This window comes from Coregonus lavaretus (genome assembly GCF_964263955.1).
Source record: "Coregonus lavaretus genome assembly, chromosome: 17".
NCBI lineage: Eukaryota > Metazoa > Chordata > Actinopteri > Salmoniformes > Salmonidae > Coregonus > Coregonus lavaretus.
In genome coordinates, this window is record NC_140004.1 from 28,412,986 (window position 1) to 28,546,818 (window position 133,833).

A 133,833-nucleotide genomic window follows, 5' to 3' on the forward strand; every position below is an offset into this window, starting at 1 on the left:
TTGATTGCTTCTGTGGACAGGTGTCTTTTATACAGGTAACACGCTGAGATTAGGAGCACTCCCTTTAAGAGTGTGCTCCTAATCTCAGCTCGTTACCTGTATAAAAGACACCTGGGAGCCAGAAATCTTTCTGATTGAGAGGGGGTCAAATACTTATTTCCCTCATTAAAATGCAAATAAATGTATAACATTTTTGACATGCGTTTCTCTGGATTTTTTTGTTGTTATTCTGTCTCTCACTGTTCAAATAAACCTACCATTACAATTATAGACTGATCATTTCTTTGTCAGTGGGCAAACGTACAAAATCAGCAGGGGATCAAATACTTTTTTCCCTCACTGTATATATATATATATATCATCAATCTACACACAATACCCCATATATTAAATAAAAAACAGGTTTTTAGAAATGTTTGCAAATGTATTACATATAAAAAAACAAAAATACCTTACTTACATAAGTATTCAGACCCTTTGCTATGAGACTCGAATTGAGCTCAGGTGCATCCTGTTTCCATTGATCATCCTTGAGATGTTTCTACAACTTGATTGGAGTCCATCTGTGGTAAATTCAATTGATTGGACATGATTTGGAAAGGCACACACCTGTCTATATAAGGTCCCACAGTTGACAGTGCATGTCAGAGCAAAAACCAAGCCATGAAGTCGAAGGAATTGTCCATTGAGCAGGATTGTGTCAAGGCACAGATCTGGGGAAGGGTACCAAAACATTTCTGCAGTATTGAAGGTCCCCAAGAACACAGTGGCCTCCATAATTCTTAAATGGAAGAAGTTTGGACCACCTAGACTCTTCCTAGAGCTGGCCACCCGGCCAAACTGAGCAATCGGGGGAAAAGGGCCTTGGTCAGGGAGGTGACCAAGAACCCGATGGTCACTCTGACAGAGCTCCAGAGTTCCTCTGTTGAGATGGGAGAACCTTCCAGAAGGACAACCATCTCTGCAGCACTCCAACAATCAGGCCTTTATGGTAGAGTGGCCAGACAGAAGCCACTCCTCAGTAAAAGGCACATGACAGCCCACTTGGAGTTGCCAAAAGGCACCTAAAGGACTCTCAGACCATGAGAAACAAGATTCTCTGGTCAGATGAAACCAAGATTGAACTCTTTGGCCTGAATGCCAAGCGTCACGTCTGAAGGAAACCTGACACCATCCCTACGGTGAATCATGGTGGTGGCAGCATCATGCTGTGAGGATGTTTTTCAGCGGCAGGGACTGGAAGACTAGTCAGGATCGAGGGAAATATGAACGGAGCAAAGTACAGAGAGATCCTTGATAAAAACCTGCTCCAGAACTGGGGCGAAGGTTCACCTTCCAACAGGTTCACCTTCCTAAGCACACAGCCAAGACAACGCAGGAGTGGCTTCGGGACTCCGAATATCCTTGAGTGGCCCAACCAAAGGCCGGACTTGAACCCAATTTAACATCTCTGGAGAGACCTGAAAATAGCTGTGCAGCGACGCTCCCCATCCAACTTGACAGAGCTTGAGAGGATCTGCAGAGAAGAATGGGAGAAACTCCCCAAACACAGGTGTGCCAAGCTTGTAGCGTCATACCCAAGAAGACTCGAGGCTGTAATCGCTGTCAAAGGTACTTCAACAAAGTACTAAGTAAAGGCTTTTTGCAAACATTTAATAAAAACTGTTTTTCCTTTGTCATTATGAGGTATTGTGTATAGATTGATTCATGTAACATTCATTTAATCAATTTTAGAAAAAGGCTGTAATGTAACAAAATGTGGAAAAAGTGAAGAGTTCTGAATACTTTCCGAATGCACTGTATTTGATAACCTCTTCACTGGAAACGTAATTCTTAATTCTAGTGTAAAGGAACAGCATGTTGCTCCATCTTGATGAGAAAAGCAGGAATGTCTTGGGTGGGATGTCAGTGGGAGTAGCCTCTGGTTTTGCTGACCAAGTCCAAAAACAACTCCAACACAAACACTACTGCTTTAGGACAGTGTGGTGCAGGGAAGATTAGATTAATTATTTGGCATGAGCGACTTTGTGTGTGTGTGTGTGTGTGTGTGCACGTGCGCGCACATCTGTGTTTGTGCTTGAGGGCTAGCCAGTGGTGTGAGACAACAACCAGAGAGCCCACAACAAGGAGCATTTCACGTGTGATGGAGAAGTGTTTAAGCACCCCTCCTCTCCCACATCCCACTTGTTCCTTCCTGTTCCGCTGTCCATTGGAGAGGAAGTCTGATTGTGCTACTGGGCTGTGACAAAGCTCTGAATCATTCCACTGGCTTAAGCCTCAGGGGTCCACCACTATCTAGCCATGCTGAATTATGAGACGTTTTTAAGTAGCCTATAGGTTTTTAACACTTCTTCTAACAAATATCTTATGTACTTGCTCATCAGTTAAGATGAAAATGTACCATTTGTCCTTTTACTGTACGCATGGGAATGGAGTGACTGACTCTCACTGTGTTTTATTGGAGACTCTATCTGGGTGCACCTGCTTTGCCTGAGTCATCTATTACTCTATCTCTCTTTGTCTGAATCACCTCATTAAAGTAAATCACCTAACCTAAAAAATCTGACTAAGAGAGAAAGTATGCTCCTACCAGACTCCCGTTATAGGAACTCCTCTTTCCTAACTGGGATGTAGAAGCTTGATATGAAACCAAGTACAGTATTTGGTTATTCAGAATGTCAGTGGTCTTTCTTTCTCTCTACCTCCCACTCTCCCTTTCCCCCGCTGTCTGCCCCTGCCTGCCTGCCTGCCTGCCTGCCTGCCTGCCTGCCTGTCTGTCTGTCTGTCTGTCTGTCTGTCTGTCTGTCTGCCTGCCTATGTTTCACTGCAGGGGCGCAAATTGGGGGGAACATTATTATTATTAATTTTTTTATCCAGTTGGATAAACACTCCAAACAGCCTACCCGATCGCTCGGAGGCGTCCGCATGGTCCTAAAGCATACCGTTTTGTATCACATTCCAATGATAAAACTGGGGGGGAATGCAATTTTAGAATGTGGGGGGGGGATGTCCCCCCTGTCCCAAATGAAAGTTGCGCCCCTGTTTCACTGTACATGTGTGGTGGCCACCTGACTGATTATGCGAGTGCTCCAGTGGTTGTGAGTGGTCAAGGGTTCAGGGGTTTGTGACCTCAGTGATGTGGGGGATTCCAGGGAGATGAGCTCATGCGTGGTCAGTAGAGGGAAGTGACTTCTGACCACAGGCCAGGGTTTGAGGTGAAAGGTCATGAGACAATAATACTGGGCATGTTCGAGCGGATCTCTTTTGTCAAGTCGTGACCATTGTTGGTCACCGCCTTTCGAAGTGTGTTGCATTATGGGGATAAAAATTGTCTGACTTGTGACTACATGTCGACTGCATGAACTTCACAAATATCATGTGATCAAAGGTCTGCAGTCCACTACAAGTTTCTGCAGTTGCTCTTCACCAACTTCCTCCTGCAGCCATCACCTGCATTGTGGGAGGCTCTATTGTTAACCAGTCATTAGGGTGTTTTTGTTTGACTCGCACAAACGTGACCAAAGACATGACTGAAACAGGAACCAACTTTGCGCGATTCATATATAGCAGGCTACATTGGAAATTTACAAATTATTGAATGTGATATTTGAGTCTCTCTCTCTCACCAATTGATTGTACAATGTAGCTTACACATATTTCAGTTTGTGAGTGTGTGATATGGGGGTTGGAGACATTTTTATTTCAACATAAATACTTTTTAAAATAAAAAATGCCATCACTGCCATGTTGCACTGAGTCTTGCTGTTGGAAAACCACATCAGTGTCCGACTTTCGGCTGTTGCAGATGCACCTCCAGACTTCACTTCTCGACTTTCGTCTATACAGCCGGTTGCTTTCGCCTTACCACTCAAACGAGCCCAATAACTCAGCCCAACTGCCAACCACTGCATTGGGTTGACGTAACCCTCAAGCACAGATCTTGGATCAGCTTACCCTCCCCAAATTCTAACCTTAACCATTAGGGGCGAGAAAGCGAAACTGATCAGGGGAATTACCAACTTCCGCGCCCACTCCCTCCTTTTCGTGTCTCAATCTCTCTCCCAGCTAGGTCAAGTTTAATGGTCAACAAGGTGTTCCCAATTATGCTACTAAGATTAATATTGGCGTATTATATTATTGTATCACATTGGGCACATGTTTTCTTTATGATAGGAATGAATTGTGTTGAGCTGGAGTAGGATATTAGTAAGGCAATATGAGTAATTCAGTCAAGTTTATTTCTTTCTCCAGTTTTTATTATTGTCAACATTTTGGATTGGTTTGGGGTTTTTCCTTTAACAAAATGATGGCTCATAAACACTGAATGAACCACTGAGATCTTACAATCAGTGGTGTAGTGGAGAGTATATGTCATTTCCAGTGGGGAAAAAGTATTTAGTCAGCCACCAATTGTGCAAGTTCTCCCACTTAAAAAGATGAGAGGCCTGTAATTTTCATCATAGGTACACGTCAACTATGACAGACAAAATAAGAAAGAAAAATCCAGAAAATCACATTGTAGGATTTTTTATGAATTTATTTGCAAATTATGGTGGAAAATAAGTATTTGGTCAATAACAAAAGTTTCTCAATACTTTGTTATATACCCTTTGTTGGCAATGACACAGGTCAAACGTTTTCTGTAAGTCTTCACAAGGTTTTCACACACTGTTGCTGGTATTTTGTCCCATTCCTCCATGCAGATCTCCTCTAGAGCAGTGATGTTTTGGGGCTGTCGCTGGGCAACACGGACTTTCAACTCCCTCCAAAGATTTTCTATGGGGTTGAGATCTGGAGACTGGCTAGGCCACTCCAGGACCTTGAAATGCTTCTTACGAAGCCACTCCTTCGTTGCCCGGACGGTGTGTTTGGGATCATTGTCATGCTGAAAGACCCAGCCACGTTTCATCTTCAATGCCCTTGCTGATGGAAGGAGGTTTTCACTCAAAATCTCACGATACATGGCCCCATTCATTCTTTCCTTTACACGGATCAGTCGTCCTGGTCCCTTTGCAGAAAAACAGCCCCAAAGCATGATGTTTCCACCCCCATGCTTCACAGTAGGTATGGTGTTCTTTGGATGCAACTCAGCATTCTTTGTCCTCCAAACACGACGAGTTGAGTTTTTACCAAAAAGTTCTATTTTGGTTTCATCTGACCACATGACATTCTCCCAATCCTCTTCTGGATCATCCAAATGCACTCTAGCAAACTTCAGACGGGCCTGGACATATACTGGCTTAAGCAGGGGGACACGTCTGGCACTGCAGGATTTGAGTCCCTGGCGGCGTAGTGTGTTACTGATGGTAGGCGTTGTTACTTTGGTCCCAGCTCTCTGCAGGTCATTCACTAGGTCCCCCCGTGTGGTTCTGGGATTTTTGCTCACCGTTCTTGTGATCATTTTGACCCCACGGGGTGAGATCTTGCGTGGAGCCCCAGATTGAGGGAGATTATCAGTGGTCTTGTATGTCTTCCATTTCCTAATAATTGCTCCCACAGTTGATTTCTTCAAACCAAGCTGCTTACCTATTGCAGATTCAGTCTTCCCAGCCTGGTGCAGGTCTACAATTTTGTTTCTGGTGTCGTTTGACAGCTCTTTGGTCTTGGCCATAGTGGAGTTTGGAGTGTGACTGTTTGAGGTTGTGGACAGGTGTCTTTTATACTGATAACAAGTTCAAACAGGTGCCATTGATACAGGTAACGAGTGGAGGACAGAGGAGCCTCTTAAAGAAGAAGTTACAGGTCTGTGAGAGCCAGACATCTTGCTTGTTTGTAGGTGACCAAATACTTATTTTCCACTATAATTTGCAAATAAATTAATTAAAAATCCTACAATGTGATTTTCTGGATTTTTTTTTCTCAATTTGTCTGTCACAGTTGACGTGTACCTATGATGAAAATTACAGGCCTCTCTCATCCTTTTAAGTGGGAGAACTTGCACAATTGGTGGCTGACTAAATACTTTTTTCCCCCACTGTACCCACTTATTGTTTAGTGGACATTGCAAATACTCACTTGTTAATCCCCACTGATACATTTCATAGTGTAGTGGAGGTACACACTGTGTCAATTACTAAGGCTGATGGAACAGATCAGAATGTTTAGCTTAAAATGTACACATGGTGGTAGGCCCACGCATGAATGTTCCAAAATTCAATCAGCGGTAAAACACTGTTCACATGCAAGCGGTCTCATGGACAGATATGGAAATATCCGTTAGAATTTTAGAAAGAGGGGGGATTTAAAGATGCAACAACTTTCATGGGTTGCTAATTAATGCAAGTAGTCTGGGTAGCCATTTGATTAGATGTTCAGGAGTCTTATGGCTTGGGGGTAGAAGCTGGTAAGAAGCCTCTTGGACCTAGACTTGGCGCTCCGGCACCGCTTGCTATGTGGTAGCAGAGAGAACAGTCTATGACTAGGGTGGCTGGAGTCTTTGACAATTTTTAGGGCCTTCCTCTGACACCGCCTGGTATAGAGGTCCTGGATGGCAGGAAGCTTGGCCCCAGGGATGTACTGGGCCGTACGCACTACCCTCTGTAGTGCCTTGCGGTCGGAGGCAGAGCAGTTGCCATACCAGGCAGTGATGCAACCAGTCAGGGTGCTCTCGATGGTGCAGCTGTAGAAACTTTTGAGGATCTGAGGACCCATGCCAAATCTTTTCAGTCTCGTTAGGGGGAATAGGTTTTGTCGTGCCCTCTTCACGACTGTCTTGGTGTGCTTGGACCATGTTAGTTTGTTGGTGATGTGGACACCAAGGAACTTGAAGCTCTCAACCTGCTCCACTACAGCCCTGTCGATGAGAATGGGGGCGTGCTTGGTCCTCTTCTTTTTCCTGTAGTCCACAATCATCTCCTTTGTCTTGACCACGTTGATGGAGAGGTTGTTGTTCTGGCACCACACGGCCAGGTCTCTGACCTCCTCTCTATAGGCTGTCTCGTCGTTGTCGGTGATCAGGCCTACCTCTGTTGTGTCATTGGCAAACTTAATGATGGTGTTGGAGTCGTGCCTGGCCATGCAGTCATGAGTGAATCAAATCAAATCAAATCAAATGTTATTTGCCACATGCGCCGAATACAACAGGTGTAGACATTACCGTGAAATGCTTACTTACAGCCCTTAACCAACAATGCATTTATTTTTTAGTAAAAAAGTACAATAAAACAACAACAACAAAAAAGTGTTGAGAAAAAAAGAGCAGAAGTTAAATAAAATAACAGTAGGGAGGCTATATACAGGGGGGCGAACAGGGAGTACAGGAGGGGACTGAGCACGCACCCCTGAGGGGCCCCCGTGCTGAGGATCAGCGTGGCGGATGTGTTGTTACCTACCCTTACCACCTGGGGGCGGCCCGTCAGGAAGTCCAGGATCCAGTTTCAGAGGGAGGTGTTTAATCCCAGGGTCCTTATTTTAGTAATGAGTTTGAGGGCACTATGGTGTTGAACGCTGAGCTGTAGTCAATGAATAACATTCTCACATACAGTGAGGGAAAAAAGTATTTGATCCCCTGCTGATTTTGTACGTTTGCCCACTGACAAAGAAATGATCAGTCTATAATTTTAATGGTAGGTTTATTTGAACAGTGAGAGACAGAATAACAACAAAAAGATCCAGAAAAACGCATGTAAAAAATGTTATAAATTGATTTGCATTTTAATGAGGGAAATAAGTATTTGACCCCCTCTCAATTAGAAAGATTTCTGGCTCCCAGGTGTCTTTTATACAGGTAACGAGCTGAGATTAGGAGCACACTCTTAAAGGGAGTGCTCCTAATCTCAGTTTGTTACCTGTATAAAAGACACCTGTCCATAGAAACGATCAATCAATCAGATTCCAAACTCTCCACCATGGCCAAGACCAAAGAGCTCTCCAAGGATGTCAGGGACAAGATTGTAGACCTACACAAGGCTTGAATGAGCTACAAGACCATCGCCAAGCAGTTTGGTGAGAAGGTGACAACAGTTGGTGCGATTATTCGCAAATGGAAGAAACACAAAAGCACTGTCAATCTCCCTCGGCCTGGGGCTCCATGCAAGATCTCACCTCGTGGAGTTGCAATGATCATGAGAACGGTGAGGAATGAGCCCAGAACTACACGGGAGGATCTTGTCAATGATCTCAAGGCAGCTGGGACCATAGTCACCAAGAAAACAATTGGTAACACACTACGCCGTGAAGGACTGAAATCCTGCAGCGCCCGCAAGGTCCCCCTGCTCAAGAAAGCACATATACGGACCCGTCTGAAGTTTGCCAATGAACATCTGAATGATTCAGAGGAGAACTGGGTGAAAGTGTTGTGGTCAGATGAGACCAAAATCGAGCTCTTTGGCATCAACTCAACTCGCCGTGTTTGGAGGAGGAGGAATGCTGACTATGACCCCAAGAACACCATCCCCACCGACAAACATGGAGGTGGAAATATTATGCTTTGGGGGTGTTTTTCTGCTAAGGGGACAGGACAACTTCACTGCATCAAAGGGACGATGGACGGGGCCATGTACCGTCAAATATTGGGTGAGAACCTCCTTCCCTCAGCCAGGGCATTGAAAATGGGTCGTGGATGGGTGTTCCAGCATGACAATGACCCAAAACACACGGCCAAGGTAACAAAGGAGTGGCTCAAGAAGAAGCACATTAAGGTCCTGGAGTGGCCTAGTCAGTCTCCAGACCTTAATCCCATAGAAAATCTGTGGAGGGAGCTGAACGTTCGAGTTGCCAAACGTCAGCCTCGAAACCTTAACGACTTGGAGAAGATCTGCAAAGAGGAGTGGGACAAAATCCCTCCTGAGATGTGTGTAAACCTGGTGGCCAACTACAAGAAACCTGGTGGCCAACTACTTAAGACAATGGCTCGAATCTAAGTTGTGCCATTAGAATTCGAGAAAATTCACAACTAAGGAAGAATGTATCACTTCTCTCATTGACTTCTCAAACCCCAAACCCCGGCCTGGTCTGTTTGGTCTGTTTAGCAAGCTTTCCCGGAAGTCTCGAAATCTGAAACCTGTGAATTTCTGACTCCGTTGACAGCCTCATTTATCAGTTTCAATTAGCCTTCTTGCACAGTACAGCTTGGTTTGGCCTGACTGTGAAAGACCAATTTGGGATGAATCATTTTAGGTTATTCAGAGCGTAGCATATGTCACTGTTTCTCATAGAATTTTTCACAGGGCGCCTGTCCTTTGCCAGGAGGGCTGTTTGGAAAACAATTGGCAAAATTAGGGTATACCCAATTCTCCTGGCACCACTGCTTACGCTCTCAAACATAGTTATTGTTGCTGTGGTCATTGCTGAGTTACTGGCTTTTCGTAAACCCCTTCTCCCTGTCCTTAGCCTCTGCCGATGTTCCGGTTTTCAGGGGAAATGGAAAGAGAGCCTGTGACGCGACTTCTGCTTTTGGACATTAACAAGGCGACAATCCATTTGAACTCCTCCACATTTACTGGATTGGGTGAACAGTGCAGAAGAGAACCTCCCCCAACAGTTTTTTTCTTCTTCTCGTCAAGACGAGTATATAGGGGATCTAGTTTCAGGCGTTTCTTTTATGCCTGCTACGTCTAGACGGGGAGTCTGTGTGTGGGTGGGTGGGTGTGTGTCTTTGGAATGTCCGCAGGCTGGGCCTTTATTAGGCTCATCCATACCACCACATTATAGACCCTGTAGCTAGGCAACTGCAGGTCCTAAACTGTTACCATGGCAAGGGCCCATTGAGTGACGTTGCTGGTCCTGTTTGCCTCTTTTCTCTCTGGAATGGGGGTCTTTTTAGAGGTGCACCCCAAACTCTACACACCCCACAGTCTCAAAATAACAGCCCAGAGAGCCAGCCCATTCCCGACAGACCATACTGCTTCTTTGTGCCCAAACACCAGATACACACCAGAGTCTGAATGCCTATAGAGGGGGTTAGGGGAGGGATGCGATGCCTAGGTTGTCGTCATAGCAAAAAGTTACTGTGAAAGTTTGTTATGGTCATCTGCGAGTGCACACTAAGACGTTTATTCACAATGGAGTTCTATCAAGTGGCTCATGGCCACTTTTGGCTAAAATGTAAATTGCATAGCCTACATGCAGTTGTTGGACATACTTTTTCTCTCTACTAATAATGTCGTTGTCTTTTTTCACCAAAAGATAATCAGCCCAACTCATATCTACCTCGATTCAATTGAGCTGGTGAATGGCCTTTACATGTTCTAGTTATAAGTGGGCATATGACCCACTAAGACTCTTATGTGGCCAGCTAAAGTATAAGTAAGCTTTGAAAATCCAGCCAAAGCTTTGAATATGGGTCATTCATAATCAAGCTCTGAGATACCAATAGCTTACATGCCAGATGTTTTTGTTTATTAAGTTAAAACTGAATTGTATTATTTGTATAATGTAGGCCTATTATTCTGAATCCATAATTACAGGAAATAATTTCATTTTAACTCAAAGACTCCGAAGGTTGGGAACATATAATATGAGAAAAGGTCAGAACTTTTTTTCATCTCACCAAAAACGTTGTTTTGCCACCCCAATCAGCCAATTTACAACCCACAACCACAATTACACAGGCCTACAAAATCAAACCCCTCAAATGGCGGGAAAGAGCGATAGTGGTGGAAAGACATCCGGGAAGACGTTTCCAGCACATTCTCCCGAGCTTCAATTTGCACGCCTGCTAAACAGCGCGGTGGGGTAAGAGAGAGCTGGCTGAAAGGGGGATGGGGTCGGGGAGTATTGTGCTGAACAGCAGAGCCCCACTCTCGCTGAATGGGTATTGTCATCTAGATTTCTATAGTTCACCAAAATACTTTCTCCTGCTGTGGAGAACCACGGTGGGACCTCAACGCATTACGCAGGCGTCCGGCCCAGACATAAATAATATTGTTGATTTGCAAACGACATGTTCTGATGCCCTATTTATTATATTCATTCAGCTACATTTCGATTCGTTTAAATAAAACACTGTAGAACAAATACGTTTGAGACGATATCAGTTTAATCTCAGTGTAACATTGGAAATAATATTGCATGAAATATATAATGGATCTTTATATCAAACATCAACAAAACCAGTCTGTAAAACAACAGTGTATTCCTACAAATCAATGACAAGAAACACATCCAGCACAGTGTCTACATACAGATATAAAACAAACGTTTGCAAACTTTTAAATGTTTTATCTGAAAATAGATTAAGTGGACTGGACATCCTATATTTGGCATCTAAATCTATGGTCCTAATTTTTGTAAAATAGATTATGTTCCGCTGTTGTAAAAAATAGACAAATATAAGGATGCCTGAGTCTTATTTTAGCTCTTCCCACAGTCCCATGCAGCAAAATCCATTGTCCAAAAACCTTTTAGGTGGTTTGGAGTGCAACCACTCCGAAATCACAGTAACTGTAGCCTACACTGAAGTAAAAAAACTGTGAATATATTCAGTCGTATAAACTTCCTTTAGAAAAAAAACTTCACAATGGTAAACATTTCAAAATGCAAAGGATTATGAGCGATCATAGATAATATAGCCTAGGACATTTCAAAATACAGGTACCTAAAACAAAGACGCTCATTTTTGTCACTGGCTATCACTTTATATCCAGACGTATATGCATAGTCTCCAAAAAGTTTATTTTCTGCTGTTTGCAAAAATTATGAATGAATATGTTCTCCAATATTGTGTTTACTTTATAGTCAGTGTAACAAAATGATGCTTTCATTGATTTCAAAGTTCAGAGTAAACTGCAGGTGCAAAAAATACGTTTAAAAAAATAGTTTTTGAAAAGACCACAGCACATTTACGCACAGCCTAGCTACCCCATCCCGAGGGTGAGAAGCAGGGCTACACGTAATTCCTTTTGTCATAGTCCCCGGTCCCGTTCGGTGTGGCCCGTTTGGTCGGGGCATATTTGGCCGAATAGCCCGAATTCCCGTTAGAAGGACAAGAGCAGCAGAGCAGCGCGCCCCCGATCAGCAGGAGCGCAGTGGCCGCCCAACCGATGTAGAGCGCGGCCCCGATCTCCCTCTTTTTGGACGCGGGCACCTGTGGGTTGTAGAAGTCAGAGATGATGTTGTTGGCCATCCAGCAGAGAGGAACTAATACAAACAACCCACTGGTTATGTAGATGACACCTCCGGCGTTCACCACCCGGGTTTTGACGTTCTCGACGCTAATGCAGTTGGTGCACTGCGCCCCGGCGATCACCACCATCAGCCCCAGCACGCCAAACACACACGAGATGACGGTGAGGGCTCGCGCCGCCTGCAGGTCGTGGCCGAGCGCAAGGACCGAGTCGTGCACCTTGCACTGCATCTGGCCCGTGCTCTGCACCACACAGGACATCCAGAGCCCATCCCAGATGGTCTGAGCCACCACAATGTTAGCCTCGATGAACGCCGTCACCTTCCACATGGGCAGCCCGCACACGACCATCACCAGGAGCGAGCCAATGACGCACAGCCCCAGCCCAAGGATCTCCAGTCCAGCGGACACCATCTTCGCTACTTCTTAACGGATATTTGTTATAATTTTTGTCCTCTGTGCGTAAACAACGCGTCTTTATTTGGATTCTGCGCTTTGGGATATCTGAGCTTCAGACAGATTCAGATAACGTCGATTTGTTTGAGACTCCTTACATCACTCTCGCTACAAATAGTCTACAACAGGCTGTCGTTTTAGTCAGTATGTTACTGACTGTAAAAACAACTGGACGCATAGAGCGGCTTGACCAATTATATGTTTTGAGAGGGGTGGGGGTGACTCAACAAGTGCTAAAACCAGAGGAAAAACCTTCACCCAATCAGAAGTCACCGCATCCTCTCAGCACCAATGAGGAGGCAGGGAAGTTGGATGAGAATGAACAAAGCCAGGAGACCGCATTTCGTGTGTGTGTGTGTGAGAACAGTTAGTCGGTTGAATATAGGGTTGGGAACAAACGCTGAGGACTTGTAAGACCGTAGGCTATAATAAAACATATATTCTATCAATATTGCTCATTAGTGGAATAGCCTTCACAGTAATTAAATGATATGATTTTGAACCAAACATAATTGTTGGGCTCTTATCGCCAATTTAGTAGAATTTAAGCACATAAAATGAATTGGTTGTACCCATAGACAGACCCATAGGCTACTGTATATAGCTCTGGTTCTACCCAGATCTGCATCATTTAGAATGACATTCGATGATTTACAAAAAAAAATATTGGAACATTTTAATAATAGCCTAGTAAAAAAACAAAAAAACACCACATAGCCTATGTAATGGCCCCAGACAGACAGTTAGGATTGCATAATGCTGTGACAGTATGCTGTTTGCAGGCTACAGACTGGACTCACTGGACCATAAGCAGGTGTAATGTTAGTTACATTATAAATGTTGGTTTTGCTTCTGGTAGGTTCAGGGCATAATTAAGTATATACAATTTAGCAGACGCTCTTATCCAGAGCGACTTACATGAGCAATTAGGGTTAAGTGCCTTGCTCAAGGGCACATCGACGTATTTTTCACCAAATGTATGTAAACTTTGTTTAAACTTCGTTGTCTGTATTCTGTCTCTAAATGTTGTCTATCACTAGCAGCACCATATAACCAAGTAACATTCTGAGTAGTCTATGTGTAAATGTAGCCTACTTGGCGAATAAAGATGATTCTGATGCGAAACAGCGACCTTTAGGTTATTGGCCCAACGCTCTTAACCGCTAGACTACCTGCCGCCTGTTTCTAATAAATCTAGACTAGGTCTATATGTTAGAACATTTCTTGAAATATATTTAATTGGAAAAAAAAAATTTAAACCATGCACGCTTTCCCTGACTCAGTGTTTTGTTTTCCAAGTTTGCGTCGACTTCAAAACAAAGTTTCCATTTAGGCTACTTTCCGTAGGCTACAGTAGCCTATACAATGCTTGTTACAATGTTACTGTTGACAAGCGTGTAATCACAGTCCTACACAATACCGTATGAGAAAGAATGTATCCTCCCACGAACTCCCACATAATAACGTGTATCTACCAAAGCGTGACATCATCCATCAAGAACGAAAACCGCCTCGTGTAGAAACTGAGAAGTATGGCTGCCATCTTGGATCTTGAACTACGTTTGCATATTGTTGTGATTCCACCTTGGTATGAGCCGCAATGGACCCAGTTGCACTGACTCCCACCCGTGAAAAAAGACGAACGAGCATCATGGGATGAGGGCGGGACATTGGAGCTGTTTCCGGAGTCCCTTCCCTGGCCTGGGATAGAAAGAAGAAGGGGAAATACTTCTGTTTATTTACATTTCATAAGTTACACACAGGTAAGGTCTCAAACGGTCGTATATGAATGCTTGTCTACCGAATGAGTCTAAGAAAGAGAGAAAAGGGATGAGCTTTTAGCGAGATCAGAGATAGTTGAAACTTGGCAAAATGACACCACTCACTCACTGGAATAGCAACTTTTTCATGCTAAAGTTTGACAGAAAACAAATAGTTTCATAGTGCTTCGAAAGTTGAATTGATAGGCCTGTTTCCTATTTACAATAAGGTACACTGTTTCCATATACAGTATATGCCTAACATATTCCTATTCATTCGCCGTAAACTCGTATCGTGTTTGCAATATGTCAATCTTTCCCAAACTGGGTGTGGACGTCAACTGTAGTAGAAAACAAAAGGCCAAAACATTTCCGCTACATTAAACATCCTAACTTCTCATTCAAAGAAGGAACTTTTTTGTTGTTGAAAAATACAAAATCATTATACAAAATCATGAACCACACATTTCACTTGTGACAATATTGACTTTGACAATGCATTGTGGATAGTAGCCTACATGTAGGCCTATGTATGTAAACTCAGCAAAAAAAGAAACGTCCCCTTTTCAGGACCCTGTCGTTCAAAAATAATTAGTAAAAATCAAAATAACTTCACAGATCTTCATTGTAAAGGGTTTAAACACTGTTTCTCATGCTTGTTCAATGAACCATAAACAATTAATGAACATGCACCTGGGGAACGGTCGTAAAGACACTAACAGCTTACAGAAGGTAGGCAATTAAGGTCACAGTTATGAAAACTTAGGACACTTAAGAGGCCTTTCTACTGACTCTGAAAAACACCAAAAGAAAGATGCCCAGGGTCCCTGCTCATTTCCGTGAATGTGCCTTAGGCATGCTGCAAGGAGGCATGAGGACTGCAGATGTGGCCAGGGCAATAAATTGTAATGTCCGAACTGTGAGACGCCTAAGACAGCGCTACAGGGAGACAGGACGGACAGCTGATCGTCCTCGCAGTGGTAGACCACGTGTAACAACACCTGCACAGGATCGGTACTTCCGAACATCACACCTGCGGGACAGGTACAGGATGGCAACAACAACTGCCCGAGTTACACCAGGAACGCACAATCCCTCCATCAGTGCTCAGACTGTCTGCAATAGGCTGAGAGAGGCTGGACTGAGGGCTTGTAGGCCTGTTGTAAGGCAGGTCCTCACCAGACATCACTGGCAACAACGTCGCCTATGGGCACAAACCCACCGTCGCTGGACCAGACAGGACTGGCAAAAAGTGCTCTTCACTGACGAGTCGCGGTTTTGTCTCACCAGGGGTGATGGTCAGATTCACGTTTATCGTCAAAGGAATGAGCGTTACACTGAGGCCTGTACTCTGGAGCGGGATCGATGTGGAGGGTCCGTCATGGTCTGGGGTGGTGTGTCACATCATCATCGGACTGAGCTTGTTGTCATTGCAGGCAATCTCAACGCTGTGCGTTACAGGGAAGACATCCTCCTCCCTTATGTGGTACCCTTCCTGCAGGCTCATCCTGACATGACCCTCCAGCATGACAATGCCACCAGCCATACTGCTCGTCCTGTGCGTGATTTCCTGCAAGACAAGAATGTCAGTGTTCTGCCATGGCCAGCGAAGAGCCCGGATCTAAATCCCATTGAGCACGTCTGGAACCTGTTGGATCGGAGGGTGAGGGCTAGAGCCATTCCCCCCGGAAATGTCCGGGAACTTGTAGGTCCCTTGGTGGAAGAGTGGGGTAACATCTCACAGCAAGAACTGGCAAATCTGGTGCAGTCCATGAGGAGGAGATGCACTGCAGTACTTAATGCAGCTGGTGACCCCCCCCCCCCCCCCCCCCCCCCCCCCACCCCACCCTTTGTTCAGGGACACATTATTCCATTTCTGTTAGTCACATGTCTGTGGAACTTCTTCAGTTTATGTCTCAGTTGTTGAATCTTGTTATGTTCATAAACATATTTACACAAGTTAAGTTTGCTGAAAATAAACGCAGTTGACAGTGAGATGACTTTTATTTTTTTTGCTGAGTTTATGTATGTACACTACCAGCCAAAAGTTTGGACACACCTACTCATTCAAGGGTTTTTCTTTATTTTTTTACTATTTTCTACATTGTAGAATAATATAGTGAAGACATCAAAACTATGAAATAACACATATGGAATCATGTAGTAACCAAAAAAGTGTTAAACAAATCCAAATATATTTTATATTTGAGATTCTTCAAATAGCCACCCTTTGCCTTTATGACAGCTTTGCACACTCTTGGCATTCTCTCAACCAGCTTCACCTGGAATGCTTTTCCAACAGTCTTGAAGGAGTTCCCACATATGCTGCGCACTTGTTGGCTGCTTTTCCTTCACTCTGCGGTCCGACTCATCCCAAACCATCTCAATTTGGTTGAGGTCGGGGGATTGTGGAGGCCAGGTCATCTGATGCAGCACTCCATCACTCTCCTTCTTGGTAAAATAGCCCTTACACAGCCTGGAGGTGTGTTGGGTCATTGCCCTGTTGAAAAGCATACGATAGTCCCACTAAGCCCAAACCAGATGGGATGGCGTAACACTGCAGAATGCTGTGGTAGCCATGCTGGTTAAATCACAGACAGTGTCACCAGCAAAGCACCCCCACACCATAACACCTCCTCCATGCTTTACGGTGGGAACCACACATGCGGAGATCATCCGTTCACCAACACTATGTCTCACTCCAGACCAAAGGACAAATGTCCACCTGTCTAATGTCCATTGCTCGTGTTTCTTGGCCCAACCAAGTCTCTTCTTATTGGTGTCCTTTAGTAGTGGTTTCTTTGCAGCAATTCGACCATGAAGGCCTGATTCACACAGTCTCCTCTGAACAGTTGATGTTGAGATGTGTCTGTTACTTGAACTCTGTGAAGCATTTATTTGGGCTGCAATTTCTGAGGCTGGTAACTCTAATGAACTTATCCTTTGTAGCAGAGGTAACTCTGGGTCTTCCATTCCTGTGGCGGTCCTCATGAGAGCCAGTTTCATCATAGCCCTTGATGGTTTTTGCGACTGCACTTGAAGAAACTTTCAAAGTTCTTGAAATGTTCCGTATTGACTGACCTTCATGACTTAAAGTAATGATGTACTGTCGTTTGTCTTTGCTTATTTGAGCTGTTCTTGCCATAATATGGACTTGGTCTTTTACCAGATAGGGCTATCTTCTGTATACCACCCATACCTTGTCACAACACAACTGATTGGCTCAAACGCATTAAGAAGGAAAGAAATTCCACAAATTAAGTTTTAACAAGACACACCTGTTAATTGAAATGCATTCCAGGTGACTACCTCATGAAGCTGGTTGAGAGAATGCCAAGAGTGTGCAAAGCTGTCATCAAGGCAAAGGGTGGCTATTTGAAGAATCTCTAATATAAAATATATTTTGATTTGTTTAACACTTTTTTGGTTACTACATGATTCCATATGTGTTATTTCATAGTTTTGATATCTTCTCTATTCTACAGTGTAAAAATAAAGAAAAACCCTTGAATGAGTAGGTGTGTCCAAACTTTTGACTGGTAGTGTATGTATGTGGGGTAACTAGCCACCCCTAAGAGCAAGGTCCAATTGTTGACACAAAAAAGCAAAGTTTGGTAAAAATGTGGGATATGGATGATGGTCATGCTCAGCCACGAAGTGGTAAGCCTCACAAGCTCACAGAACAGGACTGCTGAAGCGCGTAGCGCGTAAAAATCGTCTGTCCTCGGTTGCAACACTCACTACTGAGTTCCAAACTGCCTCTGGAAGCAACATCAGCACAAGAACTGTTCGTCGGGAGCTTCATGAAATGGGTTTCCATGGCCGAGCAGCCGCACACAAGCCTAAGATCACCATGCGCAATGCCAAGCGTCGGCTGGAGTAGTGTAAAGCTAGCTGCTATTGGACTCTGGAGCAGTGGAAACGCGTTCTCTGGAGTGATGAATCATGCTTCACCATCTGGCAGCCTGATGGACAAATCTGGATTTGGCGGATGCAAGAAGAACGCTACCTGCCCCAACGCATAGTGCCAACTGTAAAGTTTTGTGGAGGAGGAATAATGGTCTGGGGTTGTTTTTCATGGTTCGGGCTAGCCCTTTAGTTCCAGTGAAGGGAAATCTTAACGTTACAGAATACAATTACATTCTAGACGATTCTGTGCTTCCAAATTTGTGGCAACAGTTTGGGGATGGCCCTTTCCTGTTTCAGCATGACAATGCCCCCATGCACAAAGCGAGGTCCATACAGAAATGGTTTGTCGAGATCGGTGTGGAAGAACTTGACTGGCCTGCACAGAGCCCTGACCTCAACCCCATCGAACACCTTTGGGATGAATTGGAATGCTGATTGGGAGCCAGGCCTAATTGCCCAACATCAGTGCCCAACCTCACTAATGCTCTTGTTGCTGAATGGAAACAAGTCCCCGCAGCAATGTTCCAACATCTAGTGGAAAGCCTTCCCTGAAGAGTGGAGGCTGTTATAGCAGCAAAGGGGGGACCAACTCCATATTAATGCCCATGACTTTGGAATGAAATGTTCGCAGAGCAGGTGTCCGCATACTTTTGATCATGTAGTGTATGTAGGCTACTGTATGGATGTAGTCTGTGACCATGGATGTAGTAGTCTGTGACCAAAACATGTTTTGTCTTACTGAGTTCATTTCAATTCCTAGAACCTGACATAACCTTTAAACATCAGATTTATCATTGACCTCTGACGGTTTAGCACGTCCTGATAAAATAAATTGAATGTTTAGGCAACTCCACAATAATAGTAGGAAACAATAATAAGTATTCTCATTGTGTGTCTCTCTGAGCTAAGAGATGGCGGAGGGCCACTATTGAACAGCTATCATCCATCTTGGCTCATATCTTTTGGCTCAGGGAGTCTATGAACATTTCATTTCCCTCTGTTGAGTGGATGGAGATGATAAAAGGGCTGCCTTCATTGTGACTGTTTAGGTTGTGATAGAAGACCCTTAAATTGAACTCTGAAAGATGGTGGCGGTTTAGGTAGAGGTTGCCCATAAGAACAAATCTACGATCAGTGTACCCTCTCCAAATCCTGACCTTATCCATTATCGGGAAACATAACTGGTGTTTTATCAGTGTCAAGGGGCAAGTTTCTCTTACTCCTGAAAAACCTAGACTGCCTCCCAAATAGCACCATATTCCCTTTTGTAGTGCACTACTTTTGACCAGGGCTAATGGGTATTAGGGTGCCATTTAGGACCTATACACAGTGACTATCGCTGTGGTCCATTTGATTAACCTCAGTGTGAGCCGTGTCTCTTTCTCTAGTCTTATCTCATAAGGACAGGGATGAGGGGGAGCCATCTGACACCACTCATCAAGGAGGGACGTTTCCTTTTGTTTTGTAGTGTGGCACGAACGGAATAACTACATGAATCAGACTGACATGTCCAAGTGGAGATCCAGAGTGGTGCTCTCAGTAATTGTACTGTACAGGATATGTTGTAATCCTCAATACTGGCAAATGGACAGTGGTATGGAAGAGGATTTGTGTCCATCCATAGAACAGTCCAGTTCTAACCTCATAGAATGATGTCATGAAGCTATGCTATGAGGTCTGTTTTCTTTGTCTTTCTAAGGAACTTTGGTGATTTGGTAATGGACACAGATGCTAAACTTAGAGCTACCTATGCATCATTGAAGTAGGGTCAGTACTGAGATGTTTATGCATTGTAGGAGTGCATCGTTTTATGATTTCACAACATAAATAGATAGTCAAACCTGACATTCTATTTATATTGCTCTGCATTTAACCCTGTGATCCCATGTTGGTCATACAGTAGCTAGGCCTGTGCATAGTGAAACGTGATGTTATGATAACATTTTCTTGCTTTGCCATCAAACCCTTCTGTTGCTTGACTATTTCCACTTCTGTCCCCATCATCATAAAAGGGCCATCCTGTGCTCTGTACTCTGTCTGTGTAATGAACTGCCCTGCTGGTTTCCGCTGGCTTGAAAGGCTTTCTCATTCCGCCCATTGTTGTGGTTTTTCTTTTCATTGCTTGTAGAGAGCTCCTGAAACAGAGTATAACAGCTTTATTATTGTTGCCCACATCACCTCGTGACCCCCAAAGGACCACTTATTACAGTCAAGCCTCAAACCCCCTACTGTATATGTGTGTACATGTCAGTTTGCTAACTTTCTTTTTATGAGGCCACGTTCAGTTTATTAGTTCGCTGCCCAGTCACAGAATAGCTCAAATCAGAGTGGACTGTAGCTGCAATTTCAGGAAGAGGTTCTTAACCAAGAGACCAAATTAAGCAAAAATAGAATTCAAAATAATAACAAATTATATAGATTTGCATAGGTCTCAATAATTACGAATGGCTTAAATTTGTTGTTTTAAGTTACTGTGTGGCAAGTTGGTGAGGTGTACAGTGGGGGAAAAAAGTATTTAGTCAACCACCAATTGTGCAAGTTCTCCCACTTAAAAAGATGAGAGAGGCCTGTAATTTTCATCATAGGTACACGTCAACTATGACAGACAAAATGAGAATTTTTTTTCCAGAAAATCACATTGTAGGATTTTTAATGAATTTATTTGCAAATTATGGTGGAAAATAAGTATTTGGTCAATAACAAAAGTTTCTCAATACTTTGTTATATACCCTTTGTTGGCAATGACACAGGTCAAACGTTTTCTGTAAGTCTTCACAAGGTTTTCACACACTGTTGCTGGTATTTTGGCCCATTCCTCCATGCAGAACTCCTCTAGAGCAGTGATGTTTTGGGGCTGTCGCTGGGCAACACGGACTTTCAACTCCCTCCAAAGATTTTCTATGGGGTTGATATCTGGAGACTGGCTAGGCCACTCCAGGACCTTGAAATGCTTCTTACGAAGCCACTCCTTCGTTGCCCGGGCGGTGTGTTTGGGATCATTGTCATGCTGAAAGACCCAGCCACGTTTCATCTTCAATGCCCTTGCTGATGGAAGGAGGTTTTCACTCAAAATCTCACGATACATGGCCCCATTCATTCTTTCCTTTACACGGATCAGTCGTCCTGGTCCCTTTGCAGAAAAACAGCCCCAAAGCATGATGTTTCCACCCCCATGCTTCACAGTAGGTATGGTATTCTTTGGATGCAACTCAGCATTCTTTGTCCTCCAAACACGACGAGTTGAGTTTTTACCAAAAAGTTATATTTTGGTTTCATCTGACCATATAACATTCTCCCAATCCTCTTCTGGATCATCCAAATGCACTAGCAAACTTCAGACGGGCCTGGACATGTACTGGCTTAAGCAGGGGGACACGTCTGGCACTGCAGGATTTGAGTCCCTGGCGGCGTAGTGTGTTACTGATGGTAGGCTTTGTTACTTTGGTCCCAGCTCTCTGCAGGTCATTCACTAGGTCCCCCCGTGTGGTTCTGGGATTTTTGCTCACCGTTCTTGTGATCATTTTGACCCCACGGGGTGAGATCTTGCGTGGAGCCCCAGATCGAGGGAGATTATCAGTTGTCTTGTATGTCTTCCATTTCCTAATAATTGCTCCCACAGTTGATTTCTTCAAACCAAGCTGCTTACCTATTGCAGATTCAGTCTTCCCAGCCTGGTGTATGTCTACAATTTTGTTTCTGGTGTCTTTTGACAGCTCTTTGGTCTTGGCCATAGTGGAGTTTGGAGTGTGACTGTTTGAGGTTGTGGACAGGTGTCTTTTATACTGATAACAAGTTCAAACAGGTGCCATTAATACAGGTAACGAGTGGAGGACAGAGGAGCCTCTTAAAGAAGAAGTTACAGGTCTTTGAGAGCCAGAAATCTTGCTTGTTTGTGGGTGACCAAATACTTATTTTCCACCATAATTTACAAATAAATTCATAAAAAATCCTACAATGTGATTTTCTGGATTATTTTTCTTAATTTGTCTGTCATAGTTGACATGTACATATGATGAAAATTACAGGCCTCTCTCATCTTTTTAAGTGGGAGAACTTGCACAATTGGTGGCTGACTAAATACTTTTTTCCCCCACTGTATAGATTCACTGCCACCACAGCCCCTCTAGCTAATAAATCAAGTGTAAACCTCACATGCCAGGATTTTGGCTTAATTTAAGTGCCATTTTTCCTTCTTCGCCAAACTGTTAAATCTCCCTCAGGTCGGGCCTTCTGGTTGTGTGTGTGTGTGTGTGTGTGTGTGTGTGTGTGTGTGTGTGTGTGTGTGTTTATAACTGCTCACAGAAACCAGTCAGATTAAATGGGTATTATTAAGTGGGTATTATTGCCGCCTGCCTCCTGCCTGTATCTCCCGTAGTGTTGCCTTTGTGTTATTACCACAGCGATAATGGAACAGCTTAATTAATCTACTGCTGGTTCCCACAGAGACAGTCCAGGAATAACACATTTCTCTCTGTGTGTGTGTGTGTAAGTATGTGTGTGTGTGGACTTGTTTAACTATATTTGTGGGGACCAGAAGTCCCCACAAGAATAGTAAACAAACAAACATTTTGTTAGTCCTCACAAGGTCAAATGCAATGTCTAGGGGGGTTAAGGTTAGAATTAGTGTTAGGTTTAGGAGCTAGGGTTAGTGTTAGGGTTAAGGTTAGGTTTTGGGGTTATGTTTAGGGTAAGGGTTAGAGGTTAGGGAAAATAGGATTTTGAATGGGACTGAAATTTGTGTCCCCACAAGGTTAGTTGTACAAGACTGTGTGTGTGTGTGGGGGGGGGGGAAACTCAGTTGGTTGCGGGTAAAATCGTTTTTTAAAATACAGACATGAGAAACATACTGTATCACAAAAATTGCTTTCGCATATTCAATAAATGCATTGTAACTTGTACAGTATGAAGGCCCCAGAATGTTGCCATAGATAATAGATGAATAATAATAATGCTGTGAAATAAATGTAGGCTATCACTCGGATGCAGCCCATCTCACCCCGCGCTGCCTGCTATGTCCTGCTAAGATCCATATCGCAAGCTGTTGACTTGTGGGTCCCGTCCGTCGGCATACCACTGACTGACCCTAACCACCTCTGTGCTTCGGCCCCTGATAGTGTGTGTGATTGTGGGCCGGTGGGGCCGCGGGCGGGCTCTTGTTCCCTCTCTTACACAGGCGGAGGGGTGATCCGTATGAAAGGCCTCAGGAACCTGGGTGATAAACAGCCATTGTTCTCCTGAGAGCTTGATGAAACAGAGAGGGATGTCTGGCCACGCCGCCTGCTGCGGAGATATGAGGTCCTGCCACCATACACAATAGATCAGTGTTGTAGTACTCCAGTCTCGAGTCCGGTCTCGAGACAACATATTGAGTGTCTCGGTGTCGGATACATTTGTACTTGGTCTTGACTTGACAGTGAGGACTCGTAATTTCTTCCAAAGACCAGCTGAGTAAAAAACTCATAATTATCAGCTTCCATTCAGTCAGCGGATAAAACTGCTTCGCCGGGCCAAATATATACACTCCTTTTTTGAAACATTATCTTAACAGCCTTTATCTGTTATAGACATGTTTGCGCAGTGGTGAACCTATAGGGCCATTGGTGTAGTGGAGGGTATACGCACTTTTTTTTCAGTGGGCATTGCGTATACTTACTTCTTAATCTCTACTGATGCGTATCAAAGTAGTGAAGTGGACGTATACGACTTATCAATTAGGTAGTACAATAGAGAAATCCTGCACAAAGTAGCCTACACAATCGCAAATCACGTGAAATATATTCACATGCGCTCCGCACACATATCCTAGCTTCAGCGGAATATAATCTGCAGGCAGCAAGAGTACACAGCTCTCAACTGGTTGTCACATGGAGCAGCTCACAGAAGAATGACATCGGTAGCCGGTAGGGTAGGAAAGACATTTCAATTTATGATATCTACGAGTAAATGCTAACTAAGGCAACCAGGTATTAAAAAAGTTTAGTCCCAAGTGTTGGTAAGTAGGCTATTTGTGATGCGCAGTTGTCATCATGCACTGTTTGCATCAGTGGCGTAGACATGGATGGGCCTGGATGGACAGAGGCCCACCCATTGGGAAGCCAGGCCCTGACAAGCCTACCCAATCAGATTGATGTGGTTTGAAGCATTGTGGACTTAGACCATCACGATTTTGAGAGTGAAAATCTGAAAAATCTATAGGAAAACTCATTAAAAAAAACATTGGAAAGCATAGGATTTTTCACACAGGGTGCCTTTCCTTCGCTGGGTGGGCCGTTTGGGAACTTTTTGGAAAATTAGTATACCCACTTCTCCAGGCACCACTACACCACTGCATAGGGCCGATGGAAAGACAGCAGTCACACACAGCATGATGTTAAAGGATAAGCAGTCCATAAACTCTGACATAATAAGCCAGTAGGTACACACAAAGTAACTTGTGACCTAGAGTTTAAAGTGGAACTGACAGCATTTTAACTACTTTGCAGATATGAAACAAAAACAATCATAATATCAGTAAAAAATGTAAAAGTCCCAGTTTTTATGCTACAAAACCAAGAGGTTTTAAAAATAGGTTATATTTGATTCAACGTTCCATGACGTACACGAAGGCGTTGTTGGCAGAATAGATGGATGCAGTTCAATGCATGATTAATATAATTCACCAATACATTTCTTGGTAGTCCAAAAAATATTGCTATCAGGTTGTAAATCACAGCTTGCCTGATACATTGTTTGCTGCCTCCATTCGGGATGCACTGTTTCAGTTTCAATGACTCAGTATTCTGGACAAAAACGGACGAATGTAACTAATGCTGGGAATGTCAATACAATCAAACTAGCAAGGGCAATGAACAAAAGTCAGTCATAACGTGGCTACTGTATTTTATTTATGTAGCAAGCTAAAAACACGGAGCCTAACGTTAGCTAACTGCTAGGAGGATGTCATGTCATGCGATTGGAGGAGTGGGTGAGTGACTGACTTTTTCCCCTCATATCGTTTTTCGGTGGCTAAACACAGCTAGAGACGCATGTATCATTTGGTTAGCTAGCAAGAACTTGAACGACTGTTATCCAGTTAGCATATCTCTTGCGTTCGCAAATTCATTCTAGCTATCTACTACGATTTCAGAGCATTCTTGTCTGAGTGTGCTAGAGCGCAGAACAACTGATGAATTTACGAACGCGCAACACCCGCTGAATATGACCGGTGTCAGTAAACGTAGGCAAAGAAAATAATAGTTAGTCAAAAACTCTCGAGATTACATGTAAACAGCCTAACCAGCTCTGCTACGGCGAGTAAAATGGTCAGAGTGAGGTGTTTTCTCATTTGTGTCTGGAAGTAGCTAGCTAGCAAGCTAGCCAACTTTAGCTGGTTAGCTTGGTTGTGACAAGCATGCATTGGCAGGCAAGCTGCATAAGGACGAGGAGGCTACAATTCCCCATCGTTTTATCAGTGCAGTTTTGACGGCCAACTAGCTGAAAAAGTTTAAGAGGGTTTATCTAATGTTCCTTCGTTAGATTTGAGCTAATCTTGCTCTGGCTAGCATTAGCTGTTGATCTTATTGTTGTTGATGTGCATAACTGAGGGAGAGAGAGCCTACTTTTTCATGGTTGTTTGATCAATAGGACTGTAAAGTTCCCAAATGTAAGAGGACTCCCGTGGTGTTTACATATTTACAGAAATACATTCAGGTGTATTTTTTGGCTTTTGGCAAATTAATGCGTTCTAATGATCGAAAGTCGCGCTGTTGCAACTGTTGCAAACACACAGTAAAGTTAAAAGTGAATGATGGCAGGCCCATGTGGCAAATGGCTTGTTTGTATAAAGGCCTACTGTAGCTCTGACTGGATATAGCTCTGACTAGTCTGTGTAGACTCCGGTCCTGGACAAGACAGATGTTTTTATTCGGTTTTATTTACTGCAGTGTCTATTAATTGTCCAAACGCACGGCCGCTTTCCCACTCTATATTGCTATAGAATTTTCACAAATGCCTTAGTTTACGTAATTCCCAAACGTTCTAAGAATTTATGAAAACGTGAAAATGACCATATCTAAGTGGTTGCTTGTCAGATTTTTTTTTTAAGTGTCATATTCTTTCTGGGGGTGTATATGAACAGATTGTAATACGATTTCATGTTGCTAAAATACTGTCAGTTCCACTTTAAATGCAACAATGTTTCACACAAGTTATTTTCAAAGAGATTGCTAACAGCAAGCACCCTGCAATAAGCACCCTGCAATAATAAACACAGTTCCACTCACCAGGAGAAGCTAACAAATTGCAACTGCATCCTCTTTGATGACACCTGCTGCAGCCGCTGCAAACTAGCCAACAACAAAAGCTAGCTAGCTAAACCATGGGAAAACTACTGCTCGCTATTGCGCAGTGAGCTGTTGGCCTTCAAGAAGGCAGAAGTTTCCATACGTTTTAGTAAAAACTGATATTTCTTTCTCTTCAGTGTTAACCCTTTCCAACAGAAATTGAAGAGATTAAATCAGAACATCATTGAAAATAATAATATAACTATCATTATTATTATAATAATATTATTATAATCAGTATTTTATGAATCCTTAGTCCTTCTCTGAAGGCGTAGAAGGCCCATTGTTCCCCACTGTGTTTGGGTTAATAATAATTTGTAGAGTGGCTCTATTTTCCCTCAGCATGCATTTCTTCACTATTCTGAATGTCTAAAGAATCCATATGTTGTTCTGAAATATGAACACAGAAATACTGGACATTTTGAACTCTTATTATGGTGGTGATTTGACAAAATTACAATCATGGTCTTGAATTGGGCTCACATTTTTATGGTCTCGGTCTTGGTCTTGAACACAACACTGCAATAGATATATCTTCATCACTCTTTAATGGATTCCAGACAATATTAAAGTGTCAGATATGGGACACACTCCTGAAAAATATTTTGTTACTTTTATTTTCTTGTGTTTTTGAAATAAAGTTACATAACAGGGTTCAGTAGTCTTTGGCTGTGCTTGACATCTTACTCTAGTGCCATAGAGTAGAGCAGCAGGAGCCTAACTAAACAAACCTGGTCCTTACTGTAATGTGGAGGTCTGGGAACCAAGTTGTTGTCCGCCCTGTTTCTGCTCCATCCGTTGACTGTGATACAGAGTTAATGGGGATTTCGGTGAGTGACTAGATGTGAGTGCAAGCTTAGAGTGCCCTAGTGTGGATGCTGTCAGTGTCATTATTCAGAATGCTGGTGAGAGTGACTACTGCATGTTAATGGTAGTACTATAGTAAGACTTATGAGTGTAGGCCTGGTGGTGAATGATTATACAGTTGTTGTCTCAAAAGCAGAGATGGTAAGATAGCCTGGGTGCCAGTCTGCTTCTGCTTAAACAACGCTACATTGTTACCTTGCCAACAACAAAAACAAGTTGACTAAAGCAGAAACAGACTTGCACCCAGGCTAATGTTAGTGTTGAGTGACTTACATTATATTTTGTTTTCAGGTTCAGGCGACCAGCAGCAGTAACCATGTCTCAGTCTGCAGAGAAAGGGAAGGTGAGTGTACCCCTAATTCTTTAGTACGCACACGCCCTAACCCAGGCACTCAGAGAGGACATCCTGTATAAACAGCTGTTTCATCAGCAGCTTTATTGCTTTTAGGATTTTCTCCTCCATTTAATCTCAATTTACACCAGCCATCTAAAGGCTGGAGATGAAGAATGTCAGGGAGGAGAGCGATATATTGTCACATGCTTCGTAAAAAACGGGTGTAGACTAACAGTGAAACGCTTACTTACAGGGCCTTTCCCAAAAATGCATAGAGAGAAAACAAATAAATTATAGAAAATGTATGACACAAGGAATAAATACACAATGAGTAATGATAACTTGGCTATATACACGGGGGTACCAGTACCGAGTTGATGTGCAGGGGTACAAGGTAATTGAGGTAGATATGTACATACAGGTAGGGATAAAGTGACTAGGAAACAGGATGGACAATAAACAGTAACAGCAGCGCATCTGATGAGCCAAAAGAGTTAGTGCAAAAAAGGGTAAATGCAGATAGTCTGGGTAGTTATAGGTTTACTATTTAACTATTTAGCAGTCTTATGGCTTGGTGGTAGAAGCTGTTCAGGGTCCTGTTGGTTCCAGACTTGGTGCATCGGTACCACTTGCCGTGAGGTAGCAGAGAGAACAGTCTATGACGTGGGTGGCTGGAGTCTTTGACAATTTTTAGGGCCTTCCTCTGACACCACCTGGTATAGAGGTCCTGGATGGCAGGGAGCTCGGCCCCGGTGATGTACTGGGCTGTACGCACCACCCTCTAGAGCCTTGCGGTCGGATGCCAAGCAGTTGCCATACCAAGCGGTGATGCAGCCAGTCAAGGTGCTCTCAATGGTGCAGCTGTAGAACGTTTTGAGGATCTGAGGGCCCATGCCAAATCTTTTCTGCATCCTGAGGGGGAAGAGGCGTTATCGTGCCCTCTTCACAACTGTGTTGGTGTGTGGACCATGATAATTCCTTAGTGATGTGGACACCAAGGAACTTGAAGCTCTCGCCCTGCTCCACTACAGCGCTGTCGATGTGGATGGGGGCCATTTCCTGTAGTCCATGATCAGCTCCTTTGTCTTGCTGATGTTGAGGGAAAGGTTGTTGTCATGGCACCACGCTGCCAAGTCTCTGACCTCCTCCCTGTAGGCCGTCAGTGATCAGGCCTACCACCGTCATATCGTCTGCAAACCTAATGATGGTGTTGGAGTTGTGTGCGGCCACGCAGTCGTGGGTGATGTGGGATTACAGGAGGGGACAAGGCACGCAACCCTGAGGGGCCCCCGTGTTAAGGGTTAGCGTGACGGATGTGTGGTTGCCTACCCTCACCACCTGGGGGTAGCCAGTCAGGAAGTCCAGGATTCAGTTGCAGAGAGAGGTGTTTCATCTCAGGGTCCTTAGTTTAATGATGAGCTTGGAGGGCACTATGGTGTTGAACGCTGAGCTGTAGTCAATGAACAGCATTCTCACGTAGGTGTTCCTTTTGTCCAGGTGGTACAATAGAGATTGCATCGTCTGTGGTTCTGTTGGGGCAGTATGCGAATTGGTGTGGGTCCATTTGTGTGGGATGACGGTGTTGATGTGATCCATGACCAGCCTTTCAAAGCATTTCATGGCTACAGATGTGAGTGCTACAGTGCGATAGTCATTTAGAAAGGTTACTTTGGCATTCTTGGGCACAGGGAATAGGGTGGTCTGCTTGAAACATCTAGGTATTACAGACTGGGTCAGGGAGAGGTTGAACATGTCAGTGAAGACACTTGCCAGCTGGTCAGTGCACGTCCTGGTAATCTGTCTGTGAATGTTAACCTTTTTATAGGTCTTACTCACATCAGCTACGGAGAGCTTGATCACGCAGTTGTCCGGACCAGCTGGTGCTCTCATGCATGGTTTAGCAAGCATAGAAGATATTTAGCTCGTCTGGTAGATTTGCATCACTGGACGACTCGCAGCTGGGTTTCCCTCTGTAATCCGTGATAGTTTACAAGCCCTGCCACATCCGACAATGCGTCAGAGCTGGTGTAGTAGGATTCGATCTTGGTCCAGTATTGACGCTTTGCCTGTTTGATGATTTGTTGGAGCGTGTAGCAGGATTTCTTATAACCGTCCGGATTAGTGTCCCGCTCCTTGAAAGCAGCAGCTCTAGCCTAGATGTTGCCTGTAATCCATGGCTTCTGGTTGGGATATTTACGTACAGTCACTGTGTGGACGTCGTCATCGATGCACTTATTAATGAAGCCGGTGACTGATGTGGTAAAGTCCTCCATGCCATCGGATGAATCCCGGAACATATTCCAGTCTGCGCTAGCGAAACAGTCCTGTAGCTTAGCATCAGTTTCATCGGACCGCTTCCGTATTGAGCGTGTCACTGGTACTTCCTGTTTGAGTTTTTGCTTGTAAGCAGGAATCAAGAGAATTAAGTTATGGTCAGATTTGCCAAATGGAGGGCGAGGGAGAGCATTTTATGTGTCTCTGTGTGTGGAGTAAAGGTGATCTAGAGTTTTTTTGCCTCTAGTTGCACAGGCGACAAGCTGGTAGAAATGAGGTAAAATTGATTTCTAGGAGTGCCGCCTCTGGGTGATGGTTTTCTTGTTTGCTTATGGCCCTATACAGCTCGTTGAGTGCGGTCTTAGTGCGATCATCGGTTTGTGCTGGTAAATATAGATAAACTCTCTTGGTAAGTAGTATGGTCTACGTATAGAAAAACCAGCTAGATTTATATTTACCATGTCCTTGTTCAGCCACGACTCTGAGAAACATCGGATATTACAGTTCTTCAGATCACGTTGATAGGATAGTCTTGAACGGAGCTCATCCAGTTTATTCTCCAGTGATTGCACGTTTGCCAATAGAACGGAGGGTAGAAGCGTCTTATCAGGTATCCCGCACGCCGGCCTCTATAGCGCCGTCTCCTCCTCCTTCGAGGTTGGGGATTTGGGCCTGGTCTGGGATAATAAATGTATTTCGCTTCCTACTCATTGAAGTAGAAGTCCTCGTCCAAATTGAGGTTAGTGATAGCTGTTCTGATGTCCAGAAGCTCTTTTCGGTCATAGGAAACGATGGCGGCAACATTATGTACAAAAAAATACTAAAAGAAACAATTTGTCAGTAGCCTGCAAAACGGACGCTATTCCCTCCAGCGCCATTCTACTACACAGAGTGGGAGGGAAGCGAAACAATTTAAGACACTTCTTCCAATGCAAATCCTACTGAGTTATAATGCATTATCGTTATAACCATGTGTTTGTCAGTTCCCCGAGGCGGCAGGATATGTGGGTTTTGCCAACCTACCCAACCAGGTGCACAGGAAGTCAGTGAAGAAGGGATTTGAGTTCACCCTCATGGTTGTTGGTGAGTATGACCTATTCTACAACTATGTCGATTCAATTCAGGAGAATTCAAGAGAAGCTCACCTACACAGTAGTTATTTTGTGCCAGAATGCTGTTGTATAGTTGAGGGCTGTGTCCAAGATGGCATCGTATTCCCTATATAGTGCACTACTTTTGACCAGAGCCCTAGGCCCTGGTCAAAAGTAGTGCACAATATACGGAATAGGGTGCCATTTGGGACGCAACCTTGTAGATGTATAGATCCTAGAATGATCAGGCCCGGTCCGTATTTCTGCAGGAGAGTCTGGTTTGGGCAAGTCTACGCTGATCAACAGCCTGTTTCTGACAGACCTCTACCCAGAGCGATACATCCCTGGGGCCGCAGGTACACTCACACTCACTCACTAATAATGGAGAAATGTCTGTTCTGCTGTCTCCGGTATAGTATTGCCTGGAGTGGAATGTTAAGAATTATCGTTTGTATTAGTCTTTCAAAGGCCCATCCCCTCCTCATGACTTAGATTATTGGCCAGTCTGTAAAACAACCTCCAGCTCCTACCGCTTTTGTGTTTGTAGTTCTGAAGGGATGGGATAGGTGTAAGCAGTATTGTAATGGCTTCAGCATTGGGCAATATTGATCGTACAAAAAAAACACGATTTGAAATCATGTGAAAACTTGTTTTTGGAACACTTACGTTTTCACGTGTAGTTTCATGTTATCACATGTTGCTTTACATGTTGTCACATGTTATGTTATAACTTCACATAAGATCATATGTGATCACATGAAAACTTGTGTTTTTGGAACACTTTTTACATGTTCACATGTGAAATTCATGTGTTTTTTCCATAAGGGTGCTTACACCTGTCCAGCTGCTTAAGATCTGCAGAAGGGGTTAGGGGCTGCCTGGGTTTGTTTTCAACTTGGATATTTTTTCCAGAGGCTTGGCTTAGGCAGGCTTTAGAGTCACAAGGAACAGAAGCTTTGATCTGAAAAGTAATGAAACTACTTAATTATAATGCTGTGTCCCCCGGGATCCCTCTAAGCTTAACCTAGTGTGTTACACCCAACTAAATATTATTTATTTTGTCTCTCCCTCTGTAGAGAAGATCGAGCGGACGGTGCAGATAGAAGCCAGTACGGTGGAGATTGAGGAGAGGGGTGTGAAACTCCGCCTTACTGTGGTCGACACCCCCGGATATGGAGACGCCATCAACAGCCAGGACTGGTGGGTGGATGGGGGGGGGGGAGTCAACTTGTTTGCCCTCCTGTACTCCCATCCCCTTTTACTCTTTCTCTCAAATTTCCTCTCACCTTCCTCCTCCACCCTCTCTTTCCTACCTCTCCTTCCCAATCTTTCATTCGCCCTTTCGCCATTTCCTCAGCCTCCTCCCCTTTGTCTGTTTGTGTGTGTGTGTGCAGGGTTTGTTCTGGATCAAAAAGGCGCTTAGGTGGTGGGCGTGGCAATGGGTGCGGACGTTGTGTCAGTGCTGCTGAATTTAAAGGCCCTGTGCAGTCAGAAACGTGATTTTTCTGTGTTTTATATACATTTCCACACTATGAGGTTGGAATAATACTGTGAAATTGTGAAAATTATGATAATACCCTTTTAGTGTAAGAGCTGTTTGAAAAGACTGCCTGAAATTTCAGCCTGCTTTGGTGGGATGGAGTTTTGGCCTGCCTGATGACATCACCAGGCAGTAATTAGTTAATAGACCAATAAGAAAGAGAGTACATTTCTGCCAATAACAGCTAGTTTTCAGTTTTCTCCTCCCCACTCAGACCACTCCCAGACAGTCATAGCCAAATTCTTGCTTGAGAAATTGCTCTTCCTAAGAAGACATTTTGGTTTCTTTTTGAAAACAATCAAAGTAAGGTGCTTTGTTACCCAGAAATGATTTGATATCGAGAAAAATAGTGTGCAAAGCTGTCAGCAAGGCAAAGGGTGGGTATTTAAAATATATTTTGATTTGTTTAACACTTTTCTGGTTACTACATGATTCCATATGTGTTATTTCATAGTTTTGATGTCTTCACTATTATTCTACAATGTAGAAAATAGTACAAATAAAGAAAAACCCTTGAATGAGTAGGTGTGTCCAAACAACAATAACAGCACTTACAGTTGACTGGGGCAGCTCTAGCAGGGCAGACATTTGACTAACTGACTTATTGGAAAGCTGGCATCCTATAACGGTGCCTTGTTGAAAGTCACTGAGCTCTTCAGTAAGGACATTCTACTGCCAATGTTTGTCTAAGTTGAATGCACCAATTTGTAAGTCGCTCTGGATAAGAGCGTCTGCTAAATGACTTAAATGTAAATATGGAGATTGCATGGCTGTGTGCTTCATTTTATACACCTGTCAGCAACGGGTGTGGCTGAAATAGCTGAATCCACTAATTTGAAGGGGTGTCCACATACTTTTGTATATTTAGTGTATTTTTCTACCCATCCCCTGATCTGTGCCTTTCCACAACATTGTCCCGGAGTTCTTTTGAAAGCTCCTTGGTGCCCATGGTTGAGTGTTTGCTTTGCAATTCACTACCAAGCATAGGGAAGCTACAGGAACGGCTGAATTTATCCTAAAATCATGGCCAATTTACTTGGTGTGTGATTTTGAAGGTGATTGGTTACACCTGAGATAATTTTGGATTGCTATTATAAGGGGGTGGGGAGGGGGGGTGGCGGCCCGCTGAAGGATTTCAATGGCAGAAAAATCCCTGTGTGTGTATTGGTATACAGTGAGGGAAAAACGTATTTAATCCCCTGCTGATTTTGTACGTTTGCCCACTGACAAAGAAATTATTAGACTATAATTTTAATGGTAGGTTTATTTGAACAGTGAGACAGAATAACAAAAAAAAAATCCAGAAGAACGCATGTCAAAAATGTTATAAATTGATTTGCATTTTAATGAGGGAAATAAGTATTTGACCCCCTCTCAATCAGAAAGATTTCTGGCTCCCATGTGTCTTTTATACAGGTAACAATCTGAGATTAGGAGCACACTCTTAAAGGGAGTGCTCCTAATCTCAGCTTGTTACCTGTATAAAAGACACCTGTCCACAGAAGCAATCAATCAATCAGATTCCAAACTCTCCACCATGGCCAAGACCAAAGAGCTTGCCAAGGATGTCAGGGACAAGATTGTAGACCTACACAAGGCTGGAATGGGCTACAAGACCATCGGCAAGCAGCTTGGTGAGAAGGTGACAACAGTTGGTGCGATTATTCGCAAATGGAAGAAACACAAAAGCACTGTCAATCTCCCTCGACCTGGGGCTCCATGCAAGATCTCACCTCGTGGAATTGCAATGATCATGAGAACGGTGAGGAATCAGCCCAGAACTACACGGGAGGATCTTGTCAATGATCTCAAGGCAGCTGGGCCCATAGTCACCAAGAAAACAATTGGTAACACACTACGCCGTGAAGGACTAAAATCCTGCAGCGCCCGCAAGGTCCCCCTGCTCAAAAAAGCACATATACAGGCCCGTCTGAAGTTTGCCAATGAACATCTGAATGATTCAGAGGAGAATTGGGTGAAAGTGTGGTGGTCAGATGAGACCAAAATCGAGCTCTTTGGCATCAACTCAACTCGCCGTGTTTGGAGGAGGAGGAATGCTGCCTATGACCCCAAGAACACCATCCCCACCATCAAACATGGAGGTAGAAACATTATGCTTTGGGGGTGTTTTTCTGCTAAGGGGACAGGACAACTTCACCGCATCAAAGGGACGATGGACGGGGCCATGTACCGTCAAATCTTGGGTGAGAACCTCCTTCCCTCAGCCAGGGCATTGAAAATGGGTTGTGGATGGGTATTCCAGCATGACAATGACCCAAAACACATGGCCAAAGCAACAAAGGAGTGGCTCAAGAAGAAGCACATTAAGGTCCTGGAGTGGCCTAGCCAGTCTCCAGACCTTAATCCCATAGAAAATCTGTGGAGGGAGCTGAAGGTTCGAGTTGCCAAATGTCAGGCTCAAAACCTTAATGACTTGGAGAAGATCTGCAAAGAGGAGTGGGACAAAATCCCTCCTGAGTTGTGTGCAAACCTGGTGGCCAACTACAAGAAACGTCTGACCTCTGTGATTGCCAACAAGGGTTTTGCCACCAAGTACTAAGTCATGTTTTGCAGAGGGGTCAAATACTTATTTCCCTCATTTAAAATGCAAATCAATTTATAACATGTTTGAAATGCGTTTTCCTGGATTTTTTGTTGTTGTTATTCTGTTTCTCACTGTTCAAATAAACCTACCATTAAAAGTATAGATTGATCATTTCTTTGTCAGTGGGCAAACGTACAAAATCAGCAGGGGATCAAATACTTTTTTCCCTCACTGTACCTATGTCTGTGTGTATGAGTGTGTGTACAATAGTTGATGATGGCAGGAGCAGTGATTCTTCCCGTTCCCTTGCCCCCTCAGCTGCTGTGTGGGCTCTCTCACTCCCTCTCTCCCTCCACCTCTCGCTCTCCTCCCCTCAGCTCCATTTCCTGTTGATTGTCCTGACATGCCTGTGTTTGTGCCTGTGGTTGAGTGGACGTTGAAATCAAATAAACAACAAAAAATGGTCACATGCTTAGTAAACAACAGGTGTAGACTAACAGAGAAATGCTTACTTACAGGTCCTTTACTAACCATGCAGAGTTAAAGATGAAGATAGAAAAAGATAGATATAGAAACCAGGGTTGTTACCACTGGCAGTGGTCTAAGGGCTAGGTTGAGTGCAATAGAGCAGGTTAGCAGCTCGGTGGCGTCAGTGACAACAAAGGGGCAACAGTAGCAGGTGATATGCTAAGATCCAGAGTTGGGATCATTCCATTTCAATTAATCTCAGTTCAATTGGACAAGGCATTTTTTCACAGTAGTGGCTTGAGTTGTCTGGAGTTGATACGGAATGAACCCCAACACTGCCTGGGTCCAACTAGGTGATGTGAATATAGGTCAGAGGTAATCTACATCCCAAATGGCACCCTATTCCCTATATAGTGCACTACTTTTGACCAGAGTAGTGCACTATACAGGGAATAGGGTGCCATTTGGGAAGCAGACTTTGTGTTGATGTTACTTCTGTTTGGGGGGTAAGCTGTAGCTAATGACCATGTGACCACGCCTAGTGGCACTGCAGGAAGTAATCAGAGAAAGCAGGTCAGATGACAGAGATAGGCTACATCTCAATAATCTGAAATGGCTTCTTTTTCTGGTCTACTTTCCTCCATGTTGCTGTCTGTTATCGCTGGTTTTCATATCAGTGCAGATGAAGTAGGAAAGGTGAGGAGAAAAAGCAAGTTTAGGCTTTTGAGTTGCACCCACTTTGTGAATATTTAAAGTATATACAGTGTATATACTGCCAAGGCTACAAAGACCCACAATCTATTTCTGGAGGTGGTCTTCAAGTTCACACAATGTCTCTGGTCGGTTTGTGTTTGATTTTTGTGTGTGTGTTTTGTTTGTGTGTGTGTGTGTGTCCTCAGCTTTAAGACTATCATCCAGTACATTGATAACCAGTTTGAGCGTTACCTTCATGACGAGAGTGGCCTAAACCGCAGGCACATCGTAGACAACAGAGTCCACTGCTGCTTCTACTTCATCTCTCCTTTTGGACACGGGTAACACACACACACACACACACACACACACAGCTACTTCTTACCACTATTTAGACTGGGTAGTGGGAACATAATCACTTTATATTTATCTGTATTATATTTCTACCTGTCCCTGTATCTGTCCAGTCTGAAGCCTCTGGATGTGGAGTTCATGAAGGCCATTCACAGCAAGGTCAACATCGTCCCTGTCATCGCTAAGGCTGACACACTCACACTGAAAGAGAGAGACCGCCTTAAAAGGAGGGTGAGTGGGGCACACACGTATAAGTACACCACATATTCAATAGTTTTCCCTCATTCCCTTACGTTAAAATCTCTTTTTAAATACTGGTGTAAAAACATAGTCACTAAGATCATGATAGAACCAGTGGAATGTGAGATGAGGCTGTTGCCTGGATGTTGTGAGCTGCATCAGCATCACTAGCTGTTCTTGTTTGTGTCCTGAGCCATATGGTACTGTCATCAGAACGTAGATTATAGAATAATAATCAGAGGCAGCTATCCAAGTCGGACATCGTGATTGTGTGTGAATACGCACACATCTGGCCTGTTTGTGTGCGTGTGTACATTTTTGATGATGCAGCTTGATTGCTGCTGGACAAAAGCAGGCTTCTTTAGAAGTGCAGAGAGAGAAAAGAAAGGACGAGACAGGGAAAGAGAGAGGGGGAAAGACAAAAGAGGGAGAGGGAGAAAGAGAAAGCACACATCTTGGTCAGTATCTCCTCCCAGATGCTTCCTATTGGAGCAGACCCAGGTGTCTGCCTGCCTGCACGCTCCCTGCTTTCTGATGTCTGGTCTGACATAACATACACATACACACACACGCCCTTGTCCAACCCTTTGTGTTATTGTAGTCAGGTTACACTCTGGGCTCCCTTTCATCTCACATGCATTAGACCCTGTAATGCACGCGCGCACACACACACACACACACCAGGAGAGGTGTGTTAAGATTTCACTTTAATAACTCTACCTACATGTACATTTTATCTCAATTACCTCGACTAACCGGTGCCCCCGCACATTGACTCTGTACCGGTACCCCCTGTATATAGCCTCGCTACTGTTATTTTACTGCTGCCCTTTCATAATTTTTTATTTTTTTTAATGTATTTTTATTTTTAGGTATTCTTTCTTAAAACTGCATTGTTGGTTAAGGGCTTGTAAGTAAGCATTTCACTGTAAGGTCTACACCTGTTGTATTCGGCGCATGTGACAAATCAAATTTGATTTGATTAAGATGATATAGCCCATGCTAGGAAGAGGAGAATAAGGTTGTGTAAATAGGATTTCCTGCTTCTGTGATATCACTCCCCAACTCCGCTCATCCCCCTCTCCTCCACCCCCTCCACCCACCCAGCCCACCCAACAATGGTCCTGTTGCCTGATGATTAGATGTTTTGGTTTCTGCTCCTTTTGATTCTGTGTGTTTGAGTCACAGTTTGTTTAAATTTCTCTCTGGGATCAAACAGTGCCTTTCTCTCTGTGGTGGGAGAGATAGCAACCAGATCCGGACAGGGCTGACTCGTTGTGTGTGTGCGTGCATCTTATATAATCCTCTGGTGACATCCACCCAATATAATCAACTGTGAATATCTTATTGTCTAACTTCTGCCCTCTGCCCCTTTGTTTTGCCTGAGCTGTGTAGTTAGCTGTACTGCAACTACTGTGTACTGTATTTCCCCTCCCTAACCCCTGTACTGACAGTCCAGTCCCAGCTAGTAGTCTATGTTCAGTCCCAGAACCCCCACCAGCACTTCTTTCATACCCCAGAGACGTTGGTCTTTTCCCCCAGTGGGGAGGCCTCTGCCCCAGCCTGTATGTGGCCGGAGTGGGACCTGGCTGGCACTCAGGGCTGGAACGGCTCTCCTAGCTGGGCTCCGGTGGAGGATGGCAGACTCAGTCACTGGACAGCTGCTTTGTTGGAAGCCCAGGTCTGTACAGAGCTTGTTCTACGGGAGTGAGAGTGTATGTGTGCGCTTTGTTGAAGACACAGTCTGGTTGTGTAAAGTGCTGATGTTACATATTAGTAAACATTGTGGGGGGTGCTGAGGAGTATTTCTGTCTGTAATAAAGCCCTTTTGTGGGGAAAAACTCATTCCGATTGGCTGGGCCTGGCTCCCAAGTGGGTGGGCCTATGCCCTCCCAGGTCCACCCATGGCTGCGCCCCTGCCCAGTCATGTGAAGTCCATAGATTAGGGCCTGATGAATTTATTTAATGAACTGTAACTCAGCAAAATCTCTGAAATTGTTGCGTTTATATTTTTGTTCAGTATAGCTTTTACCATATCTGTATAGGGTGAGTGTTCTGACAACCACAGGGGATGGGCTGAGGTGAGAGAGGAAATATGCTTTGATAACATCTCACACCCTTTCCTGTTCAACTGTTTAAAACTGTCTGTTTGTCCAATTGGTTCCCATTAACAACTGTCAGTTAACAAGCAATTAGGATAAACTGAATAGATAGCCTACACACAGATGTGCACTCTAATACATCACAAACTCACATACAGTTTACCACAAACCTCTGCTGCTCCTCCGTAAACAACATTTATGAATTCCCCCATGCCCACATAGGCCTACCAGCACACACTTTTATTTTATTTTATTTTTATTTAACCTTTATTTAACCAGGCAAGTCAGTTAAGAACAAATTCTTATTTACAATGACGGCCTACACCGGCCAAACCCGGACGACGCTGGGCCAATTGTGCGCCGCCCTATGGGACTCCCAATCACGGCCGGTTGTGATACAGCCTGGAATCGAACCAGGGGGTCTGTAGTGACGCCTCAAGCACTGAGATGCAGTGCCTTAGACCGCTGCGCCACTCGGGAGCCCACTGATTAAATAGGGATGGCATAATTGACACAGTCTGTATCAGGCTAATGGTAGTGAGTTCCTGGATAAATCATTATAGGCAGGAAGTGGAGGGGGCACTCGATTTCACAGGTCCAAATTTAACCATGGAACCAAGCTGTATTTCCAATTACACTTTGCTAAGCATCATTTTAATGTATTTTTAAAGGGAAAAACATTTCTGATGCGACTGTGATTTGCTCATCTTGGGTTTACTTGTTGTCCTTTGCGCTATGTTTGTTTCCCAGTTTAATCAGATAAGTAATAGATTGCCATACCAGGGTAGTAGAATACCCCTCCCCTATTAGACTAGGGTAGTAGAATACCCCTCCCCTATTAGACTAGGGTAGTAGAATACCCCTCCACTGTTAGACTAGGGTAGTAGAATACCCCTCCCCTGTTAGACTAGGGTAGTAGAATACCCCTCCCCTATTAGACTAGGGTAGTAGAATACCCCTCCCCTATTAGACTAGGGTAGTAGAATACCCCTCCCCTATTAGACTAGGGTAGTAGAATACCCCTCCCCTGTTAGACTAGGGTAGTAGAATACCCCTCCCTTATTAGACTAGGGTAGTAGAATACCCCTCCCCTATTAGACAAGGGTAGTAGAATACCCCTCCCCTATTAGACAAGGGTAGTAGAATACCCCTCCCCTGTTAGACTAGGGTAGTAGAATACCCCTCCCTATTAGACTAGGGTAGTAGAATACCCTTCCACTGTTACACTAAGGTACTTCATTGAGTACCAGTCCTTCTATTGAAGTCAGAGAGGCAGCAGCCAAGAAGCTGCCACAAAAAGCCCTCTGCTGTAGAATGATTAATGACTCTAGTGTTTTCCCCCTGATATTTATTAGTTTATTTGTTTTTCGATCGCCGCTTTCTCACAGTTTTTGCATTGTTTGTCCGTCAGTTAATTGTGTTCTCCTGCCCTCAGCCCCAGCCCTACTCTCTCTGTATTATTAGGGGGAAGCAGCTTGTATAGAACAATATACATTTCCTGCAATGTGTCAAGACTATTCCACCGACAAAACGCAGTCTGCCACCCTGCGCAATAGAAGCTTATCAACCTCTGAACAAACCCCTCTCTTGATCTCTGTCTCCATCCTTCTCTTTTGTTTTCTCCTTCTCTCCCCTCCTCATACTTTGTTTCTTTGTTCTTCCTGCTTTCTCTCCTCTCTCTCTCTCCCCTCTCCCCTATCTCTCCCTCTCTCCCTCTCCTCTCTCTCTCCCGCTCCCCTCTCTCTCTCCCCTCTCCCTCTCCCCTCTCTCCCACCTCTCCCTCTCCCCTCTCTCTCTCCCACCCTCTCTCTCCCACCCTCTCTCCCTCTCCCCTCTCTCTCCCCTCTCTCTCTCCCTCTCCCCTCTCTCTCCTCTCCCTCTCCCCTCTCTCCCTCTCCCCTCTCTCCCTCTCCTCTCTCTCCCCTCTCTCTCTCCCCTCTCTCTCTCCCCTCTCCCCTCTCTCTCCCTCTCCTCTCCCGCTCCCCTCTCTCGCTCCTCTCTCCTCTCTCTCCCCTCTCCCCCCTCTCTCTCCCTCCCCCCTTTCTCCCTCTCCTCTTTCTCCCTCTCCTCTCTCTCCTCTCTCTCTCACTCTCCCCTCTCTCCCTCTCCTCTCTCTCTCTCCCCCCTCTCTCTCCCTCCCCCCTTTCTCCCTCTCTCTCTCTCCCCCCCTCTCTCCCTCTCCTCTCTCTCTCCCCTCTCTCTCTCCCTCTCCCCTCTCTCCCCTCTCTCTCTTCTCCCTCTCTCCCTCTCCTCTCTCTCTCCCCTCTCTCCCTCTCCTCTCTCTCCCCTCTCTCTCTCCCCTCTCTCCCTCTCCTCTCCCGCTCCCCTCTCTCTCTCTCTCTCTCTCTCTCTCTCTCTCTCCCTCCCACTCTCTCTCCCTCTCCCCTCTCTCTCTCTCCCCCTCTCTCTCTCTCTCTCTCTCTCTCTCTCTCTCTCTCTCTCTCTCTCTCTCTCTCTCTCTCTCTCCCCCCTCTCCCTCTCCCCTCTCTCCCCCCTCTCCCCTCTCTCTCTCCCCCTCTCTCTCCCACCCTCTCTCCCTCTCCCCTCTCTCTCTCCCTCTCCCCTCTCTCCCCCCTCTCTCTCCTCTCCCTCTCCCCTCTCTCCCTCTCCCCTCTCTCCCTCTCCTCTCTCTCTCCCCTCTCTCTCCCTCTCCCCTCTCTCTCCCTCTCCTCTCCCGCTCCCCTCTCTCTCTCCTCCCTCTCCCCTCTCTCTCTCTCTCTCCCACCCTCTCTCCCTCTCCCCTCTCTCTCTCTACTCTCTCTCTCTCCCCTCTCCCCTCTCTCTCCCCTCTCCCCTCTCTCTCCCCTCTCCCCTCTCTCTCGCTCCCTCTCCCCTCTCTCTCCCTCCTCTCTCTCCCTCTTCTCTCTCCTCTCTCTCTCTCTTTCTCTCCCTCTCCTCTCTCTCCCTCTCCCCTCTCGCTCTCTCTCCCTCTCCTCTCTCTCTCTCCCCTCTCGCTCTCTCTCCCCTCTCTCTCTCTCTCTCTCTCTCTCCCCCCACTCTCTCTCTCCCCTCTCTCTCGCTCTCCCCCCTTTCTCTCTCGCTCTCCCCTCTCTCCTTTCCTCCTCTTTTCTTTGTAGTGCCAGTTTCCCTGGCTGAGGTCCCAGTGGTCTGTAACTCATAAGTGGTCCTGAGCAGGATATATTGGAGAGTTTATCCTCTGTGTCTGGGACCCTGCAGTCATATCCTGTGTGGGGCTTTACTCATAAACCACCTCACTATTGCTTCTCTATTTGATCAGACTATACACAGGAGGTGGTTTAGACTGAATCTTGGCTGGGACGATGCTACTGAAAAAATATCAGATGACAAAATCCCTGCATATCAGCTGTAGTGGATTCGCCATATAAGGGGAGCCATTTTGAACAACACTAGTGAATTTCCAGCTGTTTATGGAAAAGAGAATACAAATAACTGAGCTTATTCAGCAATGGGGTTTAGATGATCTTGGCGAGGGAGGGCATGTAGTGCTAGTACACAGTACTGTATGTACTCACTAACCTGCTTTAGTGGTATAGTAGCACTTGAGTTAATTATTTTACTGCAATAGTAGTTTGCTACTATTAGGTCACTACATGGCAACTGTAGTTTGAAGGGAGGCAGAGGTCAGAGATGGCTGGAGAGCTCAGGAGGAGTTCTGTTCTCGCGCCGAGCCGGGGGGACAACCAATTGTTCAGCCCTCTCCCCTTCTCTCTCCCCCCTCCTCTCCTGTTCTCGCGGAAGGCAGTTTGGCCGTGCGGCTGTCATATATCACCCAGGCCGCGGCCCATGATGCTGTCACAGCTTTCCCGTCATTGTCTCGCTCCTGTCGACTCTCCCAGGCATCCTCAGTCCTCTCAGCCTTGTTCCTGCTGTGTGAACCAGCTCTACAGCCCCACAGGGGTACTGGTAGCTTAGCATAGCGCTATACCTCCGTCTCTAGGCCGATTATAGTAGCAGTGGAGTACAGTTAGCCAAAAGTCCTGCATTGTTTCTCTTTCATCCTCTGAGCATCTAATGGGTCTTTGCCCATACAAACACTCAACGGCCTTTAGGATTAAAGGTCGAACACTGATGATGACCTCATCCTTACTGAGGCCTCTCCTGTGTGTGTGTGTCCCCGTGTCCGTGTGGTCGTTGTCCAGTCCTTTTCCTGCCTGTGACTCCAACACGCGGGGGTATTTATTTGTCTGCCATGTGGCAGTCATTGTGCCAGGGCATGCCCGCGCTTCTGCAGGATTAAAAACAATAAATACACATTTCCCTCCGTGGAGAGAATAACTATAAAACACAATTACCTCTTCAGGAGTGGATTCGGAACAGGCCTTTTACAGTGAGAAAACAGCAGGTTTCCTTGCTTTTCTTTTTCTCAGGCTGACACCCCTTCAAAAGAAAGTCAGAGAATCTACTTAAAGTGAAGACAAATAATATAAGTAATGATATTAGCCCCTAGAGTCGATTGACGTACCCCTGCGTCACACAGTGAAGTCATTTTGAATATTGAATAGCTATCCATGTGTTTATGCTAGAGACTTACCATATTGTAGTGGCTGCAGCTCAATCCCCTCTTTCCACCGATATAAAGTTTGCGCCTATTCCATAACATGGGGCTTGTGAAAGCAGCCTTTTTCTACACGAGAGGATCCGGACAAGAAAATCGTCACACAATTGTCTGTAAAACCCGAACCGTGTGAGCTACAAACTAATATGTCACCTAAGGGGAGACTCTCACATACAAGACAGTGTCGGTTGTTTGGCTCTACGACATCCACAGACTTTACGGCAGTCGTCTGAACTCTCTGTCGCGGATGTCCTCCTTTCAAAGAGGTTTTCTCACAAAACCGACTGTCCAGACCGGACCGTTGGCGCTACAAACTAATATGTCACCAACTCGACGCACACTAGCTTCAGGGGAATCGTCTGATGGTAACCCAGTACCTGGCTGTAAACATTTCAAAAACGGCATAGGGTGTAAAATGTGGCAAAAATAACATGACCAAACATGGGTATAAAAAAAATGTGTTCTTATTATCTCTCAGATATAGGACACACACTTCAAAAACTTGTTCCTTATGAATAATCTTTAGACTTTCTGTTTTGCCATTAATGAATGTGTTATTCAATACGTTTCAATGGGCTATAGCAGTAAAGGCCAAATTCAATTTAATCAAATAATTGTTTTATATATTTGTTTTTATACCTACAGGGGGCCTAAAATTCTAAATCAAATGGCTAAATGATACATTTCATGACCAACTTAAAACAATTCTGTATGTTAGATATTACCATCTAAGGGCTTAGACCTACAGGGGTTAATAGACATTAGTTTCTTACTACATTTATGTTCAACCTACTTTGAAACTGCACTGTGACAACCAGAACCAGCCAGAGGTATTTTCATCAGCCCCTTTCAAAACTCTTAAGCTTACATGTTCTTGTGTGATACTAGCTTATACATTATTACATGGCTTAATTAGCACTGTATTGAACTCTCCTTCACTCTCTGTTATCAGAGGTTGAGGTGGGTGGTCTGTGGATCGGTTGGGCCTTAGCTCTACTGTAGGAATACTCTCAGTCGAGAAGAGGGAGAGGGGTGGGAAGGGGGGTTGCTGTCATTCTGTTGCCTTTTTTAAATTAAGCGCTAAGCCCACTAGTTACCTTGGTGACTGTCTGCCCCACCACCCCTCCACTCCCATGCCCTCTGGCTGGGCAGACCCAGCAGGACCGGTCCAGTCCAGTCTGGTACAGTAATTACAGGAAGGACATCCGCTCTTATGGTCCAGTGAATAGGTCTGGAATGCCAACTTGACATCTTTGTTTAAATGCTCTTTCAGAACGAGTCACTCTTTGCTTCACCATTTTCATTTCTGATCAGGACGAAAGAAGAAAGCTACTCTGTTTTCCCATGCAGAGCTGTGAGGAGCTTTGTTAGCCTGGGCACCTGTATACCTGCATGCTACAGTACATTACTGTCTGGGCAGCATGGTGCTGTCGTCAGGATGTCTGTATGAGGATGCCTCCCAAATGGCACCCTATTCCCTATATAGTGCACTACTTTTGATCAGAGCCCTATTGGCCCAGGTCAAAAGTAGTGGACTATATAGGGAATAGGGTGCCATTTGGGAAGCTGAATGAGTCTTCTACAGGATCACCTGGAGCTTCTCAGGCCTAGGGCCAGATGTTAGGGTCCATGGGGGCAAAAGATGGAGCAGGGAGTCACAGAGGGTAGTTATGTAATACTGAGAGGCTGGGGCGGGTTTACAGGCAGTCCCAGTGCACAGGCAGCCCCAGACAGAATGTGCCATTATAGGCATCCTCTCCTTGGCAATCCCCCCATGGAGATCCAAAGCTCCACGTCTGCTCTCTCCACACACACACACACACACACACACACACATACACATTCTCCTGCTATCCGCCAGATTATCCCAACCCGAGAGCTGAGCCTACAGAGAGAGAGAGGTGTGTGTTTGGAGGGGGTGGTATGGGAGTCTAATACCCTCAGCCTGCCTTCCTCAGAGTGAGTATTGTTGGGGCTTCGTCACCCCCTCTGACTCCCAAGGGACAGCAGGAGGGTAAGTCTCCCAGGGCTTAAGGTTAACAAATTACATTTTGAATTAAAGTTGTTTTTGAGTGAGGGACCTAGAGGGATCTAACGAGCAGGCAGCGTTTCCCCCACTGACTCCCTCGTTGGTTGTGTAATGTGTGTGAGCCCAGTCAGTAGGAGCATGTGTGTGAGCCCAGTCAGTGGTAAAACAAAAATAATATTACTTTTTCGGTTATTATTCATCGTGTATAGGATAGCATTATTGGCTCCAGAGGCTGTGGTCTGTAATGTTACATAAAGCTTACGTTAAAGTTTTTCCAGACTTGGTGAGCATTCTGGGCCCCTGCTGCCTTGCCCTCCTCACCCTGGGTCGATAAGAGTTTAAAGATGCCATTCGTTTTTTCTCAGTGAGCTTTTTCACTCTGATTTGTTGATTTCATAAGACTTTCCTTTGGTGCATAGTTTCACTTCCAAGCATTGTTCCCTGGTGGACTAGTTTAGTGGGGACAAACAGCCCATGATGGCAGACCTGAACAGGCTGCTGAGTCAGGCCAGGAGTAGGGCCAGGTGGACAGACAGGGCTGTGGTCTGTGGCTGATGTTACACATGATGCGTCCCAAATGGCACCCTATTCCCTTTATAGTGCCCTTTGTTTGACCTGGACCCATAGGGCTCTGATCAAAAGTAGTGGTCTATATAGGGAATAGGGTGCCATTTGGGACACAGCCACAAAGATTGGGACTGTTTTTCTCACAATGTAGAGGCTGCTATCTACAAACACCATAATGGTCTGTGGCCACTGTAGCTAACTGTACTGTGTTGGAGTGGGGCTTAACCCAGGTTTGTGTTTGTGACTGTTTTTCTACTGGTTTGTGGCTATGATAGTCATAATTGTGTGGGTGTTTTTATATTGGGTTTACTTTGAGGTCATGTTTATGAGTAAACCATATGGAAATATTGTGTTTGTTATTCCATAGTGTCTGTAACCAGGGGTACTGCATCTGTTAGTGTGATTGGAGGCTGAAGTGGCTCAATGTTTCCTTTTTCCCTATGTAGATAAAATATCCTATATACAATTGAAGTCGGAAGTTTACATACACTTAGGGTGGAGTCATTAAAACTCTGACTGTTACTTTTGATTTTGACCCTCCCCTTTGTTCAGGGACACATTATTCAATTTCTGTTAGTCACATGTCTTTGGAACTTGTTTAGTTTATGTCTCAGTTGTTGAATCTTGTTATGTTCATACAAATATTTACACATGTTAAGTTTGCTGAAAATAAACCAGTTGACAGTGAGAGTTTCTTTTTTTGCTGAGTATATATAGATAGATAGATAGTTGAAGTCGGAAGTTTACATACACTTAGGTTGGCGTCATTAAAACTTGTTTTTCAACCACTCCACAAATTTCTTGTTAGCAAACTATAGTTTTGGCAAGTCGGTTAGGACATCTACTTTGTGCATGACACAAGTAATTTTTCCAACAATTGTATACAGACAGATTATTTCACTTATAATTCACTGTAACACAATTCCAGTGGGTCAGAAGTTTACATACACTAAGTTGATTGTGCCTTTAAACAGCTTGGAAAATTCCAGAAAATGATGTTATGGCTTTAGAAGCTTCTGATAGGCCAATTGACATCATTTGAGTCAATTGGAGGTGTACCTGTGGGTGTATTTCAAGGCCTACCTTCAAACTCAGTGCCTCTTTGCTTGACATCATGGGAAAATCAAAAGAAATCAGCCAAGACCTCAGAAAAAGATTTGTAGACCTCCACAAGTCTGGTTCATCCTTTGGAGCAATTTCCAAATGCCTGAAGGTACCACGTTCATCTGTACAAACAATAGTACGCAAGTATAATCACCATGGGACCACGCAGCCGTCATACCGCTCAGGAAGGAGACGCGTTCTGTCTCTTAGAGATGAACGTACTTTGGTGCGGAAAATGCAAATCAATCCCAGAACAACAGCAAAGGAACTTGTGAAGATGCTGGAGGAAACAGGTACAAAAGTATCTATATCCACAGTAAAACAAGTCATATATCGACATAACCTGAAAGGCCGCTCAGCAAGGAAGAAGCCACTGCTACAAAACCACCATAAAAAGGCCAGACTACGGTTTGCAACTGCACATGGTGACAAAGATTGTACTTTTTGGAGAAATGTCCTCTGGTCTGATGAAACAAAAATAGAACTGTTTGGCCATAATGACCATCGTTATGTTTGGAGGAAAAAGGGGGTCGCTTGCAAGCCGAAGAACACCATCCCAACCGTGAAGGACGGAGGTGGCAGCATCATGCTGTGGGGGAGCTTTGCTGCAGGAGGGACTGGTGCGCTTCACAAAATAGATGGCATCATGAGGAAGGAAAATTATGTGGATATATTGAAGCAACATCTCAAGACATCAGTCAGGAAGTTAAAGCTTGGTCGCAAATGGGTCTTCCAAATGGACAATGACACCAAGCATACTTCCAAAGTTGTGGCAAAATGGCTTAAGGACAACACAGTCAAGGTTTTGGAGTGGCCATCACAAAGCCCTGACCTTAATCCTATAGAAAATGTGTGGGCAGAACTGAAAAAGTGTGTGCGAGCAAGGAGGCCTACAAACCTGACTCAGTTACACCAGCTCTGTCAGGAGGAATGGGCCAAAATTCACCCAACTTATTGTGGGAAGCTTGTGGAAGGCTACCTGAAACGTTTGACCCAAGTTAAACAATTTAAAGGCAATGCTACCAAATACTAATTGAGTGTATGTACTTCTGACCCACTGGGAATGTGATGAAAGAAATAAAAGCTGAAATAAATCATTCTCTCTACTATTATTCTGACATTTCACATTCTTAAAATAAAGTGGTGATCCTAACTGACCTAAAACAGGGAATTTTTACTTGGATTAAATGTCAGGAATTGTGAAAAGCTGAGTTTAAATGTATTTGGCTAAGGTGTATGTAAACCTCCGACTTCAACTGTAGATTACATATAGAGCCTATGGGCCCTGGTCAAAAAGTAGTGCACTATGTAGGAAATAGGGTGCCATTTGGGACATAAAAGTGTTTCAACGTATCATATTCACTGTCTCCATAATACCCCATAAAGTAAGAATGTCCCTCCCTACCCTTATCATTTATTTCCCCCAAGGGGAATGTTTCCTCCTCATCACGACTCTACTTACACACAGTCATATTAGATCACGTATCAAAACAAACTAAGCCTTTAAATCAGAAGCTCTCACTTCCTTTTCTAATTAATACTGAGGCAGAGCCCTGTGTGCCATTGTTACCAGAGACCTGGCCTGCCAACTCAAACACAGCAACAGAGAGCGAGGGAGCAAGAGAGAGGCAGGGTGAGAGAGAGGTAGAGACGGAGGCAGAGAGAGAGAGACAAAGAGAGAGACGTAGAACTGGTTGGTCATAAAAACCAAAATGGCCCCCATATCCACCTTCCCTCTGCCAATTACAACACAGGACTGTAATCAGCCATCTAGTTAGACAGTAAGGAGAGAGGCTGGTGTAGGAGCATGTTAATACTGTATGTTACAGCAGCGCAGGATGTAGCAACTAAGAGGCCTGGTATCCTGTACAAAAGCCCAATATCTCTGTCAGGATTACTTGTATTGCTAGATGACTGCTAAACGTCACTTTAAATGCAAGCTTATGAAATTGACTTATTTTCAGTGACTTTAAAGTGTGATGAATGAGTATAGAAAAGAAAGATGAATAAATAGGATGATAACTAGAATTGACTTGGCCAACATTACATGTTATATGTCATTTAGATATATTTCGACCAGGCAGTGGTTTGAACACCTCATCACCCCTGAAGCTAGTGATTACAGGTGTGGTTGGTTAAGTCAGGCTGCTGTAAATAGATGTTAGGTCAATCCAGGTAAATAGTTATTAGGCTTAGCAGGTTGGGGAACAGGTCCAAACACCTGTTGAGAGGTTGGAAACCATGACTAAACATTCTGTTTTTAGTTAAATTCCTCAGTTGAGATGCAACTCCAGCTTTCCCATAGATCTCCCACTGATATCACTGCATGATTCACATTAAACCTTTTGTTATGGTAGTTGGTTGTTGAGTGTATTGTTGGTCGCTGAGGCTTTGCAGGAGGCTCCTTCTGTATCCCTCCCACCTCTGATACATTCAGAGACGTATTTCACATTTCTTTCAGCATTTTAAACTGTGGATTGACGTAACCAGTTTTGTTGTTTGTTACTTTTTTTCCTGCCATTGTGTGATATCTGTTTATTTTCCCCTCGGTGTCACGTTTGCCAAACTCCCAGAGTCCTACCCCACCATACTGATGCTTGTCTGTTATGTGTGGGAAGAACCCACAGGTCTTGTGTGTGGTGTGATGGGGAGCGGGTCTTGTTATGTGTCCTGCTGTCCTCCGGGTCCAGTAGGTCTGTTTGTTTTCAGTTGTCCTTAACAATACCCTCCTCTCCCCACACACCCTATAACACGCACACTCTGCTCTGAGAAAACAACCCACAACCATAACAGGAGCTGGAACAGTGGCCTGCCCTGTAGGAAAAAGCTGCTCTCACATCCTGGGTTCCTGCCTCCATCTCTACTGTACTTTATAGATTACATGAAAGACCCCAAAATGTCAGGAAAACAACACTTGACATTTTTGGGCTCGGTTACGCAACACTCATGCATTGTTAATTCAATTTTACTCTTGAGAAAACAGAGAAAAACATACCTTTTGATGGATAAAATAAATATTTCCATCTGTCCCTTAGATACTGGTGAAGAAAGGCCTTTGTTATTTCACCGCTGGGGGTTGAACAAAGGAGGGGGGAGAACTTTCCTTATGACTCTGTTAGACATCACACACCCACCCCTCTCTCTCCCCCGTCTCCGCCCTAGGGGTAGTTCATTAAAGTCCCTGGGTCTGTGAGGCTGCACAAACACACCAGGTATTCTCTTGCAGTGCAGTAGTGGACTGATTGTAGTGTAGTCAACAGGCCTCTCCTGGTGTCGCCCTGAAGAGGTGTAGGGGAGTGAACTTAATTGGGTGGGATGTTTTATTCTCCAGATAGTGTTGAGGACCGGGGCAAGTGGGTAGAACTAGAAGTAATAAGAGGGAGATGGAAATGGCGTGTCCAGAATCCCGCTCCTGTCATGGAGGCTGGGCCATGTCTGAAACAGTGACACAGCAGAGAGGAGAGCGAGAACAGAGGGAAGAGAGGCCTGATAGACAGCAGTGACAGCCTCATTATGTTGCAGAGGGAGCATGTTCTTGTCCAACTGTGGAATTGATAGTCTCTCAGCCCAACGTGACTGCCATCGAAAAAATGGCCGACTGCCTAGTTCAGATGAGAGGGATTGCTGCTGGGTTGGGGGCGGCTCCGGCCGGTACAGGTTGCAAAACTGACCTTAGATCAGTGCCTAGGGGCAACTTCATCTGCCTCCTTGAGGATGAGGATTGACCTGAGAAAGTTTGAGAGGTGAGAAGGTCACGGCGGGGTTGTGACCCTGTGTGTTGATCCTGTGTGTGTGTGTTTCTGTGTTAGATCCTGGATGAGATTGCAGAGCATGGCATCAGGATCTACCAGCTGCCAGACGCTGACTCAGACGAGGATGAGGAGTTCAAGGAGCAGACACGAGTACTGAAGGTACGACACACACAGGCAAATGGCACCATATTCCCTATGTAGTGCACTGCTTTGCCATCTGGTCAAAAGTAGTGCACTATGTAGGTAATAGGGTGACATTTGGGACATAGCCACAGAAATACTAACACCAACTAAGAGAAAGGAACCCAAGGAGAAACACCACTACCAGAATGAACTGGAAGTAACAGATAGAACCACTTGTTATGTAGTTTCTCTCTTAACCACAGGGCATGAGTTTTAGAATGATCATAATATTGAAACTAAACCTGTTGATTGTCTTTTGAATAGGCCAGCGTTATGTCAACCCTGAACCATCTGGTCATTCTTTCCTTCCCTGATCCCTCTATCTCTACCTCCCTCCGTTCTCACACTTCTCTCTGTCTCCTCTTTCGCTCCCCTTATCTTCCTCACCCTTGTATCCATCTCACCCTCTTTACTCCTCCCCCTCTCTCAGGCGAGCATTCCGTTTGCTGTGATTGGTTCGAACCAGCTGATTGAGGTGAAAGGGAAGAAGATCAGAGGTCGTCTCTACCCCTGGGGGGTCGTAGAGGTGGAGAACCCAGAGCACAACGACTTCCTCAAACTACGCACCATGCTTGTGTGAGTCACCACGACAATGCAATGCAACTTTTGTTTACAAACCAATTAATCAAATGTACGAACAGGTAGCCTATAATACCACATGTAAAGGAATCTATGCATGCTCTTATCCCTGCTTTCCTTTGATATGTATTACTATATTGCCACCTAGTGGATGAATAGAGAACTTCAAGTCTGCCCATCTGTTGCTTCGTCAAGTGGTGTAGTCTAGTCTAGTGGGTGTTATGGGGGTTCCCACTAGCCGAATAGTGATACTGATACGTGTGATGGTTGTGTGTGTGGGTAATATGGGGGTTCCCACTAGCCGAATAGTGATACTGATACGTGTGATGGTTGTGTGTGGGTGTTATGGGGGTTCCCACTAGCCGAATAGTGATACTGATACGTGTGTGTGGGTGTTATGGGGGTTCCCACTAGCCGAATAGTGATACTGATATGTGTGATGGTTGTGTGTGGGTGTTATGGGGGTTCCCACTAGCCGAATAGTGATACTGATACGTGTGATGGTTGTGTGTGTGGGTGTTATGGGGGTTCCCACTAGCCGAATAGTGATACTGATACGTGTGATGGTTGTGTGTGTGGGTGTTATGGGGGTTCCCACTAGCCGAATAGTGATACTGATACGTGTGATGGTTGTGTGTGGGTGTTATGGGGGTTCCCACTAGCCGAATAGTGATACTGATACGTGTGATGGTTGTGTGTGTGGGTGTTATGGGGGTTCCCACTAGCCGAATAGTGATACTGATACGTGTGATGGTTGTGTGTGTGGGTGTTATGGGGGTTCCCACTAGCCGAATAGTGATACTGATACGTGTGATGGTTGTGTGTGTGGGTGTTATGGGGGTTCCCACTAGCCGAATAGTGATACTGATACGTGTGATGGTTGTGTGTGTGGGTGTTATGGGGGTTCCCACTAGCCGAATAGTGATACTGATACGTGTGATGGTTGTGTGTGGGTGTTATGGGGGTTCCCACTAGCCGAATAGTGATACTGATACGTGTGATGGTTGTGTGTGTGGGTGTTATGGGGGTTCCCACTAGCCGAATAGTGATACTGATACGTGTGATGGTTGTGTGTGTGGGTAATATGGGGGTTCCCACTAGCCGAATAGTGATACTGATACGTATGATGGTTGTGTGTGGGTGTTATGGGGGTTCCCACTAGCCGAATAGTGATACTGATACGTGTGATGGTTGTGTGTGTGGGTGTTATGGGGGTTCCCACTAGCCGAATAGTGATACTGATACGTATGATGGTTGTGTGTGGGTGTTATGGGGGTTCCCACTAGCCCAATAGTGATACTGATACGTGTGATGGTTGTGTGTGGGTGTTATGGGGGTTCCCACTAGCCCAATAGTGATACTGATACGTGTGATGGTTGTGTGTCCAGCACCCACATGCAGGACCTCCAGGAGGTCACTCAGGACCTGCACTACGAGAACTTCCGCTCAGAGAGACTGAAGAGAGCTGGCAGGTCAGTCTCCTATATGCAGTGTTTTACACACACACACACACACACACACACACACACACACACACACACACACACACACACACACACACGCACACGCGCACACGCACACACGCACACACGCACACACACACACGCACACACACACAGGCTGGTTGATGCTGAGGCTATTACAGTAATATGTTCCTTATTATTCCCCTACAGAGCTGTGGAGGAGGATGTGGTTGATAAAGACCAGATTCTCCTGCAGAAGGAAGCTGAGGTGAGTAGCTTCTACAGGGTTAACATGAGAGACAATGGTGTTTGCCTCTACCCTTTTTGGCCATTCTAAACCATGGAGCCAGTGATCTGTCAGAGAATAAAAAATGACCCTCTGCTTCCTAATTGCCTCTGATTGGCCTGTTTGTTTTGCCATTGCGATGTATATAGATAACAGGGTGGGGTGGGGTGCAATTAAAGCCGTTATTAAACATGCACATGCAATTAGAGCTGTTAGTAAACATGCATGTCTGTACAGGATATGACATATCTGACTTCCTGTCCCAGTTAAGTGGTGGAAATGAGTCAGGCGATGTAAAGAGTATTGTATACAGGGTTTACACTGGCTGGGCTGCTGGTGGGGGCTGTGTCCATAGAGATCCTATTAAATTACTATTCTTATTCCTAATTCTATGGCTGTGTCTTTATGGGAGGTCAGATTGGTTTCGTACACCATGTTTTCAAGGTTTCTGTTCCTTGACTGATGTTACTACTGGTACTATTTGATGAAGAGGGACAGAAGTTTTCAGTCAATCAGAAATAGATTCTTTAGAGATAATATTCTGAAGACCCATTAAGTGTCTTAGTGTATTATTATGTGCTCTTGTTTTTCAGTCAACAAACAAAACACAATCCACATTCACGGAAGACAAAAGTAATAGAATAAAATAACTGAACAAATAAAACGAACAATACATTTGCAGCGGCACGATCAGAAATCATGTTAGATATTTACAGCTTATGTTGAGACAATGAGCACAAAATGAGTTTTACAGCACCTAACATGAAGTCGGAAGTTTACATACACCTTAGCCAAATACATTTAAACTCAGTTTTTTCACAATTCCTGACATTTAATGCTAGTAAAAATTCCCTGTCTTAGGTCAGTTAGGATCACCACTTTATTTTAAGAATGTGAAATGTCAGAATAATTACATTTACATTTAAGTCATTTAGCAGACACTCTTATCCAGAGCGACTTACAAATTGGGGCATTCAATTTAGGATAGCCAGTGGGACAACCACCACTGGGGGAGGGGGGGTGTAGAAGGATTACTGTTAGACTATTCCAGGTATTCCTTAAAGAGGTAGGGTTTCAAGTGTCTCCGGAAGGTGGTCAGTGACTCCGCTGTCCTGGTGTCGTGAGGGAGCTTGTTCCACCATTGGGGTGCCAGAGCAGCGAATAGCTTTGACTGGGCTGAGCGGGAAATGTGCTTCCATAGAGGTAGGGGGGCTAGCAGGCCAGAGGTGGATGAACGTAGTGCCCTCGTTTGGGTGTAGGGTCTGATCAGAGCCTGAAGGTAAGGAGGTGCCGTTCCCCTCACAGCTCCGTAGGCAAGCACCATGGTTTTGTAGTAGATGCGAGCTTCAACTGGAAGCCAGTGGAGTGTGTGGAGGAGCGGGGTGACATGGGAGAACTTGGGAAGGTTGAACACCAGACGGGCTGCAGCGTTCTGGATAAGTTGTAGGTGTTTAATGGCACAGGCAGGGAGCCCAGCCAACAGCTGTAGAGAGAATTATTTATTTCAGCTTTTATTTCTTTCATCACATTCCCAGTGGGTCAGAAGTTTACATACACTCAATTTGTATTTGGTAGCATTGCCTTTCAATTGTTTAACTTAGGTCAAACGTTTCGGGTAGCCTTCCACAAGCTTCCCACAATAAGTTGGGTGAATTTTGGCCCATTCCTACTGACAGAGCTGGTGTAACTGAGTCAGGTTTGTAGGCCTCCTTGCTCGCACACTCTTTTTCAGTTCTTCCCACACATTTTCTATATGATTTAGGTCAGGGCTTATTGATGGCCACTCCAATACCTTGACTTTGTTGTCCCTAAGCCATTTTGCCACAACTTTGGAAGTATGCTTAGGGTCATTGTCCATTTGGAAGATCCATTTGCGACCAAGATTTAACTTCCTGACTGATGTCTTGAGATGTTGCTTCAATATATCCACATAATTTTCCTTCCTCATGATGCCATCTATTTTGTGAAGTGCACCAGTCCCTCCTCCAGCAAAGCACCCCCACAGCATGATGCTGCTTCACAGTTGGGATGGTGTTCTTCGGCTTGCAAGCATCCCCCTTTTTCCTCCAAACATAACGATGGTCATTATGGCCAAACAGTTCTGTTTGTTTCATCAGAGCAGAGGACATTTCTCCAAAAAGTACAATCTTTGTCCCCATGTGCAGTTGCAAACTGTAGTCTGGCTTTTTTATGGCGGTTTTGGAGCAGTGGCTTCTTCCTTGATGAGCGGCCTTTCAGGTTATGTCGATATAGGACTACTTTTACTGTGGATATAGATACTTTTGTACCTGTTTCCTCCAGCATCTTCACAAGGTCCTTTGCTGCTGTTCTGGGATTGATTTGCACTTTTCGCACCAAAGTACGTTAATCTCTAGGAGACCGAACGCATCTCCTTCCTGAGCGTTATGACGGATGCGTGGTCCCATGGTGTTTATACTTGCGTACTATTGTTTGTACAGAACGTGGTACCTTCAGGCGTTTGGAAATTGCTCCCAAGGATTAACCAGACTTGTGGAGGTCTACAATGTTTTTTCTGAGGTCTTGGCTGATTTCTTTTCATTTTCCCATGATGTCAAGCAAAGAGGCACTGAGTTTGAAGGTAGGCCTTGAAATACATCCACAGGGTACACCTCTAATTGACTCAAATTATGTCAATTAGCCTATCAGAAGCTTCTAAAGCCATGACATCATTTTCTGGAATTTTCCAAGCTGTTTAAAGGCACAGTCAACTTAGTGTACGTAAACTTCTGACCCACTGGATACAGTGAATTATAAGTGAAATAATATGTCTGTAAACAATTGTTGGAAAAATTACTTGTGCCATGCACAAAGTAGATGTCCTAACCGACTTGCCAAAACTATAGTTTGTTAACAAGAAATTTGTGGAGTGGTTGAAAAACGAGTTTTAATGATTCCAACCTAAGTGTATGTAAACTTCCGACTTCAACTGTATACACACACATTTTCTTAATCACCCCATTCACTCTGGCCAGTTTGAGATTAAGTTGAGTAGTGGAGACCAGAGTCTATCGAACCTGGGCTGTCTTTTGCAGAGGTTTGGTGTAGTTTTTAACACTGGTCACAAACTGGGGCTGTGACTGATTAGGCAGAGTCACACACTATAGACTTGCATTCTTGTAGCAAGCAGCTTGGGATACCAGATCAGCTTAGCGAAGTGTTACGTTTGATCGCATTCCTTCAGTCTGCAACACACAGAGCTCTAAAGAGCACTAACCTGCTTTAGTGTAAATTTAAGTATCAATGCAAATATTTTATTCAGTCACACACAAGTGTGAAAATTAGTATGAGTCCATTTGATCCCAGTTGGGTGTGAAGTCAAATTATCCACTTGAAGTTCTATCCACGACCACTAGATGTTGGAAAAAAGGTGGTTGGAAAAAAGGTGGTTTTACATAGAGGCTCTAGGAAAGTTAGGCGGATGTATTCTCCTGGCTGATAGCCTCTGGTATTTGTTTTACTCAACTATCCCTTTCCCTCTCTGTCTTTCCTTCTCTTCTCTCTTTTTCCTTCTCTTCTCTCTGTAGCTGAGGCGTATGCAGGAGATGATTACCCAGATGCAGGCGCAGATGAAGATGAAGGGAGATGAGTGAAAAGAAAGCGATCGGAGGAGGGAGAGGGGGAAGAGAAGAGCCCCTCACCCCTCAACCCCCTGTGCGTCTGCAACTCCATCATGGACGTACTGCTGGACACATTCATCACCCCCTATCCCTCATTGTGTCAGTCAAACAATCAATTAACCAATCAACCAACCAATTGGAGGTCCTCCTCAATAACCTCATTTTAATTAGTAAGTCTTCAATATGGCCCCTATTTCACCATGGTACTGAGATCCACTGATCTGCTAGTCTGAGTGTTTTTTTGGAAAGCGTTACTAACGTTATGACATGAGGTGTGTTTGTCAGGAGTGTTATAACATTACATAATAAAGGATATGGGTTTTGATATATAATAAGACATACTGTAAAGACAATAATTACATGCTCTCCTAATAGCTGACTACTGATGATGTCCATTTGTTTTCATCAGTACTACTAATTCTGTCTCATGTACAATGCAGATCTTCCATTGATAACGGTACTAATACATCTAATTGGTTAGACAACAATAAGACTTCAGTGTTTACGGAATGTTAGGGGAATGTTTTGAATATATTAAGGGAAGGTTTATTGAGAGCTGGGTGTTGTGTGTGTCATTTGCAACCTGTCTTTGTCTTCACATTTGGACACAGCGGAGGACATGTCAGTCCACGCTGTAGGTGTAGTAATAAGAGTGTCCCTCAGGTGGCGCTGTAGTCTATGTTCAACAGCACAACACTTGGAAATAACTATAAAGGTAATATATGAGGGTAATATAGACTTAATTGGAAGTATCCCACATAGTAACAATTTAGATTTTAAACCTTATCACATTTGGTCTATATTAGGAAATATTTATGTAACAAAACTTTGTGCCTCTGTTGTATTGGATGGAGACAGTTTGCCTTGGTCTCTCTGGATCAGTCTCAGACGAGGTTCTTCTGAGCTGAATTCCTCACCATGTAATCTTATAACTCAAGTATCACCAGCAGAAGTAACACAAGCCATGGGTTGTGTTGTCAGTAAAGAGGGAATATTTGTCCTTGTGTTTGAGGAATGCTCTGAAATGACTTGATAGCAGAAATATGTATGTCAAGTGGGTGGACGTACTGTCTAGAATAGATGTTGGTGCATTCAATATCCAACTGATGAAATGGTTGCCAAGTGATCATGTTAATTCAAGTGTTTTCAAACCATGCACAACCATATCATGTCTTAATTTGGTTAATATGCCTTTTGTATCTCCTAAAACGTGTACTTCAAAACCTTTCATCACCGTTTCTCTTTATTAGTTACATTACATCATGAGCAGTCTTAGTGTTGATATCTGTGGGTTTTTTATTTTGGTTCTGTTCTTGTTTTGGATTTTCCTAAAGTTATTTTTAAAAAATGTCATCACAATGATTTACTGTATGCACATTACTCTTTTCATATTGGCTAGCTCCATGGAACTTACAGTATTAAACTGAATTCCAAACTATATTCTGATTCACCATGGTCGTGTCCCAAATGGCACCCTATTCCTATATAGTGCACTACTTTTGACCAGAGCCCTGGTCAAAAGTATTGCACTATATAGGGAATAGGGTGCCATTTGGGACGTAGTCCATGTATGTCTGTGGCTGTGCCAGCCCACCTTCTAGACTACTGACTGTCTTATACAGTCAACACACTAAAACCTCTTTCTGTGTTCAGGAATGTGTTTTCGTGTTTAGGAGTGCTATCGTAAGTTAGTGTGGCAATGGCATTGTCTCTGTAACCTGGCTGTTTCTGTTTAGTTGGTCAACAGATTTGTCTGTTTGAATATTCGAGCCATTAACCCAACTGTGCTTGAGACCTTTTTTAGTAGTGTCTCAACTTTTGCACTTCATTTTCAGAAATAAAGTTTCCATAGAAGCAGACTAGTGGGAGTGCTTTGTTCGGGCCAGGGGTCATACTGTAAGTATGATGTTGTTGAGGGGCCATGTAGAAAAACAAAGGTGATGGGATTGAATGGAGACTGAGATTTCAGTTGCCAGGCAGGCTTCTAGACATCGATCAAAGGGAAAACACTAGATAAGAAGCTGATGTAGAGGTTGGTGTAGCAATGTTGCTAGATGGTAAAAAGCTGATGATATGACAAGGATAGGAAGCATGGCACAGTGTTATTCCCTTCCACTTTGTGCATGTCTAGATGTTGAGCAATGAATGTTTAAAACATAGGAGTGATAGGTTTGAACAGGATTATTGATTATGCAAGCTGCATACAATATCAAATCAAATCAAATTGTATTTGTCACATACACGTGTTTAGCAGATGTTATAGCGGGTGTAGCGAAATGCTTGTGCTTTTAGCTCCGACAGTGCAGTAATATCTAACAAGTAATATCTAACAATTTCACAACATATACCCAAGTCACACAAAACTAGTAAGGAATGGGATTTAATAATATATACATATATGGACAAGCAATGACAGAGCGGCATGGACTAAGATACAGTAGAATATATTGATGATATCAACAGTAAGATCACAGGCAACTTCAACCCAGCTAACAATTCTAGGGAGAGAGAACGTTTCTGTAATGTTACCCGTAATGTTCCCCAGATGTTTGAGTGTCCAGTTCTGTTAATTAGGGGAACATTCTATGTATGTTAGCAAAAACCTCCTGAGAACCTATTTAGCATGTCTTGGCATTAGAGTTAGGAGTACATTCCCTAAATGTCAAACAGAACTTACCCAGAATGTGGTTGTCATGTTTTTATGTACAATATTAATGTTCTAGACATGTTTCCTTGGAACATGTCCAGTTTTCTGAGGGTTGGGACAATATTCCATCAACGTCGCACCAAACATATAGAGAACATGGTTGCCATGTTCTCGAAATATAAGATCTTAAAGTTTGAGACACGTTTCATTGGAACATTGCAAGAACATTCCTCCCTGTATGCAAATTATTTGATAGATATTCTCTCAAAATAACATGGATTTATTTATTTAAAACAATTACTGATGGCATAAGTCAGTGGTGCTACCTGTCAATGATTTTAGAGGCCGGTATAATTTTGATTTAAATGGTTTAACCTCTTAAGGATCTGACCCTTTTTTTCAATTTTTGCCTAAAATGACATGACCCAAATCTAACTGCCTGCAGCTCAGGACCTGAAGCAAGGATATGCATATTCTTGATACCGTTTGAAAGGAAACACTTTGAAGTTTGTGGAAATGTGAAGTTAATGTAGGAGAATATAACACATTAGATCTGGTAAAAGATAATACAAACAAAAAAACATGCGTTTTATTTTTATTTTTTTGTTCCATCATGCAAGAGAAAGGCCACAATATAATATTGCAGTTTAGGCGCAATTTAGATTTTGGCCATTATATGGCAGCAGTGTGTGTGTGCAAAGTTTCAGATTGATCCAGTGAAGCATTGCAATACTGGACTATTTTGTATCAAGTCTGCCGAATTGGTCAATTGATACATTTTCAAGTACATAACTATAGAGAACATACAAAAAAGATATGGTAATAGAAAATGTAAGTTTACACACTCCAAGGAATGTCATACATGATGGATCATTAGCTTATACACTAACTTTCACACATCTAGATGGCCGGGCGGGTTGGGTGTGGAGCCAGAGACAGCAGGGGTTCAAACTGTAGAACCCAGTTCCTACATTTTAATATATAATTGGATTTTATCAAACAAAATTATGCTACATTTTATCTCTGGGACCGTTAGGATGACAAATCAGAGCAAAATTACTGAATGTAAGAACATTATTTCCCTTCAGAGGTGAATATATGAAACCAGCTGCCGTGATAAGTTTTTTGTTGTTGTGCACTCTCCTCAAACAATAGCATGGTATTTTTTCACTGTAATAGCTACTGTAAATTGGAAAGTGCAGTTAGATTAACAATAATTTAAGCTTTCTGCCCATATATGACATTTCCATGTCCTGGAAAGTTTGTTGTTACTTACAACAGTAATGCAAATCACATTAGCGCACGTTAGCTCAACCGTCCCGTATACGGGACACCGATCCCGTAAAGGTTAACCATCCAGATCTGTTTACACTTGATTAATATCCAGACCCAATGCGTACATGACTACCTCAGGAGGTGAATCTGATCACAATCAGATCACAATGTGTCTTTTAATCGTCTACACGTGTCTAAAAATGTGGCCACAATCAGAATGTGGACAAGATCAGGACAAAGGGCGCATGTTAGCACCAGGTATAAAAGGGCTCTAGAGAAAATTATTTTAATTAGATCAGTTATGGGTGTTGTAACTGTTGCTAAATAATACATTAACATATATTGCTAAGAATGTGAGAGTAGTATGACACCCCTAGCAGGTCTCGAACCCAGGCCACTTGCACCAATAACGAACACCCTAACCACTGTCCCAATAAGGGATATTGCTAGGGCATGTTCTCATTGGGCTAGTATAGTTAGGCCCTGTTCAGAAGCAAACCCCTTCTCCCTATGCACTTGTGTAGATCTAAAACAACTGCATAGGCATAAGCAATAGAGTGAATGCACTTTGAAGTCAATTTCAGCTCTGTTAAAAGTACACTCAAGAAAAACTATTTTATTGATCATAGTGCTTCAGGAGTAACATTAAAACAGGGTTATATGCCCCACCAACATTAGACATCTATACAAAACCCCTAAAATTGCAGAAATAAGTCAATGATGAGAGAATAGTGAAATTAACTGAGGGCTTTTTAACTGACACAAACATGGTGGGGTAGCAGGAAGATCTGAATGCTGTCAACCAAGAGGTTGTGAGTTCAAATCGCAGGGGAGGACATGTTGAATAATAATTACTGTATAAATAAACATTCACAATCTCTTATCCAGAGCAACATACAGGAGCATTTAGGGTTAAGTGCCTTGCTCAAGGGCACATCGACAGATTTTTCACCTAGTCGGCTCGGGGATTAGAACCAGTGACCTCTCGGTTACTGGCACAACGCTCTTAACCACTAAGCTACCTGCCACCTCATGTATGTCAAGTGTATTAAATATGTAAGTTGAAAACACTATGTTAAAAGCATTGAGTGTCCCTAACTTTGCCAACAAACAAAGAGCTGTGAGTGGTTCACCAATCAGAGCCTTGATGGGCTAGGCCACAGTAACAATGAAATGGACACAGGAATGTTCATGAAACGTGTCTAGAACATTCATATTGAATATTCGGAGAAAATGTTAACCACATTCTGGGTAAGTTCTGTTTGACATTAAGGGAATGGTCTCATGGAAACAGTCTGGAACATTCCTATGAAAAGGTTAGGTAATGACCTAATGAAACTGTTAAGGGAAGGTTCTCTAAAGTTGTGGGAACGTTTGTTATTAGCTGGGTCTCCATCCACCATTGGGTACCACATAGAGGAAGGCGGGGCTCAACCTGTCTCTCTGCTGTAGTAGAGCTGAGAAGGACCGGGCGCGTGCTTTTACCGAACAGTACGTCCGTTTTGGAAGCGACACTGACGGGAGGAGAGCTGCGAAGATGACGACCAACATCAGATACAAGAGCCGAATCCCGATCAAATCGGGTAAGCATAATGATAATAGTGATGATTATGCATAAAGGCAATTATAACGCGGTCCATTGCAATGACCGTCTTTCTCTGTCGGTTTCTCTCTCCCTCTTTCTAAATTGGGAGTCGTTCTGCATCCCTCCACCTGCGTTTCATTTCCCCATCCACCACAATGACCAAACAGATGAGACCACTGAGGTAAGGAACACGTTTATTCCTAAAGGATTTTTTTTCATACAAAAGGTTTATCTGTGCTCCGTGCTTATGGTGTAAGCCTAGGTCATGTTAGGCGATACATAGAATCATAATTCATATCGAGCATGGTAGCCTACATATACCTTTTTTTCTCCAATTCGCTTCTTATGGCCTCATAGCCTAGATATATATTTAGCCTATACACTATGTAGGCCTAGTAAACGTCAGCGCATCATCATTCCGGTGCATTGAATATGACTATTGTTGTCATGCCACCGCATTACAGGGTACAGTGAGCATCACACAGTCAGAACGATTAGATATCATATTTATGCAAACAGTCAGACACAGAATGCGCACGCAGCTTGTGGTACCCGAGGGCTCGCCTCTCATCCTTGGGCATCCATCCATTCATCCATCCTACCAGTCGCACACTTGGCTGTGGGCGTGACAGTGACCCGCTCCCTAAAGTCTATTAGAGACCCTATGGGTCTAGTCAGCGAAATGACCCGCTGTTAATTAGCTGTCTTTAGATCAATCTCTGTCTGCATCCTCAGTACATCACAGCTCATTATCCTCTCATTGAGTTCCCTCTGTATTGGTCAGATGAGCTCCCTTTCATAGATGTCATAGATTATTACCTTGAGTGAACCCTGTGTGTGATCATGCATAGTTTAGGTGGAGCTACACTATCCTCCTTGGCAGAGTGCCAATTATATCCTAACATTCGGGGGTCTCTATTGTTTTATGGGCCTTATAGTAAAGACATGGAATTTAAGGGGAAAAATGTATCACCTTTAAATGAAATGAACACAACCAGTCATGTTTTCATCTGATGGTCAAACAAAGCACTTCAAATAGTAGCTACCTGCTCATGTTTCGTCCACTCCAAAATAATTCCAGCATCCAAACAGTGCACTGTGCACCTGCCATTTGATGAATGGGAAGAGACTTCTGTTACAAAACATCAAAAAGTGTAATGACATTCGGCAATTGTCATTAGGTAGCCTGAATTAATTGATGTGTCTTGCTCACAAAATGACCTTTTTTTGTAGACAGAAAAGTTGGGACACTTGAAAATGGGCTGAAATAAGTGTAGCCACATGGGGATTCTTTTTTCTCCAAGCATGACACAGAGGTAGGAGTGTTCGTTTCATTTGGAATACGCTTTTATTTTCTGATTTACCACTGTAGCAGTACAAATTGCATTTTAAACACATAGGAGAATGGGTAAATTAGCATTATATAGATACCCCCCAAAAGTTAAGCCATTTTGCCACAACTTTGGAAGTATGCTTGGGGTCATTGTCCATTTGGAAGATCCATTTGCGACCAAGCTTTAACTTCCTGACTGATGTCTTGAGATGTTGCTTCAATATATCCACATAATTTTCCTTCCTCATGATGCCATCTATTTTGTGAAGCGCACCAGTCCCTCCTGCAGCAAAGCTCCCCCACAGCATGATGCTGCCACCCCCATGCTTCACGGTTGGGATGGTGTTCCTCCAAACATAACGATGGTCATTATGACCAAACAGTTCTATTTTTGTTTCATCAGACCAGAGGACATTTCTCTAAAAAGTACAATCTTTGTCCCCATGTGCAGTTGCAAACCGTAGTCTGGCTTTTTTATGGTGGTTTTGCAGCAGTGGCTTCTTCCTTGCTGAGCGGCCTTTCAGGTTATGTCGATATAGGACTCGTTTTACTGTGGATATAGATACTTTTGTACCCGTTTCCTCCAGCATCTTCACAAGGTCCTTTGCTGTTGTTCTGGGATTGATTTGCACTTTTCGCACCAAAGTACGTTCATTTCTAGGAGACAGAACGCGTCTCCTTCCTGAGCGGTATGACGGCTGCGTGGTCCCATGGTGTTTCTACTTGCGTACTATTGTTTGTACAGATGAATGTGGTACCTTCAGGCGCTTGGGAATTGCTCCCAAGGATGAACCAGACTTGTGGAGGTGTACAATTGTTTTCTGAGGTCTTGGCTGATTTCTTTTGATTTTCCCATGATGTCAAGCAAAGAGGCACTGAGTTTGAAGGTAGGCCTAGAAATACATCCACAGGTACACCTCCAATTGACTCAAATGATGTCAATTAGCCTATCAGAAGCTTCTAAAGCCATGACATCATTTTCTGGAATTTTCCAAGCTGTTTAAAGGCACAGTCAACTTAGTGTATGTAAACTTCTGACCCACTGGAATTGTGACACAGTGAATTATACGTGAAATAATCTGTCTGTAAACAATTGTTGGAAAAATGACTTGTGTCATGCACAAAGTAGATGTCCTAACCAACTTCCCAAAACTATAGTTTGTTATCAAGAAATTTGTGGAGTGGTTGAAAAACAAGTTTAAATGATTCCAACCTGTGTATGTAAACTTCCGAATTCAGTGACGGAAAAAAGTATTTGATCCCCTGCTGATTTTGTACGTTTGCCCACTGACAAAGAAATGATCAGTCTATAATTGTAATGGTAGGTTTATTTGAACAGTGAGAGACAGAATAACAACAAAAAAATCCAGAGAAACGCATGTCAAAAATGTTATACATTTATTTGCATTTTAATGAGGGAAATAAGTATTTGACCCCCTCTCAATCAGAAAGATTTCTGGCTCCCAGGTGTCTTTTATACAGGTAACAAGCTGAGATTAGGAGCACTCCCTTTAAGAGTGTGCTCCTAATCTCAGCTCGTTACCTGTATAAAAGACACATGGGAGCCAGAAATCTTTCAGATTGAGAGGGTGTCAAATACTTATTTCCCTCATTAAAATGCAAATCAATTTATAACATTTTTGACATGCGTTTTTCTGGATTTTTTTGTTTTTATTCTGTCTCTCACTGTTCAAATAAACCTACCATTAAAATGATAGACTGATCATTTCTTTGTTAGTGGGCAAACGTACAAAATCAGCAGGGGATCAAATACTTTTTTCCCTCACTGTATATCACAGGAGGTTGGTGGCACCTTCATTGGTTTCCAGGTGTTTGATGCCATTCCACAGGAGCAGCCTCCTGTGATCATTATATATATATATATATATATATATATATATATATATAGTGGCTTGCGAAAGTATTCACCACCTTTGGCATTTTGCCTATTTTGTTGCCTTACAACCTGGAATTAAAAGGGATTTTTTGGGGGGTTGTATAATTTCATTTACAGAACATGCCTACCACTTTGAAGATGCAAAATATATTTTCTTGTGAAACAAACTAGAAATAAGAAAAAAAAAACAGAAAAATTGAGTGTGCATAACTATTCACCCCCCCCAATGTCAATACTTTGTAGAGCCACCTTTTGCAGCAATTACAGCTGCAAGTGTCTTGGGGTATGTCTCTATAAGCTTGGCACATCTAGCCACTGGGATTTTTGCCCATTCTTCAAGGCAAAACTGCTCCAGCTCCTTCAAGTTGGATGGGTTCCACTGGTGTACAGCAATCTTTAAGTCATACCACAGATTCTCAATTGGATTAAGGTCTGGGCTTTGACTAGGCCATTCCAAGACATTTAAATGTTTCCTCTTAAACCACTCAAGTGTTGCTTTAGCACAATACTTGGGGTCATTGTCCTGCTGGAATGTGAACCTCCATCCCAGTCTCAAATCTCTGGAAGACTGAAACAGGTTTCCCTCAAGAATTTCCCTGTATTTAGCGCCATCCATCATTCCTTCAATTCTGACCAGTTTCCCAGTCCCTGCTGATGAAAAACATCCCCGATGGTGTTCTCGGGGTGATGAGACGTGTTGGGTTTGCACCAGACATAGCGTTTTCCTTGATGGCCAAAAAGCTCAATTTTAGTCTCATCTGACTAGACTACCTTCTTCCATATGTTTGGGGAGTCTCCCACAAGCCATTTGGTGAACACCAAACGTGTTTGCTTATTTTTTTCTTTAAGCAATGGCTTTTTTTCTGGCCACTCTTCCGTAAAGCCCAGCTCTGTGGAGTGTACGGCTTATAGTGGTCCTATGAACAGATACTCCAATCTCCGCTGTGGAGCTTTGCAGCTCCTTCAGGGTTATCTTTGGTCTCTTTGTTGCCTCTCTGATTAATGCCCTCTCCTTGCCTGGTCTGTGAGTTTTGGTGGGCAGCCCTCTATTGGCAGGTTTGTTGTGGTGCCATATTCTTTCCATTTTTTTTATAATGGATTTAAATAGTGTTCTGTGGGATGTTCAAAGTTTCTGATATTTTTTTATAACCCAACCCTGATATGTACTTCTCCACAACTTTGTCCCTGACCCGTTTGGAGAGCTCCTTGGTCTTCATGGTGCCGCTTGCTTGGTGGTGCCCCTTGCTTAGTGGTGTTGCAGACTCTGGGGCCTTCCAGAACAGGTGTATATATGCTGAGATCATGTGACACTTAGATTGCACACAGGTGGACTTTATTTAACTAATTATGTGACTTCTGAAGGTAATTGGTTGCACCAGATCTAATTTAGGGGCTTCATAGCAAAGGGGGTGAATACATAGGCATACACCACTTTTCCATTATTTTTTTTTATTTTTTTGGTCATTGGCAAACTTCAGACGGGCCTGGACATGCGCTGGCTTGAGCAGGGGGACCTTGCGTGCGCTGCAGGATTTTAATCCATGACGGCGTAGTGTGTTACTAATGGTTTTCTTTGAGACTGTGGTCCCAGCTCTCTTCAGGTCATTGACCAGGTCCTGCCGTGTAGTTCTGGGCTGATCCCTCACCTTCCTCATGATCATTGATGCCCCACGAGGTGAGATCTTGCATGGAGCCCCAGACCGAGGGTGATTGACCGTCATCTTGAACTTCTTCCATTTTCTAATAATTGCGCCAACAGTTGTTGCCTTCTCACCAAGCTGCTTGCCTATTGTCCTGTAGCCCATCCCAGCCTTGTGCAGGTCTACAATTTTATCCCTGATGTCCTTACACAGCTCTCTGGTGTTGGCCATTGTGGAGAGGTTGGAGTCTGTTTGATTGAGTGTGTGGACAGATGTCTTTTATACAGGTAACGAGTTCAAACAGGTGCAGTTAATACAGGTAATGAGTGGAGAACAGGAGGGCTTCTTAAAGAAAAACTAACAGGTCTGTGAGAGCTGGAATTCTTACTGGTTGGTAGGTGATCAAATACTTATGTCATGCAATAAAATGCAAATTAATTACATAAAAATCATACAATGTGATTTTCTGGAATTTTGTTGTTGATTCCGTCTCTCACAGTTGAAGTGTACCTATGATAAAAATTACAGACCTCTACATGCTTTGTAAGTAGGAAAACCTGCAAAATCGGCAGTGTATCAAATACTTGTTCTCCCCACTGTGTGTGTGTGTGTATATATATATATATATATATATATATATATATATATATATATATATATATACAGTGGGGGAAAAAAGTATTTAGTCAGCCACCAATTGTGCAAGTTCTTCCACTTAAAAAGATGAGAGAGGCCTGTAATTTTCATCATAGGTACACGTCAACTATGACAGACAAAATGAGAAAAAAAATCCAGAAAATCACATTGTAGGATTTTTAATGAATTTATTTGCAAATTATGGTAGAAAATAAGTATTTGGTCAATAACAAAAGTTTCTCAATACTTTGTTATATACCCTTTGTTGGCAATGACACAGGTCAAACGTTTTCTGTAAGTCTTCACAAGGTTTTTACACACTGTTGCTGGTATTTTGGCCCATTCCTCTATGCAGATCTCCTCTAGAGCAGTGATGTTTTGGGGCTGTCGCTGGGCAACACGGACTTTCAACTCCCTCCAAAGATTTTCTATGGGGTTGAGATCTGGAGACTGGCTAGGCCACTCCAGGACCTTGAAATGCTTCTTATGAAGCCACTCCTTCGTTGCCCGGGCGGTGTGTTTGGGATCATTGTCATGCTGAAAGACCCAGCCACGTTTCATCTTCAATGCCCTTGCTGATGGAAGGAGGTTTTCACTCAAAATCTCACGATACATGGCCCCATTCATTCTTTCCTTTACATGGATCAGTCGTCCTGGTCCCTTTGCAGAAAAACAGCCCCAAAGCATGATATTTCCACCCCCATGCTTCACAGTAGGTATGGTGTTCTTTGGATGCAACTCAGCATTCTTTGTCCTCCAAACACGACGAGTTGAGTTTTTACCAAAAAGTTCTATTTTGGTTTCATCTGACCATATGACATTCTCCCAATCCTCTTCTGGATCATCCAAATGCACTCTAGCAAACTTCAGACGGGCCTGGACATGTACTGGCTTAAGCAGGGAGACACGTTTGGCACTGCAGGATTTGAGTCCCTGGCGGCGTAGTGTGTTACTGATGGTAGGCTTTGTTACTTTGGTCCCAGCTTTCTGCAGGTCATTCACTAGGTCCCCCTGTGTGGTTCTGGGATTTTTGCTCACCGTTCTTGTGATCATTTTGACCCCACGGGGTGAGATCTTTCGTAGAGCCCCAGATCGAGGGAGATTATCAGTGGTCTTGTATGTCTTCCATTTCCTAATAATTGCTCCCACAGTTGATTTCTTCAAACCAAGCTGCTTACCTATTGCAGATTCAGTCTTCCCAGCCTGGTGCAGGTCTACAATTTTGTTTCTGGTGTCCTTTGACAGCTCTTTGGTCTTGGCCATAGTGGAGTTTGGAGTGTGACTGTTTGAGGTTGTGGACAGGTGTCTTTTATACTGATAACAAGTTCAAACAGGTGCCATTAATACAGGTAATGAGTGGAGGACAGAGGAGCCTCTTAAAGAAGAAGTTACAGGTCTGTGAGAGCCAGAAATCTTGCTTGTTTGTAGGTGACCAAATACTTATTTTCCACCATAATTTGCAAATAAATTCATTAAAAATCCTACAATGTGATTTTCTGGATTTTTTTTTCTCAATTTGTCTGTCATAGTTGACGTGTACCTATGATGAAAATTACAGGCCTCTCTCATCTTTTTAAGTGGGAGAACTTGCACAATTGGTGGCTGACTAAATACTTTTTTCCCCCACTGTATCCAAGTTTATCATTTTAAAAGGCTAATTGATCATTAGAAAACCCTTTTGCAATTATGTTAGCACAGCTGAAAACTGTTGTGCTGATTAAAGAAGCAATAAAACTGGCCTTCTTGAGGCTAGTTGAGTATCTGGAGCATCAGCAATTGTGGGTTTGATTACAGGCTCAAAATGGCCAGAAACAAATAACTTTCTTCTGAAACTCGTCAGTCTATTCTTGTTCTGAGAAATCAGAAGCTCAGAGTCAGGGCTCTGTTCAGGTCAGTCAAGTTCTTCCACACCGATCTCGACAAACAATTTCTGTATGGACCTCGCTTTGTGCACGGGGGCATTGTCATGTTGAAACAGGAAAGGGCCTTCCCCAAACTGTTGCCACAAAGTTGGAAGCACAGAATCGTCTAGAATGTTGTAATCTAGATTGTATGCTGTAGCATTAAGATTTCCCTTCACTGGAACTAAGGGGCCTAGCCCGAACCATGAAAAACAGCCCCAGACCATTATTCCTCCTCCACCAAATGTTACAGTTGGCACTATGCATTGGGGCAGGTAGCGTTCTCCTGGCATCTGCCAAACCCAGATTCATCCGCCGGACTGCCAGATGATGAAGCGTGATCCATCACTCCAGAGAACGCGTTTCCATTGCTCCGGAGTCCAATGGTGGAGAGCTTTACACCACTCTAGCCGACGCTTGGCATTGCACATGGTGATCTTAGGCTTGTGTGCGGCTGCTCGGCCATGGAAGCCCATTTCATGAAGCTCCCGACGAACAGTTATTGTGCTAACGTTGCATCCAAAGGCAGTTTGGAACTCTGTAGTAAGTGTTACAACGCTTCAGCACTTGGCAGTCCCGTTCTGTGAGCTTGTGTGGCCTACCACTTCATGGCTGAGCCGTTGTTGCTCATAGACGTTTCCACGTCACAATAACAGCACTTACAGTTGTCTGGGGCAGCTCTAGCAGGGCAGAAATTTTACAAACTGACTTGTTGGAAAGGTGGCATCCTATGACGGTGCCAGGTGGAAAGCCACTGAGCTCTTCAGTAAGGTAATTCTACTGCCAATGTTTGTCTATTGAGATTGCATGGCTGTGTGTTCTATTTTATACACCTGGCAGCAACGGGTATGGCTGAAATAGCCAAATCCACTAATTTGAAGGGGTGTCCATATACATTTGTATATATAGTGTATGAACACACACACACCACAGAGGTTCTGATTGAAAAGACAGTGTAGGAAAAAGGAATTGTTTGAATTCTACCAGCCCAGGCCATCCATCTGCCATTCATGGTTGTCATGGTAATCCCTATGAAATATGGTTACATGTGGTTTAAAACAATGAGTCATGCATCAGTGAGTGTTAATATGATAAATATTGATTTTGACATAGCTGGGCTGAACAGATGTTTTTCAGATGGAGATATACATCTGTCTCACATCCCAGCCTTGGACCAGTCTCCATCTGCCCCCCCCCCCCACTTTAGTGCTGTTGGTTGCAGTCACAGATGGGACCCCCTCCCTATCCTCCCTCGTGAAGAACAGCTGCTGGGCTTGGATAGACTTGTCGGGTGGGGTGGGGGATGTGCAGGGGGCAGGCATTCAAACAGGGGAACCCCTGGGGGTCTTGATCGGTATTGGTAAGAGTGTAGAATCAGCTCATTAGCACTGATTAAGGGACATTATCAGAGGGTAAATGTTGCCCACTCTTCATGTAACAAGCACCAACCCTACCTAGATTCAATACCATGTTCATACCAGCACTCTGTACAGCACTCCAAGGACCTTTTCCTACCATTCACATTTACTTAGTTTCTTGATTATGGCAATGAGGCACTTTGTCTACTTCCCCAGAGTCAGATGAACTTGTGCATACCATTTGTATGTATCGGCGTCCAGTTTGAAGGAAGTTGCTAAATAGGATTAGCTCAATGACTGAATGTCTATAGGAACAGCTAGCATGCTTGCTGTTCCTGTAGACTTCCAGTCATTGCGCTAACGCTAGTTAGCATTGGCTTGCGAAACTACCTCTAACTTCCTTCATACTGGACGCAGATACATAAAAATTGTATCCACGAGTTCATCTGAGCTATCCATTTAATGCAAAAGGATACTACAGGATCAGTTTATGGTCGTTTACAGAAAATGGCCTGGTAGCTACATGTTTAACTTTCTCTCTCACCTGTGTGTGTTCTGAGTGTTTGTTTTTGTTCTTTATCTAACCTGAAATGTTTATTTCTCTCTGGCATCTGATGTCATTATGTCATGCTGCAAACATGCAATGCCAATGATCCAGTAGAGCGTGTTTGTGTGTGTGTGTTTGTGTGTGTGTGTGAGAGAGAGAGAGAGTTCACAAACAACACATGTGAATAGAAAGTTTATATTCTCTCTCTATCCCCAGGTTTCCCTCTCTCCCTGTACAGCTTGCCATGTCTCAGCCTTTGCATAGGCGTTTAAAAAGCTTTTGCAAATAACCCATGCCTCACCCAGATAGGAGTCCAAAACCCTTTTTAAGAAGGAAGAGTTTGGGTGACCTTGATAAGTTAGAGATTATATGATGTTTGAGGGGAGGAATCAGAGACTTGGGAGCTAAAATCCAATGAAAATGGTAAGGAGAATTAGAGGACTCATTTTACCTCCTACTGTGGGTAGAAAAGCTCTCTTGAGGAATGTTAAAAGATGTGAGTACTCTTAAAATAAAGGAATTTCTCCTTGAGGAATTAAAAAAGATTAACTGAGAATGGTATGATGCATGAAAGACAAAGAAATGGAACATTAGAAAGTGGAACTTTCTTACATATAGTGCCTTCAGAAAGTATTCACACCCCTTTACTTTTTCCACATTTTGTTTTGTTACAGCCTGAATACAACATTTATTAAATTGGGATTTTGTGTCACTGATCTACACACAATTCAAAGCGGAAATGTATTTAGTCAATAAGTATTCAACCCCTTTGTTATGGCAAGCCTAAATAAGTTCAGGGGTAAAAATATGCTTAACAAATTCATTCCATGTTCAATAATAGTGGTTAACATGATTTTTGAATAACTACCCTATCTCTGTACCCCACACATACTGTAATCGATGCCAAAAGTGCTTCTACAAAGTATTGACTCAGGGGTGTTAATACTTATGTAAATGAGATATTTCTGTATTTAATTTTCAATAGATTTGCTATTATTTCTAAAAACATGTGTTCACTTTGTTATTATGGAGTATTGTGTGTTAATGGGTGAGAAAAAAATTAATTTGATCCATTTTGAATTCAGGCTGTAACACAACAAAATGTTGTTTTCTAGTTTTCCCAGTTTTTACCATTCTGCCTGCACTGACCCTGACTGCCGTTCTGTACCTTTTAGACTCTGATCTGGATTACTGACCTCTGCCTGCCCTTGACCTGTCGTTTGCCTGCCCCCTGTTTTTGTAATAAGCTTTTGTTACTTCGACACTGTCTGCATCTGGGTCTTCTCCTGAAACGTGATAAGCTCTTTACTTACCACTGTATTGTACCCTGGGGGACTCCCTCGTGACAAACCCTTGCTGCGGAATGGGGCGATGCTAAATGCTAATGTTAGGATACGCTAGTCAAGTGTCCCTCTTTTTCCCCAGTTCCAAACCCCTGACCCTACCCACGCCTTGGCAATTCATGTATCACTGAAAGGATTGGATCGGTATAGGCGATATGGTGGCTAACAGTTCCACCTTGTGCCCTGATAGGTTATGAATTACTTCTACAATACTTACTAATCTTTACAGATCTACTCAAGCCACTTACAGGGAAGGGGCTATAGGTTAATTTGTAGCTAGGCTGTGGAAGAGCCTATGGTTGCTGAATGGGCAGACGCTAATGCTAGGCCAATTATATGCTGTTAGATTAGCATGGTAAAGAGCCTAGCGTCTAGAGACTCACATCTCCAAGGAGAGCAAACACTACAGGGATGGGGGTCCAAAGAGCCTTTCTTTCTCACCCTCTCTCATTGTCATCCTCTTTCGCTCTCTCTCAAGTTCCACCATCTTTCCCTCTCTTTTCCCCTTCACCCTCTCTCTTTCTCCTCCTCTCTTCTCAATATCTCCCTGTCACCCATGTAGCTCCCGTCTCTATCTTCCCCCCCTTTCCCCTTCTTTTTCTCTCCTTCCCTTTCTCTGTACGCATCTTTGGCCCAACACACAGCAACCATTTGTTTAGTTTACTGCTGTGGCCTTTTGAAAAGAGCTTCCTGAAAGGCCACAACAGTAAACAAGAAGACCAACTCTGTGTGAATGACTAATCTCTGGATCACTGCCTCTGTATCCAGCAGGCATGCAGGCTCTAAAGGGAAGGAAGTCACTGGCCCTCTAGTTGCTGTCAGCTGGAGGGAGGGAGAAAGTCTCTCTCTCTCTCTCTCTCTCTCTCTCTCTCTCTCTCTCTCTCTCTCTCTCTCTCTCTCTCTCTCACATATATATATGCTGAGCACATGTTGGCTGCTTTTCCTTCACTCTGCGGTCCGACTCATCCCAAACCATCTCAATTTGGTTGAGGTTGGGGGATTGTGGAGGCCAGGTCATCTGATGCATCACTCTCCTTATTGGTCAAATAGCCCTTACACAGCCTGGAGGTGTGTTGGGTCATTGTCCTGTTGAAAAACAAATGATAGTCCCACTAAGCCCAAACCAGATGGGATGGCATATCGCTGCAGAATGCTGTGGTAGCCATGCTGGTTAAGTGTGCCTTGAATTCTAAATAAATCACAGACAGTGTCACCAGCAAAGCACCCCCACACCATAACACCTCCTCCTCCATGCTTTACGGTGCGAAATACACATGCGGAGATCATTCGTTCACCCACGCTGCGTCTCACAAAGACATGGCGGTTGGAACCAAAACTCTCCAATTTGGACTCCAGACCAAAGGACACATTTCCACCGGTCTAATGTCCATTGCTCGTGTTTCTTGGCCCAAGCAAGTCTGTTCTTCGTATTGGTGTCCTTTAGTAGTGGTTTCTTTGCAGCAATTTGATCATGAAAGCCTGATTCACACAGTCTCCTCTGAACAGTTGACGTTGAGATGTGTCTGTTACTTGAACTATGTGAAGCATTTATTTGGGCTGCAATTTCTGAGGCTGGTAACTCTAATGAACTTATCCTCTGCAGCAGAGGTAACTCTGGGTCTTCCATTCCTGTGGCGGTCCTCATGAGAGCCAGTTTCATCATAGAGCTTGATGGTTTTTGCAACTGCACTTGAAGAAACGTTCAAAGTTCTTGAAATGTTCTGTATTGACTGACCTTCATGTCTTAAAGTAATGATGGACTGTCGTTTCTCTTTGCTTATTTGAGCTGTTCTTGCCATAATATGGACTGTAAGGGTTGGTGTGAGGTGTGACCCAGGTGCGGTGCAGGTTAGACAGTAGGCAGTGAAACAAGGAACTTTACTGATGGTCCCGAAGCCAGGATACAAAATAACGGACTTTACACGAAAAGAAAGGTGGAGCAAATAAGACTCCAAAATACAGTCAGACAGCCAAAAATACAAAATACCAACTTTGACTGAAATAATAAATAAAGAGGGAGAACACTTCTCACGTTCCTGTCCATACATTCCGTGATCAGACACTGATTAGTACTGCTTGGCATAGTGAAACTAGCAGAGAAAACTGAGCAAGGGAACACAGGGAAGTGAGGGCATAAATACACAGGTGAATCAGATAGACACAGGTGACACCAATAGGAAGATGATTAGTCCCGACTGTGAGTGAGGAGGTGCCTAAGGTTGTCGGAGGAGGACACCTAGTGGGTCGCTCCGGAACTGCGACCCACTCCTGTAACAATGGACTTTTACCAAATAGGGCTATCTTCTATATACCACCCCTACCTTGTCGCAACACAACTGATTGGCTCAAACGCATTAAGAATTCCACAAATTCACTTTTAACAAGGCACACCTGTTAATTGAAATGCATTCCAGGGACTACCGTATGAAGCTGGTTGAGAGAATGCCAAGATCGTGCCATGCTGTCATCAAGGCAAAGGGTGTCTATTTGAAGAATCTCAAATATAAAATATATTTTGATTTGTTTAACACCTTTTTGGTTACTACATGATTCCATATGTGTTATTTCATAGTTTTGATGTCTTCAATATTATTCTACAATGTAGAAAATAGTAAAAAGAAAGAAAGACCCTTGAATGATTAGGTGTTCTAAAACTTTTGACCGGTAGTGTATATATATATATTTTTTTAACAGGACAAATCTGAGGGGGCATGTGCTCCTATGCCCCTATGGGCATGACACCTCTGATACAGTGTGATAAGCACAGGAGACAGACAGCTTCCTGCTCTTTTCTAACATGATTCAGCCCCTGAGGTCAGATAGACACAATCAGACACAGGAAGTAATGGATCGGCTGGAGATGTAGAAGGTTATCTCTGCCTGACTGTGTCCCTGGCAAGTGGCTTTCACAGTGGCCCCCTTAAAGACTGTTCACAACATGTACTATATCACTTTATCCAACTGATGATGTCAACTGTATCCATGTGTGTATGTTTACATGTGTGTGCACGTGCATCAGGCCATGCGTGTGTGTGTGTGAAGGTGAGAGAGAACTCCCGGTGCTGTGTCCTACCAGAGGCCAGATGGACAGCTGGCCAGTGAGAGAGAGAGAGAGAGAGAGAGGGAGGGGCCTGAAGAGGGCTATTGTGATGTCACACTAGGACATCTGTTCTATTCAGACGACCCCCCCCCATCTCCCCCACAGACACACACACACACCACTCTCTCTGTGTCAGGTTACTGAGAGGTAAACACATAAGGAACATGAATACAGACTCACACAAGGACAATATTAATAAACAAAACTTCAGATAAAAATGTCAACATCAGCTATAAACTAAGCATCTCATACTTTATGTCTTGCACTCTCTCTGACCTCTACAGCAGGGTTTCCCAAACTCGGTCCTGGGGCCACCCCGGATGCACGTTTTGTTTTTTACCCTAGCACTACACAGCTGATTCAAATAACCAACTCATCATCAAGCTTTGATTATTTTAATCAGTTGTGTAGTGCTAGGGCAAAAACCAAAACGTACACCCAGAGGCGGGGGCCCCAGGACAGAGTTTGGGAAACGCTGCCTTACACCACTAGCCCAGCTCCCTTCCACTCTTCCTCATTTTCACCACTTTCACTTAGTTTGAGAGACAATTGGTTCACCTCAAGCCCACCATTAAGCCCTGTACCCCACCTCCCCCGTAGCAGCGTACTCTAACCACCGTCCTTCGTGCCCATCCTCTCTACAGCCTCCTTTACAGCCCCTGTGCCACAAACAGCCCCCCACCCTTCCCTCACCCCTACCACTCTACTGGCTTACCACTTGAGAGAGAATGAATGGATATACTCTCCTATTTCTGGCCCCTCTTACCCGTGTCTTCCTCTCAAACACTGTGTTGGTAGTAGATGGACGGTGGACCCCTGCACATCACTACCCTCTGCCGTTGATCCCCTGCGCTCCTCCATTCATCTTCTCATCACCCCCCTCCCCGCTCCCCACAAACACACACACACACACACACACACACACCAGAGCAGCAGTAGCTTCCGTTCAGTCACACACCCTGCCAAATCTGCTGCTCATGTTGTCTCTTTTTTCATTCACTCTTGAGAGTCAGTCAAGTTTTCTTTCAAATGCTGGTATCTGATGTGTGCTCTTATATCTTACTTAAAACAGTAGCTTAGCTACATAGCACAATACATATCTGCTGATAACTGCCTTCATCATGTAACTTGTTCTGTTTTGCTCTGTCTCCCTCGTGTGATGTAGATTGGTATTACAGCTTCTGGAGCTATCCCATGAAGAAAGGTCCTGGGGATCCACAGCGTGTTCAGGCTTTTGTTCCAACCCAGCACTAATACATCTGATACAGCTATTCAAGGGCTTGATTAGTAGTTAAAATAACATACCATTGATCAGTGGTCACCTTTTCTGAGTCAAGATCACTTTCTGAGTCAAAATGCAAGCCGAGATTTACCGCTCAGATTTTTTTTAAACATGCAACATTAACCAATTAAAAACAGTTCTGTAGAGTCAAGATCACTTTCTGAGTCAAAATGCAAGCCGAGATTTACCGCTCAGATTTTTTTTAAACATGCAACATTAACCAATTAAAAACAGTTCTGTAGCAATGAGGTTTGTACAGTAGGCAATAGGCCCAATACATGATCACTGCATATTGGCTGTGCTTGAATTGCCCTGCCAATGTTGTTCTTTTCAGACCATTTTGAAATTATGTTAAAAAAATGTAGGTATATGATCACGCTGGTAATACATAATATATTGTATTACTTGTGAGGCACAGCTGAGTGAGAATAATAATTAGCTTCTTTTTTTTACTGGACTGATGGCCTTCATCTGATGGTCATTCTGAGGGAAGGGAGGGAGCAGTGGTGAGGCTGCCTTTCACTCGACTCACTGTCCCTCCACTCTCCGTCCCCTCCCCCTCGCACAGTCTTCCAGCTGATGGCAAAACTCAAGTTACACTGCATTATTTCTGCCTCATGCACCAATTCATGTTGTTACTCCTATGACCAGAAAAAGTGAAATATTCCTTGATATTAAAAAAGACACAAGCTGCTAATAATACAGTGCCTTCGGAAAGTATTCAGACCCCTTGACCTTTTCCACATTTTGTTACGTTACAGCCTTATTCTGAAATTGATTATCAATTTACACACAATACCCCATAATGACAAAGCAAAAATAGGTTTTTAGAAATTTTTGCAAATTTATTACAAATAAAAAACAGAAATACCACATTTACATAAGTATTCAGACCCTTTACTCATTACTTTTTTGAAGCACCTTTGGCAGCAATTACAGCATCGATTCTTCCTGGGTATGACGCTACAAGCGTGGCACACCTGTATTTGGGGAGTTTCTCCCATTCTTCTCTGCAGATCCTCTCAAGCTCTGTCAGGTTGGATGGGGAGCGTTGCTGCACAACTATTTTCAGGTCTCTCCAGAGATGTTCGATCGGGTTCAAGTCCGGGCTCTGGCTGGACCACTCAAGGACATTTAGAGATTTGTCCCGAAGCCACTCCTGTGTTGTCTTGGCTGTGTGTTTAGGGTCGTTGTCCTGTTGCAAGGTGAACCGTCGCCCCAGTCTGAGGTCCTGAGTGCTCTGGTGCAGGTTTTCATCAAGGAGATCTCTGTACTTTGCTCCGTTCATCTTTGCCTCGATCCTGAATAGTCTCCCAGTCCCTGCGGCTGAAAAACATCCCCACAGCATGATGCTACCACCACCATGCTTCACCGTAGGGATGGTGCCAGGTTTCCTCCAGACGTGACGCTTGGCATTCAGGCCAAAGAGTTCAATCTTGGTTTCATCAGACCAGAGAATCTTGTTTCTCATGGTCTGAGAGTCTTTAGGTGCCTTTTGGCAAACTCCAAGTGGGCTGTCATGTGCCTTTTACTGAGGAGTGGCTTCCGTCTGGCCACTCTACCATAAAGGCCTGATTGGTAGAGTGCTACAGGGATGTCCTTCTGGAAGTTTCTCCCATCTCCACAGAGGAACTCTAGAGCTCTGTCAGAGTTCCAAACTTCTTCCATTTAAGAATGATGGAGGCCACTGTGTTCTTGGGGACCTTCAATGCTGCAGACATTTTTTGGTACCTTTCCCCAGATCTGTGCCTCTACACAATCCTGTCTCGGAGCTCTACGGACAATTTCTTCGACCTCGTGGCTTGGTTTTTGCTCTGACATGCACTGTCAACTGTGGGACCTTATATAGACAGGTGTGTGCCTTTCCAAATCATGTCCAATCAATTTCATTTACCACAGGTGGACTCCAATCAAGTTGTAGAAACAGCTCGACGATGATCAATGGAAACAGGACGCACAAGTTCAATTTCGAGTCTCATAGCAAAGGGTCCGAATACTTATGTAAATAAGGTATTCCTGTTTATTATTTTTAATAAATTTGCTAACATTTCAAAAAAATTTTTGCTTTGTCATAATGGGGTATTGTGTGTAGATTCCGGAGGATTTCTATTTATTTAATCCATTTTAGAATAAGGCTATAACGTAACAAAATGGGGAAAAGGTCAAGGGGTGTGAATATACTTTCTGAAGGCACTGCAACAACGCAAGCTTATCGAAACATTTTGCTATACTAATTCATTGCAGCTGCGGTGCTGGTTGTAGCGTGAATGGAATTAGGAATAACGCGCATTTAATGGCTTATAAAAGTGTTGAACAAAGTGTTGACTGCTGAATACCAACTTAAACATGAACTTACTCTTAAAAACAGCAGCTCTTTGCTGTATTCGTTGAGTCTCTCTCTAGTCATGATTTTAAAAGTTTTGAACTCTCACAGTATCAACTTTGCTGTGTGTTCAAGGCTTCTTTTTACAGTCTATGGCTCGAGGAAACTGTGCAGATACGGTGATCTGAGCTATCTGATTGGCCAGCGGTAGGCCTATAGGTGCACTTGATTTGCTCTCTGGGCCTGCCGGGTAGGCAGAGTTTTACCTTCAGACACAATAAATGGTTAAAAATGGGAACACTTTGACCTCCCGGCGCTAGGACTGCTGAATCAAGTGCACCTACCACCAACAGTGTGAAAAAAAATAAATAAATAGGAACGCAAGGCTTTGTCGTTGGGTTTTTTAAAGAAATGTTTGGTGATCGACTAGGAATTCCTTGGAGATCGACCAATTGATCGCGATCGACCGGTTGGTGACCACTGCCATAAATAGTATGTGCTCTGTAGATGTTACCCACTCTGTCTGGGGTATCATTGCTTACTGAGCTCCAGTTGTCTTGAATCCTTTGTCTGTCCTCCAGTGGTAGCTTAGCTGAGTCATCACCACTGAACCCAGACACACACACACACACACTCCATGGGCCCACATCTGGCAACAATTGTCCACCACGCCCTGTACTGTTTCACAGTGTGTGGAGTGCATGGGGCCTTTGGCACCACTCTGTTAACACTACACACGTTTCTAAGAGCATTGCGGTGAAAACAAAGGCCTAGGAGTATGTTTTATGATCAACAACTCATGGTGTGATTGTAGGAATGTACAAACCCTTAAGAGTTTCTGTTCCCCTGACCTGGAATACCTCGCTATCAAATGCAGACCCCATTATCCCCAGAGATAATTAACAGCTGTTTGTATCACGGCTGTGTACATCCCCCGACAAGCCAACACCGCGAGGAATTACACGGGACATTTAACAAATTGGAAACAGCATATCCCGAGGCCGTATTTCTTGTAGCCAGGGACATTAACAAAGGACATTTAAGGAAAATTCTCCCGAAATTCGAATGACACATCTTTTGCCTCACTTGCGGGAAATATACATTGGATCATTGTTATTCTCCATTCAGAGAGGGATACAAAGACCTCCTTTGACAAATCAGACCACATCTCCATTCTGCTCCTCCCCGCCTATAGGCAGAAGTTAAAACAGGAAGCACCTTACATTTACATTTTACATTTTAGTCATTTAGCAGACGCTCTTATCCAGAGCGACTTACAGGAGCAATTAGGGTTAAGTGCCTTGCTCAAGGGCACATCGACAGATTTTTAACCTAGTCGGCTCGGGGATTAGAACCAGCGACCTTTCGGTTACTGGCACAACGCTCTTACCCACTAAGCTACCTGCCGCTACCTGCCACCTGTGTTAAGGTCTATTCAACGCTGGTCTGACCAATCGGAATCCATGCTGCAGGACTGTTTTGATCACGTGGACTGGGATATGTTCCGGGCCACCTCTGGGAATAACATCAACGAATATACTGAGTTTCTCTCTGGGTTCATCAGGAAGTGGATAGAGGATGTTGTTCCTACAGTGCTGATTAAAACATACCCAAACCAAAAACTGTGGATAGATGTCAGCATTCGTGCAAAACTGATAGTGCAAACCACCACATTTAACCACTGTAGAGTGTCTGGAAACATGGACGAGTATAAACAGACCACCTATGACCGCTGAAAGAAAATCAAAGAGGCAAAAAGACAATACAGGGACAGAGTCGCAATTCAACGGCTCAGACATGAGACGTATGTCGCAGGGACTTAAGACAATACGGATTATAAAGGGAAAACCAGTCACGTCACGGACACTGATACCTCACTCCCAGACATTCTAAACACCTTTTTTCGCCTGCTTCGAGGAAAGCAACACAGAGCAGCCGACATGTGCCCCCGCTGCTCATGACGACTGCGGGCTCCTGATCTGTGTAGCTGACGTGAGTAGGACCGTCAAGCGTGTTAACCCTCGTAAGGCTGCCGGCCCAGATGGCATCACAAGCTGCGTCCCCAGAGCATGCGCAGACCAGCTAGCTGGAGTGTTTACGGACATTTTCAACGTAGTGCCTTGAAAGGATAGTCAAGGACCGTATTACCGACACCATGCTCGACACCCTTAACCCACTACAATTTGCATACTGCGCCAACAGATCCACAGACGACGTAATCGCCATTGCACTACACACCGCCCTATCCCACCTGGACAAGAGGAAAATCTATGTGAGAATGCTGTTCATAGACTGCAACTCAGCTTTTAACACCATAGTGCCCTCCAAGCTTGTCCTTAAGCTCAGGGCCTTTGGTCTGAACTCCTCTCTATGCAACTGGATCCTAGATTTCCTGACGGGCCAACCCCAGGTGGTGAGGGTCAGCAACAACACCTCCTCCACGCTGATCCTCAACACGGGGGCCCCACAGGGGTGTGTGCTCAGCCCCCTTCTGTACTCCCTGTTCACCCATGACTGGTGGCCATGCACGACTCCAACTCAATCATCAAGTTTACTGATGACAACAGTGGTAGGCCTGATTAACAACAACGATGAGACAGCCTACAGAGAGGAGGTTAGAGCCCTGGTGGAGTGGTGCTAGGAAAATAACCTCTCCCTCAATGTCAACCAAACAATGGAGCTTACCGCAGTGTATAAGGTCAAAATCTTCAAGTTCCTCGATGTAAACATCACTGAGGACCTGAAATGGTCTCACCACACCGACATCATGGTGAAGAAGGCGCAACAGTGCCTCTACAACCTCAGGTGGCTGAAGAAATTCGGCATAGCCCCTAAGACTCTCACGAATTTCTACAGATGCACCATTGAGAGCATTCTGTCGGGCTGCATACAGCACCCGGTGTCAAGAAGGCCAAGAAGATCATCAAGGACCTCAGTCACCAGAGCCACGGACAGTTCACTCGGTTACCGTCCGACAGACAGAGACAGTACAGGTGCATCAAAGCCAAGACCGAGAGACTAAAAAACTGGTCATCAAAAAGAAAGGAGGACCAAGGCACTCTTCATATAATTAATTGAAATGCCTTTATTTGTATGGCATGTTCAATGGAAACAAAGTTTTAAAACTCTGACGCATTTCGGCTGCATGGCCTTCGTCAGGGAGACTAAAAAACTGCTTTTGTTACCAGGCATCAGACTGTTGAACAGCCATCACTAGCCGTCTACCAGGTGATGCACACTCACTCATACAAAACACACACACATGCTATCACACACACACACTCCCTCACACTCATAGCCAACGCTGCTGTCCCATGTTATAGAGACATTGAACCACTGGTCACTTTCCGTTTCACACTGTGTATTTAAATACTGTATCCCCGACATAGCTTATTAAAATATTTATATATTGTACATTGTATTTTAGTTACACTGTTTATACACACCGCATATTTATTTATATATTGGATTCTCGACATACTGTAGCTCACACTTTATTAAATCTACATGAGTTTATCTTGTGTAAATTGCCCCGGTGTACATACACTACCGTTCAAAAGTTTGGGGTCACTTAGAAATGTCCTTTTGTTTTTTGTCCATTAAAATAACATAAAATTGATCAGAAATACAGTGTAGACATTGTTAATGTTGTAAATGGCTATTGGAGCTGGAAACGGCTGATTTTTAATGGAATATCTACATAGGTGTACAGAGGCCCATTATCAGCAACCATCAGTCCTGTGTTCCAATGGCACGTTGTGTTTGCTAATCCAAGTTTATCATTTTAAAAGGCTAATTGATCATTAGAAAACCCTTTTGCAATTATGTTAGCACAGCTGAAAACTGTTGTGCTAATTAAAGAAGCAATAAAACTGGCCTTCTTGAGACTAGTTGAGTATCTGGAGCATCAGCAAAATGGCCAGAAACTATGAGAGTTAGTGTCATTAGTGTCTAGTTTGAGAAACAGACGCCTCACAGGTCCTCAACTGGCAGCTTCATTAAATAGTACCCGCAAAACACCAGTCTCAACGTCAACAGTAAAGAGGCGACTCCGGGATGCTGACCTTCTAGGCAGAGTTGCAAAGAAAAAGCCATATCTCAGACTGCCCATCTTAATCTTTTATTTTTATTGCCCAGTCTGAGATATGGCTTTTTCTTTGCAACTCTGCCTAGAAGGTCAGCATCCCGGAGTCGCCTCTTCACTGTTGACGTTGAGACTGGTGTTTTGCGGGTACTGTTTAATGAAGCTGCCAGTTGAGGACCTGTGAGGCGCCTGTTTCTCAAACTAGACACTCTAATGTATTTGTCCTCTTGCTCAGTTGTGCACCGGGGCCTCCCACTCCTCTTTCTATTCTGGTTAGAGCCAGTTTGCGCTGTTCTGTGAAGGGAGTAGTACACAGCATTGTACGAGATCTTCAGTTTCTTGGCAATTTCTCACATGGAATAGCCTTCATTTCTCAGAACAAGAATAGACTGACGAGTTTCAGAAGAAAGTTATTTGTTTCTGGCCATTTTGAGCCTGTAATCGAACCCACAATTGCTGATGCTCCAGATACTCAACTAGTCTCAAGAAGGCCAGTTTTATTGCTACTTTAATCAGCACAACAGTTTTCAGCTGTGCTAACATAATTGCAAAAGGGTTTTCTAATGATCAATTAGCCTTTTAAAATGATAAACTTGGATTAGCAAACACAACGTGCCATTGGAACACAGGACTGATGGTTGCTGATAATGGGCCTCTGTACGCCTATGTAGATATTCCAAAAAAAAATCAGCCGTTTCCAGCTACAATAGCCATTTACAACATTAACAATGTCTACACTGTATTTCTGATCAATTTGATGTTATTTTACTGGACAGAAAATTGCATTTATTTCGAAAACAAGGACATTTCTAAGTGACCCCAAACCTTTGAACGGTAGTGTATGTATAGTTTGCATTTTGATACAGCTACATTGATTTTTGGGTTGAACATCCAGGATTCGTCCCGCCATTCTTGATTTCTTGTATTTTTTAAAAATTTGACTGCGTTCTTAGGAGCAAGCAACATAAGCATTTTGCTGCACTGCTATAACACCTGCTTTACTGTTTACGCAACCAATAAACTTTCATTTGATTTAATTTAATGAGAGAACATCTCCTTTGATTATTTTAGTGTAATTTCCACAGCCATGCCCTTTTGTTGTATGGCTGATGTCCAGTCTAGAGGTTGGCTAGGCTCTTCATTCAGCCATTGAGACACACATCTCTGGCTATCCTCATCCCAGGGCTGGGTTAAGAGGTCATTTTAGCTTCACTAAGCTCTGTGTGACAGGTTACTGACTTTTACAAGTCCACACTTGAACTACACAAAGGGTTTGTGTCTCTGCTATAGGACACTGTGTTGTTCTTTGACAACTGATCACTATTATGGTCAGATATGGGCTATATTATTTAGCCATCTCTTGTCTGTCGGTTTCTCTCTCTCGCTCTGTCTCTGGGCTGCTATAGGTAATTACTGTAGCAGTCAGTGCTTTATTTTTCTAACGGTGGAAAAGGGGGAGGGACTACAGGGTGAATGAATGTATTTTATTCCTTCACTTTCCCCCTCCGTCCCTCTCTCTACTCCATCCCTCGCTTCCTCCCCTAAATTGATACCTCTTACTACCTCTCTCACTCCGTCCTACCATTTTATTTCCTCCTGTCTACCCCCCTAGCTCTCGCTCTCTCCTTTTCTCTCTCTATCAGAATTCCTCCCTACCTGTCTGAACAGGGAGCAGTAGAGGGCTGCAGGACAGAGGAGAGCGAGAAAGAGGAGAAAGAAAGGGAGAGGAGGAGAGTAGGAGGAACAAAGACATAGTGAGGGAGAACAGGAAAGAGGTGTGTGTATTGAGAAAAATGTGGACTGACAGAGAGGTAGAGAGGAGTAGAGGGGTGCATAAGAGAAGCGTTGTGAGGAGGTTGCTCTGTTTTTGTCCTTTGGAAAACCTTTTCCCTGTTGGTGTCGTGTTGGCTTGGTATGGATGCTATCATGCTGCAGGAGAAACTAGTGGAACGCTTGCTGTGCCCTCGAGTCAGAACCGCCAGGCAGAAGGTAAAGAACTGGAACATGACAGGCGAGAGAGGATAGGGAGTGAGAGGGGGAGACAGAGGAGAGGAGAGAGAAAGTGGAGGAGAGGAAAGAAAAGAAAAGGGAGAGGGGGTCAATGTCAAAGAGAAATTGACAGTTAACACACACACGCACAGGTCAGCAAACTCTCATAGAAACACCATATTTCTCTCTAACATGTCATATTAGTATGGAATATAGAACATACTGTTTTCTTAAGTCATGTCCTGATGAGTTCATGACAGATTTATGGGTAGTTTGGTTGTTCTGACTGTGGCATATTTGTTCCCACACACACCCTAGAAGTAAGTCAGATGTTTGTATGATTACTCATTGAAATAGATTTCCCAATTATGTGTGTGTGTGTGACTTCAGCACTAGCTCTCTTCCATGTCTATGTATGCTGTGACTGTGTGTATGCGTGTGCGTGTGTGTGGGTTTGTAAGCCTTGCCCCAGGAGCTGTCGGGAATGCATATGACAGGTTATGACAACTTATAATAGACCCTGACTGAGTATTTCTTTGGCGTGTGTTTGTGTTGGTTAGGGGTTTTAAAAGGGCCATTCAGGTCTGGTCAATACAGCCTTTGTCACCCTCTGTTGGCTGCCAGACTCTGGCCTTGGTAGACTGGCAAGGCTGATAGTGTGTTTGTGTGTGTGTGGGTGGGGTATGGGGTCTTCAGTACTGTAGGGTCTGAGTAAGGAGAAGCTTTGGATGATGTGTGAATGGTGTCAGAAGGGGATGAGGAGAGCTGCCAGATAGACAGCCATTGTGTAGTGGAAAAGTCATAGATCAGTCATACTTTTCTCTCTCTTTCTCTCACTGTGTTTGTGTGTGTTTTTTATGTATGCGTGTGTGTCTGTTTGTGTGTTTGTGTATGAATGTGCATTTGTGTGTGTGTGTGTGTGTGTGTGTGTGTGTGTGTGTGTGTGTGTGTGTGTGGAAAAAGCGCAGCGCCAGGTCTTAGAGACTAAATGGAATTTCATGAATGCATTTCCCCGTTTCCCCCCTCCTATTGTCAAGGGATTTGTCCATACTGTAATTATAGCAGAGTGGGTTGAATTGAGTTTGAACTTCAGCTGTATTTTAATTTAAATGACAATTTTTTCTAATTTATTTAGCTCTTAGGAATGTTGCTTTGAATCGATATCTGACTGAGGATATCATATGTTCGTTTACCTATTGTGTGAGTGTGACTGAGTCTCTCTCTCTCTATCTCACCCTCTCTCTGTCTCTTTCTTGCTCTGTCTCTCTCCCCCTCACTCTTTCTCTCTGTCTCTCTGTCTCGCTCTCTGTCTCTCTTTCTGTCTCGCTCTCTCTCAGGAGAAGCAGTATGTGGGTTTTGCCACTCTCCCTAACCAGGTGCACAGGAAGTCAGTGAAAAAGGGATTTGACTTCACTCTCATGGTCGCCGGTCAGTGAAAGTATTTTTTGTAGCATTTACTGTAGTAAAAGTAAAACAACCCAGTGATATTAAGTATTTCATGTGTGTTCATGAATGTTGACTCTGTGTTAGTGTTGATGGCCATGTGTGTGTCTGTGTGTGTCGGTGACTGTTTAGAAACATGTTATACTGAACAAAAATATAAAGTGTTGGTCCCATGTTTGATGAGCCAGAATTAAAGATCCCAGAAATGTTTCCATACGCACGAAAATCTTTTCTCTCACATTTTGAGCACACATTTGTTTACATCCCTGTTAGTGAGCGTTTCTCCTTTGCCAAGATAATCCATCCACCTGACAGGTGTGGCATATCAAGAAGCTGATTAAACAGCATGATCATTACACAGGTGCACGTTATGCTGGGGACAAAAGGCCACTCTAAAATGTGCAGTTTTGTCAAACAACACAATGCCACAGATGTCTCAAGGTTTGAGGGAGCGTACAATTGGCATGCTGACTGCAGGAATGTCGACCAGAGCTGTTGCCAGATCATTCAATGTTAATTTCTCTTCCATAAGCCGCCTCCAACGTTGTTTTCGAGAATTTGGCAGTACGTCCAACCGGCCTCACAACCGCAGACCACGTGTAACCACGCCAGCCCAGGACCTCCACATCCGGCTTCTTCACCTGCGGGATCGTCTGAGACCAGCCACCTGGACAGCTGATGAAACTGTGGGTAGCACAACCGAAGAATTTCTGCACAAACTGTCAGAAAGCGTCTCAGGGAAGCTCATCCGCATGCTTGTTGTCCTCACCAAGGTCTTGACCTGACTGCGGTTCGATGTTGTGATCGACTTCAGTGGGCAAATGCTCACCTTCGATGGCCACTGGCATGCTGGAGAAGTGTGCTCTTCACGGATGAATCCCAGTTAGAACTGTACCGGGCAGATGGCAGATGTTGTAAACAGAGTGCCCCCGTGGTGGCAGTGGGGTTATGGTATGGGCAGGCATAAGCTACGGACACAATTGCATTTTATTGATGGCAATTTGAATGCACAGAGATACCATGACAAGATGCTGAGGCCCATTCATCTGCCGCCCTCAACTCATGTTTCAGCATGATAATGCACGGCCCCATGTCGCAAGGACTTCAGTGCGGCTTTTTACATTATTGATCATAGTCTGTTGCTGGAAAAACTTATGTGTTATGGCTTTACACCCCCATGCTATATTGTGGATAAAGAGTTACCTGTCTAACAGAACACAGAGGGTGTTTTTTAATGGAAGCCTCTCCAACAAAATCCAGGTAGAATCAGGAATTCCCCAGGGCAGCTGTCTAGGCCCTTTTTACTTTTTTAAATCTTTACTAATGACATGCCACTGGCTTTGAGTAAAGCCAGTGTGTCTATGTATGCAGATGACTCAACACTATACACATCAGCTACCACAGCGACTGAAATGACAGCAACACTTAACAAAGAGCTGTAGTTAGTTTCAGAATGGGTGGCAAGGAATAAGTTAGTCCTAAATATTTAAAAAAAAACTAAAAGCATTGTATTTGGGACAAATCATTCACTAAACCCTAAACCTCAACTAAATCTTGTAATGAATAATGTGAAAATTGAGCATGTTGAGGAGACTAAACTGCTTGGAGTAACCCTGGATTGTAAACTGTCATGGTCAAAACATATTGATACAACAGTAGCTAGGATGGGGAGAAGTCTGTCCATAATAAAGCGCTGTTCTGCATTCTTAACAGCACTATCAACAAGGCAGGTCCTACAGTTTTGTCGCACCTGGACTACTGTTCAGTCGTGTGGTCAGGTGCCACAAAGAGGGACTTAGGAAAATTCCAATTGACTCAGAACAGGGCAGCACGGCTGGCCCTTGGATGTACACAGAGAGCTAACATTAATAATATGCATGTCAATCTCTCCTGGCTCAAAGTGGAGGAGAGATTGACTTCATCACTACTTGTATTTGTGAGAGGTATTGACATGTTGAATGCACCGAGCTGTCTGTTTGAACTACTGGCACACAGCTCGGACACCCATGTATACCCCACAAGACATGCCACCAGAGGTCTCTTCACTGCCTTGGCAGCAGCTAATGGGGATCCATAATAAATACAAATACAAATCTGTACACAATTCCTGAAAGCTGAAAATGTCCCAGTTCATCCATGGCCTGCATACTCACCAGATATGTCACCCATTGAGCATGTTTGGGGTGCTCTGGATCGATGGGTACGACAGCGTGTTCCAGTTCCCGCCAATATCCAGCAACTTTGCACAGCCATTGAAGAAAAGTGGGACAACATGTCATAGGCCACAATCAACAACAGCCTGATCAAATCTGTCACGTTGTAAACTGATAGAAGACAGGTGCAGGAATGCGTAATAGTTTTTTTTTATTACTCTACCCAACATAAGGTACGTCATGGAAAACGACGGGGACGAAGCCCAAAACAAACACTTATATATATAACACAGGGATGTAACCCAACCAAATGAGCGAGGTGTAAACCTCTAAATAATACATGGGACGAGACCCGTAATAACAAGTGCACAATACTCGGTGAGTAAACTGTAATAACATGGGACAATAATCGACAAGGACAATGGGGAACAGAGGGCACATATAAAGTGCCTTGGCATTTTTCCTATTTTGTTGCCTTACAACCTGGAATTTGAATTTCTTTTGGGGGGTTTGTATCATTTGATTTACACAACATGATGCAAAATATTTATTCTTGTGAAACAAACAAGAAATAAGACAAAGAAACATGCATAACTATTCACCCCCCAAAGTCAATACTTTGTAGAGCCACCTTTTGCAGCAATTACAGCTGCAAGTCTCTTGGTGTATGTCTCTATAAGCTTGGCACATCTAGCCACTGGGATTTTTGCCCATTCTTCAAGGCAAAACTGCTCCAGCTCCTTCAAGTTGGAGGGGTTCCGCTGGTGTACAGCAATCTTTAAGTCATACCACAGATTCTCAATTGGATTGAGGTCTGGGCTTTGACTAGGCCATTCCAAGACATTTAAATGTTTCCCCCTAAACCACTCAAGTGTTCCTTTAGCAGTATGCTTAGGGTCATTGTCCTGCTGGAAGGTGAACCTCCGTCCCAGTCTCAAATCTCTGGAAGACTGAAACAGGTTTCCCTCAAGAATTTCCCTGTATTTAGCACCATCCATCATTCCTTCAATTCTGACCAGTTTCCCAGTCCCTGCCGATTAAAAACATCCCCACAGCATGATGCTGCCACCACCTTGCTTTACTGTGGGGATGGTGTTCCCTGGGTGATGAGAGGTGTTGGGTTTGCACAAGACATAGCGTTTTCCTTGATGGCCAAAAAGCTCAATTTTAGTCTCATCTGACCAGAGTACCTTCTTCCATGTTTGGGGAGTCTCCCAAATGCCTTTTGGCGAACACCAAACGTGTTTGCTTATTGTTTTCTTTAAGCAATGGCTTTTTTCTGGCCACTCTTCCGTAAAGCCCAGGTCTGTGGAGTGTACGGCTTAAAGTGGTCCTATGGACAGATACTCCAATCTCCGCTTTCGAGCTTTGCAGCTCCTTCAGGGTTAACTTTGGTCTCTTTGTTGCCTCTCTGATTAATGCCCTCCTTGCCTGGTCTGTGAGTTTTGGTGGGCGGCCCTCTCTTGGCAGGTTTGTTGTGGTGCCATATTCTTTCCATTTTTTTTATAATGGATTTTATGGTGCTTCGTGGGATGTTCAAAGTTTCGGATATTTTTTTATAACCCAACCCTGATCTGTACTTCTCGTGAAATTCATAGATTATGGCCTAATACATTTATTTCAGTTGACTGATTTCCTTATATGAACTATAACTCTACTAAATTTTTGTTCAGTGTATGTAATATGTATATCATGTTACAGGGGAGTCTGGTATGGGTAAATCTACTCTGGTCAACAGCCTGTTCCTCACAGACCTGTACAAGGACAGGAAACTACTCAACGCTGAGGGTGAGTAACACAAACACACATTAAAATGTAAACTAGAGCCATTTAAAATGCCATCTCATCAAAGGTTATCTTCCCTTTCTCCATCAATCCCTCCCTCTCTCCCTCCCTCTCTCAGAGCGTATCAACCAGACAGTGGAGATCATTAAGCATACAGTGGACATTGAGGAGAAAGGAGTGAAGCTCAAACTGACCATTGTAGACACACCAGGGTTTGGAGACGCTGTCAACAACAGTGAATGGTGAGCTAAATCTCTCTGAGGCTTCTTTATGGGTTAGAACAGTGTTTCCCAACTCCTCAAGTACCCCAAACAGTAAACATTTATATTGTAGCCCCAGACAAACTCACCTGATACAACTCATTGAGGATTTGTTGAATCAGGTGTGCTTGTCCGGGGCTACAACAAAGAAATGTGTGCTGTTGGGGGATCTCTAGGACTCTAGGAGTTGTGAAACACTGGGTTAGAAGATTGACTTAAAATTGGAATGATAGCGGCAATTAATCTTGTACGTCGATCCTGTAAACCTTGTGAAAAGCATGAGCTGGCGCACACCCAAAAATGTTAGTAGAGGTGCTGACTAACGGCGAGTAAACTGTAGGCTATAAAAATAAATAAAGAGAGTCACACTCTATAAACCACCAACGTTTCAGCATCGCAGTGCCTTCTTCAGGGTGATAAATTACTGGGAGCTTATATATAGTGTGCAACTCTATTTTTATAGTTCCTGTATGCCTTGACTGATTGTGGCGTGTGTGTGTGTTTGTGTGTGTGTGTGTGTGTGTGTGTGTGTGTGTGTGTGTGTGTGTGTGTGTGTGTGTGTGTAGCTGGAAGCCGATCACAGACTACATCGACCAGCAGTTTGAGCAGTACTTCAGAGATGAGAGTGGACTGAACAGGAAGAATATCCAGGACAACAGAGTCCACTGCTGCCTCTACTTCATACCTCCGTTCGGACACGGGTAACACAAACACACACACACAAACACAGGAATGTGGTAGTGTAATGACAGGTATAGCCATAATGATTAGATAGTAATAACACATCCTGAGTTTGATGACCGGAGGATACTATGTAAACAGCACCAATACAACTCAACCAGCAAACACTGTTATTACTGTCCACCTCAGTCAGAATGCACTTATCCCCCATTAAAACTCTCACACACATACATGTATGCACGCACATACACTGACCAGGCGGGGTGTCTCCTCTCCCTTGCAGACTGCGTCCAGTAGATGTTGAGTTTATGAAGGCTCTCCATGAGAAGGTGAATGTGGTTCCTCTCATTGCCAAGGCTGACTGTCTCACTCCCAATGAGATCAATAAAGTCAAAGACAGGGTGAGTTCAACACAGCAGACAGACTAAAACTGCTGAAGCAGATGTCACATTATGATTGTAAGATTGGATGCAGGAACCTTAGGAAGTTGCTCACCCAGCACAATGTGCGGTGTGTGTGTTTGTGCGTGTGTGTGTTTGCGTGTGCGTGTAGGTCCGTGAGGAGATTGAGAGGTTTGGCATTAAGGTGTACCAGTTCCCAGAGTGTGACTCTGATGAGGACGAGGAGTTCAAACAACTGGACAAAGAACTGAAGGTGAGACACACAACTGGAGACCGAACATTAAGAATAGATTTAAACTCAACCATACCTTCTAACATGTCAATCTATCATGCCAAATCCTAACCTGTGTGTGTGTGTGTGTGTGTGTGTGTGTGTGTGTGTGTGTGTGTGTGTGTGTGTGTGTGTGTGTGTGTGTGTGTGTGTGTGTGTGTGTGTGTGTGTGTGTGTGTGTGTGTGTGTGTGTGTGTGTAGGAGTGCTGTCCGTTTGCAGTGATTGGTAGTAACACAGTGGTTGAGGCCAGGGGCCAGAAAGTGAGAGGGAGGCTCTACCCATGGGGCATTGTGGAAGGTTTGTGACAACAATGGAGGACACAGAACAATATTACTCAGGGCTTTGACTTTTTAAGTTGCATGGTGAAACATGCTTTTCCTCACATATAAACATTTTTGAAGGAAAAATGACTGAAACTCAAACTATGAAAAACAACCTGTATCTACCCGTATATCTCAACCAATGCATTATGATTAGGCTCAGTTTTCTTGCTCAGAAAACCCCCTATTCCTAATCGGATACAGTGCATCACTGCTGATGGATACAACAGAGAGGAATGTTTTATCTAAGCAAATCATGTCAGTGTAAAATGACCCAGTCTGTCTGTGTTTCAGTGGAGAACCAGTCTCACTGTGACTTTGTGAAGCTGAGGAACATGTTGATTCGCTCCCACATGCACGACCTCAAAGACGTGACCTGTGACGTGCACTATGAAAACTACAGAGCCCAGTGTATACAGGACATGACCAGGTATGTGCATGTGTGTGCATGCGTTTGTGTGTATACCGTAGAGCAGGGTTTCCCAAACTCGGTCCCGGGGTCCCCCCTGGGTGCACAAACCAGAACGTGCATCCAGGGGGGGCCCCAGGACCGAGTTTGGGAAACCCTGCTGTAGAGGTCAGAGAGAGTGCAAGACAGAAAGTATGAGGTGCTTGGTTTATAGCTGATTTTTATCTGAAGTTTTGTTTATTAACATTGCCCTTGTGTGAGTCTGTATTCATGTTCCTTATGTGTTTTCCCCTCAGTAAACTGACACAGGACAACCGCATGGAAAGCCCGATCCCCACCCTGCCCCTATCCACTCCAGACATGGAGACAGATAGACTCATCAAGATGAAAGATGAAGAGGTAAACTGATACATCATTATGGGTAACATCACCCATACAGGATGGTCTCCAGTTTATAGAGAGATGCTAGAAAAGACAAAAATGGCATTACCACTCGTACTCTCTCACTTTCTCTGTCTCTCTGTGTCTTTCTCGCACACTCTCTCTCTCTCTCCCCCCCCCCCCCCCCTTCTTTCTCTCTCTCTCTGCAGTTGGCGAGGATGCAGGAGATGCTGAATAAGATGCAGCAGCAGATCCATGAGGGGAAGGACCAGTGAGCCCCTCCCCAGCAGCCTCAGGCTTCAGCCCCATCTGCTGACCACTGAACTACAACCACAACTTCAGACATGTTACTTACATACCAACATGTTACCTAATATAATCAGGGGTGATAGTATATTTAATTTCTTAAAGGTATGGGGACCTCCTATGTGTATTTTTTTATGGGCCTAATCATAGAATTACATATAGAATCCCTTTTAATTTAATAGGATCTCTGTGGACCTCATAGTAAAGATCACTTTTAACTTTGAAAATGTATTAGCCTACCTTATAATGTATCATAAACACAACCAGTCATAATGTTTTCATCTGATTGTCAAACAATTACTCCAAAAGGCTACTTTAGGCTTCCTGCGAACGTTATTCTACTCTAAAAGAATTCCCGCATCCGTGCACTGTGCACCTGCCATTTCATAAATGCTAAGAGACATCAGTTACAAAACACCAAAAAGTGCAATGAATGACATTCTGTGATGGTCATTCATTAGGCCTACACAAGTCTTGTAACCTGAATTGATGCGTCCACTGCTGTCCACATGCGTCTCGGTCTCGGCCACTTATCTCTGCCTTGGCAAATTTTCAGTGTTATTGTCAAACCACACTGCATTTTGGAGCGTAGTCCAATTTTTTTCTGTTCACTCATTTTTCATGCGTCTAACATGCGGTAATGATAAATAATAGTGTACAAGCCTACAGTTTTCTTAGAATCAGTATGTTTTAATTATTGCGATAGGCTCATGTTTTACCGGTACAGTGTACCCCCACTATTTATTTTGTCGGTACTCCATACAGGACCGACTTACTTTCAACCCTGGATATAATCAGCGTTGTGTTGAGGGGAAAACAGTAGCTGTATATTCATTGGACATTTGTTTTTTGGTGCTTGCATATTTGGTCTGTCCTGCAAGGAGAATTGTGGTATTTTTTACTGTATCTTGTGTCCATTTAAACCCCATTAATATTATTGACGGTCCTAATAACATATGACGTAATATAAACATGTAATTTAAATGACCTGTTAAATGTAGCTAATTTATAAATATGGTGAATACTTTTGGGATATTCTGTCAGGTTATGAAGACGAATTACAAGATGTTTTGTAAAACAGCGATAATACTGTTGCTAAAGTTTGAATCCTTGTTGATGTTTGCGCATGTGAGTGTGTGTGTCTGCGTGTCTGTGAGTCTGTGTGTGCATGTTTGTGTGTCTGTGAGTGTGTGTGTCTGTGTGTCTGCTTGTTTGTGTGTCTGTGAGTGTGTGTCTGTCTGTGTGTCTCCATATGTATCACCCTCTATTACGAGAACCTTGTTCTGCTTTGAAACTGTGAGAATCCGTTTTCCCTTTCTTAGTGGCATTTCTTGTATGTTTGTTCTAGCTGCAGACTAATGAACAATAGGCTACCTAAGAATCAGAACATATATGTAATGTATTACCTTTTTACTGCTGGTCTCTACATGGCACTTCTTCAGAAGTTGGGAAGACCTTTCTCTCGTTTTATTTTTTTAATAATCATGTTTTGGCGCTTGTGAATCACATTGAAAATGTCTCCAGCGCCAGTTGCTTACCTTACAGTGAATTGAGCCCCTCTGATATACAGTACATAGCTAATGAAAGGGTAGGCACAGAACAGTAAGTGGTGCATGTGCAAGCATGCCGAAGTTACTCATATCTGCTTACAGCTCGATTTCCTCTCTCTTATATGATGCAATGTGTTTGTTCTGAAATGCATTATGACCTATGCCTCAGTACCAACCACTATGGGATGGTAAAAATAGGCCAACTTTTAAGAGCAGCTACTGTATATGCTTCTGTCCAATATGGCATATCCATATATTTGTGTGTGTGTGTGTGTGTGTGTGTGTGTGTGTGTGTGTGTGTGTGTGTGTGTGTGTGTGTGTGTGTGTGTGTGTGTGTGTGTGTGAAGTGTATGCTGCCTTCTGGCTGTGTCATACAGGATGGTGATTGTGGCTTTTTATAGTGCTAGTGCTCAGAGGACGTGGTGGAACTACTGACCAGGTTATGATGACCAATAAACAGTCTTGATTCTTATCAGTGTTTCTCCATTATTTCTTCAGCTGAAAAAAAAAAAAACCACTACATGGTTTCTAGTACGATCTTTCTGTCACTAATATTAATGCAAGGATGGTCTTGGCTGGTTCTCAAATGACTCCCTATCCCTTATAATATATTGTGCTACTTTTGACCAGAGCCCTAGGGCAGTAAGGGCACTGTATAGGGAATAGGGTTACCATTTGAGACACAGCCCCTGAGTCATCCTGTAGGCCCCTTGCAGGCAGGCCTGTGTGGGGGAAGTCTGGCTACTGTAGCTGAATAAAGTGCTGAGTCACAACTTATCTCCTTGGACCTCACTTCCCCTCTGGCCCACAGAGTCAGATCCATCACTAACCCAACTGACTGTTTGGAGCTGAATGATGAGAGCCTTGCTGCAGCCATAGTATAGTTACTGTAGACGGTGAACCTACAAGCCGTTGTAGGGACAGTTTACCCTGGGTTGTACCCAGAGAAGTAGGAAGCTTAGCTGCTAAGCAAGTGCACCGTGGTCTGTCACATACAGTATGGTAAAATACTACTGATGTGTGGATAGTTTGCAGAGATGTATCAATAGGGGCCAGTAGTGTTAGTATTAACTGAATCCATACACCCCCCTGAAGCTTAAATAAGGCTTCACTGATAGGAACCTCTATGGGCAGCGTTAAGGAGTAAAATGCTGCTGACATTAAATACATATGTTCTTCCTGTGTCCAATCAGTGGTGTGTGTGTTGACCATACGTGAGTGTCAGGGTGCTTTATCAGTACAGGCCAGCTTTGACTTTTATACACTCTCATGCCTCTGAGTGACGAGTAGCCAACCACTCCTGCTATGAACACACGGAACAGCTACGACCACACACTCCTGCTACGAACACGCAACAGCTACGAACACAAGCAACAGCTACGACCACACACTCCTGCTACGAACACACGCAACAGCTACAACCACACACTCCTGCTACGAACACACGCAACAGGGAAGGTAAGGCATTACACCTTTCATTATGACCATAAATTAACTGTTTTATTAGGCTTTCTCCGTGTATGATATCACAAGCATGATAAATATGTGTTTGCGACCAATCAAATTTGATTTGATTGGAAAATGGTCTCAGATGTCAGAAAAACCTGTCAAAGATACATTTACATTTACATTTTCGTCATTTAGCAGACGCTCTTATCCAGAGCGACTTACAAATTGGTGCATTCACCTTATGATAGCCAGTGGGACAACCACTTTACAATTATTTATTTTTTTGGGGGGGTGGTGGGGTGGGGTAAGGGGGGTAGAAGGATTACTTTATCCTATCCCAGGTATTCCTTAAAGAGGTGGGGTTTCAAGTGTCTCCGGAAGGTGGTGAGTGACTCTGTGCATTTGTCTTCCAGTGGTAGTTATAAAACATTTCTGACAACATTTCTCCTCTTTAGAGAACAACTACTGTGGTGTATAACTGAATTGTTATTAAGATCAAAGGTTAGATGTAATTTTCTAATCCTCATATACACTACATGACCAAAAGTATGTGGACACCTGCTCATCGAACATCTCATTCCAAAATGATCGGCATTAATATGGAGTTGGTCCCCCATTTGCTGCTATAACAGCCTCCACTCTTCTGGGAAGGCTTTCCACTAGATGTTGGAACATTGCTGCGGGGACTTGCTTCCATTCAACAACAAGAGCATTAGTGAGGTCGGGCATTGATGTTGGGCGATTAGGCCTGGCTCGCAGTCGGCGTTCCAATTCATCCCAAAGGTGTTCGATGGGGTTGAGGTCAGGCCTCTGTGCAGGCCAGTCAAGTTCTTCCCCACCGATCTCGACAAATCATTTCTGTATGGACCTCGCTTTGTGCACAGGGGCATTGTCATGCTGAAACAGGAATGGGCCTTCCCCAAAATATTGCCACAAAGTTGGAAGCACAGAATCGTCTAGAATGTCATTGTATGCTGTAGCGTTTATATTTGCCTTCACCGGAACTAAGGGGCCTAGCCCGAACCATGAAAAACAGCCCCAGGCCATTATTCCTCCTCCACCAAACTTTACAGTTGGCACTATGCATTCGGGCAGGTAGCGTTCTCCTGGCACCTGCCAAACCCAGATTCGTCCGTCGGACTGCCAGATGGTGAAGCGTGATTCATCACTCCAGAGAGCGCGTTTCCATTGCTCCAGAGTCCAATGGCGGCGAGCTTTACACCACTCCAGCATTGCACATGGTGATCTTAGGCTTGTGTGCGGCTGCTAGGCCATGGAAACCCATTTCATGAAGCTCCTGGCGAACTGTTCTTGTGCTGACGTTGCTTCCAGAGACAGTTTGGAACTCGGTAGTAAGTGTTACAACCGAGTACAGACGATTTTTACGCGCTATGCGCTTCAGCACTCGGCTGTCCCATTCTGTTAGCTTGTGTGGCCTACCACTTCGCGGCTGAGCTGTTGTTGCTCCTAGAAGTTTACACTTCATAATAACAGTATTTACAGTTGACAGGGGCAGCTCTAGCAGGGCAGAAATTTGACTAACTGACTTGTCGGAAAGGTGGCATCCTATAACGGTGCCATGTTGAATGTCACTGAGCTCTTCAGTAAGCCAATTCTACTGCCAATGTTTGTCTATGGAGATTGCATGGCTGAAATAGCTGATTCCACTAATTTGAAGGGGATTCCACATACTTTCGTATATATAATGTACATTACACAGTAGTATCTCATTCCTCTGTGGATGGTTAGATGTTATTTATGTTTCCCTATAACACACAGTATATTTGCACGGTAGAATCCAATAGCTATAGTTCATTCTTACATGTTCTATATGTTTGAGCTGCTTTTGAAAGCAAAAGTTGAATTGAAAACATTATCGGCATTGTTGAATTCGATTTTCATAATGGCAAGCTAGGACTGATGGTTTGGTTAGCTATACTAGCAAGCCTGTTTATTTCGTTACCACAGCAACTACTGTATCTATCTAGCTAGTAAACTTGCTTGCTAGCTACTTCAGTGGATGTTGAACACATTTCTATCAGCAAATGAACACATTTACAGCTGCAAATGTGTTAAATTATAGCCATGGTATAAAAGGGATAATCAACTCGGGGCTCTATGCATTCTCTGGAAAATAATGCAATTCCGTGGAAGGTCAGTTCCACTCAGTTAGCGCGTCATGGAACACACCTTCCACATCTTTCATTATTTTCCATAGCCCCTTGTTGATTATTCCTTACTTATGATATTAGGTTAACACTCTAACTCCGATTCTAACTGCTATGGAGAGAGGCAAGGTGATCTGCCTGACCCTGTAACACTGTCCCAAGTTGTGAATACTCAATGTCCCTATCTTCTCTACATTTTCTCACTTATTTTATTTAACAAGGGGAATATTAGTGTCACTATCTTTCAAGCATTCTAGCCTCCCAAACTAGCCTCTCTAGCACCAACTCTCCGCAAATATGTATCCCTTTAGCTAAGGGAGTGTTCACACTTGCACATTCTAAAGTTGGCTAGCACCAACCTTAGCCCATGGCTAGCTGGCCCTGCTCAGGGGCAGGGTTAGCACCGACTTTTCGGCTTCGCCCTAGAAACATGGCGCCAAAATAGCCAGTGTGAAAGGGGGGTCAAGAACAATGCCTAGAATGCTCACTTTCCGATCACAAAAGCGGAACTTTAACTTCATTTACATATGCTCGTGATGCCTGTAATGCGTTCTGCACGTTATTTTGATAAGTAAATTCATACTATTTAATCCTTCTATCCGAGAACAAAACCCAAAATACTTTCATCCGGGCAAATACATTGGTTGCTATGCCAAACAAAAATGGTTGCTATGCAGGCTAAAATCTTCTCACTTAGCCAACTGAAGCTACGAACTCTACCGCTGGAACGGCACCAAACGCTACATTTTGCTCTTTTTCATAGCTTTTCTATTGACATTTAATTGCATATATCCATAATAATAATATTGTTGCATGATTTCGCCTGGATCAGAAAAGTTGATGTCTCGTTCTTTGACAGCATTCTCTGTACAGCAGCGAGATCGAATTTCAAAAGTGAAACATTGTTTCTTGATGTCGGACAGGCAGACAGCAAGGTTTATACAAACCATCACTATTGGAAATGCTAGGCCAGAATCAAGAGGAAAAATGTGTTAATAAATGTCTTATCGTTTATAACATTGGGCGCATGTCAGAGATAGAATGTTAGTCCAAATTGTCCGTTAGCCCAGGGCTTTGGAGGTGGAAAAAGTACCCAATCGTCATACTTAAGTATATTTAAAACCAAATACTTTTAGACTTTTACTCAAGTAGTATTTTACTGGGTGACTTTCACTTTTACTTGAGTCATTTTCTATTAAGGTATCTTTACTTTTACTCAAGTATCAAAAGTAAATGTAATGGCAAAAAAATACTTAAGTATCAAAAGTAAAAGTAAAAGTATAAAAAAGTATAAAACAATTTTCGCGTTTTTTATATTTACGGATAGCCCGGGCCACACTCCAACACTCAAGACATAATTTACAAACGAAGCATTTGTGTTTAGTGAGTCCGCCAGATCAGAGGCAGTAGAGTTGACCAGGGATGTTCTCTTGATAAGTGTGTGAATTGGACCATTTTCCTGTCCTGTTAAGCATTCAAAATGTAAGGAGTACTTTTGGGTGTCAGGGAAAATGTACACTGTATGGAATACAAAGTACATTATTTTCTTAAGGAATGTAATGAGGTAAAAGTAAAAGTAGTCAAAAATATAAATAGTAAAGTAAAGTACAGATACCTCAAAAAACGACTTATGTGGTACAATAAAGTATTTTTACTTAGGTACTTTATACCACTGGAATCCTTAGCCCAGGGCTAACGATTAGCCCAGGTTAACAAACGCTTGTGTGAACACTGGCTAATCTAGCCAGGTGCATTTTGGACCTCATAACTTCAGGAAAAAAAGGCACTTATTTTTTTTTCTGGGGGGGTGCCTTTTTCCAACTTGTTAGGTGCATAATCCTAACAGGGTGGACATTTGAAGGCCAAATTAACCATAGCTCTGTGAGTGAGCAAGATTGAGCTAGCATAATGGTGAACACTTGAACAGGATTTTAACTTCTCTATAAGGATGGACATTTATGAGTGGGACATACAGACTAAAAACATGAAACATGGAAAAATAGATAAAACTGAGTGTTTATATTTATGTACCATTGTTTTCCCACCAAAGAAACAATGACACTTCCTGAATATGGTGTCATTTTAGAAAGGGGCTGTTTTCTTAAATGGAGAATTACAACAAACTAACAGGGTGGAAAGTGATATCAGGGACACACAGAAAATCTTGAATAAAATAATAATAAATACAATAATCATGAAAAAAAAACGTTATTAATCAGAGAGAATTGAACTAGGACTATAAAATAATGAAGAAAGCTTGTAAATATGTTATTATTTTAAGGCTTATATTTCTTGTGGAAGTTGATGAATAACACTCAGGGACATGGCAAAAACGCCTACATCCACTGAAAAAAAAGTGATCAAGATCCATATTTTTGTGTTTTTAAGGTAAAGGACACCTGACCTTATATTTAAAGCATTTTGTAATCCACATTTAACACTAAATAAGAAGTTATATTTCCTGTAGACAGAAAAGGCACCGGAGTGTTGGAATGACCCAGCCCAGGGCCAGTCTAGCCTGGTGCTAAGAACAATGCAGTGTGAAAAGGCCTTTTGAGTTGCTATCTCCCTTGCTATTCTCTTTTAATGACTAATTTCTCACACTAAAATTATATCTGCATCCCTCACATGGCAGAGACATCCACAGACATGAGTTGGTATTGTTTCCCCTCCACCCTTCCAGTATGTCATGTGGCCACCTCTCTGTCTCTTTCTCTCTCTCTCTCTCTCTCTCTCTCCATCCTCCCTCCCTCCCTCTCCAGAGTTGGCAGTGATGATGAGGGGGTTCCTGCCATGTGTGACCCCACTCCTGGGTCTGCTCCTCCTCTTGCTGACCCCAGGGAGGGGTCAAGGGTCATCAGGCTGTCCCCTGTCCTGCTCCTGTCATGGTGGTCAGGTAGACTGCAGCAGCCGCACCCTCACCACCTCCTCCTTACCCTCCCACTTCCCTCCTGCCAGCATCGAGCTCCGTCTCCACGACAACCAGCTGACCACGCTCCCCAATGGCCTGCTGGACTCCCTTTCCTCCCTCCGCTCTGTCTCTCTCCATGGCAACCCCTGGGCATGTGATTGCGGCGTGCTCTACCTGCGTTCCTGGCTGCTCAGACAACCTGCCGACTACGCCGGACACAGCAACGTCACCTGCAGTTCCCCTCCCGGCCTGCGGGGAAGGCTGGTGGTCTACCTGGCTGAGGAGGAGGTGCTGGAGTCCTGTCACTACTGGTACTGTGACCTGGCACTGGCCTCCCAGGTCTGTCTGCTTGTGTTTGTGGCGGTGCAGGTGGGGCTGCTGGCTGCCATGGTTGTGTTCCTGAGGAGGTTTGAAAGGCTGTCCCGTGAGGCTCAGAGGACCACAGAGGAGAGCTTCGCTGGGGGGGTAGGGGCTTATGAGTATTAGTGAGTATGAGCCCCTGCAGCATCTGAAGAGGGGAGGGAGGGGCCAGGTAGGCGAGGAGGGAGAAGAGGGAGAGGAGACAGTGAAAGGCAGAGTAGAGAGAGACACTTGAAGGGGTCAAGCTGGTGAGCCCTTTCAGGTCTGTGGTAACAAAAGAATGAGGATGGGAAGAAAGGGACTTGTTAGATTCACTGGAGACTGGAGATTCCAGAGAGACTCACAGGACAAGAAACATGGGCAAATCTAAGTGGTTCTGCAAAATTTTCGGAGGCTTCTTACAATGTGTTTCGTTGCTTGCATCACTCAATAAAGCTGTTAGAATAATACATCATGCTTTGAATAAATTGCAGATAGAGATAAGATTTAATTTACAATAATGCTTTATTGTGTTATAAAAAAATGTATGGGTGTATTTTTTAAGGTTTGGGATGTACAGTTGAAGTCGGAAGTTTACATACACCTTAGCCAAATACATTTAAACTCAGTTTTTCACAATTCCTGACATTTAATCCTAGTACAAATTCCCTGTCTTAGGTCAGTTAGGATCACCACTTTATTTTAAGAATGTGAAATGTCAGAATAATAGCAGAGAGAATTATTTATTTCAGCTTTCATTTCTTTCATCACATTCCCAGTGGGTCAGAAGTTTACATACACTCAATTAGTATTTGGTAGCATTACCTTTAAATTGTTTAACTTGGGTCAAACATTTTGGGTAGCCTTCCACAAGCTTCCCACAATTAGTTGGGTGAATTTTGGCCCATTCCTCCTAACAGAGCTGGTGTAACTGAGTCAGGTTTGTAGGCCTCCTTGCTCGCACACGCTTTTTCAGTTCTGCCCACACATTTTCTATAGGATTGAGGTCAGGGCTTTGTGATGGCCACTCCAATACCTTGACTTTGTTGTCCTTAAGCAATTTTGCCACAACCTTGGAAGTATGCTTGGGGTCATTGTCCATTTGGAAGACCCATTTGCGACCAAGCTTTAACTTCCTGACTGATGTCTTGAGATGTTGCTTCAATATATCCACATAATTTTCCTTCCTCATGATGCCATCTATTTTGTGAAGTGCACCAGTCCCTCCTGCAGCAAAGCACCCCCACAGCATGATGCTGCCAACCCCGTGCTTCACGGTTGGGATGGTGTTCTTCGGCTTGCAAGCCTACCCCTTTTTCCTCCAAACATAACGATGGTCATTATGGCGAAACAGTTCTATTTTTGATTCATCAGAACAGAGGACATTTCTCCAAAAAGTACGATCTTTGTCCCCATGTGCAGTTGCAAACCGTAGTCTGGCTTTTTTATGTCGGTTTTGGAGCAGTGGCTTCTTCCTTGCTGAGCGGCCTTTCAGGTTATGTCGATATAGGACTCGTTTTATGGTGAATATAGATACTTTTGTACCTGTTTCCTCCGGCATCTTCACAAGGTCCTTTGCTGTTGTTCTGGGATTGATTTGCACTTTTCGCACCAAAGTACGTTCATCTCTAGGAGACAGAACGCGTCTCCTTCCTGAGCGGTATGACGGCTGCATGGTCCCATGGTGTTTATACTTGTGTACTATTGTTTGTACAGATGAACGTGGTACCTTCAGGCGTTTGGAAATTGCTCCCAAGGATGAACCAGACTTGTGGAGGTCTACAATTTTGTTTTCTGAGGTCTTGGCTGATTTCTTTTGATTTTCCCATGATGTCAAGCAAGGAGGCACTGAGTTTGAAGGTAGGCCTTGAAATACATCCACAGGTACACCTCCAATTGACTAAAATGATGTCAATTAGCCTATCAGAAGCTTCTAAAGCCATGACATCATTTTCTGGAATTTTCCAAGCTGTTTAAAGGCACAGTCAACTTAGTGTATGTAAACTTCTGATCCACTGGAATTGTGATACAGTGAATTATAAGTGAAATAATCTGTCTGTAAACAATTGTTGGAAAAATGACTTGTGTCATGCACAAAGTAAATGTCCTAATCAACTTGCCAAAACTATAGTTTGCTAAAAAGAAATTTGTGGAGTGGTTGAAAAACGAGTTTTAATGACTCCAACCTAAGTGTATGTAAACTTCCGACTTCAACGGTATATCATTAAAATGTGATTAGGAATCAGCACAATGTCTTTGTAATACATGTTTGTATGTAATACATTTTTGATACAGCACGTTGTTGGCTATTTTCTATATTTTCTTAAGAGGTTCTCATAAAATAATAATAATAAATAATATATGCCATTTAGCAGACGCTTTTATCCAAAGCGATTTACAGTCATGCTGTCACGGTCGTCATAAGAAGCGGACCAAGGCGCAGCGTGATAAGCGTACATTCTTTTAATGAGTACACACGAACAAAACAATAAACGATACGTGAAGTCCTAGGGTTAAACACAAACCTTACGGATCAAGATCCCACAATAAACTAGTGCCAAAAGGCTGCCTAAGTATGGTTCCCAATCAGAGACAACGAGAATCAGCTGCCTCTGATTGGGAACCACCCTGGCCAACATAGAAAACAACGATCTAGAACAGAAACCTAGAAAACTAAACATAGACACTAACACCCTGGCTCAACATTAAAGAGTGCCCAGAGCCAGGGCGTGACACATGCATGCATACATTTGTAGGTAAGGGTGGTCCCGGGATTCATAAATCACATTCCTAATCCAACCCATTACAGATTAAATTGGAAATATTAGATATGTTCGTGCATTTTCATTCCAGTCCGTTGTATTTTAGGGAACTGGGAAAATATGTATATTGTCTTAATAAAAATCCACAGTGGAAAATTATGTTTTATTAAGTACACATATTTTTCCCGACGGCCCACCATTAAAGCTAGTTAAAGAGTAAAATGATGCCTTTTCAGCCTGAATGGAGGATGCTTTACAGTGAGGGAAAAAAGTATTTGATCCCCTGCTGATTTTGTACATTTGCTCACCTGACAAAGAAATGATCAGTCTATAATTTTAATGGTAGGTTTATTTGAACAGTGAGAGACAGAATAACAACAAAAAAAGCCAGAAAAACGCATGTCAAAAATGTTATAAATTTATTTGCATTTTAATGAGGGAAATAAGTATTTGACCCCCTCTCAATCAGAAAGATTTCTGGCTCCCAGGTGTCTTTTATACAGGTAACGAGCTGAGATTAGGAGCACACTCTTAAAGGGAGTGCTCCTAATCTCAGTTTGTTACCTGTATAAACGACACCTGTCCACAGAAGCAATCAATCAATCAGATTCCAAACTCTCCACCATTGCCAAGACCAAAGAGCTCTCCAAGGATGTCAGGGACAAGATTGTAGACCTACACAAGGCTGGAATGGGCTACAAGACCATCGCCAAGCAGCTTGGTGAGAAGGTGACAACAGTTGGTGTGATTATTCGCAAATGGAAGAAACACAAAATAACTGTCAATCTCCCTCGGCCTGGGGCTCCATGCAAGATCTCACCTCGTGGAGTTGCAATGATCATGAGAACGGTGAGGAATCAGCCCAGAACTACACGGGAGGATCTTGTCAATGATCTCAAGGCAGCTGGGACCATAGTCACCAAGAAAACAATTGGTAACACACTACGCCGTGAAGGACTGAAATCCTGCAGCGCCCGCAAGGTCCCCCTGCTCAAGAAAGCACATATACAGGCCCGTCTGAAGTTTGTCAATGAACATCTGAATGATTCAGAGGAGAACTGGGTGAAAGTGTTGTGGTCAGATGAGACCAAAATGGAGCTCTTTGGCATCAACTCAACTCGCCGTGTTTGGAGGAGAAGGAATGCTGCCTATGACCCCAAGAACACCATCCCCACCATCAAACATGGAGGTTGAAACATTATGCTTTGGGGGTGTTTTTCTGCTAAGGGACAGGACAACTTCACCGCTTCAAAGGGACGATGGACGGGGCCATGTGCCGTCAAATCTTGGGTGAGAACCTCCTTCCCTCAGCCAGGGCATTGAAAATGGGTCGTGGATGGGTATTCCAGCATGACAATGACCCAAAACACACGGCCAAGGCAACAAAGGAGTGGCTCAAGAAGAAGCACATTAAGGTCCTGGAGTGGCCTAGCCAGTCTCCAGACCTTAATCCCATAGAAAATCTGTGGAGGGAGCTGAAGGTTCGAGTTGCCAAACGTCAGCCTCAAAACCTTAATGACTTGGAGAAGATCTGCAAAGAGGATTGGGAGAAATCCCTCCTGAGATGTTAGCAAACCTGGTGGCAAACTACAAGAAATGTCTGACCTCTGTGATTGCCAAGAAGGGTTTTGCCACCAAGTACTAAGTCATGTTTTGCAGAGGGGTCAAATACTTATTTCCCTCATTAAAATGCAAATCAATTTATAAAATTTTTGACATGCGTTTTTTTGGCTTTTTTTGTTGTTATTCTGTCTCTCACTGTTCAAATAAACCTAGCATTAGAATTATAGACTGATCTTTTCTTTGTCAGTGGGCAAACGTACAAAATCAGCAGGGGATCAAATACGTTTTTCCCTCACTGTATGTAGGACCCGTCCACGGGCGACACAGTTTGTACTGTTTTTGGGATTACTGCTAGGCACATCAATCCTAGACGATAGTGCAGATCTGGCGCCCACTATCGGCTAACTAGGCTAATTTAGACCTAGTCTAATCCATACACTTCCACACAGTGCACAGTTTAGCACACCATCATACACATACATAGTATAGCTGTGTCATATTAGCTATTGTACGTCTGTTTCATCGCATAACAATGCAATATTCACTGGATAATTTAAAGATATTGAAATCCATAAATAAAAAGAGGGCGGAACTTACATACCGAGTCGGTGTCGGAACACAATGTGTGACGGACCAAGGCTTCATGTTGTATACACGTGAGATCCTGGAAAAGTTTGACGAGCGAGCTGGACGGCATTTTGTCTTTAACGTTTATACGCCAGACACTACCATAATTTCTACGTATTGAAACGGTAAGTGTTGTTTTTCATGTTTTGTATTAGCTAGCCAATGGAGTTAGCGTTTCACAAGAATCGTTTGTCCAGCTTGCTATCATCAAGCTAGCTATTTACGCTCTTCCTACATTTGTTTTCAAACCAGCTTAACAACGTATTAGTACCGACATATTTAAATGGGAACTTGTAGCACTCCCATCCCTGTCAATGCGATGCTCTCTTCGTGCGATCCATAGAGCTCCTGTCTGTTACGTGCTGTAAGATGGGGCGACTGAGGAAGAGGCACAACTGGAAGGGACGGAAGCAGGACGAGACACATCCACCTCCAGCGGCCAAGGAGGAGGGGAGGACTGTTGTAGTGGAACTCAAAGGTACAACACTCAAGCGCCTGTGGCCCTATGGCTCTCAAAATATGTAGCTACACACGAGGGTAGGGAAGAGATACACGGTAACTAAGTATGAAAATGTATGCACTCACTACTGTAAGTCGCGCTGGATAAGAGCATCTGCTAAATTACTAAAATGTAAAACTACTGTTCGTGAGGTTGGTGTTGTAAGGGGTGCGATTCGTGTGAACTCATAATACTCTGTTCCTAATGTTCCCTGTCCCACAGATGGGGCCAACCTAAAGGGGTTGGACGAGAGCAATGCCCTGGTCCTCCCATCCACTAAAGCCAAGAAGAAGACGAGGGGCATCGAGAAGGCCCTTACTAAGAAACAGCCCCTTACCAAGAAACAGAGGAAACATCTACAAAAAGTATTGGAGGTCAAAGAGAAGAAAGCCAAGGTAACATGCTCAATCTGCCTTCTCTGAGCCAGACCAGGTCAGTTTCAGTCAAGTTTAAACTGTGAACTGTGTCATTTGAAATAGTTCTGCACAAAAACATGAAACTACACTATTCATCATCATCTTCCTCCTTTGACTTCCAGAGAGTAGACATCCTGGCCAAACTGGCTGAAGTGCAGCTGCCTGACTCTGAACTGAAGCTGCTCTACACCACCTCCAAACTGGGCACAGGAGACAAGCAGTACCAGACAAAACAGTAAGGCAGTGGGACTGTCACGCCATTGTAGCTGCATTTGGTTTAGTGATGCTTTCCATAAGCTCAGGTTGACTGATGAACAATGATATTCAGTTGGAGTGATAGTGGCCTGGTCTACTGTAGGCTTGTGTGTGATCCTCTGTGGTGTTGTCTCTCTCTCAGGACTCCTGATGAGGTTGATGATGGAGCCTCAGGGCCCAGGATCAGCAGCCTGAGTGGAGCCAACAGGAAGAGGAAACAAATAGCACGGGAGGAGGAGGAGGAGGAAGAGGAGGAGAGTAGTGGTTTGGACTCATCATCTGATGAAGAGATGGATGATGGAGGGATAGGGAAAGGAGGGGTGGAGGCCACTAATGTCTCAGAATGTAAAGAGCCAGCCTCCTCCTGTCAGGAGAAAGAGGTGGAGGAGATGAAAAAGGAAAAGAAAAAGGAGTCAGGCCTAGCCCAGGCTGCCAGTAAAACGCCATCCGAGCCGGCAATCTTCATCTCCGTGGACAGACTGCCAGAGATACAGGTGTGTGTTTCTTGTGTTGTGTATTTGTTTCTCGTGAGGTGTGTATATTTTTCATGCACATTCTATCTTTGTGTTTTTCTCACTCCATGTGCGTTTGTTTTTATTTCTCCTGCTGTGTGTGTGCATGTGTTTTTGTCCTGCAATGTGTGTGTAGGAGGCCCGTCTGAGGCTGCCAGTGCTGGCTGAGGAGCAGGTGATCATGGAGGCGGTGAGAGAGAACAGTTTTGTGGTTCTGTGTGGAGAGACAGGAAGTGGTAAAACCACCCAGGTACCCCAGTTCCTGTACGAGGCTGGATACGCCAGGTAACACACTCCCTGCTCTTCTTTTTCTCAGCTTCACTCCATCTTATCCACCACTTATCTTTTTGTATATTTATTTGGAAGCCTCCTTTCACTCCACTAATACATCATAATATCTATCTTTATCAATTTCCCTCCTGTTTCTATCCAGTGGCACTGGAATCATTGGTGTGACAGAGCCTAGGAGAGTGGCAGCTGTCAGTATGTCCCACAGAGTGGCCAAAGAGATGAACCTGTCCACACGGTACCCACACACACACACACACACACAATGGTTAGTGTGTGAATTTCATTTCCATTTGTGTTTGGTTGTGTCTACTGAGGCTCTGTGTGTGTTTGATTGTGTCTGTTGTTAGGGTGGTGTCGTACCAGATCCGTTATGAGGGGAACGTGACTAGTGACACCAAGATCAAGTTCATGACAGACGGAGTCCTGCTGAAGGAGATTCAGAAGGTAATCTCTCCTTACTCTCCAGCCTTCCCTTCCCATTTTCTGTCCGTCCCCCTCCCTACCTATCTGCCCTCCCCCCATGTTTTTCCATCTTTATTGTATGACTCCATTATATCAGTCTATTTGCCCCAGTCACCCCATTTCCTTTATTGCACTACTTTTGACCAGAGCCTTAAGTAGTGCACTATTATTCCCCTATTCCCTATATAGTGCACTACTTTTGACCAGGACCCATAGTGCACTACTGTATAGGGTGCCATTTGAGACGGAGCCTAAGTCTGTCTCTCTCTGATGTAGGACTTCCTGCTCCAGAGGTACAGTGTGATCATCATAGATGAGGCCCATGAGAGGAGTGTGTACACAGACATCCTGATAGGCCTGCTGTCACGCATCGTACCACTCAGAAACAAGGTCAGACAGACGGGGTTAATTTTTTGTTGTTATTTAAAAGAAACATTGACATGACTCGGGGTTCCTGACTCCTTGAGCATGTTATTTAATACATGCACAACTGTTATGTAAAGATTTATAAACTATTTACTTAATGGAAACTCTACATTTAATAATAATTTATAAGCAGACTTCTCTACCCAACTTGCTGTTGTCCTTATTTTTCCTTACCCTGTTGTTTCCTGTGTGTGTCACACAGAAAGGCCTCCCCATGAAGCTGATAGTGATGTCAGCTACTCTGCGTGTGGAGGACTTCACAGAAAACAGGAAGCTGTTTCCTACTCCTCCTCCTGTCATCAAGGTGGAGGCTCGTCAGTTCCCTGTAAGCGTCCACTTTAACAAACGTACTCCTCTGGAGGACTACACTGGAGAGGTGTTCCTCAAGACCTGTAAGATCCACCGCATGTTGCCCCCTGGGGGTATCCTGGTGTTCCTAACGGGCCAGGCTGAGGTCCACTCTGTCTGCCGGAGACTGAGGAGGGCCTTCCCTTTCAGGAGGGGCAACCCAGCTACTGGTAAGTTTTACACACACACACACACACACACACACACACACACACACACACATTGTCTTTACACAGTGTAAAATGTATGACTATGTGTTCTGATAAGGTGAGGGAGAGGTGACAACAGACACCTCAGATGAGATGAAGAAGTTTAAGAAAGCCAAACATAAGAAAACTGTGGTACGTACTACTTACTTACTGTCACTGTTGAACAGGTGTGAAGTGTGTGAGTGAATGTTTCAACGCCGTGTGTTTTGTTTCTGTGTGTGAGTAGTCCCTGCCCCGTATTGACCTGGATAACTACTCAGCGTTGCCGGTGGATGAGGGGGATGAGGACCGTCTGGCGGGGATAGATGATGAGCAGGGGTCAGACCTGGAACTAGGAGACGACGCTGCAGACACCGGTAAGAGAAAAGGGCTAGGTGTGTGTTGCCTTAGAGCTCTTTTTCCTTTTTTTTTTTTCTCACCTTTATTTAACCAGGTAAGCCAGTTGAGAACAAGTTCTCATTTACAACTGCAACCTGGCCAAGATAAAGCAAAGCAGTGCGATTTAAAAAAAACAACAACAACACAGAGTTACATATGGGGTAAAACAAAACAGTCAAAAATACAACAGAAAATATATATATATATATACAGTGTGTGCAAATGTAGCAAGTTATGGAGGTAAGGCAATAAATAGGCCATAGTGCAAAATAATTACAATTTAGTATTAACACTGGAATGATAGATGTGCAAGAGATGATGTGCAAATAGAGATACTGGGGTGCAAATGAGCAAAATAAATAACAATATGGGGATGAGGTAGTTGAGTGGGCTAATTACAGATGGGCTGTGTACAGGTGCAGTGATCGGTAAGGTGCTCTGACAACTGATGCTTAAAGTTAGTGAGGGAGATAAGTCTCCAGCTTCAGAGATTTTTGCAGTTCGTTCCAGTCATTGGCAGCAGAGAACTGGAAGGAATGGCGGCCAAAGGAGGTGTTGGCTTTGGGGGTGACCAGTGAGATATACCTGCTGGAGCGCAGACTATGGGTGGGTGTTGCTATGGTGACCAATGAGCTAAGATAAGGCGGGGATTTGCCTAGCAGTGATTTATAGATGACCTGGAGCCAGTGGGTTTGGCGACGAATATGTAGTGAGGACCAGACAACAAGAGCTCTCAGGTGTGTATCCTTGATTCATATGTTCTCTCTTTCTTTCTGTGTCTGTAGAGAAGGCAGACCCGTCCCTCCCTCTCTATGTCCTCCCCCTCTACTCTCTCCTGGCTCCAGAGCAGCAGGCCAAGGTAAGACGGGCCACTTGGCACAACAAACCTACACTAGATGAAGTGATATCATTGCATTAATACATGGATCTGTGTCTGTCTGTGCAAGCTTGCATGTGAGCTTGTCCTTGTGCTCATGCTTATTGTGTGTTTCTAATCTTTGTGTGTGTCCAGGTGTTCCGGCCCCCTCCCCCTGGTGCACGTCTGTGTGTCGTAGCTACCAACGTAGCAGAAACCTCTCTAACCATCCCGGGGATAAAGTATGTGGTCGACTGCGGTCGGGTCAAGAAGCGCTTCTACGACCGCGTCACAGGGGTCTCCTCCTTCAAGGTCTCCTGGACCTCACAGGCATCAGCCAATCAGAGGGCAGGCCGGGCAGGCCGTACCGAACCTGGACACTGCTATAGGTCAGACCTGGAAAGGGGTGTTTAATTGTTAAAGTAAATGCTTTCTCACCTCATTTTTAACCTCTTCAGTCATTTCTAACGGATACAATTGAATGTGCAATGACTGTGTGTGCCAGGCTGTACTCATCAGCGGTGTTTGGAGACTTCAGTCTGTTCTCTGAGGCAGAGATAACCCGCAGGCCAGTTGAGGACCTGGTACTACAGATGAAGGACCTTAACATAGACAAGGTCAGAGAAATAACACATTATTGATTGATGCTTTAAAGATAGGGAGAAAGTCTTCCTGTGAATTTAGTCAGACACTAGCTAATGGTGTGTTCCTAATGGTGTGTTCCACTGCGCCAACTCCCGAGTGGCGCAGTGGTCTAAGGCACTGCATCGCAGTGCTAGCTGTGCCACTTGAGATCCTGGTTCGAATCCAGGCTCTGTCGTAGCCGGCCGCGACCGGGAGACCCATGGGGCGGCGCACAATTGGCCCAGTGTCGTCCGGGGTAGGGGAGGGAATGGCCGCCAGGGATGTAGCTCAGTTGGTAGAGCATGGCGTTTGCAACGCCAGGGTTGTGGGTTTGTTTCCCACGGGGGGCCAGTATGGAAATAAAATAATGTATGTATGCACTCACTAACTAACTGTAAGTCGCTCTGGATAAGAGCGTCTGCTAAATGACTAAAATGTAAATGTGTTCAGGTTGTAAACTTCCCATTCCCCACTACTCCCTCGGCTGAGGCACTGGTGGCAGCAGAACAGTTACTGGTTTCACTGGGAGCACTAGAGGAGCCGCCACGCACCGGACGGTAAGCGGTTAAACCTGACTCACTTTACCTCACACTTCACCCCCCATACCTCACCCTTCGCTCAACCTACCTCACTGCTCACAAACTCACTTCTCAGCAGGTATATCTGTAGTCCCCTCTTCAGATCCTCTACCCCACTATTCCCTCCTGCAGCCCACCCACCAATCAATCAATCCATTTCTCTATATCTGCTGTAGGGTGAAGGAGATGGAGCGAGCGCGTCTGAGCTGTCCCATCAGCCCCCTGGGCAGGGCGATGGCGTCATTCCCTGTGTCACCGCGCTACGCTAAGATGCTAGCGCTAGGGAAGCAGCAGGACTGTCTGCCTTACGTCATCGCTGTGGTGGCCGCGATGACGGTCCGGGAGATCTTTGAGGATCTGGACAGGTGGGGGGCAGAGAGAGTAGAGGAAATGTGTGCTTATAGGATTATTCTGAAATACATAGACATTAGACTAGCATGTGTTTCTGATCAAACACAGGGTTTTGGTTCCATTACTTATTTTGAAATGCATATTTAAACAAGATCCTAATGTGTTTGCATCTCTACATTCTCTCTCCACCATCTCTATTGGTATCCTCTCCACCATTGTCCCCTGGTCCAGACCTGCTGGTAGTGAGGATGAGAGCTCCAGGCTGGCCCAGCGTCGAGCCCGGCTGGCCCAGATGAGGAGGCTGTGGGCTGGGCAGGGAGCCTCTCTACTGCTGGGGGACCTCATGGTCCTGCTGGGTAAGGCTGGAGTGTGAGCGTATGAGGGTGTTGTGTTTATCTTTGTGTGTGTTCTGTACTACATGTGTCTGTGTTAAAGTATTATGGGTTACCTCAGGTGCTGTGGGTGCGTGTGAGTTTGCCGGCTGCACTCTTAAATTCTGTGAGGAGAATGGACTGAGGTATAAAGCCATGCTGGAGATCAGACGACTTAGAGGACAGCTCACCAATGCAGGTACACACACACACACACACACACACACACACACACACACACACAGAGAGACACAGAGCGACACACACTCACACTCTGTCCTCTCCTTCCCTAGTGAACTCGGTGTGTCCAGAAGTAGGTGTGTTTGTGGACTGTAAGATGGCTCCGCCCACTGAGAGCCAGGTGGTGTGTTTACGTCAGATAGTGCTGGCGGGACTGGGAGACCACCTGGCCAGACGGGTACAGCAAGAGGAACTACTAGACCCAAAATGGAGGAATGGATACAAGGTGAGTTCTCCTATAACATTAGATAATAATAATATGCCATTTAGCAGACGCTTTTATCCAAAGCGACTTAGTCATGCGTGCATACATTTTTGTGTATGGGTGGTCCCGGGGATCGAACCCACTACCTTGGCGTTACAAGCGCCGTGCTCTACCAGCTGAGCTACAGAGGACCACAGATCCTCACTGATCGAAGAGGTTTATTTTTTATCTTTGTGTGTTTCTTAGTCTCATTTGTGATCCTGCTTGTTGATAGTGTTTTTGAGTTGTGTTGTCTCTTTCTCTGTTTCAGACCCCACTCCTAGATGAGCCTGTCTACCTCCACCCCTCCTCAGCCCTGTTTAAAACCCTACCTCAGTTTGTGGTCTATCAGGAGGTCTTGGAGACCACCAAGATGTATATGAGAGGTAGGTGAAACACTTCCACTGATATAGTACAGCTTAATGTCATCAGTATTCCATTATTCCAACAGCTGTTAACTAGGGAGACTTGTCTCTCAGGTGTGTCAGCGGTAGAACCAGAGTGGGTTCCCCAGCTCCTCACCCAGTACTGCCACTTTGGATCTCCTCTGGAGACTCCATCACCATGGCTCTGTGCATCTACAGGCAGGGTCAAATGCCGCTGTACCAGCACCTTTTGTGAGTCTGCTCTACACCACGCCTGTCTTTGTCACGTTCAGTAATAGTGTCTCTCTGACCTCAATCTTTCCTAAATTCCCTGCATCCTCTCTCGTTGCCTCCTCAAAACGCATTGGGGAAGGTCTGAGGGGAGGGACCTTGGACCTTCTCTAATACAGTAGAAAAGGAGGTGAGGAGAATCACGGAAAGACAGATTGAGCCTAACACTCTATTCCCTGTATCTCGCTCTAGTCCGATGTGGCTGGCAGCTTCCTGCTATAGAGATGGATTACCCAGATGGCCTGGAGCGATACAAACTGTTTGCCAGGTTCCTTCTGGAAGGACAGGTACTGAATGCACTGGCTGCATCCCAAAGGGAACCCTTTTCCCTATAAAGTGTACTATATAGTGTCAGATCAGGCAGTACAGTACAGATCTCTGGGACAAACTTGGTTTAGATGGTGTAAAACAGGTTGACTGCACTCAAGTGGAACCTTTTCATTTGTGTTTCAGGTCTGCCCTAAATTGAAGCAGCACAGCAGTTATCTTCTCTCAAACCCTTCCATCATGATGAAGACCTGGGCAAAGTGAGCCAAGCGTTCCTTACACTACAGCACATAGGAGGGTCTGTCTGTGTTAATACTTAATGTTGTTGTTCCTCTGTCTGTAAGACTCCAGCCCAGGACTGAGGCTCTGCTGGGAGCTCTGGTGTCAGAGAGAGTGGACTGCAGAGACGTACTGCTCTCATCCTGGAAGAACAACGACAAATGTACGCATCTGTGTCATTTCAATGAGAGAGACTGTCAAATGTGTGAAATTGTTGAACATTATTTTGTTCTCTATTCTAATTTTCTCCTTCTCTCCGTCCAGTCCTCTTGTCTGCGTACTGCCAGTGGATCCCTGAAGCTAAACACGAAGATGTGGCCAAGAGCTGGCCTCCCATCTAACACAGAGGACACTGATACCAGCTCTGCTGCCTGCCAAGCACCCTAGGCCAAACCAGCCATACCAACACAGTGCCGTTAACACAACCTCATAACCCATAGCATGGAGCCAGTTACCCATACCTCAGCCAGCCACAACACACAGGACCTTTTGGCTGTTCTGTACAGAACTGTTCAGGGGAAGGACAATTCTTTCACTTGGACCATATGTCCTTCTCTGGTTGTGCTTTGATGGATTTTTAAAACTAATTCTTTGTGCTGGTCTGAATCTGATGATTTAGAATGAGATTTGATCAGTGTTGGACAGAATGAAAATCCAAATTCGATGTGGACCTCTTTTTGAAGATGAAGCCTGACTCTCGCCACACAGTTGACACTGTGAAAATAAAGGCTTAATTTTTTTTGGATGCAAGTACATTTATTATTGTGCTTGCTGAAGTTTCTTGCATAGTCTTACTATTATATTTATTTCCCTCGCTCTAGCGCTTAAAACGATTTAAGCTATGAACACGAAACTAACTTCCAGAGGTGCAGACCGCCCCAACTTTGATTGCTTGAGAAAATCTTTTTGAAAGCATTTATACTTTAACTACAACAATATGTAAAATTATCTCCAATGCATTTCAATGGCAGAAAAAGGGCCATAGACTATCAACTACAAACCAATGTTGAGATGTTCAGACTGACCCTACTTAGATTGCTTGTCAAAGGTTTTTTTAAATACTATTTAGGGCTCTATTCAATCTATATCGCTGAAGTGTTACAGATTGCGCGATAGAAAAGAAAAGGTAATTTCCAATTGAGCTAACATATGCAGTGTTTACTGTAAATGCAGTCTCCGCTAACGTGGGAACATGGAGGATGGAATAGAGCCCTTATACTTTTTGAACTATAACAATTTTAAATTAGCATAAATTAACATGTTTTAATGAGAACCATAAGAATACAGTGGTAGCTACAAAACAAACTTTAAAATGTTCAGGCTATCCTAACTTCAAATGTTCTAACACAGGTACAGTGCATTCGGAAAGTATTTAGACCTCTTTACTTTTCCATATTTAGTTTTTTTCCCTCATCAATCTACACACACATACCCCATAATGACAAAGCAAAAACAGGATTTTAGAAATAAAACCCCCCAGAAATATCACATTTACATAAGTATTCAGACCCTTTACTCAGTACCTTGTTGAAGCACCTTTGGCTGTGATTACAGCCTCAAGCTTACTTGGGTATGATGCTACAAGCTTGGCACACCTGTATTTGGGGAGTTTCTCCCATTCTTTTCAGCAGATCCTCAAGCTCTGTCAGGTTGGATGGGGAGCGTCGTTGCACAGCTATTTTCAGGTCTCTCCAGAGATGTTAGATCAGGTTCAAATCCGGGCTCTGGCTGGGCCACACAAGGACATTCAGAGACTTGTCCCGAACCCACTCCTGCATTGTCCTGGCTGTGTGCTTAGGGGCGTTGTCTTGTTGGAAGGTGAACCTTTGCCCCAGTCTGAGGTCCTGAGCGCTCTGGAGCATGTTTTCATCAAGGATCTCTTTGTACTTTGCTCCGTTCAACTTTCCCTCGACCCTGACTAGTCTCCCAGTCCCTGCTGCTGAAAAAGATCCCCACAGCGTGATGCTGTCACCACCATGCTTCATCGTAGGGATGGTGCCAGGTTTCCTCCAGATGTGACGCTTGGCATTCAGGCCAAGGAGTTCAATCTTGCTTTCATCAGACCAGAGAATCTTGTTTCTCATGGTCTGAGTCCTTTAGGTGCCTTTTAGCAAATTCCAAGCAGGCTGTCATGTGCCTTTTACTGAGGAGTAGCTTCCGTCTGGCCTCTACCATAAAGGCCTGATTGGTGGAGTGCCGCAGAGATGGTTGTCCTTCTGGAAGGTTCTCCCATCTCCACAGAGGAACTCTGGAGCTCTGTCAGAGTGACCATCGGGTTCTTGGTTACGTCCCTGACCAAGGACCTTAGACTGGAGCGAAGGTTCACCTTCCAACAGGACAATGACCCTAAGCACACAGCCAAGACAACGCAGGATTGGCTTCGGGACAAGTCTCTGAATGTCCTTGTGTGGACAAGCCAGAGCTCGGACTTGAACCCGATTGAACTTCTCTGGAGAGACCTGAAAATAGCTGTGCAGCGACGCTCCCCATCCAACCTGACAGAGCTTGAGGATCTGCAGAGAAGAATGGAAGAAACTCCCCAAATACAGGTGTGCCAAGCTTGTAGCGTCATACCCAAGAAGACTTGAGGCTGTAATCGCTGCAAAAGGTACTTAAACAAAGTACTGAGTAAAGGGTCTGAATACTTATGTAAATGTAATATTTCATTTTTTTTAACATGTCTAAAAACCTGTTTTTGCTTTGTCATTATGGGGTATTGTGTGTAGACTGATGAGGGGAAAAAACTATTTCATCAATTTTAGAATAAGGCTGTAACAAAATGTGGAAAAAGTAAAGGGGTCTGACTACTTTCCGAATGCACTGTAGTAGCACTTCAGACTAGTACTCACTGGCCCACAACCAGCTTGATGACATTGGTGAAAACTCTGTTCAGTACCTGAGCCAGAGTCACCGCTGAGGAACAGAGGCAAAGAACTGGATCAGTATCTCTCTCGCACGCACGCAGCTGTTCTGATGCCAAACAGCATGTGTAGTTCTACAGTCAGGCCTTACCTAGCGAGGCCTCCCCCTCTGTTCTCTTCAGGAAGGTAAGCAGCAGGATCACCAGGAATGGAGTAAAACATTCCACACTGATACGAGGGACATGGTCAGTACCATAGGAATAGAATAAGTAAGGCAGGCCAAATGGTAACACTTTACTTCTGGGGAGTATACAATCATGAAAATGTCATGACTAGTTTCATAAAGATGTTGCTTCATGACTACTCCCTTCAATTAAAATGTTACCAAAAAAATATTCCAATTCAATGTTCCATGATTTTATTGAATTCAGTGCCTCCCCCTGGCACACACCAGTACTCGCAAACATGAGAGGTGGGGACATGGTCATTCTCCACTGTGAAACTTATACAGCCACATCTCCTCTGCCTGGATCTCACGAATAAAGGGGGGAAGCTGTTGTCACACTGAGGGAGATCTCTCTCACACACACACAGTTAAGATCATTTAAATAATTAATATTAATATGCCATTTAGCAGACGCTTTTATCCAAAGCGACTTACAGTCATGTGTGCATACATTTTTATGTATGGGTGGTCCCGGGGATCGAACCCACTACCCTGGCGTTACAAGCGCCATGCTCTACCAATTGAGCTATAGAGGACCAAACAAGTCAATATGGAACCCATTTGTCAATGTTATTACATGTTTGGATGTTTGTTATTAACACTATGTTATTACATGATATTGGAAACCATACAAAACTTACTCACAGGAAGACAACCAGAAGCAGCAGTCCCCTCATCTTGTTTCTCAGTTTAGTTTCCAGACAGATCACTTGGCAAATTCATTGGCATCCTCTCCTAAATTGGAAGGGGGAAAGAAAGAAAATTGGTTCAAAATGATTAATTTATTACAAAACATGTTATAACAAATATAACACAATTTATAATAACGAATTAAGTCTGACTGGTGACACATGGCTGAGTGTGGACCAAATGAAAGGGGCTGATTTGTTAGATTGATATGCGCAATGACAGGTACATTTAGCAACAGTAGAGAAGTCATGCTAGTCTTTCTTGTTCCATGTTTAAAATTGCCAACTTAATTAGCTAACGTTAGCTAGTGCATATCGTGAACATCCAATTGATTCACAATTTATTCATCTTAAATGTAGTGCCCTGCCCCCATATTGCTGGCTACACCTCTATTATCTTGCTAGGAGCATAGCAACATTTTACGCCTCTACACATCTGGGAACTGATAACTTCTGAAAACTTGTAGGAGCATTTCCCGGTGAAAATCTCAGATCTATAATTTTTGCTAGCGAAATTAGCAGAACCAACCTTTAAACTCGGTGTTTACGTCTTTCTCCGCATATTGAGATTCTCACTGATAGCTACCGTGGCCTACTCATCATCATACTCGTCACCGGAGACCCGGAGAAAGCTTTTCGTCCGTTGTGTTGAAGAAAATGCAATGCCACGTCACGTTAACGGGGCGATCTCTAGTGGACAAATGGTAGAATAACACATTTGATTACTAGGACCGAAAAGCACAGCAAAATAAAAATCAAATTACTAAAAATTGAAAGTATGATATTGTATTTTCCATGAAGATAGGATCAAATGAGTTCCACTGAGACACAGTACAGCTTTATTTAAGTCAAACTTCAGGCATGTCTGAACTCCTCGGCTCCAACTCAACCTCTCAACCTCCTTTAGAATGAAAAGACAGAATCAATCGTTTGAAATAAAAAGACAGTCATGTACAAAAAGAGTGTCATCCTCACAGTCACACACATTTAGAAGCAACATTTTACAGGCAATAGCACGCCACAGTAACATGATCCTATGCAAGTTCAATGCAATCTATGTACAAGTCTAAACATTATGCAATATAACACCGGCTGCTGAACAGCAAAAATAATATGGTAACTTTTTGTTCATCCAATTTTTCATTGAAGCAACATTTAGAGATAGGTACGACCAGAGCCATATATTTAGGAGATGGGACACTGAGGTTTCTGCATTATGATGCATTTTACATGACACAACAACATTCTATGGCAGCCATAAACAATGCTATGTAACTGAATGTCTCGAATTAGAACAATATTAAACATTTTAAAAGTTGGCTGAACTCTCTAAAATATATGGCTCTGGGTAGGACCACAGCAGAATCACCAGAGCAGTTTCACTACATGACTGTGGTGAAATGAGTTCCTCTGAAATCATTGTTCCTCCTAATGTCTGGGAGAGCATGTCAATCACATGTAATGACAGAAATAACAACTAGTATTGCACAAAATAAACAATAACTGAAAGGTGTAAAACAGAAACATATGACTCAGAGGGCCACTTTCAAAGTGTGTTGGAAGATAATACTTTGATGCTAAATGGCATATTATTATAACTTAGTCTTCGTAACCCTACTGTTTCACATCCCTTTCAGTGAGAACCAACTGTCTTTCCTAAAGTATGGCCACTATATGATAATGTATAAACATGGGTCAAATCTATAATGTCGTTGGCAAACAGAATGACAACCTGCAACACACACTCAGACTATGCTGTATTGTACAGGCTGAAGGTTGTGTTCAAGTTCAACTGGCATAAAGTGAGTAAGTTCAAAAGGAGGTGCAAAAAATAAAGGCTATTTGGTTTGGCCTTGATAATCTCTGTGTGATACCAAATGGATAAAAAGATAATACAATGACATAAAAGAGAATTAACATGTGGTTGTTTTTAACATAATAAAGTAGCTTCAAAAATACATACACAATATATCCCCAACAGATAAAAGAACAGATTCAGAACAGATTTGCGCTTCTTTCAGAATGGAAGGGTGCTTCAATAGTCTTAGGTGAAAATTATACAGTTCTACACAAATTGCTCGTGTGTGTTGGGGTGAGCGTACAATGGTCTGGTTTACATGTTTACTTAGTGATGGTTAGAGACTAGTGACTCCTGTACAGGATCTGAGATTTGGCTCAGAATGAATAGGCCTAATATCTGTTATCTACCTTGTCAAATCAGTTATCAGCAACATACTCATGAAGTTCGTGAACACATTGCTCTGTAGTACAAAACATGAACAAATAAAAAAAGAAAGAATGTAAAGAAATAAATATATTTCAAGTTTTTAAAATGTGTTAAAAATATGAAAAAGTGCATTGATGCACCCCATACTGCGCTGTGTGGACCAGTACTGAAATGATCTAAATCTAACACCTATCTGAAAAAAACTATAATTTGGCAGGTTTGGGAGCAGTGTCTATCAAAGTGTTAGTTTACTCTAAAATCTAATTTGATAGACATTTTCATACTGAGTCCATATTCCATTCCGTAGAGTTTACCCTGGTTTATGCATTAGGAGAAATCAGCAGGCTTCAATCCGAAATGAATAGAAGATATTGGCACAATCTAATTATATTTTGTTAAGACAGATGCTGAATGTGGACAACTTGACACTAAACAACAGAGGTATAGAAACGTTTGACAAACTTTTTGGGTGAGCTATCATTTTACGGGCATAATTATATTCAGTCGGTAACGTACCAGAGAAGAGAAAGCACAGGCTCAGACAAGATTAGCAGACTAATCTTGTAGTTTCATCATGATAATGCCAGTTTAGGCTGAATGAAGTGCTCGGTTACTTCACATCACAATTTTCACTTGCTTTTAACTGCTTCAACATCAGTAAAGTGAGTCACAACACAGCCAGCCTGGCATATGAGCAGCTGTTATCAAACATAGTGGAATCATTACACTAATAGAAAACATATTAAATGTGTAAGACAACTACATACAGAATCATCAATTGTAAAGCTCCCTATTCATTTATAGTATATGTTACTTAAAACTTTGGGAGGGAGCGATTTTCCAATAGGTTTTTTTGATACATAAATCAACTAGTATAAAAAGGGTGTGATATAATTGTAAAAATCTGTCATAGGAGGATGAGAGATTCAAAACACTGTACATAATACATGTATGTTTGTAGAAAATGATCTTTGCATTGTACTGAAGTTAACTTAATGTTGATATAAAATCAATTTGTGGAGATGCACACAGTTATACAAAAAGTGAAAATAAATACCTCCCAAGGTAAAACACTCGTATGTACTTAATACCTTGAATTAAGATGAGGGCGTTAGTCTTCCTACTATCGCAAAGAACAGAAAGTTTGGTCGGCAGTAACTTGTGTCAGAGAACGTTTTCAATCTCACAAAGATATTTGGATCATGTCGTTGGACCTATAGCAGAAGTTACAATACAGTTTAAAATTCCAACATTACTACAGAAAAGAGGTATCCATTTCAAGCATGTACAATGTCATATGTTCTACTATATACATGTATGTTATGACCTACCTAAGGTATGTAGCAATAAATGGTGAAAGTGCTTTAAAAAGGTTTAGCAGAACAATTTAAAACAAAACATTTGAGCGCACAGTACAGTACACACACACCATCACTTACATTACTGCACACAGGACCAATGAACAGCCACCTATCTGTCAGGTCAATGTATTGGAAATGAGAGTCCCTCTCGGCTGGCTGCAGTACTGTGTACAAACAGACTGGGACCATATCTGTATAATACTCATCTAGTGAAGTGTAGCAATAACTCCTAAGAGGAAATAATCACCAAACGTATTCTGCTCAACCTCTCAATTTTAATGAAATGCAACCTCCTCTCCAAAACTGCCTTTCTATGTCTGTTTCCATGGATATACAGTGAAGGGGGCTGTGGATAACACTGATGCCTCCCCTCTTCTTCGGTGGTTTACAATAGGAGCCAATTATGTACACAATGGAGAGTGAGACTGGGGAACGGAACTTACATGTAATGATGATGTGATGTCATACCATTACACTATATGCCATTATAATTCACCTTATTAGAAGGACTATATTCACAAGGAGATCTGCGCATTGCTAAACACCTAAACAAACAAACAATAATACACCACTCACCGAGATGAAGTGAGAGAATCTGTCTGTAAACATTAACAAACATATACATATATATATATATATATATATTTATATTCATCTATACTCATAAGTATATAAAAAAACAGGTATAAGGAATGTCGGAATGTAGTGTGTAGTCCTGAAAATTGCACAAATCTGTTTTTCTTCTCATTGTGAAAGGAGAGCTAGATAGGGATAATAGATCATGTTTGGAGTGATGAGGGTGGCAGAGGAGTGTTGGGCCTGGCTCTGCTGGCTCATCAACACAGCAAAGCTTTCTAGGGGAGTGAAGCGGCACCTGGACCCTGGCAACAGGCCCCTAGCAACCCCAGCTCACAGGAAGTAAACAAAGAGAAAAGCAGCATGGTGGAGAGAGGTTTACACCCCCTCTCCTTCCCCCTCACTGAGTTCTTCAAAGTGCTGATTAACCAAGAACATAAGAACACTAACTGAGTTTCCACGCCTGTAGAAATGACAGAATCATGAAGTTTTGAAACAGAAACACTGGGTGTTTGGGATGATGTCAGAGATAAAGGCAGGGCTTGGGGCACACCTCTCCATCTCCACTTGACCTCTCCTCCACTCCCCCTGCCCTTAGACACAGAGGAGCTCTGTTCCGCTCTCTGATATAGGACAACTCTCACCGCTCACACCAATACTGTCTGTCTGTGTGTCTGTCAGTCTGTCCAGCCCATGGGATTCTCAGGTGTAACTGGTGGCTGCAGTTCTGGTCTCTCTCACCTGAGGGCACTCTAATCACACCCTATTCCGTAAAGGTATAGTGCTCAATTTCTAGTGCACTATATAGGGAATAGGGTGCTATTTGAGACAGCTTCACTCTCAGTCCTGCTGGCTGGGCTCCTCCTCAGGATCCTCTGGCTCCTCTTTGACACTGACCGTGCCAGGGGGGTGTGTGTGAGTGTGTGCAGGGTTGGTGTTGGAGCTCAGGGGGCTGTGGGGGTCGTGGTTGGAGCAGCAGGGGCGGCCCTCCAGGGTAGAGGGGGTGAGAGTCCCCCCCTCATGTTCCCGGCAGAAGGAGCGAGGGCAGAAGTCACAGAGGGACGAGGCTAGGACACCACACACACTGCAATCATGCCACGGGCACTCCCAACGGCCTAAACACACACAGAGAAAAGGTTACTACTGACTTATAGACACACACACACACACACAAACACACACACACACAGACAGTGCGTACCGTATGGAGGTTTGGTGAGGTTGAGACACAGCAGGTGGTAAGCTTTAGGACAGTCCTTCTTGTCACACATGACCAGCTCCCCTCCCTCTCCGCAGCAGAAGCAGATGTACTCATGTGTGTGTTTCCCCTCCGGTCGCAGCTTACGCTTCTTGGGCTTCAGTTTAGCGTTCCTCGCCTTCTCCTCCTTCTCCATCACCACTGCACTCTGACGGACAGACAGAAAAACAACGTCGTTAAACAATCTGCTCAGAGTTCACATTCTGACAATTTACCTTGTTAAAGCTGAGAGAGAGAGGAGTTATCAGCCCTGTTAGGCCAGCTTCTATAGCACTAGACAACATGGCAGACAAACCATGGAGAGAAGTGATCTGCTAAGGTGAGACATCAGTAACATGTTACTTGATTCCTACATGATGCTGTCATAATGAGAATGTGGGCGTGTCTGTACCATAGGCCGCACCCCCAGGAAGCCAGAGCAGTTCTCAGCTCCACAGTGACACGACGACCTTCTGTTCCCAACAAGGTCCAGGTTATAGTTAAACGTCAGCTCAGTGCCTGCAGAACATGCACACACACAGACGATTATAGTTAAATGTCAGCTCATTGTCTGCAGGAGAGAGGAGATCGATCAGAGAGATCAATCAACAAAGATACAGAACGTGTGTGTGCTGCTCTCCTCACCAGCCTCTATGTCACACAGGGTGAAGAGGCCTATGCGTATGTCTCCGTTGACGGTCCATTTCTGTGTCTCACAGTTGGGGCTGCAGCTGTGGTTAATGAAGCGAGAGGAGTTCCCTTTGGGCCCGGCGTCTATCACCCGGTCCTGAACACACACACACACACAGGCAGTTAGACATATACACATTTGCACGCACACAGTTAGACCCCCCCACACACAGCCAAGAGACGCACACTACTGCATAGAGAGAGAGACAAATAGCTTAACAGATTCATACACATACTATGTATTACTGGTCATGAGGTGGAGGTGTCAATTAAAGACATTTCAGACTGTTGGGACACAGCCTATAATGTCATTACCTTGGTGAGGGTGAGCATGTAGAAGTCGGTCACATGGTTCTCATGAGCGCGTTTGATTCGCTGCTGGCACTCCTCTGAATCTATCACCTCTCCCACATACTCTGTCACAAAATCTCCCTGCGGAAGAGACACAGAGCACATACGACACACAATACACATCATTACTTACAACAAAGCATACCTGTGGTGTTATTAACAATCACCTCTGATCTACAAACAACACAGGCTCGGTTCCATTTTGGTCTTTAGCCCCGTTCCCTAAGCCCTCAGCCTGTTCACAGATCTGAAAGGTTTGGATAGGTACAAATAATATGACAGGCTAGGTGGAGCCCTCACAATGTTGCTAATCCCAATCAATTTCAGAGAACACCTAAAGGGTTAGGGGCTAGGGATAGAAATAGAACCAGGCCCCAGACTACGTCCACCCCAGCGGCCCTCACTCACCTTCCTGAGGGCCTGGTTGGTCTTAAGGCCCCAGCCGCAACCCTCTGTCTTGATGACCTCTGTCTCAGAGTACAGACGCTTCGAGAAGCATTGGTTCTCACAGCTATCACCTGCCGGACACACCTAGGACAGGAGAACAGGGCTGAATCGGGCTGCACACGCAAACAGATGCACACACGCGGGCGCACGCACAAACACACACACACACACACACCAACCTGTGGGTGACACTCGTACTGCAGCATGCGGTTGAGACATTGGGAGTCCAGGCTGCAGGGGTGTCGGTCTGTGGGCTTACAGTTGCATCGTAGGATTTCCGACAGGTCGGCTATGTGCACCTGCACCTTCCCCACCGGCTTGTTGGACTGAGAGAGACATGACAACAATGAGATATAAAAGAGGTCTCATTCAGCTAAGAGAGCTCAACTCTTGCTTTGTTTATATGGCAGAAGATTTGTAGGGCAGGGTATGTGTTTGTAGGGTAGGGGTGTCTCACAGGAGGTTGGTGGCACCTTAATTGGGGAGGACGAGCTCGTGGTAATGGCTAGAGCGGAATCAGTGGAATGGTATCAAATACATCAAACAAACACATGGTTTGATGCCATTCCATTTGCTCCGTTCCAGCCATTATTATTTACATTTTACATTTACATTTTATTCATTTAGCAGACGCTCTTATCCAGAGCGACTTACAGGCTCTGGATAAGACAAATTATGAGCCGTCCTCCCCTCAGCAACCTCCACTGGGGTGTACAGGTAAAAGTCAGTAAATTAGAATATTTTGAAAAACTTGATTTATTTCAGTAATTGCATTCAAAAGGTGTAACTTGTACATTATATTTATTCATTGCACACAGACTGATGCATTCAAATGTTTATTTCATTTAATTTTGATGATTTGAAGTGGCAACAAATGAAAATCCAAAATTCTGTGTGTCACAAAATTAGAATATTACTTAAGGCTAATACAAAAAAGGGATTTTTTAGAAATGTTGGCCAACTGAAAAGTATGAAAATGAAAAATATGAGCATGTACAATACTCAATACTTGGTTGGAGCTCCTTTTGCCTCAATTACTGCATTAATGCGGCGTGGCATGGAGTCGATGAGTTTCTGGCACTGCTCAGGTGTTATGAGAGCCCAGGTTGCTCTGATAGTGGCCTTCAACTCTTCTGCGTTGTTGGGTCTGGCATTCTGCATCTTCCTTTTCACAATACCCCACAGATTTTCTATGGGGCTAAGGTCAGGGGAGTTGGCTGGCCAATTTAGAACAGAAATACCATGGTCCGTAAACCAGGCACGGGTAGATTTTGCGCTGTGTGCAGGCGCCAAGTCCTGTTGGAACCTGAAATCTCCATCTCCATAGAGCAGGTCAGCAGCAGGAAGCATGAAGTGCTCTAAAACTTGCTGGTAGACGGCTGCGTTGACCCTTGATCTCAGGAAACAGAGTGGACCGACACCAGCAGATGACATGGCACCCCAAACCATCACTGATGGTGGAAACTTTACACTAGACTTCAGGCAACGTGGATCCTGTGCCTCTCCTGTCTTCCTCCAGACTCTGGGACCTCGATTTCCAAAGGAAATGCAAAATTTGCTTTCGTCAGAAAACATGACTTTAGACCACTCAGCAGCAGTCCAGCTCTTTTTTTCCTTAGCCCAGGTGAGACGCTTTTCGCGCTGTTTCTTGGTCAACAGTGGCTTGACACGAGGTATGCGGCAGTTGAAACCCATGTCTTTCAAGCGTCTCTTGGTGGTGGATCTTGAAGCCCTGACTCCAGCAGCTGTCCACTCCTTGTGAATCTCCCCCACATTTTTGAATGGGTTTTTTTTCACAATCTTGACTAGGGCGCGGTGATCCCTATCGCTTGTACACTTTTTCTGACCACAGTTTTTCCTTCCCTTTGCCTCTCTATTAATGTGTTTGGACACAGAGCTCTGAGAACAGCCAGCCTCTTCTGCAATAACCTTTTGTGTCTTTCCCTCCTTGTGCAATGTGTCGATGGTCGCCTTTTGGACAGCTGTCAAATCTGAAGTCTTCCCCATGTTTGTGTAGGCTTCAGAACTGGACTGAGAGACCATTTAAAGCCCTTTGCAGGTGTTTTGAGTTAATCAGCTGATTATTTTGTGGCACCAGGTGTCTTCAAAATGTAACCCTTACACAATATTCTAATTTTGTGACACACGGAATTTTGGATTTTCATTTGTTGCCACTTCAAATCATCAAAATTAAATGAAATAAACATTTGAATGCATCAGTCTGTGTGCAATGAATAAATATAATGTACAAGTTACACCTTTTGAATGCAATTACTGAAATAAATCAAGTTTTTCAAAATATTCTAATTTACTGACTTTTACCTGTATATATTATGACTGGATGTATTACCTTCATGAACTTGTATGGTGGGGGTTTGCGTGAGTTGCGTTCCTGCTCCAGGGCCTCCCTGCTCTCCCTCTGAGCCTTGAGCTCCTGGAACCTGCGAGCAGCCTCCTCCAGAGCTGACACACACACGGAAGGGATGGAATTAGACTGTGCCTGTCTCACACACTCAGGGCCAAGGCACTATAATTTCACTCAAGAACGAATAGTCCATTTCATAGTTTCCCTTCACGATTCCCAATCTATTGTAGCACAGGGCACAGAGTACAGAGTAGAGTACAGAGCCCAAGGTGGCCTCACCTTTCTTGAAGGTCTTGTTGATGTTGATTTGGCCCGTGACAGGGGTCTTATCGTTCTCCACGTAGGGGAACACACGGCCCTGGTTGATCCAGTAGTAGTCATGGGAACCAAAGAAGAAGACGGGAAATTCTCCGATGTCGTGACGGAGCGTCTGGATGTTGGGGGGCACCAGGCGAGGGTTACAGATCTCCGCTGGCCACCACCTGATGGTGACAGACAGGGGATAACATGAAACATCAGGAAAGAAAGAACGCTACCAGTCCATAAGATACAGCTAGCTATAAGTGTTGTCTTTTTCCTAGACAGACGGGTTGCCTCCCACAATGTACCAATGCTCCAGCTTACACGTCTGTAGAAGTTCCGGCGTCAGTTGGGACAGAGAGGACAAGTCAGAAATGGGAACATTTGGTGTTTATCCATTACATTTTTGGGAGCATATCTTCATAATTTTTTTCATTACGTTTACTATACCATTAGTCAGCACCTCTCCAACATCTTTTGGGTGTGCGTCAACTCATGCTGCTAACCTGTAGTTTCCCAGTTTGACCCAGACGATCTGTTTGTAGTGGGGTTTCTTTCCTGTCCTACACTCCCTGCAGGACCACGCCCCCTCTGGCATCTCCATCTCCAAACACTCTGGGTGGAATGATGCCGGGCACAACGCACAGCACAGCAGCTTCTCTCCTGCAGGGGTGTGTGTGTGTGTGTAGAGAGAAAAGAGCAGCACAGGGTTAGAGAACGTACTTCCACACCTGGACACTAGGGGCCACCACACTCTAAGCCTCAACCTTAGGCATGCCAATCATTCAAGCACTTCACTTTACACTGTGAGCAATGCTTTGCCCAAGTAAGTAATATATTCTTCCAGAGAGCTAGGTGGAGCCATTGTGACATTGCAGCCGCTCGTTTCGTGTATATGAGAAGTGGCTAAGGATAGATATCTCTTTTGGACCGGACAATCATTAGGGCGTGAAGTGAGTCTTTCCCAAACGATTCACAATGTTGGAATAATTTGTAACTCCCACAAGATAATAACATTTGCTTTATGTACAGTACCAGTAAAAAGTTTGGACACACCTACTCATACAAGGGTTTTTCTTTATTTTTACTATTTTCTACATTGAAGAATAATAGTGGAGACATCAAAACTATGAAATAACACATATGGAATCATGTAGTAACCAAAAAAGTGTTAAACAAATCAAAATATATTTTATATTTGAGATTCTTCAAATAGCCACCCTTTGCCTTTGCACACTCTTGGCATTCTCTCAACCAGCTTCATGAGGTAGTCACCTGGAATGCATTTCATTTAACAGGTGTTCCTTCTTAAAAGTTAATTTGTGTAATTTCTTTCCTTCTTAATGCATTTGAGCCAATCAGTTGTGTTGTGACAAGGTATACAGAAGATAGCCCTATTTGGTAAAAGACCAAGTCCATATTATGGCAAGAACAGCTCCAATAAGAAAAGAGAAACGACAGTCCATCATTACTTTAAGACATGAAGGTCAGTCAATACGGAACATTTCAAGAACTTTGAACGTTTCTTCAAGTGCAGTCGCAAAAACCATCAAGCGCTATGATGAAACTGACTCTCATGAGGACCACCATAGGAATGAAAGACCCAGAGTTACCTCTGCTGCAGAGGACAAGTTCATTAGAGTTACCAGCCTCAGAAATTGCAGCCCAAATAAATGCTTCACAGAGTTCAAGTAACAGACACATCTCAACATCAACTGTTCAGAGGGGACTGTGTAAATCAGGCATTCATGGTCGAATTGCTGCAAAGAAACCACTACTTAAGGACACCAATAAGAATGAAAGAGTCCAAATTTGAGATTTTTGGTTCCAACCGCTGTGTCTTTGTGAGACGCGGTGTGGGTGAACAGATGATCTCTGCATGTTTATTTCCCGACGTTAATCATGGAGGAGGGGGTGTTATGGTGTGGGGGTGCTTTTATGGTGACAATGTCTGTGATTTATTTAGAATTCAAGGCACACTTAACCAGCATGGCTACCACATCATTCTACAGCGATACGCCATCCCATCTGGTTTGGGCTTAGTGGGAATATAATTTGTTTTTCAACAGGACAATGACCCAACACACCTCCAGGCTGTGTAAGTGCTATTTTACCAAGAAGGAGAGTGATGGAGTGCTGCATCAGATGACCTGGCCTCCACAATCCCCTGACCTCATCCCAATTGAGATGGTTTGGGATGAGTCGGACCGCAGAGTGAAGGAAAAGCAGCCAACAAGTGCTCAGCATATGTGGGAACTCCTTTAAGACTGTTGGAAAAGCCTTCCAGGTAAAGCTGGTTGAGAGAATGCCAAGAGTTTGCAAAGATGTCATCAAGGCAAAGGATGGATATTTGAAGAATCTCAAATATAACACTTTTTTGTTTACTACATGATTCCACATGTTATTTCATAGTTTTGATGTCTTCACTATTATTCTACAATGTAAAAAATAGTAAAAATAAAACCCTTCAAGAAAAACCCTTGAATGAGTAGGTGTGTCCAAACTTTTGACTGGTAGTGTATATGAAAACTATGCTGTTGTGGACAACATTTTGATAAGAGAGAGTAGTCTTGACATTGCTGAGGTCCTCTGCTTTTACCTCAGCAGTCAGTCACTGATGGTGTAATGGAATGTCTGACAGGCAGGTTTAGAGTACAAGGCCCATTGTACAATTACAACACATGCCATAGCACCAATGATAATAATACATCTGTAAATAAACCATAAATCACAAAAAAACCATTACCAAAACAACAGAAACGGCACAAAGCTGCCATGCACTCCTGCTTGTAAAGGGGGACGTTCCACTTCCCTGCACCACTGTACTCCACATAGTCTTGGATGGAATCTAATTTAAACAGCATGTGGTTGTGAATGTGTTTTAAATGTCAAATGGGTAATATCGTTGATGAGTAGAAATCACATGATGTCAACTAGAAGGAAGCATTTTATTCAAACATTGAATTATTCATCGAATTGATGTGCATGTGAGGAATATTATAACTGCTATGAGCTATAACCTATCACAAATCAATATTCTTGGAATAATTAACTCCTTAACAAAGCAAAACCTCAAAACGAGACAGCAAACATCCAAGACAGATCGCAGTAAAGTGAGAGCAGCAGATAAATGAGGGACAATTATTTTCATTCAAAAACAGAACTTAGCAGTCATCAAAATAACTGCATTAGAATCAGTCTTTCAAATGAAGACAGGCTCAAAGTGCTAAAGCAGAGAAGTTGTGTTCCTCCAGCAGCAACAAGCCCTCAGACAGACAGGGCGTAAAATAACCGTGTGTGACTTCAGCAGCAAGAAGCCCCCTGCAGGGCATTCAATAACCCAGTGAGACAGGTCATCACTCTTTTCATCACCCTTTCCCAATGTTGATGATGAAATCGGATTATGTTATGTTACAGTGTGCTATGGTCCTCTTGTACAAATTCTCTTTTGTGTTTGTGTAAAGTGTCCCATTCCACCATTTCACAGAGATGAACTTTGCTCATTATTAAACTTCTGTAACACTTTGTTAACGTGGTTCCTGGTTGAACCTGTGCATGTCAGGGTCCCTGACAGGTTATTTTAGGCCCTGCTGTAGCATTAATAGAAGCAGATTGTCTGTTCACACGTTAGAGGCAGAACCAAGCAATAAAGAGGAATAACAAATCAAATGTGGGAAGTCTAGACACATTCAAACACACATACTAACATACATACACACGCACCAGTAGGAAAAGGGAGAGAGAGTAAAACAGTTCTGTTACCTTTCCCAATATTCTTTTTGGTAGCTGTCCAAGAAGAGGGAATCATAGGTAATTTCAACTCAGCACGATTTGACTCAGTCAGAAGGTAGTGGGACTTATAGGCATATGAACTTAATATGATGTCAGTAAGGTCCTGCACTAACAGTCCTACACAAGACACACAGGAAGAGATGGGGTGAGCCGCAATCAGACTACAGTACCCATGATTCCACAGGAGAGAAAGAACACATACGCTGTTAGAACACATAAACGAGAGAGAAAAACTGAGTAAAAAGTCAAATGAAAGAGTCGTCCCAACAGAATACTGTAGATATACAGTGCACTTCGCTTTTTACGAAATTGAGAATCAACTGCTTTTAGTAACCATGGGGACAAATGTCACAAATACATTCACAAACAGGCAAATGCATAATAAGTGAAGGCTCAATGGCATTTTTTCCAAACACAGACAGAGCTCAGTGAACCAGTAGTCTCATCCTTCTCCTGCTGCTGCTGCTATGATATCTGAGCTCAGCTAAGCCTCTGTGGTCTCAGCAAGAGCATCACACAGCAATTATCTCTATGGGGATAAATAAAGTGTAATGGAGTTGAATGTTTAGAGAA

At 43.8% G+C, this 133,833-nt stretch overlaps 6 protein-coding genes across 7 annotated transcripts in view; 4 read left to right on the forward strand and 2 right to left on the reverse strand.

Moving 5' to 3' along the window:
- Positions 1-10,963: 10,963 nt before the first annotated feature.
- Positions 10,964-12,551, reverse strand: LOC311145126 (claudin-4-like). Its single transcript, XM_084181319.1, has one exon. It carries the CDS (start codon positions 12,476-12,478, stop codon positions 11,825-11,827), a length of 654 nt encoding a protein of 217 aa, XP_084037445.1. The 5' UTR covers positions 12,479-12,551; the 3' UTR covers positions 10,964-11,824.
- Positions 12,552-14,171: 1,620 nt separating this feature from the next.
- On the forward strand, positions 14,172-59,015 carry LOC311145120 (septin-2). Of its 2 annotated transcripts, XR_014614562.1 has the most exons (13): positions 14,172-14,283; positions 27,669-27,720; positions 30,969-31,068; positions 31,346-31,432; positions 32,153-32,276; positions 36,529-36,663; positions 36,790-36,907; positions 51,065-51,166; positions 51,621-51,766; positions 53,158-53,241; positions 53,443-53,500; positions 57,064-58,614; positions 58,701-59,015. XR_014614562.1 is itself a non-coding variant. In XM_084181312.1 (12 exons), the coding sequence occupies exons 2-12, from the start codon at positions 27,694-27,696 to the stop codon at positions 57,127-57,129; spliced, it is 1,047 nt and encodes a 348-aa protein (XP_084037438.1). In that variant the 5' UTR covers positions 14,172-14,283; positions 27,669-27,693; the 3' UTR covers positions 57,130-59,015. The 2 variants fall into 2 exon arrangements, 1 of the variants encoding a protein (XP_084037438.1); XM_084181312.1 differs by having other exon boundaries at positions 57,064-59,015.
- Positions 59,016-85,890: 26,875 nt separating this feature from the next.
- Positions 85,891-96,528, forward strand: LOC311145116 (septin-5-like). The gene is made up of 11 exons (XM_084181307.1): positions 85,891-86,096; positions 87,434-87,524; positions 91,394-91,480; positions 91,596-91,719; positions 92,304-92,438; positions 92,702-92,819; positions 92,971-93,072; positions 93,292-93,388; positions 93,706-93,841; positions 94,117-94,219; positions 94,411-96,528. Exons 1-11 carry the CDS (start codon positions 86,022-86,024, stop codon positions 94,474-94,476), a joined length of 1,134 nt encoding a protein of 377 aa, XP_084037433.1. The 5' UTR covers positions 85,891-86,021; the 3' UTR covers positions 94,477-96,528.
- An 818-nt stretch (positions 96,529-97,346) lies between these two features.
- On the forward strand, positions 97,347-104,074 carry LOC311144932 (platelet glycoprotein Ib beta chain-like). Its single transcript, XM_084181116.1, has 2 exons — positions 97,347-97,515; positions 102,437-104,074. Exon 2 carries the CDS (start codon positions 102,448-102,450, stop codon positions 103,069-103,071), a length of 624 nt encoding a protein of 207 aa, XP_084037242.1. The 5' UTR covers positions 97,347-97,515; positions 102,437-102,447; the 3' UTR covers positions 103,072-104,074.
- A 3,810-nt stretch (positions 104,075-107,884) lies between these two features.
- On the forward strand, positions 107,885-116,883 carry dhx37 (DEAH (Asp-Glu-Ala-His) box polypeptide 37). The gene is made up of 26 exons (XM_084181117.1): positions 107,885-108,001; positions 108,220-108,354; positions 108,598-108,770; positions 108,914-109,026; positions 109,189-109,540; positions 109,695-109,843; positions 109,992-110,084; positions 110,197-110,293; positions 110,588-110,701; positions 110,940-111,255; positions 111,353-111,426; positions 111,521-111,650; positions 112,458-112,531; positions 112,685-112,917; positions 113,034-113,145; positions 113,603-113,709; positions 113,907-114,095; positions 114,313-114,437; positions 114,535-114,651; positions 114,746-114,918; positions 115,208-115,322; positions 115,416-115,553; positions 115,785-115,879; positions 116,046-116,119; positions 116,204-116,301; positions 116,403-116,883. Exons 2-26 carry the CDS (start codon positions 108,246-108,248, stop codon positions 116,477-116,479), a joined length of 3,447 nt encoding a protein of 1,148 aa, XP_084037243.1. The 5' UTR covers positions 107,885-108,001; positions 108,220-108,245; the 3' UTR covers positions 116,480-116,883.
- Positions 116,884-124,197: 7,314 nt separating this feature from the next.
- The window catches only part of LOC311144734 (histone-lysine N-methyltransferase NSD3-like), a 25,721-nt gene continuing 16,085 nt past the window's right edge, over positions 124,198-133,833 (reverse strand). The window contains exons 14-24 of the mRNA XM_084180830.1: positions 133,231-133,377; positions 129,975-130,131; positions 129,448-129,650; positions 129,154-129,266; positions 126,983-127,129; positions 126,765-126,887; positions 126,321-126,437; positions 125,961-126,102; positions 125,728-125,834; positions 125,280-125,484; positions 124,198-125,193 (exon numbers count right to left, since the gene is read on the reverse strand). Of these exons, the coding sequence (XP_084036956.1) occupies positions 124,919-125,193; positions 125,280-125,484; positions 125,728-125,834; positions 125,961-126,102; positions 126,321-126,437; positions 126,765-126,887; positions 126,983-127,129; positions 129,154-129,266; positions 129,448-129,650; positions 129,975-130,131; positions 133,231-133,377 (1,736 nt within the window). The 3' untranslated portion in view covers positions 124,198-124,918. The remainder of the gene's footprint in view (positions 125,194-125,279; positions 125,485-125,727; positions 125,835-125,960; positions 126,103-126,320; positions 126,438-126,764; positions 126,888-126,982; positions 127,130-129,153; positions 129,267-129,447; positions 129,651-129,974; positions 130,132-133,230; positions 133,378-133,833) is intronic.

Bases quoted from the DNA above. Each gene is read 5' to 3' on its own strand.
- LOC311144932 (XM_084181116.1), top strand. From the start codon at position 102,448: ATGATGAGGGGGTTCCTGCCATGTGTGACCCCACTCCTGGGTCTGCTC.
- LOC311145116 (XM_084181307.1), top strand. From the start codon at position 86,022: ATGGATGCTATCATGCTGCAGGAGAAACTAGTGGAACGCTTGCTGTGC. The intron at 91,481-91,595 runs GTGAGTAACACA...TCCCTCTCTCAG, and splicing joins GAAACTACTCAACGCTGAGG to AGCGTATCAACCAGACAGTG. The intron at 92,820-92,970 runs GTGAGTTCAACA...GTGTGCGTGTAG, and splicing joins TCAATAAAGTCAAAGACAGG to GTCCGTGAGGAGATTGAGAG.
- LOC311145120 (XM_084181312.1), top strand. From the start codon at position 27,694: ATGTCTCAGTCTGCAGAGAAAGGGAAG. The intron at 32,277-36,528 runs GTGGGTGGATGG...GTGTGTCCTCAG, and splicing joins GCCATCAACAGCCAGGACTG to CTTTAAGACTATCATCCAGT. The intron at 36,908-51,064 runs GTGAGTGGGGCA...TTTCTGTGTTAG, and splicing joins GAGACCGCCTTAAAAGGAGG to ATCCTGGATGAGATTGCAGA.
- dhx37 (XM_084181117.1), top strand. From the start codon at position 108,246: ATGGGGCGACTGAGGAAGAGGCACAACTGGAAGGGACGGAAGCAGGAC. The intron at 111,256-111,352 runs GTAAGTTTTACA...TGTTCTGATAAG, and splicing joins GAGGGGCAACCCAGCTACTG to GTGAGGGAGAGGTGACAACA. The intron at 112,918-113,033 runs GTCAGACCTGGA...TGTGTGTGCCAG, and splicing joins GAACCTGGACACTGCTATAG to GCTGTACTCATCAGCGGTGT.
- LOC311145126 (XM_084181319.1), bottom strand. From the start codon at position 12,478: ATGGTGTCCGCTGGACTGGAGATCCTTGGGCTGGGGCTGTGCGTCATT.